Source organism: Serinus canaria, chromosome 22, assembly GCF_022539315.1.
Source record: "Serinus canaria isolate serCan28SL12 chromosome 22, serCan2020, whole genome shotgun sequence".
Taxonomy (NCBI): Eukaryota; Metazoa; Chordata; class Aves; order Passeriformes; family Fringillidae; genus Serinus; species Serinus canaria.
Genome location: NC_066335.1, coordinates 589071 through 725995, shown reverse-complemented (window position 1 = coordinate 725995; position 136925 = coordinate 589071). Strand labels below are relative to the sequence as shown.

Here is a 136925-nt window from a genome sequence, read left to right as displayed (position 1 = left end):
TTGAACCCTTCCATCCCAAAAAAAGCCCCTTCCCTTCCCCCTGTACACGAGGAGCTGCCGCTCCACACCCTGCATGCTGCAAAAACCCCCTGCAGCAAGACACCAAAATAAAGTCGATTTTCACTCCCTGTCACGGCCAGGCTGAAGCCCCGGCCGGTGTTTAGAGGCAGAAAGTGCTGCTTGAATGCCCCAAACGCCCCAAAACGGTGTCACAGCCCGAGAAAAAGCCAGGTTGGCTGCTCCAGGTGAGCAGTCCTGTTCACGCTCCAGCACCTGGACCTGCAGGATGTGAAATTGCAGCAGGAGGGATCCTCAGGGGGTCAGGCACGAAGCAAGAGACTGAAACCAGCGCACCACGCCGGGTCAGCGTCAGCACCGCGGAAAAACGGGCCTGGGAAAGGGAGATGCTTAAAAAAAAAAAAAAGTGACATTTGTGAGTAATTCAAAAAGCAGCGGGTGGAATTCCTGCTCCTGGTGAGGGTGCTGGGCTGGGGACGAGCTGTAACACCCGCGCTCCGCATCCCCCGTGTCGTTTGATTTTTGCAAGGCACTGAATAACACCGTCCTCAACGGGAATTATTATTTTTTTTTTTAATTGTTTTTTTCCTTTTTGCATCGGTGTAAGCTAAGTGAAGATCTATATTATATATAAATACCTATAAACAGAGAGGAAGGAAACCCTCCAGGACAGCCGGAGCAGGGCTTCGCGGCTCCCCGTCCTTTGCACCCGCGGATGTTTTGTAACCCTGTCACGCTGCATGCCCGGGCTGTGCCGTGCTGAGCCTTTCCCGAGTGTTCCTCGTCTGGTACAAATTAAATCGGATCGAGCCGAGGTGCCCGGCAGCCTCCTTTGTGTGCCAGGCATTTCCCGCATTTCTGCATTCCCTGCATTTCCGCCCTCCCCGGCCTCAGGGAGCTTTTGTTCCCTTCCAGCCCCGCTTTAACCCAAACCCCGCCGATTGAACCCAAACCCCAGCGAACCTCTTCTCCTCCCCCGCTCCCATCGCTGCAGTCCAAGAGGAGTTTTCTAATTTCTGTCTCGTTCCAGTTTCTGTTCTAATAAAGGAGTTTTTACATTTGCTGTTTCGGTGGCGTTAAGCCCGACCCAAGCCCTGCTTCATCCTGGGATCCCGGAGTGCTTTGGGTTGGGAGGGACCTTAAATCCCCCCCCAGTGCCACCCCTGCCCTGGCAGGGACACCTCCCACTGTGCCAGGGCTCCAGCCCGGCCTTGGGCACTGCCAGGGATCCAGGAGCAGCCCCAGCTCCTCTGGGAATTCCATCCCAAAATCCCATCTCAATCTTCCCTTTCCCAGTGGGAAGCCATTCCCTGTGTTATCCCAAAATCCCTTATTCCAAATCCCTCCCCAGCTCTCCTGGAGCCCCTTCAGGCCCTGGAATGTGCTGGAAGCTCTCCCTGGATCCTTCCCTTCTCCAGGGGAACATTCCCAGCTCTCCCTGGATCCTTCCCTTCTCCGGGGGAACATTCCCAGCTCTCCCTGGATCCTTCCCTTCTCCAGGGGAACATTCCCAGCTCTCCCTGGATCCTTCCCTTCTCCAGGGGAACATTCCCAGCTCTCCCTGGATCCTTTCCCTTCTCCGGGGGAACATTCCCAGCTCTCCCTGGATCCTTTCCCTTCTCCGGGGGAACATTCCCAGCTCTCCTGGATCCTTCCCTGCTCCGGGGAACATTCCCAGCTCTCCCTGGATCCTTCCCTTCTCCGGGGGAACATTCCCAGCTCTCCCTGGATCCTTTCCCTGCTCCGGGGGAACATTCCCAGCTCTCCCTGGATCCTTCCCTTCTCCGGGGGAACATTCCCAGCTCTCCCTGGATCCTTCCCTTCTCCGGGGGAACATTCCCAGCTCTCCCTGGATCCTTCCCTTCTCCGGGGGAACATTCCCAGCTCTCCCTGGATCCTTTCCCTGCTCCGGGGGAACATTCCCAGCTCTCCTAGCGCGGCTCCAGCTCCTCTGGGCTCGCCCCAGCAGCTCCACCAGCTCCAGGTGGGCTCCCAGCCCTGCAGGTGGGGTCTCACCTGGGCGGGGCCGAGGGGCAGAACCCCCCGGAGCTGCTGCCCGCGCTGGGGCTCGGTGCCAATCGGTCCTGATGGGATTTATTTGCATTCATTTGCATCTCACTGGGGCAGGACCCCTCCTCCAACAGCCCCGCGGGAGGAGGAGAAATTCTCCCCAGATCAGGAAGGAAAAAACTTCACCTCATCCAAAGGAAGAGAAAAAAGAATGAAGGGAAAAAAGAAAATAATCCTGAGATGAACTCATGGATATTTCCAGGAAGGCGCTCCCAGCACCTGCACCGTGAACTCCCCTGGGGAGGGTTTGACCTCAGCAGCAGCAGAACCACAAATTTCTCATTTTTAACCCCAAACCCTTCAATTCCCTCCCTCCCAGTCATGGGAAGCACATTGGCAATGCTCAGAGGAGCCCAAAAATGACATTTCCCCCCTGCACACGCAGCACCCCGGGTTTTTAACCCATCCCAGGGACCGAGGGCGATTTTTGGAGCTGAGCAGGGGAGGTCAGAACTTTCCTGGCTCTGGGAACACCCAAGGGCGGTGACACCCTGAACTCTTGGTCCTTTAGGGACAGCTGGATCGAATTACTCCTCTGCCGTGATCTGCTGAAGCGGAGAAATTAATTAATTAATTAATTAATGAGCCAAACACTCCAAATCCTGCAGCGTGCACGGGAGCCACGCGTGGAGGAGTTTCTGATTTACCAGGATGGCCATAAATACTCCCCAAAATGTAAATACACCCCAAAATGTAAATACACCCCAAAGTGTAAACATTCCCCCCAAAATGTAAATACACCCAAAGTATAAAAACCCCCCAAAGTGTAAACCCCCCCCCAAAGTGTAAGTACAATAAAACCTTTAAAAAGCCCCCAAAAGTGTAAATACAATAAAACCTATAAAAACCCCCCAAAGTGTAAACCCCCGCCCCAAAGTGTAAATACTCCCCCAAATACAATAAAACCTATAAAACCCCCCCAAAGTGTAAATACAATAAAACCTGAGGTGTTTTTTTCAGAGTTTGCTCCAAATCTCTCCTCACACAGCTCTCGGCATCCCCCAAATACACCCCAAAGTGTAAATATCCCCCCCCAAATATAAACGCACTAAAACCTGAGGTGTTTTTTTTAGAGTTTGCTCCAAATCTCTCCTCACACAACCCTTGGCACCCCCCATCTCCCCAGATAAACACCCCCCGCCCAGGCAGACCTGATGAATTCGTTTTTCCTGCCTGGAAAAAGCCGTAAAAAGAGGAATTTTGGTGCTCAGCTGCCCGGTTTGCAGAGAGGAGGAGGAACAGCCGGGTTTAGAGGAGAGACCTCAGCTGGGGCTGGTTTGATGCCGGGCCAAGAGCTCCATCTCCCGTCCGAGCCCGGCCGCAGCTCCGGGCTCGGCTTTGCACGGAATAGCCCCAAAAACACCGCTCCAAACCCGGCCTGGGCTCGGTGCTGTGGGAAAAGCCTGGATTGGGCTTCTCCACCCACCTGTGGGAGCGCGACCCCCTCAGAGAGTCCCACCCCAGCGCCAGGGGGGTGGATTTTGGTTAAAATCAGAGGGTGTCTCAAGGCCAAACTTTATTGCGAGGCTGAGCCCCCCGTCCCCAGCCCCGCACCCCCCTCCCCGCGAGTCCCAGCGCTCTTCTGGGGGAAAAGGAGCGGATTTTGGGGAAGCCGAGCAACGGGAATCGCTGCGGGGACCGAGTTCCACAGGTCCTGGCAGGGCTGCCTTGGCTCACGCAGGTCCTGTCCCGGGTGGGGTCCCGCCGGTGCCGGGTGACGCTCGCAGGATCTCTCCGGTTCCAGGGGGGGTTCGCAGGATCCATCTGGTCCCGGGTGGATTTGCAGGATCCCTCCGGTCCCGGGTGGATTTGCAGGATCCACCTGGTCCCGTGTGGATTTGCAGGATCCATCTGGTCCCGGCTGAACTCGCAGGATCCATCGGTCCCGGGTGGATTTGCCGGATCCACTCGATCCCGGCTGGGGCTCGCAGGATCCGCCTCCCGATGCTGCCCCAGCTCCGGCCGCCGGCCAGGAGCGCCTCTCCCACCTGCCCAAGCCACATCCAATCCCCCAGGAAAGTCGCTTCTCTCCGAAAGACCGGCCGGGGGTGCCGGGGGTGCCCGGGGTGCCCTCAGCGCTGCAGCCCGTGGCTAACCAGGCAGGCTCCCGATGCCAGCAGCAGGGCGAGCCCGAGGCCGGCTCGCCGCTGCCCGGGGGCTCTGCTGGGGGCTCCCCGCTTGCCCCCCAGCTCGGGCCAGCCCCCGGCGTGGAACCCTCCCGCAGCCGGCGGCTGCCGCACCGCGGGGACGCCGTGCCCCAGGCGGGCCGGCCGCGGGCGACCCAGCAGCCCCATCCCGTAGCCCGCGGCAGCCCCGGCCGCGATGGCTCCGGCCACCTTGGAGCCGCGGCCCGGGGCGCTGCCAGCGCGGGACACGGCGCGGAAGCCCCCGCGGAGCCCCCCGGGCCCGGCGCTCCTCCCGCCGGCCCCGCGGCGGCCGCCGGCGGCGAGGCTGAGCAGGGCGAGCAGCAGCAGCAGCAGCAGCAGCGCCCAGCGCCGGGCGCGCTCCGGGGGCTCCATCCTGCCCCACCTGCGGGACAACGAGGTGCTGGGAGCGGGGGGCTCGCCCGGAGCGGGCAAACACCCGGGCGGGCTCCAGCGGGGTCGGGGGGTTTGTTCCCTCCGAGCTGGGAGCGGCCCCTGGGTGGGCTGGGTGGTGGGAGGTGGGGGGTCCCGGGAGGGGCTTGGGGACCTCAAAGGTCTTTTCCAACCTTTGTGAGGCTTTTTCAACCATTCTGTGGGGCTGGGGTTCTGTGAGTGGCACAGGCAGGGATCCAAGCCCTAAACTTGGTGTTATTAGCACCAAATGGCTCTTATCTCTACATTATCTCTATTTATCTGTCTATATTGTCTCTATCTCTATATTATCTCTATTTATCTGTCTGTATTCTCTCTATTTATCTCTACATTATCTCTATTTATCTGTCTATACTGTCTCTGTTTATCTCTATATTATCTCTATTTATCTATTTATTCTATATTTCTCTTTATCTCTATATTGTCTCTTTATCTCTATATTGTCTCTTTATCTCTATATTTTCTCTTTGTCTCTATATTTTCTCTTTATTATCTCTATATTGTCTCTGTTTATCTCTCCATATTATCTCTATTTTATTTTTTATTTATATATTAATCCATTGGCAGGTATTTATAATATTGTCGTATTATATATAATGTAGAATATATAACACTTTTTGATCAAAAAGCAATTATTTCTAATAGAGACCATTAATATATAATAATAGACAATGTTGTACATCATAATATTATTATACGCATAATTATTGTATTATGATACATTATTATATTGTATTAATAAGTATTGTATAATTTTATTCTATATTGTTATATTGTGATATTAATAATCGTGATATTATTTTTTATATTCTAATGCATTTATGCCTATTTTTATAGATCCTATTGATAGATAATCAATACATTCCAGCGGCAGATATCCCTCCCCATACCAAGGGGTTGGCCCGGCTGATCCTTAAGGCCCCTCCCCACCCACCCCACACCACAATTCCATAATTTAACGCATTCTTTCACATTTTTACCTCATTCCATACTTCCAGCCAGCAGCGAGCGCGGGCAGCAGGGCGCAGAGCACCCCAAAATCGCCGAGCCGGCCCAGGAGCGGGATGAGATCCCCCCGTCCCCCTCCCCCGGGGCTGAGCAAACACATCCCCATTGTGCCCGAGCTGCTGAGCCATCGCTGGCCCGCAGCAGCCCCGGAGAGCCGCGGCCGAGCTGACAAAAGCTTTTGGACCAGCAGAGCCCCCCTGGCCGGGGCAGCCCTGTGTCAGCGATTCCCTGGGCGCTGGAAGCTGCCAGGCTTGGCCCCCCCGCCCGCTCCAACCCCGGCGCTTCCAAAATGGAAATTCCTTCAATTCCCTCATTTCCATTCCTTCGGCTCTTGGGGGTGTTTTCAAGGAAGCGCTGAGAGGTGTTCAGCCCTTCCAGCTGTTGGCACAAAACCGGAAATCCCACAAAAAATCCCCAAACCAGGATTTTTCCCCCTATTTTCCCTCCTCTCTCCTTCCCCAATTTAGGGACCAGCCAGGGAAAACCGCGGGGCCGGAGCATCCCGGAGCTGCTCTCCCCATCCCAACCTCCGGCCGAACAAACCCCAATGATTTTTCTCCTCAGGAAGGAATTTTTTTCCAATTCCTTCCGTTTTCAGCCCAGAAAGGCGAGGAGCTGCCCTTCCCCGAGCGCCGCTGGCTCTGCCCGGCCGGCGCTGCCCCGGCAGGGGAGGGAGAGCGGGCAGGGCTCGGGCACAGCCGAAACCAGCCGGGCTTTACCTGCTGGGAGCCGAATTCCCGCGGGATGGAGCCTGCAGAGTGCAGGGATTGGTAATTCCTGGGCATGGAAAATCCCTAAGGGCTGGGTGAAACCGAAACCTGCCCAGGGCTCCTCAAAAATCCTCCAGAATTTAGCTGGGAATTTAAACCTGGGAGGTGCCAGAGTTTCTCCTTGGGGAGATTCTCCACTGGGATTTGACTCTTTTCCCTCATCTCATTTTTACTCACTTCCATGCCATTTCTAGTCACAAAAAGTGATTGATTTTGGACAAGCCAGACCCTAAACCTGCCCAAAGTTCCCCAAAAATCCTCCAGAATTTAGGTGGAGTTTAAACCTGGGAGGTGCCAGCGTTTCTCCTTAGGGACCTTCTCCACTGGGATTTGACTCTTTTCCCTCATCTCATTTTTACTCACTTCCATGGCATTCCTATCCTCAAAAAGGGATTGATTTTGGACAAGCCAGACCTTAAACCAGCTCGGTGTTTCCCAAAAATCCTCCAGAATTTAGGTGGAGTTTAAACCTGGGAGGTGCCAGCGTCTCTCCTTGGGGAGCGTCTCCACTCAGGATTTACTTTTTTCCCTCATCTCATTATTTACTCTTTTCCATGCCATTTCTAGCCACAAAAAGTGATTGATTTTGGACAAGCCAGACCCTAAACCTGCCCAAAGTTCCCCAAAAATCCTCCAGAATTTAGGTGGAGTTTAAACCTGGGAGGTGCCAGCGTTTCTCCTTGGGGAGATTCTCCACTGGGATTTGACTCTTTTCCCTCATCTCATTTTTACTCACTTCCATGGCATTCCTGTCCTCAAAAAGGGATTGATTTTGGACAAAGCCAGGCTCTGACTCAGGGGTGTTCATTCTGCATGAAGTTGCTACATCTTATTTGATTTTATTTCCTTGTTAATCCACGCAGCAGTGCCACAATCATCCTTCAAACACACCCAAAGCTCCTCTCGCTGTGCAACACTTTCCCCAACGCCAGTTAAAGGTGGAAAAGGTACCATTAAAATTAAAATTAAAATTAGGAAAAAATGACAAAGATGCATTGCAAAAACTCAGAGGGAAGGGGGAGGAAGTCAGAGGTTTAGTTGACATCGAGGTATCAAATGGGTATTGCTGGTTTAGCCTGGGAGGAAGGAGGTTTTTCCAGGTCCTGGTTCCACCAGGATCATTTCCTGGCTAGAAAATGGATTTGGAAAACAAAATCCTCTTTCTTTCTGCCTCCCCCTCCTCCTGGCTCTCCCCCCCAGACCCCTGGAGGTGCTGGAGGCCCTCAGCCCCCCCTGCGAGTGCTATTTGGCATTTACAGCTACCAGAGAGCTTGGACAGGGTGGTTTTCTCCAAAATCCCAAAATATTAGTGCAAATTACGGGGGGACAGAGGGGCCACGCCACGGCCACGGCTTTGGGCGAAAAATGGGATTTTCTCCTGGGCTGGAAACCCACCCATGAGCCCCCAGGTCAGGGTTAACCCCCCCAAAATCTCAGCCAAGCCTTGGCATTGACAAAACCCTCCCGACGCCTGGGAATTATTGCGGTGATAGGGCAGGAATGTGCTTCTCTCTAAAAATAAAAGAGGAATTTTTTTTTTTGTGCTCTCTTCTGTGGAGCAGCAGGACCCTCACGGGGAGCCACGATGGGCATTTCCAACCTGAGCCCCCCCAAAAATCCCAGCTCTGGAATCCTGGCAGCCCTCACCTCGGTGCTGCTCACACATTTCCTCTTTTCCTCTCTATTTTTTTTGTTTTTCTCCCCGGGATTTGAGGATTTGGCTGAAGCTGCCGCCAGCCAGAGCCTTCCTGGGAGGAGCCCCCCGAGGATTCTGCGGGGCTGAGGGCGTGGGAGGGGGTTTGGGGCCACCAGGAGCCTTTTGGGGCTGGGGTTTGGTGCAGCTGATCCCAGGGACGCTCACATGGCCGTGGGGCCCTCGCAGATCTCCTCCAGCCTCTGCTCGATCCTCAGCCGCAGGATGGAGTACCTGGGAGGCACAGAAATCCAAAAAACAAGGAGATTTCAACCCTGCAGGAATTCTAACCCCATCTGGGGGATGCCAAATCCCACACAGGAAACACCCCAAAAACCAGGCAGAAAATCCCACAGAGGAAACACCCCAAAACCAGGCAGAAAATCCCACAAACACCCCAAAACCAGGCAGAAAATCCTACAGAGGAAACATCCCAAAAACCAGGCAGAAAATCCCACAAACACCCCCAAAACCAGGCAGAAAATCCTACAGAGGAAACACCCCAAAAACCAGGCAGAAAATCCCACACAGGAAACACCCCAAAACCAGGCAGAAAATCCCACACAGGAAACACCCCAAAACCAGGCAGAAAATCCCACAAACACCCCCAAAACCAGGCAGAAAATCCCACACAGGAAACACCCCAAAACAGGCAGAAAATCCCACAAACACCCCAAAAACCAGGCAGAAAATCCCACACAGGAAACATCCCAAAACAGGCAGAAAATCCCACAAACACCCCAAAAACCAGGCAGAAAATCCCACAGAGGAAACACCCCAAAAACCAGGCAGAAAATCCCACAAACACCCCAAAAACCAGGCAGAAAATCCCACAGAGGAACACCCCAAAAACCAGGCAGAAAATCCCACAACAACACCCCAAAACCAGACAGAAAATCCCACAGAGGAAACATCCCAAAAACCAGGCAGAAAATCCCACAAACACCCCAAAACAGACAGAAAATCCCACAAACACCCCAAAACCAGGCAGAAAATCCTACAGAGGAAACATCCCAAAAACAGACAGAAAATCCCACAAACACCCCAAAACAGACAGAAAATCCCACAAAAATTCCCCACCCGAGGATTTTTCCCTCCTATTTTCCCCCCCTCTCTGCTCCCCCAAACTCAGGGATCACCAGCCAGGGAAAATCCCGGGGCTGGAGCATCCCAGGGCTGCAGAAATGAGATTTTCCAGGGATTTTCTTCACTCCCAGCATCCCCCCAGCCCCACGTACTTGTGCTTCAGCTTCTTCACTTCCCGGTCCTCCTCCTCCTCCAGCTTCTGGATGAAGCTCCTGAGGATGGGCATCTCGAATTTGATGTACTGGGCCACCTGGGAGGGACAGGAGAGGCAGGGAACGGTGAAGAGGGGGATGAACTGACCCACCCCCCCTTCCTCTCCTCGGATCTACCCAAGGACCCCAAAATTTTGCAGCAAACCCTAAAAATAAAATGATGTTTGTGGCCATCAGGTGGGTAAAAGGATTTATCGAAGGTTTGTTTGTTTTAATTTCGTTTTAATTCACCCGCTGGCTGCTGGAGGTGGCTCTGTCTGGGCACCCCCAAAGTCTCGGAGCTCATTAACCCCAAAGTGACCCCAAAAGTGCCGGGGTTGGGGTGGGGCTGCAGAGCCGAGCCGGCAGATGGCAACAGGGAGCTGCTCCCAGCCGGTGGGAAAAGAATTCCTGGGAAATCCTGGTCTGGGAGCAGGGCTGGGATGGCACAGTGGGGCTGGGAATGATCTGGGAATGATCTGGGGGCTGCTCTGGGAATGAACTGGGAATGAACTGGGAATGAACTGGGAATGCCCTGGGAATGATCTGGGAATGCTCTGGGAATGATCTGGGAATGATCTGGGAATGATCTGGGAATGCACTGGGAATGCACTGGGAATGCTCTGGAAATGATCTGGGGGCTGCTCTGGGAATGAACTGGGAATGCACTGGGAATGAACTGGGAATGCTCTGGGAATGAACTGGGAATGCACTGGGAATGCCCTGGGAATGAACTGGGAATGCTCTGGGAATGCCCTGGGAATGCTCTGGGAATGCCCTGGGAATGCTCTGGGGGCTGCTCTGGGAATGCTCTGGCACACACTGGGAATGATCTGGAATGATCTGGGAATGCACTGGGAATGCTCTGGGAATGCTCTGGGAACGCTCTGGGAATGATCTGGGCACATACTGGGAACGCTCTGGGAATGATCTGGGAATGCTCTGGGAATGATCTGGGCACACACTGGGAATGCTCTGGGAATGCTCTGGGGGCTGCTCTGGGCACACACTGGGAATGCTCTGGGCACAGGACCAGGAATTTCCCGGAGGATCAGGGGTTTGCATGGACAGGCCCCGCAGCAGAGCAGCTCCTGCAGCCCCAGCACGCCTCTGTTCATCGGGGATAAACCCTCCCCTGCGAGGGCGGGCAGGGGCTGGCACGGAATTCCCAAAAAATCCATCCCAGGATCCCTGGCAGTGTCCCAGGCCAGGCTGGACAGGGCTCGGAGCCACCTGGGGCAGGGGAGGTGTCCCTGCCACGGCAGGGGTGGCACTGGAGGGGCTCTGGGGTCCCTCCCACCCAAAGCTGTGACCCCCCGACCCCCAAACCTACCCCACCCTCCTCCCACACACAACCTCTCCCCCACCCCCCTCCTGTGACCCCCCGACCCCCAAACACCCCAAACCTCTCCCCCACCCCCCTCCTGTGACCCCCCGACCCCACCCCCAAACACCCCCAACCCCCAACACACCTCTCCCCCACCCCCCTCCTGTGACCCCCCGACCCCAAACACACCCCCCCAACCCCTCTCCACCCACCCACCTCCCCTCCTGTGACCCCCCGACCCCCCAACACCCCAAACCTCTCCCCCACCCCCCTCCTGTGACCCCCCGACACCCACACACCCCAAACCTCTCCCCCAACCCCCTCCTGTGACCCCCCGACCCCCCAAACACCCCAAACCTCTCCCCCACCCCCCTCCTGTGCCCCCCGACCCCCCAAACACCCCAAACCACCTCATCCCCCAACACCCCTCCCTCCTGTGACCCCCCGGCCGCACTCACGTCGTAGGTGACCTCCTCCACCTGGTCCTTCTCCATCAGGAACACCTTGGACACCTGCTCGCAGGGGCCCTGCAGCAGCCGGGCCAGCAGCGGGAAATCGCTGCCACGCAGCCGCTGCTTCTCTGCGGGGACAGAGCCGGCCCTGGCACCCGCACGGCACCGTGCCAGGGTGGCACCCGCGGGGCACCGTGCCAGGGTGGCACCCGCAGGGCACCGTGCCACCAGCACGGCACCGTGCCAGGGTGGTACCCACGGGGCACCGTGCCACCGGCAGGGCATGGTGGCACTGGCACTGCCCAGGTGGTACCAGCACTGCCCATGAGGTACCGGCAGTGCCAGAGTGGTACCAGTGGTGCCAGGGCAGTACTGGCAGTGCCTGGTTGGTATTGGCAGTGCCCCGGTGGTACCGGTGATGCCTGGGCAGTACCGGCAGTGCCTGGGTACCAGCACTGCCCATGAGGTACTGGCAGTGCCAGGGCGGTACCAGCAGTGCCAGGGCAGCACCAGAGCCAAGGTGGCAGCACCAGGGGGATTTGGGGCACTCATGCCCAGGGGTCTGGGGAAATCACATCCAGGGCATTTGGGGCACTGATGCCCAGGGGTTTGGGGCACTCATGCCCAGGGATTTGGGGCACTGATGCCCAGGGATTTGGGGCACTGATGCCCAGGGATTTGGGGCACTCATGCCCAGGGATTTGGGGCACTCCCATCTGTGATTTTGGGGCACTCACCTCCACTCGTGTGCACCATGTACAGAGCAAACTCCTCTGCAGAGTTCTCGATCTGGGGGGAGACACAAAGCCCCTGGTACACTCTTCATATATATATGGTATAGATTTTAAATATATATATATATATATATCTATATATTATTATATATTATATATATTATATATATATATTATATATATATGTCTTTGTGTGAGTATCACATAACATATGCCTGTATAAAATGTGAATGCAGATTTTATACGTGTAATGTAAAGATTATACATATACCATAAAGATTTAAATATAAAAATCACATATATATCATCTGAATGCAAGTTGCACATATATAACACAAATATTTATAAATAATATAAATATAAATATTAAGTTATATAAAATATAAAATATGAAAGCAAATAGATTATATCTATATATATATTAAAAAAAATTTTAAAAATATATTTAAAATCCGAATGCAGATATTATGCATATAATTTGTAACCCATTTAAATTTCCTTTAACCCCAGCACAAAGTGCACTCGGAGGGGACGAGGGGAGGGCTCCCCCACCTTGAATTTGTTGAGCAGCAGTTTGAGCACCTGCGGCGTGGTCATGGTGCTGTTGATGCGCACGTTGGTGACGGAGCCGTAGGCGGGCGTGAACACCGAGGTCTGGGGGGCACAGGCGGCACTGAGAGCCCTGCCCGGATCCCCCCGATCCCCCCGGATCCCCCCTGGATCCCGGCTGACCTTGTGGTTGTAGAAGTGGCCGTTGATGGAGAAGCGGTGCCGCCGCAGCCGCCGCTGCTCCCCGGCCGTGCGGGCGCTGCCGCGGGGCCGCACGCCGACATCGCTGCGCGTCCGCATCAGCTGCGGGGCCTCCTCGGCCCGGGGGGCTGCCTGCTCACTGCGGGCTCTGCCTGCTCCAGCGACCCCAGAAATGTGTTAGGAGGGCTCTTTTCCCAGCCCGGAGCTCCAAGGGGTCAGGGCTCTTCAGTTCTTATTGTTCTTATCTATAAATTCTTTCTCCTGTCCAGCCGAGGTCACTCAGCAGGTCAGACAGAGACACTGCCTGCCCCAGGGGTGGTTTTATGTTTTTATACTAAAAACCACCTGTGCAATATTTACCATCACTGCCTGCCTGCTCTCAGTGACCCCAGAAATGTGTTAGGAGCTCCAAGGGGTCAGGGCTCTTCAGTTCTTACTGTTCTTATCTATAAATTCTTTCTCTGGCCAGCCAAGATCTGCTCAGCAGGACAGACAGAGGCACTGCCTGCCCCTGGGGTGGTTTTATCTTTTTATACTAAAAACCACCTGTGCAATATTTACCATCACTGCCTGCCTGCTCCAGCAACCCCAGAAATGTGTTAGGAGGGCTCTTTTCCCAGCCTGGAGCTCCAAGGGGTCAGGGCTCTTCAGTTCTTACTGTTCTTATCTATAAATTCTTTCTCCCCCGATCGCTCAGCAGGCCAAGGCACTGCCTGCACCCGGTGACCTTTTATACTAAAAACCACCTGTGCAATATTTACCATAACTGCCTGCCTGCTCCAGGGACCCCAGAAATGTGTTAAGGCTCCCCAGCTCCAAGGGGTCAGGGCTCTTCAGTTCTTACTGTTCTTATCTATAAATTCTTTCTCTGCCCTGCCGAGGTCGCTCAGCAGGACCGACAGAGGCACTGCCTGCCCCTCGGGTGGTTTTATCTTTTTATACTAAAAACCACCTGTGCAATATTTACCATCACTTCCCAATCCCCTCACCTGTGTCAGACACTGAGCTGCTGCTCCAAACCCATCCCAAAGTGCCGCCATCCCAGCCTGAATCCCTGCTGCTGCCTGGATAAAACCCCTCCTCCCGGGAGCTCGAGCATTTCCCTCCCTTTTCCATAATTGAACTTTCTCTGTTCCCTTCCCTTTATCGAGGGCAGAGCCTCAGATCTCTGCATGAGAAGGGGCCTGGATCCAGATTTTTATAACCCAGCTCTAAATCCATGTTTGATGGAGCTCTCAGGCTGCAGCTCCAGGACGTGTCTGCAGCAGGCAGGAATCTCCAGCAGGAGCTGCTCCAGCTGCACAGGCTGCCTGAGCGCTCCCAGGAGCCCCCAGGCTCTGATCTTTACTGGGTTTCAGGGGAAAATGGAATAAAAGGATTCTTTTCCTTATGTGCTGGCAGGGGATTGAGGCCAGAGAGCCGAGGGGAATCGTGGTGGGGTGGGAGAGATTTAATGAAAGGGGAAAAGTGCTGGGAGTGGGGCTGATCCTGCTGGACCCAACCTGGTGGGTCCGACCCTGGGACTGATCCCAGTGGATCCGAGCCCTGGGACTGATCCCAGTGGATCCCAGCCCCTGGTGGATCCAAGCCCTGGGACTGATCCCAGTGGATCAGAGCCCCAGGAGAGCCCCAGGGCTGATCCTGGTGGATCCAATCCCAGTAGATCTGAGCCCCTGCACCAATCCTGGTGAATCCGAAGCAGATCCTGGAGGATCTGAGCCCCAGGACTGATCCTGGTGGACCCAATCCCAATGGATCCAAGCCCTTGGGCCACTCCTGGTGGATCCAATCCCGGTGGATCCCTGGCTCACCTGTGCCATTCCCGGGATTCCCAGTGCCGGTGGCAGTGTCCACATCTGTCACCTGGATGTCCGGCAGGGTGCTGGGCTTCAGCACGGACCTGGGGGGACAGAGGGGGTGGGTGGCCTGTCCTGGGTCCCTGTCCTGGGTCCCTGTCCCTGGGGGGCCGCAGGGGGAACAGCAATCCAGGGAATCTCTGCCCCTCATCCCTGATTCCAGCTGGGACAAAACACCTGGAGGAGGCAGCTGGGGGGGCAGCCTGCACAGCCTGACAGGATGGGAGGGGGTCTTGGGGCTGTTTGGGTGGGTTTGGGGCTGTTTGGGTGGGTTTGGGGCTGTGTTTTTAGGTCTGTGTTTTTCAGGGCTGTGTTTTGGGGCTGGGTTTTCAGATCTGAGTTTTTAGATCTGTGTTTTTCGGGGCTGTGTTTCCAGGTCTGTGTTTCCAGGGCTGTGTTTTCAGGGCTGTGTTTTTAGGGCTGTGTTTCAAGGCTGTATTTTTGGGGCTGTGTTTCAGGTCTGTGTTTTCAGGTCTGTATTTTCCAGGGCTGTGTTCTAGGTCTGTCTTTTTAGGTCTGTATTTTTTAGGTCTGTGTTTTTGGGGCTGTGTTTCAGGGCTGTGTTTTTAGGTCTGTATTTTTTAGGTCTGTATTTTCCAGGGCTGTGTTTTTGGGGCTGTGTTTCAGGGCTGTGTTTCAGGGCTGTGTTTTTAGGGCTGTATTTTTTAGGTCTGTATTTTTTAGGTCTGTGTTTTTAGGTCTGTGTTTTCCAGGGCTGTGTTTCGGGGCTGCCCTGGCCCCACTCACCCGTGGGCGCCCAGGTTGCAGCCCGAGTGCCAGGAGGAGGAGGAGGGCGGCGGGCGGATGCGCTGGTTGTCGTCCTGCATCTGCAGGCGGATGGGGCGGCGCAGCCCCCACGAGATGTTCAGCAGCCCCTCCACGATCAGCTCCCCTTCCTCCTGCAGCCACAGTTACACAGAAAACACAGGGGGGTTACACAGAATATGGGGATTTTATACACAGAATATGGGGATTTTTATGCACAGAATATGGGGATTTTATACACAGAATATGGGGATTTTATACACAGAATATGGGGATTTTATACACAGAATATGGGGATTTTTATGCACAGAATATGGGGATTTTATACCTAGAATATGGGGATTTTATACACAGAATATGGGGTTTTTATACACAGAATATGGGGATTTTATGCACAGAATATGGGGATTTTTATGCACAAAATATGGGGATTTTATGCACAGAATATGGGGATTTTATGCACAGAATACAGGGGTTTTACACACAGAATATGGGGATTTTATATGTAGAATATAAGGATTTTATACCTAGAATATAAGGATTTTATACACAGAATATATGGTTTTGGGTCCCTTCCCACCCAGACCATTCCAGGTCCCTGTTCCCAGCCCATTCCACAATTCCCTGTTCCCAGCCCATTCCACCGTTCCCTGTTCCCAGCCCATTCCAGTTCCCTGTTCCCAGCCCATTCCCGTTCCCTGTTCCCAGCCCATTCCAGGTCCCTGTTCCCAGCCCATTCCAGTTCCCTGTTCCCAGCCCATTCCACAATTCCCTGTTCCCAGCCCATCCCAGGTCCCTGTTCCCAGACCATTCCAGAATTCCCTGTTCCCAGCCCATTCCGTTCCCTGTTCCCAGCCCATTCCCGTTCCCTGTTCCCAGCCCATTCCCGTTCCCTGTTCCCAGCCCATTCCCGTTCCCTGTTCCCAGCCCATTCCCGTTCCCTGTTCCCAGCCCATTCCCAGTTCCCTGTTCCCAGCCCATTCCAGTTCCCTGTTCCCAGCCCATTCCGTTCCCTGTTCCCAGCCCATTCCCGTTCCCTGTTCCCAGCCCATTCCCGTTCCCTGTTCCCAGCCCATTCCCGTTCCCTGTCCCCTCCCCTCCCCTCTCACCTCCCGGTGCCGCAGCTGCAGGTTCTGCCCCTCGTAGTAGATGTTGTAGGTCTTGAGGTGCAGGAGCAGCTCATTCCTGGGGGGAAAAACGAAAAAAAGGGGAAAAAGGTGCTGGCATGGGTCCTTCCATGTCCCCCCATGTCCCCATACCTGGAGATGACCCTGTCCTTGCTGTGTGCCCCCCATGTCCCCCCCATGTCCCCCCCATGTCCCCATACCTGGAGATGACCCTGTCCCTGCCATGTCCCCCCAATGTCCCTCATGTCCCCCCATGTCCCCCCCATGTCCCCCCCATGTCCCCATACCTGGAGATGACCCTGTCCTTGCTGTGTGCCCCCCTGTCCCTGTCCCCCTGTCCCTGTCCTCTGTCCGGGTACCTGGAGATGACCCTGTCCCCCTCTGTCCCCCCCATGTCACCCCATGTCCCCCTCCTGAGATGACCCTGTCCTTGCCTGTCCCCCATGTCCCCCTCCTGTCCCCCCTGTCCCTCCCTGCCTTCCCCCCCATGTCCCCTGCCCTGTCCCTGTCCCTGTCCGGGTACCTGGAGATGACCCTGTCCCTGCCTGTCCCCCCTGTCCCCCCTTCCCCCCTGCAGATGCCCCCCCCTTGCTCCCCCATGTCCCCCCCTGTCCCCGTACCCTGTCCCCCCCATGTCCCCCCCATGTCCCCCCCATGTCCCCGTACCTGGAGATGACCCTGTCCCTGCCGCAGGGCACGGCGCCCCCCGGGAGCTCCATGGCGGGGCCGGGCGGGCATGGGGGGAGCCGGGCAGGGGCACGGGGGGGTCAGGGCAGCTCGGGCACCTGGGGGGTACAATGGAAATATAAATATAAATATAAATATAAATATAAATATATATATCTATAATATAAATGAATTAATATAATGGAAGTTCAAATGGAAATTCAAATGGAAATAAAATGGAAATAAAATGGAAGTATAAATGGAAATTCAAATAGAAATAAAAACTTGAAATCAAATAAAAACAAAAACGGAAATAAAAATTGAAATAAAAATGGAAATACAAATAGAACTAAAATTGGAACAAAAATGGAAATAAAAATTTAATGAAAATAGAAATAGAAGTAGAAGTAAAATAGAAACACTAGAACAATAGAAATAATAGAAATAGAAAGAAATAAAATGAAATAAAAATAAAAATAAAAATAGAAATTAAAATTAAAAATAATACACATTAAAAACGAAAATGAAATTAAAAATTGCCAATTAAAATATAACAAAAATAATAAAAAATAGAATAAAACCAAACACTAATAAGTACTACTACTAATAAAATAAAAGTAGTAAAAATAATAAATAAAAGCGAAAATAATAAAAAAAAAAATAAATGATAATACTTTAAAATAAGTAAATAAATAAGAAATAAATAAACCTATAAAAAATAAAAATAAGGAAGTAAGTACAATTTAAAGAAATGCAATAAATAAATAGATAAAAAATAAATAAATGAAATAAATAAATTAAATATAAATAAATGAAACAAAGAAATGAAATAAATAAATAACCTCCCCCCCCACCCCGCGGCCCCTGGGGCAGGAGGGAGATCAGATAAGGGCAGAACTCACTGAAAATTTAATCCCCGGGGATCTCCTTACTCGGGATTTGCATCACCCGCGGCTGTCCCAGCGGGGCCGGCTGGGAATTGTTCCTTTCCCCTTTTTTTACTCGGGAATTGTTCCTTTTCCCCTTTTTTTACTCGGGAATTGTTCCTTTTCCCCTTTTTTTACTCGGGAATTGTTCCTTTTCCCCTTTTTTTACTCGGGAATTGTTCCTTTCCCCTTTTTTTACTCTGGAATTGTTCCTTTCCCCCTTTTTTTTACTCTGGAATTGTTCCTTTCCCCCTTTTTTTACTCGGGAATTGTTCCTTTCCCCTTTTTTTACTCGGGAATTGTTCCTTTTCCCCTTTTTTTACTCGGGAATTGCTCCTTTCCCCCTTTTTTTACTCTGGAATTGTTCCTTTCCCCCTTTTTTTTACTCGGGAATTGTTCCTTTCCCCTTTTTTTACTCGGGAATTGTTCCTTCCCCCTTTTTTTTTACTCGGGAATTGTTCCTTTCCCCTTTTTTTACTCGGAATTGTTCCTTCCCCCTTTTTACTCGGGAATTGTCCTTTTTCCCCTTTTTTACTCTGGAATTGTTCCTTTTTCCCCTTTTTTCTCACTCGGGAATTGTTCCTTTCCCCTTTTTTTTACTCGGGAATGGTTCCTTTCCCCTTTTTTACTCGGGAATTGTTCCTTTTCCCCCTTTTTTTTACTCGGGAATTGTTCCTTTCCCCTTTTTTTACTCTGGAATTGTTCCTTTTCCCCTTTTTTTACTCTTTTCCCATCCCGGAGGGCAGGGCTGGGGGTGGCTGCGGCTCCCCGGGGCCTCCCAGGGATGAATTTCCAGGCAGGCAGAAATTCTGGGCTGATCCCTCAGGGATTTGTGATCCCAGCTGGAATTCTGGGGCGCACAAACCCTTGGGAAGCCCAAACCCCACCTGGGCCAGGCCCTGGCTCAGAGCTCGGGGCAGTTTTGGGTTTGGGGTGAAGCCCTTGGGGTGCTCAGGTTGGAATCAGCCCCCCGAGAGCCTCAGAACGGGGAGCTGGGGTGGTTTTAACGATGGAAAAAGAGCTTTTGGGGAAATTTCATTTTTCAGGGTCTTTTCCCTCCCTCCCCTTCTCCTGGAAGGGAAACTGAGGCGAGCAAAAAGGCTCTGAGTTCCTCCACCTGGCCATGGGCTTCCTCCCAGCCCCCCGGGACACAAATCCCCCTTTTCCTGAAAGAAAAAACCCCAAATCCACCCCAAAATCCAGGCCAAGGGGGTGAAACCTGCCCGGGGACCAACCCAAACCCTGCAGGGCTGGGGGCTCCATCGCACACGTGGGATAAAAAATGGATTTGCAGCAGCAAAAACTCCTCAGTGAGGAGGGGAAGGGCAGGAAATCAGCCCAGCCCAGCCCTGGGGCTCGGAGAAAAAGCAGAAGGAGAAGAGAAACTGCGGAAGGGCTGACAAAGCTTTGGGTTTCCTGAGGAGCTGTGGGAGCATTTTGGTAAAATCGGGGAAAATTTGGCAAAATTCAGCCAAATCCGGCCCCACCCCTCCTCCTGCAGCCGCCTCCCCCGGGAATGATCCCATTCATCCCCCAAAAGGGGCACCAGGAGGGGATTTGGCAGCTGGCTCAAGGGTTTGGGGCAAATCCCCGGGGGTTTGGGGCAGCAGCTGCGTGTGGGACCCCGAATTTGGGGTTCCAGGTGTGAGGGGCAGGAGGGGCATCCCCTGCTGGGGGTCCCCTGGCCAGAGAGGAAAAGCTCTGGGGATGTTCAAGGAGGATTAAAGGACAGGGCAGATGTGAAAACGGCGCCAGAAACACCAAAAGGAGTGAAAAGAGCCCTCCTGGAGCAGCAAAACCACAAAAGTGAGGGGGAAAAATCCCTCCTGGAGCAGCAAAACCACAAAAGTGAGGGGGAAAAGAGCCCTCCTGGAGCAGCAAAAACACAAAAGTGAGGGGAAAAATCCCTCCTGGAGCAGCAAAACACCAAAAGGAGTGAAAAGAACTCTCCTGGAGCAGCAAAACCAGCAAAGTGAGGGGGAAAATCCCTCCTGGAGCAGCAAAAACACAAAAGTGAGGGGGAAAAATCCCTCCTGGAGCAGCAGAGGCCAGGGTGGAGCCCTTGGTACCACTCAGAGCTTTGCTCCGGAGCATCCCGGAGCTGCCAGGGGCGAAGCCAAGTCCCGATTCCCTGGCAGGGAGCAGGGGAGGAACCGGAGCCATAAAAAAAGCCCCGTTTGGGGTGGAGGGGGAGCTGCAGGCGCAGGTTCATCCTCCGTGCCGAGGAGTTTCCTGTTTACAGCCGGCTCTGCCACCTTGGCCTCCGTCATCACATCCCCTTCCTCGCTGGGGAAAGGGGCAAATTCTTCCTTTTTTGGGTCTGCAGAGAAAACCGGGCTGGGAGCGGAGGGGAGAGGCGGCTCCGGGAGGATCCCCGGCACTGCCAGCCGGCATCCCGGCTGGGATCACCCGGGAGAGGCTGGGATAACCCGGGAGAGGCTGGGAATCACCCGGGAGAGGCTGGGAATCACCCGGGAGAGGCTGGGATAACCCGGGAGAGGCTGGGATCACCCGGGAGAGGCTGGGAATCACCCGGGAGAGGCTGGGATCACCCGGGAAAAGCTGGGATCTCCCGGGAGAGGCTGGGAATCACCCAAATCAAAGCGCTGGCCAAGTGGAAGTCGCTGCATTGCTCAACCCTGTCAGTTTGGGGCCGTCTCAGTTCTCGGCACCCCCGTGCCTCAGTTTCCCCCTCGGAGCTGTCGCGGTTCCGCCCTGCCCGGCCCGGCCCGGCCCGAGCCCCTCCTGGCGCTTTTAGCGCTTTTAGCACAGCTCCGGATCGAACCAAGGAGGGCTCCGGGCCCCTCTGCCTCCTCTCGGCTGCTCCCGGGCCTGGGGGACCCCACGGAGCCCGGACTCCCCAGAACCAGCCCCCCTAAACCCCGTCCCGCAGCGCAGCCCGGGGGAGCCCGGCCGCATCCACAGCCCCTGACCGGCTCCAGCACAACAAAACAAGGAAAAAAGTAGCAAAACCCCCCCAAACCCGCGTTTTCAGCAGGACAGCGATGTCCTCCCCTGCTCCCGCAAAGAAATCTGCGGTTTTTGGGAGGTTTTGCTGCCTCGGTCCCTCCCCGCCCCGGCAGCATCCCCGGCATCCCCCGCCGGGGCGGGAGGCGCGGATCCGGCGCACCGAGGATTGTGGGAATATCCCGCTCCCCGGGAGGCCGCGATGCTCCCTCCCCGCGGCCCCGGCCGCCTCCCCCCGGCCCGAGGGCGCTCCGGGGCCGCGGCATCGCCCGGAGGCGGCGCCGGGGCGCGGGCGGAGCGGAGACCGAGCGCTCACCCCGAGCGGCGGATCCGGCGCTGCCCGCGGTGCCCGCGCTACTGCTGGGCTGGGATCGCTGCCCCGCGGCCGGCCCGCATCCCTAGGCGGGGAGCGGCGGCCGCTCCATTGTTCCAGCGCCGCTATTGTTCTCCGGCCCGGCCGCTCCGTCCTGCGGGGCACAGGGCAAGGAGGGAGCGCTCGGTGCCGCCGGAGGGGCCCGGGGCGCTCGGGGACAGCGGGGCCGCGCTCCGGGTGAAGCCCTCGGGAGGAGCCGGTGGCCACCAGGGGCTCCGGGCGGGCCCCGGCACAGCGCGGGCGGGACGGGGCGAGAAGGAGCCGAGCCCGGAGGGAGCCGCGGGGCTGCGGCCGCTCTGCCCCGCTCGGGGGGCGATGCCGGGGGCGCTCGGGGGGGCTGGGGTGACACCGGGGGTGGGGGTCGGATCCCGGAGATCCCGGAGGTTTTCCGTGAGCTGCCGGCTGCAGGGGAGCTCACGGAAAACCGGGAGCGGCTCGGCCCCGGGGCCGCTCCCGGCGCGGGGGACGGGGATGGGGATGGAGAGCGGGATGGGGGTGGGGGTGAGGATGAGGATGAAGATGATGCCCCGTCCCGCCCGCACTCACCCGGTGCCGGTGCCGCTCCGCTCTCAGCCGGTGCCCCGGAGGCCGCCCCTGGGCGGGGCGGGACGCGACGGGGAGGGGCGCGGGCGGGGCCGGGGGTGGCAGCGCGGGGGACACCCCCTCCCTCCCTCCCTCCCTCCCTCCCTCCGCCGGGGTCATCCCGGAACCCGCATCCCGGAGGGCATCCCGGCTCCGGGGTCCCATCCCGGCTCTGGGGTCCCATCCCGGCTCCGGGGTCCCATCCCGGTGCCAGGGCTGGGCACCCCATGGGATGCCACCTCCGGGAGCCAGGTTGTCCCCGCCCGGACATCCCGAGGAATGCTCCAGGAACATCCCTGGAGAAGGTTCTGGGTGCCCCAGGGACACCCTGGCTCCAGCCCGGCTGCACCTCAGGAGCGGGGTCTGAAAGGATTCTCCATCCCCGGTGCCAAAACCGGAGTCCCAAAGGATGCACTGTCCGTCCCCACTGTCACAACCAGGATCCCAAAAATGCCCCATTCCCAATGGCAGGAACAGGATCCCAAAAGATCCCCCATTCCTGATGGCCAGAACAGGATCCCCAAGGAATCCCCATCCCACGCAGCCAGGCTGGAAATGCTCCCACAATCAGCTCCAGCTTTGTCCAGAATTCCCAGAGGGAATTTGTGGGCTGCATCCCACAGGCTGGAGCGGCTGTTTCTGCCCTAAAAAGCCCCAAATCCTGGGCTCTCCAGTGCCAGCACACTTGGCTGCTCCCTCAGCCTCGGGATCCCACCCGGATCCAAAACCGCCCCCGAGCCGGGGATGCAGGAGGGAATAAATTCAAATAAAATCAGCCTGGAGCAGCAGCTGCAGCTGGGGGTCACAGCCAGCCCTGAGCCAGCACTCAGCATTCCCAGGATCCGGGTCCCACCCAGCCTGTCCGGTTCTGGTACCCTGGAGAGAGTTTGGGGGGGTTTTAGGGGTGTTTGGAGAGAGTTTGGGGGTGTTCAGTATTCCAGAGGAGCAGCAGCCGTGTCCCTCCTCCTTTGTCTGCCCCTGACCTTTCCCAGAGCTTTGTGGCTTCTCTGGTTTTTTTTTTCTTTTGAAGGAATTTGCCTAGAAACAGCCCACACCAAAGGGAAAAAAAAAACCCCAAACAGCCCCAAAACAAAGAAATAATCAAAGCAGCTGCTCGAGCCAACCAGGCCTCTCTGCAGGCAGACTGGAATGGGCCTTTTCTCCCAGATTTTCCTGGATTTCTGGGTAAAAGATGAGAAGTTCTGGAGGAGCCATCTGGCTCAGGGAAGCCCTGACTCGGGTCAGGATTGATATTCCAGCAGCATCTCCAGGGCTGGCAGGGATGAGAGGCCCTTTGTGGTGGGAGAGAGGAGAGGAGCCGGCCCCAAATCCCAGGATTCAGCCCCAAACACGGGGAGAGCTGAGCCTGACCCTCAGCTCGTGGGGGGGAAGCAAACAGAAAAATAAAAATAAAAATAAAAATAATAAAAATAATAAAAATAAATCTGGGGTTTGGGGTGGGCACCTGTGGGAGCACGGGGGGGGGATCTTGGCTGTGGAATTGGGGTTAAATCCTGATTTTTGCCATGCCCTGCTCGCTGCCACCAGTGCAGGGGTGGGGGGGAGCCTGGAGGGGGGAAGGGAGCAGGAAAATCCCAGGAATGGGGGAGGAATCCCAGGAAGAGGCAGGAACCCAAAGGAATGGGCAGGAAATGCCAGGAAGAACCCCAGGAACAGGCAGGAAATCCCAAGAAAGGGGCAGGAATTCCCTGAGCCTCTCCCCCACTAATCCAGGAATTCCCTGAGCCTCTCCCCCACTAATCCAGGAATTCCCTGAGCCTCTCCCCACACAAATCCAGGAATTCCCTGAGCCTCTCCCCACAAATCCAGGAATTCCCTGAGCCTCTCCCCACAAATCCAGGAATTCCCTGAGCCTCTCCCCAACAAATCCAGGAATTCCCTGGGCCCCTCCCCACACAATCCAGGAATTCCCTGAGCCTCTCCCCCACAAATCCAGGATTTCCCTGAGCCCTCCCCACAAATCCAGGAATTCCCTGGGCACTCCCCCCACAAATCCAGGAATTCCCTGGGCCTCTCCCCCACTAATCCAGGAATTCCCTGAGCCTCTCCCCCACAAATCCAGGAATTCCCTGAGCCTCCCCCCCACAAATCCAGGAATTCCCTGAGCCTCTCCCCCAACAATCAGGAATTCCTGAGCCTCTCCCCACACAAATCCAGGAATTCCCTGGGCCTCCCCCCACACAAATCCAGGAATTCCCTGAGCCTCTCCCCCACAAATCCAGGAATTCCCTGAGCCTCCCCCCCACAAATCCAGGAATTCCCTGAGCCTCCCCCCACAAATCCAGGAATTCCCTGAGCCTCCCCCCACAAATCCAGGAATTCCCTGGTGGGGGCTGTGAGAGCTGAGGGGTCTCAGGGATTTGGGGTTGTGGTTTTGGGCAGTACCTGCTCCAAAGGCTCTGGGTTGGGTCTTGCCATCACCTGGATTCTGAAATTAATAATCCATTAATCAATTAATTATCCATTGGGAAGAAATCAATCAGTCAGGGAGGAATCCTTCCCTTCCAGCCCAAACCACTCCAGGATTCTCTGATCCCACAATTCACCACCAAAGGACAATCACTGCATCTATGCCCGCGTTTATTTATACTGAACAGCTTTAAAAATACAGAATAAAATAGCTTTATCTACTATTATTCACAACATCTGGTCCAAATATTACATTTTTAAATATTTAGTTGTTTAATGAAGCAATGTTAGAAAAAAAAAAAAGGAATAATAACAAAAAAAAAAAAAGAATCCATAAGAGAATTACACATCTTGGAACAACAAAAAATAATCAAACAAAATTAAAAAAAAAAAAAGAAAAACCCGAAATAAACTTTTGCTGTTGAACAAAAAAGTTTTACAGCCAAAGTCAGTCACGAAAAGTCCTGGAAAAAAAAAGGAAAATTATCCCCACCGCCTAAGAACAGTCAATAGTTTGTTATGCCAGAGGTTGTTCTGAAGAGACAAATACAGGGGAGGGACTGGGGCTGGCAGCACGGGGGGCAGAGGGGGCAGAGAGGGGACAGAGAGGGGACAGAGCCACCCCTGGGAGGGCAGAGAGGACAGGGAGGGGACAGAGCCACCCCCGGCAGGGCAGAGCCACCCCTGGTGTCACCCCCAGCCCCAGCCAGGAGCCCCCGGGGTGGCTCCAAGCCCACCCCCAATCTCAGCCAGCCCCGGGAGCCCCAGAACCACAAACTGCACCCGGTGGGGCTCTGGGCTAAAGAGGAGTGACCCCCCCTGACCCCCCAACCTGGATCAGGAAAGGAAAAGGGGAGAGAGAGGAGGAAGAAGAGGCCGATTTTGGGTGGAGAATTGGGGCCGGTCTCTGCAGGCTCTGCCAGCCCAGGCTGCTCGGAGGGTCCAGGGCTCTGCCAGCACCGGGGCCTGCAGCGCTGCTGTGCCCGAAATTTCGGGGTTTGCACTTTTTTTTTGGGGTGTGAAGGACCCAGGGAGGGCTTTCTCCAATTGTGCCCCCGGGGCTCAGCAGGGAGGGAACAACAAAAGGCTCCGGTTTCGGGTAGGAACACAAAGGTGGGTAAATAAAGTATACACAACCACTATAGATTCGTCAATGAAGAAATTCTACCATCACATGACATTGTCATGACACTCATACCACTCCCTCCCAGGAAAAGCACCGCCGTTATCCTGAGTGGAAATGTTATTTTCTTAATATATGGAAATAAAATACTGCAATATTCATGTACAAACCAAGTTGTCATATTTCAAGTCAGTATTAAAAGGCAATAAAAGCAAATCTGGGGTTGAAAAGGTTGAGCTTTGTGAGCCAAGTCCCTCCAATATGACAACGTGAATCAGTCACAGCTGTCAGCTACGAAACCTAAATTTCTATAGGCATAATTTGCAAGTTTTTGCTTTAGAAAACGTGTTTCAACATGTCAGCAAGAACCCCTAATCGAACCTAAAAAAAATACAAGAGAATATCAATTACAAAAATCCCGAGTTGCTTTGTTTGTGTACACTGATGCCACCTCTGATATGACAAAATGAGATTTCTACCATGAATATTTGCCCTTCCCTCTCCAAACCTGGCTGAAGCTTCTCATCACCTCCTCACTCACCTCTCAGCTCCCAACTTCCCTGGGTGCTCGGGGTCTGCTGTTGGAAAAGGCAGGGAAGGACAGGGAGGAAAACCCAGCATGGCACTGGCACTCAGGTGGCACCTGGGCGTCCCCAGCACCCCCAGTTTGTGTTTGATTCTCCCCAAACCTGCAGCTTCATCCCCTGCCACAGCTCGGTACAGGCACCGAAATCCCTGCAGTTTGGAATTTCACTGCTCCATCCTCTCCAGCCCTGCTCAGCACCCCAACCCCTGGAATCTGGAATCTCACAGCAGCCACCTGGCAAAGGGACCGGGAGAAGGGAGCAAGAAAAAGGAGGATTTAAGGTCCAGAATCCCCCCTGCAGCTGCACAAACCCGGGGGGAACTCAGGCATTTCCCCCCAAAGAAAAGCCCCAGGAGGGGACAGGGCAGCTCCTCCTCCTCCTCCTCCTCCTCCTCCTCCTCCTCCCAGAGGCACCTCCAGCCTCCCGAGCCCAGCCCAGCCCCTCCTGCACACCCAGGGGTCCCTCCCGAGCCTGGGCTCACCTCTGACCACTCACCAGGGAGGAGCTGGGGGCTTGTCCCAGTCCAAGCTGGGATCCAAACTGGGACCCAAACTGGGACCCAAACTGGGACCCAACTGGGATCCAAACCTGGGATCCAAACCTGGGATCCAAACTGGGATCCAAACCTGGGACCCAACCTGGGACCCAAACCTGGGATCCAAACTGGGATCCAACCTGGGATCCAAACTGGGATCCAAACCTGGGATCCAAACTGGGATCCAAACCTGGGATCCAAACCTGGGACCCAAACCTGGGACCCAAACCTGGGACCCAAACCTGGGACCCAAACCTGGGACCCAAACTGGACCCAACCTGGGATCCAAACTGGGACCCAAACTGGGATCCAACCTGGGACCCAAACTGGGATCCAAACTGGGACCCAAACCTGGGATCCAAACCTGGGATCCAAACTGGGATCCAAACCTGGGACCCAAACTGGGATCCAAACTGGGACCCAAACTGGGATCCAAACCTGGGATCCAAACTGGGATCCAACTGACCCAATCCAGCTGCTCCCAAGGGCAGGGGCTGAGGGAATGGGCACAAAGCACAAAAGAATTAAATCCAACAGAAAACTGGGCTGCAGCTGCCTGGAGGGTGCTGGGGGAAGGAGGGGAGCTCTGCTCCAGGGAGGAGACAGGAAGGATTTATCCAGGATTTGCTGCCCTGGGACTTGGGAGTGTCCTGGGAATCCACAGGGAGCTCACCTGGACTCCCCAGCAGGTGAGACACCAACTCTGCTCCCACCCCTCCTCTCTGCACTTAGCTGGGGATGAAAAGCTCTTCCTCCCTTTCTCCACCTCTACAGGATAACCAACTTTGGGGTCTGCCATTCCACACCCCTGGGCCTGCAGGGCCTCCAGAGGTGGATTTGTTTTGTTTTGTTTTCCTTCTGGATTTGTTTTAACCCCTGCAGGTCTGCCCCCACCTCTGCACACACAGCTGGGCAGGCACTGAGCAGAGCTGCCCACACCCACACCCTGTGTGCAGGCAGGGGCAGCCAACACCTCCCTCCCTGGGCAGGAACACTGAAAAATGAGCAAAAATGACTTTTTTTTTGTTTCACAGGCAAACCAACCTCTACCACACACGGACTGCCCAGCAGCTCTGGGTGCACTGGCACCGAGAGTGCAAACTGCTGAGAGCTCCCCGAGGGACAAAGGCATGCTTGGGCAGGGACAAGCAGGGTACAGCGGGGTCTGGAACAGCCATGGCATGCTGAGAACGACTGCACGGAGCCATTCCCACCCTACACTACTCAGCACCGACCCCTCGAGCTCCGTCCTCGCCCTCCCCACCCCACCCCGGCCATGCTTCAACAACCCAGAACAAATTCCCCTGGGAGCAAACAGAGCTCCTGTGCTCCTGCCCAGCAGTCAGACTGGGATGAACAGACCAGGGCTTACAGGATTACTGGAGTGGTTTCCCAGGAGTACAAAACACAAGCACCGTAGAGCATTACTGGCCTTGAAATTACATCACACGACATTTCCCTGATGATCTCCACAGCTGAAAACGCTTCTGGGGCCACACTGAAGTCTAAAACTAACTTGCAATAGTAAGAACATTAAACAGGAATAAAACTGTTAATCATGAATGCATGATGAGCGTGAACACCCACATAACAGCAGAGCTGAGACTGCTCCAGGAAAGGAAAGATGGAGAGGAGCCCTGGTTGGAGCCGATACCCGTGAAGCCTTGGGTGGGTGAGGCTGCAGGTGCAGTGTCTCTGCCCTCCCAAACCCTGCCCAGCAGCATCAGCCTCTGGAGAAGCCCCACAGGAGGAGAAGAGCCAGCAGCAAATAAAAAAAATCCCTGCTCAGAGCCGTGTTTCCCTGTTAATTGCCGGGAGGTAATTAGCGTTTTGGCAGCACACACCCTGCTGCACACGGGCACCGAGGCCAGGCTGAGCTCAGCTCTGCCATCCCTGGAGCTCCTGGGGGGAGAGGGAATCCTCCTGGGAGCCCTGGTGGGCAGAGCAGGGGGGCAGAAATGAGAAATGCTCAGGAAGGGAAGTGGCTGCTGCTCTGAGCCACTCACGGCCTTCAGAGGCAAAGTTCTTCCAGAAAGTTCTGTCAGAGCACGGCTGTGCCACTGAAAGCACAGATCCCTCAGGGAGCCTCCCCTGACCTGGCAGCACCAGCTGAGCCCAGGGCACTCAGAGTGTGCCAGCCCAGGACACTCAGAGTGTGCCAGCCCAGGGCACTCAGAGTGTGCCAGCCCAGGGCACTGAGAGTGTGCCAGCCCAGGACACTCAGAGTGTGCCAGCCCAGGGCACTCAGAGTGTGCCAGCCCAGGACACTCAGAGTGTGCCAGCCCAGGGCACTGAGAGTGTGCCAGCCCAGGACACTCAGAGTGTGCCACCCAGGGCACTCAGAGTGTGCCAGCCAGGACACTCAGAGTGTGCCAGCCCAGGGCACTCAGAGTGTGACAGCCCAGGACACTGAGAGTGTGCCAGCCCAGGACACTCAGAGTGTGCCAGCCAGGGCACTCAGAGTGTGCCAGCCCAGGACACTGAGAGTGTGCCAGCCCAGGGCACTCAGAGTGTGACAGCCCAGGACACTGAGAGTGTGCCAGCCCAGGACACTCAGAGTGTGCCAGCCAGGGCACTCAGAGTGTGACAGCCCAGGGCACTGAGAGTGTGCCCGCCCAGGACACTGAGAGTGTGCCAGCCCAGGACACTCAGAGTGTGCCAGCCCAGGGCACTCAGAGTGTGCCAGCCCAGGGCCACTCAGAGTGTGCCAGCCCAGGACACTCAGAGTGTGCCAGCCCAGGACACTGAGAGTTGTGCCAGCCCAGGACACTCAGAGTGTGCCAGCCCAGGACACTCAGAGTGTGCCAGCCCAGGGCACTGAGAGTGTGCCAGCCCAGGACACTGAGAGTGTGCCAGCCAGGACACTCAGAGTGTGCCCGCCCAGGACACTCAGAGTGTGCCAGCCAGGGCACTCAGAGTGTGCCCGCCCAGGACACTGAGAGTGTGCCAGCCAGGACACTCAGAGTGTGCCAGCCCAGGACACTCAGAGTGTGCCAGCCCAGGACACTCAGAGTGTGCCAGCCCAGGGCACTCAGAGTGTGCCAGCCCAGGGCACTCAGAGTGTGCCAGCCCAGGGCACTCAGAGTGTGCCAGCCCAGGGCACTGAGAGTGTGCCAGCCCAGGACACTCAGAGTGTGCCAGCCCAGGGCACTGAGAGTGTGCCAGCCCAGGGCACTCAGAGTGTGCCAGCCCAGGGCACTGAGAGTGTGCCAGCTCAGGGCACTCAGAGTGTGCCAGCCAGGGCACTCAGAGTGTGCCAGCCCAGGGCACTCAGAGTGTGCCAGCCCAGGACACTGAGAGTGTGCCAGCCCAGGACACTCAGAGTGTGCCAGCCAGGACACTGCGAGTGTGCCAGCCCAGGGCACTCAGAGTGTGCCAGCCAGGACACTCAGAGTGTGCCAGCCCAGGACACTCAGAGTGTGCCAGCCCAGGACACTCAGAGTGTGCCAGCCCAGGACACTCAGAGTGTGCCAGCCCAGGACACTCAGAGTGTGCCAGCCCAGGACACTGAGAGTGTGCCAGCCCAGGACACTCAGAGTGTGCCAGCCCAGGGCACTCAGAGTGTGCCAGCCCAGGACACTCAGAGTGTGCCAGCCCAGGACACTCAGAGTGTGCCAGCCCAGGGCACTCAGAGTGTGCCAGCCCAGGACACTCAGAGTGTGCCAGCCCAGGACACTCAGAGTGTGCCAACCACTGAGCAGCACCACAGCACCCACCCATCTGACACGACCTGAAGGAAATATTTCTCCTTTCTCTCTCTCTTTTCCCCCTCCTTCTCTCCAAGGTTCAGCTTTCATAACCAACGCTGAGGGCTCCAATAAAATCACAATAAAATCACAATAAAACCAAAAATCTGCAGCAGCACCTCCACCTAAACCCATTAAAACCAAGAGAATGAGGTGCACAGCTCTCTCCAGCTTCCCAAAATCAGCAGGATTTGCCCCAGAGACACTAGACCTGGCTCCCACCACCCACAGCAGGAAAAGCTTTTTTTTTTTTTAAATTTTTTTTTTTTTAAATCCGTCTCAGCTCTGGTTCCAGAATTTAAATGCAGATATACAAAACATATATTTTAATGCTTCTTAATCAGCAAGAAACTGCAAATACATCTCTGACTACAACTAGATAATATAATTTCAGCTAAGGCTATACTGTAGCTTCTGAGTCCTGGTCTGAACTCCTGCAGCTGCTGCTTTTCCTGAAGCCTTTCCACGTGTAGCCCACGAAGGTGGGGCTGATGGGCAGGAAGCTGAAACACCTGAATTTCTTAATGAAGTCCATGCCAAAAGGCAGGTCGTAGGTCTCCATGCCATCCAGGGATTTGCTGCCTTTGCCAACCCCCTTCTTCCACTTCCGAATCCCCCTTTCCTCGGGGCTTCCTGCAAATCACAGAGGAGGAAAATCTGTTTATATTGGTGGGCAGCTTGACACGGACACAAAAACACCAAACTCAGCAAAGCTCTGGGAGGATCTTCCAGGCTCCTCCAAAAGGGAAAGAACACACGGTCTGCTTGGTTTGGAAGCCAAGGCAAATTTCTGGGAATGCTGCTTTTCTCCAGGGAGCTCGGCTTATACCCAGGGAATTCTCCTTTGACCCAGGGAATGCTGCTTTTATCCTGGGAATTCTGCCCTTCTCCAGGGAATTCTGACTGTCTGCAGGGAATTCTGCTTTTACCCAGGGAATTCTGCCTGTCTCCAGGAAATTCTGCCTTTCTCCAGGGATTGCTGCCTTTGCTCAGAGAATTCTACATTTTTTCCAGGGTGTTCTGCCTTTCTGCAGGGAATTCAGCCTTTCTCCAGGGAATGCTGTTTATACCCAGGGATTCCTGCCTGTCCCCAGGAATTTCTGTCCTTTTCCAGGGATTCCTGCCTGTCCCCAGGGATTGCTGTCATTTTTCCAGGGATTCCTGCCTGTCCCCAGGGATTCCTGCCTGTCCCCAGGGATGTGCAGGGCCCCCAGCCCAGGTTCCCAGCCCAGGTTCCCAGCCCAGGTTCCCAGCCCAGGAACCCCATCCCAGCACCCCCATCCCAGCGACGCCATCCCAGCGACCCCATCCCAGATCCCCCATCCCAGAGCCCCCAGCCCAGAGCCCCCAACCCAGATCCCCCAGCCCAGGTTCCCAGCCCAGAGCCCCCATCCCAGATCCCCCATCCCAGATCCCCCATCCCAGAGCCCCCATCCCAGATCCCCCATCCCAGAGCCCCCATCCCAGAGCCCCCATCCCAGATCCCCCATCCCAGAGCCCCCAGCCCAGGACCCCCATCCCAGATCCCCCATCCCAGAGCCCCCAGCCCAGGACCCCCATCCCAGAGCCCCCATCCCAGAGCCCCCAGCCCCCAGCCCAGCCCCACCTGGGATGGTGTTGTCCAGCACGAAGGCCACGCAGCCCCCGACGAACATGGCCGTGGTGAGCAGCACGTTCAGCACCTGATCAATGCCTGCAATTCCTGCAGCAGCAGGGAGAACCCGCTGGGTTTGGGGTGCCCAGAGCCCAATGCAGAACCTCCCCCAGGGCACAGCACGGGGCCCTGCTCCCCAAAATGCCATCTCAGGGGTCTCAGCTGCTCAGAGATGTCCCAGAGCAGCTTTTCAGCTCCTGCTGCAGGCACAGCTGGTCTGAGCCAAGCAGAAAACCGTGGGGGGCAAAGAGGGGCACTCACACTGTAAAATCCTGATTTTATATAATAATTCTTTTATAAATCTTGTATATAAATCTTTTACACAATTATTTTATAAATAACTAACCATTATTGTTATAAATATTTTGTAAATGATTTTTAAAATAAGTCTTTACTTTTCCAAGGGCCAGGGATTCCCAGCCCCAGTTCTGGAAGGACACTGCATTGACCACATCAAGCCTGAGGGATCTGCTTTTCTAACCACCTACAGCAGGACAGACATGCCCTTAAATCCTGGTCTGAAGGCACAGTGGAAAGAAAAGTCAGTTAATACTTTGTTTAAAAACCCCCAAACCAACCCAAAGCAGTGAAATATTTCCTTTGAGGGCATGTCTGGTGACACACACTGGCATCAGCACTGCTGAGGGTCACATGAGAACAGAACCCTCCCCAGTGAACTCCTCAAAGCCACAACTCCCTCAACAGGCTGCAAAGGAATTCACTGAAATAAATCAAAATTCAGGCCCAGGACACGTCTGAGGGACAGAAAATGTCAGCCCCAAACAATTCCCCACCTTCCAAACTCTGCCTTACTGTTTCCCCCTGATCTTTCAGCACCATTTCCAGCTCCCGTTCACCCTTCCAGTTCTTCCTTCAGCCCAGCTGGAAACTGCCCCCAGAGGCAGCAGGGAAGCTCCAGCTGTGCCCCACTGGAACACTCCCTGCAGCTCTCAGCCTCCCAGGGAATTCTCTGCACACACACAGAGCTTCTCTGCACCTACAGCCTTTCCTGTCTGCACCACCTGGGCTTTTTCCTCCACTATTTGGGTTTTTCCTCCATAATTTGGGGTTTTCCCTCCACTATTTGGGTTTTTCCCTCCACAATTTGGGTTTTTTCCCTCCACTATTTGGGTTTTCCCTCCACTATTTGGGTTTTTCCCTCCACCATTTGGGTTTTCCCTCCACTATTTTGGGGTTTTCCTCCACTATTTGGGTTTTTCCCTCCACAATTTGGCTTTTCCCTCCACTGTTTGGGTTTTCCCTCCACAATTTGGGTTTTTCCTTTACAATTCATGTTTTTCCCTCCACAATTTGGGTTTTCCCTCCACAATCTGGGTTTTCCCTCCACTATTTGGGTTTTTCCCTCCACCATTTGGGTTCCTCTCCCTGCCCCTCTGCACCTGCTGGCTTTTCCAGGTGAGCACAAGGCAGGAATGCTGCTGGGGGAGCAGGAGCACGTACCTGTGACCAGGGGGTTCTGTTTCAGATAGCTGGGGAGCACGAGGCCGAAGAAGATGGAAAATCCCAGCACGAAGAGGTTCCGGGAAGAATTGAGATCAATGAACTGCAGGTTGGACAGACCCACGGCCGTGATCATCCCTGAACACAAACACCCCAACAGCAGCTTTTAGGCAACTTTTTCTTTAAAAAACAACCCAAAACCCCCAGCAAAATCTCCCTGGAGCCCCCCAGCACATCTGGAATAATTTGTCAGAGCAGTGCCCGGGGTTTCCTCAATAGCACAGGAACTCTTAGCAAAGCTTTTTCTTCTTTCTCTTTGAATCTGTACTTTTGGAAACTAGCAGAGCTGAGGTTCAGTGCACCCTGAAAGCACAGAGCACTGCAAGCAGAAAGAGGAGATTCTGGAGATTATTGGGACAGCAGGGTTGCTCCTTTCTCTGGGGATCTCCTCCTGTCCAGCAGGTGTAAATCTGCCCAGTACACCTGTCACTGACATGTTTTATGAAAAATCTTTTACTTAGGATTTTCTCCTCTCCTGAGAGCTGAGAAGCCTCAGGAACAAACTGTAAACAATTCTTATCTGCTGCTGTGGGATGCAACAGAGCAAATCTCTGATTGGCCTCCTCATGCTGTTTGCAATTAAGAGCCCATCACAGTTCACCTGTCCAGCATCTCGGGCTGGGAGATCACATTCCTTTTCTATTCTTAGCTTAGCTTTAGGAGTGAAATCCTTCTCTTTATTCTTCTAGTGTAGTTTTTATAGATTATCTATCATATAATAATAAATCAAACCTTCTGATACACGGAGTCAACTTTGTCATCTCTTCCCTCATCCTGGAACCCCTCAAAGCGAGGTAACACACACCGCTCTGTGTCTGGGTCTATTTGACACAACAGGACCCATCTCTCACCCCCAGACGGTGCCTGGAGGAGCACAGAGCTGACAGGATGCATGCCCCAGACTGCCCAGCAGCAGCAGCAGCCCAGGCCTTACCAAAGAGGGTGCAGAAGAGAGCCCCCAGCACGGGGTCGGGCAGCGAGGCGAAGAGCGCGCTGAACTTGCCCACCATGCCCAGCAGCAGCATGAAGGCAGCTCCGTACTGGATCACCCTGCGGCTGCCAACCTGCAGGGAAACACCACACAGGCCATCAGGGCTGGCCACATCACACAGCACAGCCCTGCAAATGGCATCTGCTGCCTTCATTTTCTAATATTTTCTAAGCCTTCTGATGTTTACCTCCTTGTGGAGAACTTGCTCACACACTTTCTGTAGACAACACATTGTTTTGCATTCCTTTATGGAGGAGGAGAAACTTGATAAAACTGTTAGTTTGTCCAGTGGCATTGGAGAGGTGGCACTGTCACCCTCCAATCCACGGTCACTTTTGGAAAACTATAAATATTAGGGTCAAAAAATAAACTTTTTTCTTTTGCTCTTCACCTCAGAGCAAAGGTGTGCGTCTATTTCTTTCACAGTCATTGCCTGGCAAAAGATGTTGAGAATATAGAAACTGTGAGTGAGATTGAAATGAAAGCAAGCTCTGAGATCCCTCAGTTACTGAACAATGGGGAAACCATGGTGTGGCTGGCTGAAGGTAATCCCCTTTGGATGGAACAGAACCCTCTGCAAGCAGGCAGCTCCAAGGGGCAGAGCAGGCCCTGCCAGCTTGGCAGAAGGGCTCTGAAGAGGAGTTTTTAGGGTTTAAAATGTAGCACAATATGGTAATGTAGTGATTCTTATAGGCTGTATCTAAATACTATGAGATTTATATGCTCTACTAGATTGGTTAGTGAGAATCAGAATATTCAACACAGAAAATGATTTATTGGATTGTAACGGGAACTTTGCTCTCTTGCTCTTGTGCTCTTGCTCTCATCCTCTTGCTCTCTTGCTCTCACTTTTCTATGCTCTCAGCTCTTGCCTTTTACCTTCTTACCCTCTCATCCTCTCTCTCTCTCAGCCTGCTCTGAGCTGTGCCTGGCAGCTCCCAGCAGGGCCCTGCCCCAGGCCCTTGGCAATAAACCCCAATTTCCACATCCAGAAGAAGATTTACTGGATTGGAATGGGAACCCCACTCTCTCATCCTCTTTACCCCTCTCTTTACCCCTCTCTTCTCTCAGCCTGCTCTGAGCTGTGTCTGGCAGCTCCCAGCAGGGCCCTGCCCCAGGCCCTTGGCAATAAACCCCAAGTTCTGGCTCCAGAGATCTCTCCTCTCCATCCATCCTGACTGTGTTATCCCATCTCCCCTCCAGGTGAGGGCTGCCCCAGGCCAGCCTCACACCTGCTGCAGGGCTCAGCTTTCACTGCAGCTCCCTCCTGGCCCCGGGGGTATGGGCAGGAGGGAGGATGAGGCTGCACGCTCTCAGTCAGTGCTTTATTTAGAACATTATCATACATTAAATGTACTGTACTGAACTGGAGAGTACAGAGAGGGCACCTACAGAATGCCAAGGAGAAAATAATGAGAACTCAGACCTGTGACTCTTTCCAGAGCCTTGACCAAGGACAGAACAACTCCCAGCAGAGCCTTGACCAAGGACAGAACAGCTCCCACCCTAACCCTAACCCACCCCAGCAGGATGCAATGGAGCAATCACCTGGGGGTAAACAATCTCCCAACACATTCCACGTGGGCACAACAAACGAGGTAAGAACTGCTCTCCTCCCCCTCTCTGAGGCTTCTCAGCTCCCCAGCAGAAAGGATTTCTCAGGGAATGTGAATGGACACTGGGTGTGTTTCCTTCTGCTGCAGCCGAGCTCAGCCTCCCCAGGCCAGCCCTAAAACCATCTGGGAGTGCCACAGCCACCAGGAGAGCTGGTGGAACCCAGCTAGGGGAGAGAAAGCCAAATGGAAATGGAAATGTATCAGATAAATCCCGTGTGCTGCTGCCCTGGGACACGGGGAGAGATGAAAGTTTGTGGGAAGGAGGGCAGGGTTTCCAGGCAGCCTCAGAGAGCAGGGCTGAATGCAAACCAGGGCTGGGCTAGCACTGAAACCAAGGGCCTGCACTTCCTTCCCAGATTTATTTTAAGCATTCAAGGCAAGCAGGCAGTGGCTCTCTGTGCTGCAGGGGTAGTGGACAGACCTGAGGTTGGTATTTTAACATCTTCCACTGCCACAAACGGAGCCCCAGGCACTACAACAACTCCTTTGCATTAAGGTGGTTTCTAGAAAAGGCCTTTGCAGGTGCCCTGGTGCAGAGCAGCAGGGTTCAAATAGGAAATATTCATTTGTTCATCACGTGTGACTGAGCTCAATGAGGGAAATGAGAAACTACAGATCCAACAGGCCTGGGGAGGGGAAAATCCTTCCTTGCCCCCACTCCTGGCTGCTGAGCTCCAGGTGAGCTCCTCCCTGCAAGCAGAGCTCTGCTGCACCATCTCTGGAATCACCCAGAGTTCAGCTGGCACCTTTCTCTGCTCTTTACAGAAATGTTCATTTCTGCAGGGCCACCAAGATCCTGCCCTGCAATTCTCCTCCTGCTGGAAACAAATCCTCTGAAAAGCTGCACCACAGAGACATTCATTTGTGCAAACAAATTAAAGCTCCTGCAAGCATCCCAGGCAGCATTCAGCCCAGGCTCTGCACTTACTCCCAGCACACACACTTATTTTGGAGTGATTATTTTGGAGTGCATCAGATGGTACCTGGAGCCTCCATTTCAGCATCACCACCATGGCAGGAGCTGCTTTAGCCCCAGCTAATCACAGCTAATTGATCTTGCTCTCATCAATCAAACACACCCTGGCTCCAAGGCTCTGCAGCACCTCCATCCAGCTGAATTTCCATTTATCTGTAATTACACACCAATTTCAAGGCAGGGAAAAGCCCTGGAGATGCAGCACTGAAGATTTCCTCTCCCAGATCAGCAGCAGAGCCAAAATTCCACCTGAAGCTGAGGAACTGCTGGGTTCTGGGGAATGAAAGTGCAGCAGGGGAACAGGAGCACAGCCTGGGCAGCTGCACTCCCTGCCACAGCTGCCACTTCGACTTTCCACTGCCCCATTTCTCACTTCTGTGGGCTGCTCATCACAAAAGTGCTGTTAATTCACCCCAACCCCCACCAGGCACCAGAGGGAAGGGAGCAGAACAGAATGAACCTTTCTTTAAGGGCTGTTTCTGAGCAGAACTCCCTCCCAGGAGGTCTCACCAGCTGGGTGGTGACTGGCACAGACAGCAGATGGGGCTGTTAGTGCTGGAGAGCACCCCGAGCAGCAGAATCACCCTCTGTGCAGCACAGGGGAGGGCTGAGGACAAACACTTCATTTCTGTGGGGTCAGGCCATGGGATGAGCTACTGCCAGTGGGGATGGGCACCTCCCATCCTTGCACGGAGGATTTAAGGTGGCCCTGCCTGACATCAAGCACCCCTAGCAGCGCTGCTGTCCCTCCCCAAGGTTAAATCAACATTGTCAGGCACTTCTCCCTGCAGCCAAGGCCTCCCAGCTCAGGCAGGCACTGACCCAGCCCCACAGGGAGCAAAGCAGCTCCTCAGGCACTCACACATTTCACTGAGCACCAGAAATGCACAAACCCTGAGCCCCAGAGCCAAACTCTGAGGGCCCTTTCAGCTCTGCAAGGACCTTGGCTGCAGCCCTGGGCCAGGTCCCACTGCAGACCCAGACAAAGCCCAAGCCCCTCACAGTGCATTGCACTGTCTGCAAGTGAGGCATTAAAAAGTCACTTCCCACTGATGCTTTCAGAGCAAAACACCCAAAATCAGCAATTTCACACAGTTTACAGTGCCTATGCCTCATCTCAAACCCCCCAGAGCCCTGGAATGCTGCCTGGGTTTTCCAAAATGCAGTTTATGCAGCAGGATCTGCTCGATGGGGATTCCAACTGCCTTTCACTCTGAATAAAAGGATTTTTAGGTCCTGATGAACAATAGTGCATTTCCCTCAGCCAAGAGCTGGTCCAGACACTCGGGTACCCTCGGAATGATCTGGGAAGTTGGTGTGCAGAGGATGGAGCAGAAGGGTCTCCTGGAAGGGGATCATGAACACAAGGAAGCCCTGAGGGCTCAGAGCAAAGCACTTCACCTTGGTGATGCCCAGGACCCCAATGTTGGGGCTGGAGGAGGTGGATCCATTCCCTGTGCCAAACACTCCATCCAGAACACAGGAGAGCCCCTCGATGAAAATCCCCCTGAAATCCCAAAGAGAACAAAGAGCCACGTTGGTACAGCACACATCCCCTGGGGAGCTCCTGAGGGCACCTGCTCCACATGGAATTACTGCCATTGATGGCTCCAGCTCCCACAGCCCTGCCAAACACACCAGAGTTGTTTCCTGAGTCTCAGATCCCCACTTGCTTCAACTGAGAAATTATATTGAAAATTCAAATAAAACTTCAGAGCTGCTCTTTGTTTCCAAACTGCATCCCAGGTGAATCCTAGATCCCCACATTCTTAAACTGAGGAAATTTATATTAAAAATTCAAATAAAATTTCAGAGCTGCTCCTTGTTCCTAAACTGCATTCCAGGTGAGTCCTAGATCCCCACATTCTTAAACTGAGGAAATTCATATTAAAAATTCAAATTAAACTTCAGAGCTGCCCTTTGTTTCCAAACTGCATCCCAGGTGAGTCCTAGATCCCCACATTCTTAAACTGAATAAATTTATATTAAAAATACAAATAAAACTTCAGAGCAGCTCTTTGTTCCTAAACTGCATCCCAGGGGATTTTGACAACCCCAGTTCCAGAACCAGTTTAGAGCTCTTTCCCTTTGGAAACTGTGCTGGTAACTTCCACAGACTCCAGCAGGAATGGGACTGGGATTCAGATGTGACAGAACAAGCCCAGCTGCCAGTCCCACCCTGGATTTCAGCTCTTCAGCCCTGGAGTTTGACCAAGCTGCACCATTTCACCCCAGAGCACATCCCTGCTTACCCAAAGGGGGAAAAGCCCAGACCCCAAGCAGGCTGAGGAGGGAGGTACTGGTGGCTATCACAGACCTGTTGATGGCGTGGATGGGAGGAGGAGGAGCACAGGAGAGCCGGGCACAGGCGTAGTAGTCGCCGATGGACTCGATGATGCTGGCCACCACGGCGCTCAGCATGCCGATCACCCCCGCCGCCGAGATGGTGGGCAGCCCCCACTGGACTGTGGGGAGAGCAGAGCTGAGACCCCCCTGCCCCAGCTGCACTCAGGAGATCCCTCGGGCTGTCCTGGACTGCCCCAAGCCTGCCAGGGGCTCAGAGACCCTGGCCCAGAGCCCCAGACCCCTGGGACTCTGACTGTGACCCATGGAAAATGTTCCCAACCTTGTGTGAGGCTCTGCAGCCACCACAGTGTAAGCAGAATAACGACTGGTTGGTCATGGGCTGAAAAATGGATTGTTGGGGTTTGTAGAATGGGGGTTCAGGGGCAAGATGGAGGAATCTGGGTGTGTCCTGTCCTTTCTCCTTCTTCTTCTTGGCCTCCACCTTCTGCTGGGATGGTGGCACTTTTGGGTGGGTTTAGAGCAGAAGCTCAGTGTCTGACACAGGTGATGGGCATTGGGAAGTGATGGTAAATATTGCACAGGGAGTTTTTAGTATAAAAAGATAACACCATCCCAGGGGCAGGCAGTGCCTCTGTCTGTCCTGCTGAACAGACCTCGGCTGGACAGGAGAAAGAATTTTCTAGATATGAACAATAAACAACCTTGAGACCGAGAACTGAAGAGCTCTGACTCCTTCTTCAAGGCCCAGGCTGGGAAAGGAGACTTTGTGACACATCTGGGGGTCACAGTGAGCAGCTGGAGTCCTGAGACCCCAGCACACAGCCTGGCTACCAAACCCACACAGAGCTGGGGGAGCTGGGCACTGCTCTGGGCTGGGAAGGGCTTTCAGGATCCCCCAGCAGTGCCCAGTGTCCCCAGTGCCACATCCACTGCTGCTCACCCCCCAGCGAGGGGGACTCCAGCACTGCTCCAGGGCTGGGCAGCCCTGCTGGGCAGGAACATTCCCCAACATCCACCCTGAGCCTGCCCTGGCCCTGTTCCCTAAATCCTCCTGTCCCTTATTTGGGATAAGATCCCAAATCCCCCTGGCTGTCCCCTCCTGTCAGGATTGTGCAGAGCCAGAAGTTCCCCTGATCCCATTTTCTCCCTCCGAGGCCTTTCCCAGCTCCAGCCCCTCCATGTCCTTGTCCTGAGGGGCCACAAGTGACCCTGGGATTGGGGGACCTTCCCCAGTGCCCAGCACTGCCCCAGGCACTCTTTGTTCATCTTTGGTGGGAACAACAAACCCCCTTCACTCTAACACAGGCTGGCAAGCCCAAGGAGATGAAAGCAGCAAAGGAACCACCACCAAACCAACTGCTTTGATCACACTTGGAAATATCCCAGGGAACCATAAAAGCCCACTAAAAATAAAAATAAATTCCTCCTGTTCAGGAATCAGGAGTTTGAGCTACAGCTTGTGAGAAAACAACCCTGGCCAGTGAGGCAAATGCCACTGTGTTATTATTGCTCCAAAGAGTCACTTTGGTCACAAGTTCAGTGGCAACAACCAGCTCTGATCACTGCACAAACACCTCCCAGCTCCAAATTCTGTAGTAGACAAAATAAGATTAATTTAAGCCTGCAGAAAAGCCTGGCAGGTTTCCCACAGCAATTGCCTGGATGCTTTTATCTCTTTGAAATAGATGAGCCTCCTGCAACAAAGGGATCTTCAGTCACACAGGAGTGAATGAACTCACAAACACAAACGGGCTGATCAGCGTGGACAAGTTTTCCTCCTCTTCTTTCCCAAAAGCTTCTATTCCTCATCTGCTGCTTTGGAAGTGTTTCTTTTAAGAACCAAAGCATATGGAAAAGCACAATGGAGCTGCCTCATCACAGTGTGGTGGCATGGCTGATAATTCCTGTATTTCTAATCTAAAATCATATTATTCCCTAATTACTCAGTTAATTTCTGAAGGGTGAGCCAGATGTGCAATCTCACACCACAAACCCAGCCTTTAACAGCTTTAAACTTAGAGGTGGCCAACATAAAAATACCTCCAAAACGTTGGGTGAAGTGTTTGGTGCCCTCCTGTAAATTCTGTAAATCAAATCCAGTAAAATCCTGCACTGCCTAACTGTGGACCAGCAGCACTGGCCCTGCTGGGCTTTGGGGTACCAGGGCTATGGAATAAACCACTGAGAGAGCCAGCAGAGCCCTGGAGCAGCAGCACTGGCCCTGCTGGGTTCTGGGCAACCAGAGGAATGACCCTGCTGGGTTCTGGGGAACCAGGGCTATGGAATAAACCCCAGAGAGAGGCAGCAGAGCCCTGGACCAGCAGCACTGGCCCTGCTGGGTTCGGGGGACCCAGGGCTAAGGAATAAACCCCAGAGAGAGGCAGCAGAGCCCTGGAGCAGCAGCACTGGCCCTGCTGAGTTCTAGGGACCCAGGGCTAAGGAATGCACCCCAGAGTGAGCTCTCAGAGCCCTGGAGCAGCAGCACTGGCCCTGCTGGGTTCGGGGGACCCAGGGCTAAGGAATGCACCCCAGAGAGAGCCCTCAGAGCCCTGGAGCAGAGGCACTGGCCCTGCTGGGTTCTGGGGACCCAGGGCTAAGGAATGCACCCCAGAGAGAGGCAGCAGAGCCCTGGAGCAGCAGCACTGGCCCTGCTGGGTTCTGGGGACCCAGGGCTAAGGAATGCACCCCAGAGAGAGCCAGCAGAGCCCTGGAGCAGCAGCACTGGCACTGCTGGGTTCTGGGGACCCAGGGCTATGGAATGCACCCCAGAGTGAGCTCTCAGAGCCCTGGAGCAGCAGCACTGGCACTGCTGGGTTCTGGGGAACCAGGGCTAAGGAATGCACCCCAGAGAGAGCTCTCAGAGCCCTGGAGCAGCAGCACTGGCACTGCTGGGTTCTGGGGACCCAGGGCTATGGAATGCACCCCAGAGAGAGGCACTGGCCCTGCTGGCCCCAGCAGCAGCAGCACACTTACAGGGGTAGGGCACCTTGAACCAGGGTGCCACCAGCAGCACGCCGCGGCGCGCGTCCGTGCGCGCGTAGAAGCCGTACTTGGAGCTGTCCGGGGGGAAGACGTCGGTCACCGTGAAGATGAAGCACAGCAGCCAGGACACCAGGATGGCCAGGATGATCTGGGGACAGCAGCACAGGGGGCAGTGAGCTGCCAGCTGCCTCTCAGGGGGTGCTGCACAGCCCAGAGCCTGAGCTGGGGCAAAGGGAGCTTGGGGGACTGGATGGGAGCTTAGTGTGGCAGGGATTGGTATGGAAACGGGGCTGGAGGGTAGATATGTACAGGATGTTAGGAAAGTCAGGATATAGATAAATATGATGGATTGGTATGGAAAAGGCAGGATATATAGATAATACTGGATGGATTGGTATGGAAAAGGCAGGAAGGCAGGATATAGAATAAATAGTGTATGGATTGGTATGGAAAAGCGCAGGATATAGATAAATACTGGATGGATTGGTATGGAAAATGGATATAGATAATATGTATGGATTGGTATGGAAAAGGCCGGATATAGATAAATACTGGATGGATTGGTATGGAAAAGCAGGCTGGAGTAGATAAATATGTATGGATTGATATGGAAAAAGGCAGGATTAGATAAATACTTGGATGGATTGGTATGGAAAAGGCAGGATATAGATAAATATGTATGGATTGGTATGGAAAAGGCAGGATATAGATAAATATGTATGGATTGGTATGGAAAAGGCAGGATATAGATAAATATGTATGGATTGGTATGGAAAAGGCAGGATATAGATAAATATGTATGGATTGGTATGGAAAAGGCAGGATATAGATAAATACTGATGGATTGGTATGGAAAAGGCAGGATATAGATAAATACTGGATGGATTGGTATGGAAAGACAGGCTGCACACAGATACTGTATGTAAAATAAATGATATATATATAATACTGGATGGATTTGTATGGAAAAGACAGGCTACATACAGATACTGCATGGAAATATATTATATATATAAATATGTATGGATTTGTATGGAAAAGACATACTACATGTAGATATTGTAAGTATATAGTATGTAAATACATACTATATAGAGATATGGATTTGTATGTAAAATACATATTATATATAGATATTGTATGTATTCATTTGTAAAATACATATTACATATAGATATCGTATGCAAATAGGATGTAAAATACACACCATATATAGATAATGTATAGATTTGTATGTAAGAGACATAATACATAGATATTGTATGTAAATAGTATGTGAAAGACATACTACATATGGATACTGCTGTAAATGTATTAAATACACCATATTGCTACATGTAAATAGTATGCAAACACACACCATATATGGATACTATATGTAAATAGTATGCAAAACACACACCATATATGGATACTATATGTAAATAGTATGCAAACCAACCTATGGATACTATGTAAATATGCAAACACACCATATACGGATACTATATGTAAATAGTATGCAAAATACACACCATATACGGATACTGTATGTAAATAGTATGCAAAATACACACCATATATGGATACTATGTAAATAGTATGCAAAACACACACCATATGGATACTATATGTAAATAGTATGCAAAACACACACCATATATGGATACTATATGTAAATAGTATGCAAAATACACACCATATATGATACTATATGTAAATAGTATGCAAAATACACACCATATATGGATACTATATGTAAATAGTATGTAAAATACACACCACATATAGATACTGTATGTAAACAGTATGAGAAATGCTATATACAGATTATGTATTTGTATGTAAAATGCACACCATATATACTGTATGTAAATAGTATGTAAAATACACACCATATATAGGTCCTGTATGTAAAATACATAATTTATATGATATTGTGTGTATATATGTAAAATACACACTATATATAGGTATAGTATGTAAATAGTATGTAAAAGACATGCTAAATATAGGTACTGTATGTATCAAAACCAAACCCCCCCTCCCAAACAGAGATTACAGATTTATTTTGCCTAAGGAAGAAGGAGCTCAGGGACTTACAGGGAACATCTTGAAAAGCTGCAGCCTGTATGCTGTCCATCCTTTCTTGGATTTGTAAATGGGCAAGGGGAATTTGACATTTCTGGCATACTGGGAGAACAGCAACACCAGGAAAATAGTCCTGAGGGAAAAAAAGGAGGATGAGGAGGGTGGGACAAGAGAGAAATGTCATTAGCACCAATAGGTGATAAATCCTTTTTAGCACAAACCTCTTCAGGCCCTCTGGATGCAGATTTTCAATTTCAGCAGAAGACAAGGCAGCAAAATGATTTAAATTATTATTCCTCAAATGCCAAATTTGAATTCTGAAGTGCTGCAAAAGCCAGCAGCTGCAAGGAGATAACTGAACAGGGGCAGGCCCAGACTGAGGGGGATTTTCAGTCCAAATTCCTGAGCTGCCCCTTCCTCCCTCCCCAGCTCCACCTCTGGTCCAGGGCTGCAAGGCACAACACTGGCTGCCAGCACCTGCCAAGAACCAGGAAAACTGCAGGGGCTGTGGACAGGAATTTTTACATTTCAAAATTTGCATCCAACTCCAAAGCACTTGAGGAAATTTCTGTCAGGGCAATTTTTCTGCTCCTCAGAATAATTTTTTTTTTTTTTAATATGAATCTTTCACTAAATAGCTGCAAATGAAGCAGGATGGAGCCTGAGCCCCAAGATTTGCTGCCAGTGCAGTCCAGCAGTATTAGATGGCTCAGTTATTATTATTAATCTCCCCCCAATGGAACTGCCAAGCTCCTCTAGACATCCAAAATTATTTTTTAAAGATAATAAACCCCCACTGCCCTGAAAAATCAGAATTCAGGGCACGCTGCTCAATTCTGAAGGAGCAATTCTCAATTCTCAGCCCAGCTCTGCTCTGCAAGGGCCTCCCAAAGACTGGAGCTGCCTGAAGAAGCAAAGAAAGCTCTGCTGAAATCTGAGATTATGTTTTCATCAGCTGACTTGAAAAATAAAAGGAGGATTTTCAGCCTCTCTTCTGCCCTGATCAGACACAACCCAGTTTTGCTCTCCCTCAGTCCCCAGGACAAGGAGGGGCATTTACAGCCCAGGAGGAAAGCAAGCAGCACATCTTGTCCATGCAGGGATCCCCAGAACCTCCCCAAAACCTCCCCAAAACCTCCCCAAAACCCACCAGGGGCTCCCCTCCCTCACCCACCAGCCCTGAGGACAGCGACCTTGGGATGTCACTTAGCACAGAGCTGGAAGAAAATACAAAATTCAGTGATTGCAATGAATTCTCCACTGGCTGCAGGGCAGAGGGGCTGTGGAGCAGCACCAGAGCTTTGAATGCCCCAGGGAAATCTGGATAAACAGGCAAATCAGGAACAATTCTCCTTCTGCAAATGTCTGATAAAAGGGAATAAAGCACCCAAGGAACAAGCCAGGTCAGGAAATTGGGGATCCTGCAGCTCCCAGGGGCCAGCTGGTTCTGCAGGACCTTGATCTGTTCAGAACATCCAGGAGAGCTCCAGGAGCCACATCTGACAGAGCTGGAGTCACTCCTGAGTGGCTCCCACAGCTCTGGAGCTGGTTTCAACAACCCCCTGCACATTTCTGCATGGCACAGGCCAGAAATGCTTTATTGACTGGCTAACGTTTAAATCCTGCTCCTGAATTGATTTTTTTTTTTTCCATCTGCAAAAATGTCAACTTTAATTACACATCTCCATGTCCAATTCAAAGATGTGCTTGATTCATTTCACATTAGCCCCAACTTGCAGAGAAATTTGTTTTACAGACCAATAAAACGTTCCTCTGGATCAGCTGCTTAATACAATAAACTCACAGAAATACTCCTGATGCCAACAGGCAAGACAAAACAGAATTAAAGAGCCCTTTTAATCATGAGCTGCACTTACAGAATACTTTACATGTTCAAAGCACTGTGCAAACAGATGAGTGAGATCACAATCTGATCTCAGCAAGGCATTCCTGCTGCTCCCGGGGCCAGCACAGCCGGGGCTGCACAGGGAGGAGCTCCAGCTCTGCTCTCCCCAAAATGGGATTTAAACTGAGCCATTTCAGCCCCTTCTCTCCCCAAAATGGGGTTTAAACTGAGCCATTTCAGCCCCTTTTCTCCCCAAAATGGGGTTTAAACTGAGCCATTTCAGCCCCTTTTCTCCCCAAAATGGGGTTTAAACTGAGCTGTTTCAGCTTTTCTCCCCAAAATGGGGTTTAAACTGAGCTGTTTCAGCCTCTTATCTCCCCAAAATGGGGTTTAAACTGAGCCATTTCAGCCCCTTTTCTCCCCAAAATGGGGTTTCCAGCCTCATTTCCTGCTTACCCACACACGGAGCTTTGTTTTCCCTTCATTCCATTTCCCTCACTCCCTCCTTTTCACTCTTTCATCTCCCTGCCCCTGCAGCTGATGGCACACAGCTCCCAGGCCCTGAAATTCCCCCTGAAGCCTTTTTGTCCCTTTGTGCCTTTTATCTCTGCTCAGGGCTCAGCCCCTGGTGGTGCCCACGGCAATCAATGCCTGTGCCCCCTGCCACCACACCCCCCGATTTCTGGTGGGCACAGGGGAGCCAGGCAGTGCCAAGGCAGAGGGATTCTGGTGGGCACAGGAGAGCCAGGCAGTGCCAAGGCAGAGGGATTCTGGTGGGCACAGGAGAGCCAGGCAGTGCCAAGGCAGAGGGATTCTGGTGGGCACAGGAGAGCCAGGCAGTGCCAAGGCAGAGGGATTCTGGTGGGCACAGGAGAGCCAGGCAGTGCCAAGGCAGAGGATTCTGGTGGGTACAGGAGAGCCAGGCAGTGCCAAGGCAGAGGGATTCTGGTGGGCACAGGAGAGCCAGGCAGTGCCAAGGCAGAGGGATTCTGGTGGGCACAGGAGAGCCAGGCAGTGCCAAGGCAGAGGGATTCTGGTGGGTACAGGAGAGCCAGGCAGTGCCAAGGCAGAGGGATTCTGGTGGGCACAGGAGAGCCAGGCAGTGCCAAGGCAGAGGGATTCTCATGGGCACAGGAGAGCCAGGCAGTGCCAAGGCAGAGGGATTCTCATGGGCACAGGGGAGCCAGGCAGTGCCAAGGCAGAGGGATTCTCATGGGCACAGGGGAGCCAGGCAGTGCCAAGGCAGAGGGATTCTGGTGGGCACAGGAGAGCCAGGCAGTGCCAAGGCAGAGGGATTCTGGTGGCACAGGAGAGCCAGGCAGTGCCAAGGCAGAGGGATTCTCATGGGCACAGGGGAGCCAGGCAGTGCCAAGGCAGAGGGATTCTGGTGGGCACAGGGAGCCAGGCAGTGCCAAGGTAGAGGGATTCTCATGGGCACAGGGGAGCCAGGCAGTGCCAAGGCAGAGGGATTCTGGTGGGCACAGGAGAGCCAGGCAGTGCCAAGGCAGAGGGATTCTGGTGGGTACAGGAGAGCCAGGCAGTGCCAAGGCAGAGGGATTCTGGTGGGCACAGGGGAGCCAGGCAGTGCCAAGGCAGAGGGATTCTGGTGGGCACAGGAGAGCCAGGCAGTGCCAAGGCAGAGGGATTCTGGTGGCACAGGGGAGCCAGGCAGTGCCAAGGCAGAGGGATTCTCATGGGCACAGGAGAGCCAGGCAGTGCCAAGGCAGAGGGATTCTCATGGGCACAGGAGAGCCAGGCAGTGCCAAGGCAGAGGGATTCTGGTGGGCACAGGAGAGCCAGGCAGTGCCAAGGCAGAGGGATTCTATGGGCACAGGGGAGCCAGGCAGTGCCAAGGCAGAGGGATTCTCATGGGCCAGGGGAGCCAGGCAGTGCCAAGGCAGAGGGATTCTGGTGGGCACAGGGGAGCCAGGCAGTGCCAAGGCAGAGGGATTCTCATGGGCACAGGGGAGCCAGGCAGTGCCAAGGCAGAGGGATTCTCATGGGCACAGGGGAGCCAGGCAGTGCCAAGGCAAAGGGATTCTGGTGGGCACAGGAGAGCCAGGCAGTGCCAAGGCAGAGGGATTCTCATGGGCACAGGGGAGCCAGGCAGTGCCAAGGCAGAGGGATTCTGGTGGGTACAGGGGAGCCAGGCAGTGCCAAGGCAGAGGGATTCTGGTGGGCACAGGAGAGCCAGGCAGTGCCAAGGCAGAGGGATTCTGGTGGGCACAGGGGAGCCAGGCAGTGCCAAGGCAGAGGGATTCTGGTGGGCACAGGGGAGCCAGGCAGTGCCAAGGCAGAGGGATTCTGGTTGGTACAGGAGAGCCAGGCAGTGCCAAGGCAGAGGGATTCTGGTTGGTACAGGAGAGCCAGGCAGTGCCAAGGCAGAGGGATTCTCATGGGCACAGGAGAGCCAGGCAGTGCCAAGGCAGAGGGATTCTGGTGGGCACAGGAGAGCCAGGCAGTGCCAAGGCAGAGGGATTCTCATGGGCACAGGAGAGCCAGGCAGTGCCAAGGCAGAGGGATTCTGGTGGCACAGGGGAGCCAGGCAGTGCCAAGGCAGAGGGATTCTCATGGGCACAGGAGAGCCAGGCAGTGCCAAGGCAGAGGGATTCTCATGGGCACAGGAGAGCCAGGCAGTGCCAAGGCAGAGGGATTGCCCTGCTGCTGCAGCAGAGCCAGCAGGCAGTGCCAGCTCAGAAACACAAACTGCATTTCAGCTCTGCTAAATCACCTTTCCTACAGCACTGAACTCCACCCAGCCTGTGGCTCCCAGACCAGCCCCTGCTTTGTGAAACTCTGCTCTCCACCCCTCCTGTTTGGCCACTGTCCCTTCCCCTCTCCTCGAGCTCACGTTGTCATGGGGTGGTTTGGGTTGGAAGGAGCCTAAAGCCCACCCAGGCCCATGAAGGAGCCACGGGCAGGGACCCCTTCCACCACCCCAGAGTGCTCCAAGCCCTGTCCAACCTGGCCCTGGGCACATCCAGGGGCGGCCACAGCTGCTCTGGGGCCTCCCCACGCTCCCAGGGAAGGATTTCTTTCCAGGGAAAAGCTTCAGGCAACCCCCTGAGCTGCTCTGTCCTGATTCCCACCTGTCTGGATGAGCTGACTCTGGGTGTTTCTCCTCATGGTGCTTCTCGTGGTGTTTGGTTCTTGAGGTGTTTGGCTCTCACGGTGTTTCTCATGGTGTGTGCTTCTCGGGGTGTTTGCTTCTCACAATATGTGTTTCTCATGGTGTGTGTGGTGTTTGTTTTTCGTGGTGTGTGTGTGTTTCTCATGCTGTGTGTTTCTCATGGTGTTTGTGTGTTTCTCATGGTGTTTGTGTGTTTCTCATGGTGTTTGTGTGTTTCTCATGGTGTTTGTGGTGTTTGTTTCTCCTGGTGTGTGTTTCTCATGGTGTGTGTTTCTCCCGGTGTCTGGGTGTGTCTCCCCTGGTGTCTGGGTGTTCTCTCCTGGTGTCTGGGTGTGTCTCTCCCCTGGGTGGGGTGTGTCTCCTGGTGTCTGGTGTCGTTTTGGTTGGGGGTGTCTCTACCTGGTGTTTTCTGGTGTGTGTGTGTTTATCTGGTGTGTCTGGGTGTGTCTCTCCCCTGGTGTTTCTCCTGGTGTTTGTGTGTGTTTCTCCTGGTGTTTGTGTGTGTTTCTCCTGGTGTCTGTGTGTGTTTCTCCTGGTGTCTGTGTGTTTCTCCTGGTGTCTGTGTGTGTTTCTCCTGGTGTCTGTGTGTTTCTCCTGGTGTCTGTGTGTGTTTCTCCTGGTGTTTGTGTGTGTTTCTCCTGGTGTTTTGTGTGTGTTTCTCCTGGTGTCTGTGTGTGTTTCTCCTGGTGTCTGTGTGTTTCTCCTGGTGTCTGTGTGTTTCTCCTGGTGTCTGTGTGTGTTTCTCCTGGTGTCTGTGTGTGTTTCTCCTGGTGTTCTGTGTTTCTCCTGGTGTCTGTGTGTGTTTCTCCTGGTGTTTTGTGTTTGTTTCTCCTGGTGTCTGTGTGTGTTTCTCCTGGTGTTTTGTGTGTGTTTCTCCTGGTGTTTTGTGTGTGTTTCTCCTGGTGTTCTGTGTTTCTCCTGCTGTTTCTCCACACCAGCAGCACCGCTGCACCCCAGCCACCTCCAGCTTTTCCCCCGCCCCCCAGACTCTGCTGCCCAGCAGGAAGCCCAGGTACTCACAGCATGGCGATGCCCCAGTGCTTGCCAGCTCTCTCCCCAGCAGCCTGGAAGCCCGAGAGGCCGATGAGGGCCACGGTGGGGGTGATGGTCAGGGGCCCGATGTAGCGCAGCAGGGCCCCGGGCAGCCCCAGCAGCCCGATCACCACCTCGATCAGCGAGGACATGATGATGGCACCTTGGATCTGAACACACAACAGGGCAGAGAGGCAGCTCAGTGCCATCTGACAGGCAAAGCCAAAGCCTTTGTTTTTCTGCTCTGGATTACAAACTGCAGTTAAAAGAATTCAGTGACACAGAAGAACTCAGCAATTTTTTTTTTTTTCGTCATACAACAGCTCATTATCGCTTTAAGCATAACACTTATGGTTTTCTCCACAAAACTATTACACAACAGACCAGTGGGCCAGTCTGGAAGCTGTGTGGAAAGCACATCACACTGTCAGACAGGAGACCTGGGGTCCAGGCTAACCTTTAAGCTCTCAGATCGAACGGCAAGGGTTGGTGCGCCACGAGGTGATGCTCCTAGCTCCTAGGGGCAGAGTGTGTGCTGCATTGGTCACAAGTGCTCCTTAGAAGCTGGATTAGAGCAGCGTTGTGGTCTCAGGAGACTGTCAGCCCTCTTGGCTGCAGGGCTCTTGGCAGGATGTAGCTATGGTTTGAACATGGGGAAGAGAGAGGGGTTGTTTTTAATTAAGAAAAAGTTGGCAGCCCAAAGCAACGGGATGGGAGATCAATTCCATGACACACGCCTTCATTTGGACTACTCTACCTGCCACCCTGGCGTGGCACAGCCCTCAGCCTGCCCTGCAGGGCACCACCACTTCACACTGCGGTGCTGCGAGTGGAGAAGGAGCTCCAGGGGTCTCAGATCTTTGGGGACAATCGACCTCTTATCACAAGAGCCTCCAACTTAAACACTTGGGGAGGAACCAGATTTCCTAAGTGCAGGTTCACCTTCCAGGGCCTGGCCCGGTGCACAGGGACAGCAGGCAAGGGGCTGGCAGCAGCTGAACTGCTGCCAGCGAGCACAAATCAAGGCTACAAGAAGAGTTTTCATCTCCCTCGAGCATTTCACGGCTTTTGGGACGTGGGAACTAACTCCTGGTATCTGCTGTCCAGCAATGAACGGGTGGAAAGGATGAAGACTTCCATGAAATGAGGAAAGGGATATATTCACATGGAGATCGCAGTGACACAAGAAATTACCAACTTAAAGACAAGAACACACGGCTGATGAAGTGAGGAACTTAACTGGAGCTGGAGAGAGTGACAGCAAAAGGCAAAGCCCACATTACCTCTCGGATCCGGGGGTACCAGATGTGCTCCGTGTGCAGCAGCTCTGCTGTTCCGTTTGCAACTGCTACATCTTCCAAAGGGACAGAAAACAGGGATTTCTTTTATTGCCCAGCCCCTCTGCCACCATTGCACACAAAACAAATCCCTCCCCAGGCTGAGGCTGACAAGGGAGCCCCAGTTCACACAGAGAGCAAGCTCTGCTCAAATGAAGGCCCAGGAGCCAACCCCTCACTTCTCCCTCTGCTCCAAAGCTCCCAGCAACAGGAAAATGCCCTGATTTCCAGACAGCAAGGTCAGCCAGTTCTCTCCCCACCCCAGTGGGAAATTACTCAGCTGCACCCCAGGAATCACCAACTCCAGCTCGCTGCTGCCCAGTGGAGGTCACTCACTGAAGGAGGTGACCCACGGGCACAGCCCCTCCTGGCAGCTCTGGGAGGTTTAAGGGCCCAGGGAGGAAGATGAACAAAGCTCGCTGTGACAAGAGGTCACTCACTGAAGGAGGTGACCCATGGGCACAGCCCCTCCTGGCAGCTCTGGGAGGTTTAAGGGCCCAGGGGAAGATGAGCAAAGCTCTCTGTGACAATCTGCAGTCCTGGGGAAATGGCTTTGCCACCCAGGGGTATCAGAGAGCTCCTTCCAACAGGCTGGGTGTCAATGACATTTGAATGTGAGTTAGCAGAGATGTACAAACACCCAAATTCATTACTGAGAGTCCAAAGGAGCCCTGGGAAGAGCTCCAGTCAGGAGGGAGCAGCCTGATTATTCCCTGTGCTGCTGCTTCCCACTGCCCCCAGTGAACAGAAAACTGCCAGGGTCATTTCCAGTCCAAGGTGAAGCAAAAGCTCCCATCCCAACCAGGATCTCTTCCCTCTGAAGTTCCAACCTTCCAGGGTGACGACAGCAGCAGAGAAAAGAGTGAAAAAGAACATCCAAATCTTGTCAAAACCTGTCAGGTATGACTTCAGCAGGGGAAAACCCTGCTCTGGAGGTGATGCTGTACATTGCTCAAACTCCCTCCCACTCACAACTTCAAAGGGCTCACTTGGACTGGCTGCTTCCAAATATTTGGAACATTCTGGGAAGGAACACTTGCAGGATGCAAATGGAACACAAGAATTACTTCATGCCACAGTTACAGCTCCTCTGTCAACGTTTTTGTATTTAAAGAAATCCCCAGAAACAGAACTGCACAAGGACAAGTTTAGGAACCTTCTGTGGCAGGTACTGTGACTCTGTAAAAAGAGAGGCTTTAAACATTCCCTGCTCATGACTCCCAGTTTCTACACCAGAGGCTCTGGCAGCTGCACTCCACCTGAGCTGGGCCATTTGTCACTAAAACCTGAACAAGGAGAAACGACAATTACCTGTGTTATTGCACTTCCACTTCTCCAGAGAGAGAATTGCTCTGGCAGGTGCTAAGAATGCAAAAGCGCTGGCCTGGAACAGGGGTAACCTGGTGGGAAGGGAGAGGAGAGATGGTGACACTCTGGGGGTCACTGCAGTGGGTGGGCACCAAACCACCCTCTGCTGGCTGGGAAAAAGAGGATTTCTCACCAAAAACAACCCAGTCACAAAAATACAGACTTCACAAGCCAAAGAGCTGCCAGCACCTGCCTGGAGCTATCAGCCAGGGGCCAGGCACTGGTGGCAGGGTGTGACAGCAGCACAGGGACACAGGGGGACACTGAGCTGGGGAGCAGAGCGATGAAGGTGCAGCTCTCACCACCCCAGCACAGGAACAGCTCTCTCAAGGTGCACCTTTACCATCCCAGCCCTCTGGAGGTGCAGTTTTCACTATCCCAGCTCTCTGGAGGTGCAGTTTTCACTATCCCAGCTCTCTGGAGGTGCAGTTTTCACCATCCCAGCCCTCTGGAGGTGCAGTTTTCACCATCCCAGCCCTCTGGAGGTGCAGTTTTCATCATCCCAGCTCTCTGAAGGTGCAGTTTTCACCATCCCAGCCCTCTGGAGGTGCAGTTTGCACCACCCCAGCCCTCTGGAGGTGCAGTTTTCACCATCCCAGCCCTCTGGAGGTGCAGTTTTCACCATCCCAGCCCTCTGGAGGTGCAGTTTTCACTATCCCAGCTCTCTGGAGGTGCAGTTTTCACCATCCCAGCCCTCTGGAGGTGCAGTTTTCACCATCCCAGCCCTCTGGAGGTGCAGTTTTCACTATCCCAACCCTCTGGAGGTGCAGTTTTCACTATCCCAACCCTCTGGAGGTGCAGTTTTCACTATCCCAGCCCTCTGGAGGTGCAGTTTTCACTATCCCAGCCCTCTGGAGGTGCAGTTTTCACTATCCCAGCCCTCTGGAGGTGCAGTTTTCACTATCCCAGCCCTCTGGAGGTGCAGCCTGCAGGCTCCATCCCTCCCCTCTGCATGACTCTGAGCACACTCATTTTGGAGTGCATGTGTCAATAACTGCTGGGCTGATGGGAGCAGATTAGATGTTCCCAGTGGTTGCCACCAATAAATACAAACACCACAAGAATTTCCAGGTGACATTCTTAGCATTGATGTTTCCACTTCCCAAGAGGTTTCGAGATCTGAAGAGGATCTACCTGCAGCAGGTATGAATTTACTGACCTCACTGCACCTTGTGTAACAAATATCCCAAGGCTCCTCTGAACCATCCCCCAAATACTGACATCAAGGCATGGCCAGGAGATCCCAGGGTGTGACACAGGAATTGGGGGCAGCAGAAAGAACTGCCCAGGCTCAGGGGGAGATCAGAAATGCTCACAAGGAGGAGAAGTGTGGGGGGGAATGGTGAACAGTGAGCACAGGAAAAAATCAAAGCTGTTATTAATGGGAGTTGGGAAGTTCTCAGGAGCAGTTTGGGCCATGGGCAATTTCAAAGCCACCAAATGTTGGAAACTGCACCAGAAACTCAAACTTCATGAACTGCATGAGCCACCCAAGCATGGCTGATGGACAGAACTGCCCCTGGCAGCTCCTCCTCGCAGAAATCCCAGCTCCACCTGCAGGAAGTGATTCAGCCCATCCTGCCAGGCTGATCAGGCAGAGCAGGTGCCCATGGCAGGGCTGCAATACCTGGGACAAGCTGCTACTGCTCCATCCCACCTACACAGCCCCCTCAGAGGTTTGTAAACACACACTGCAAACACATTCCCCAGGGCTGAGCTCACTGCTGCCACGAAACAGCAGCACAGGGCTGCAAAGCCACACCTCAGCACCTGGTCCTGCTGCACTTGTACCTGACACAGGTAACTCCCAAAAGAATCAGAATGCTGGGGATCTTCCCCCTAAGCCAGGTTAAAAAAAAAAAGGAATTAAATTTTTAAATTTTTTGTAACAAATTGTTGAGATTCAGTCAAGCAAGATCTGTCTCCTCCTCAGGGGAGAGCTGCAGGCTGGGAGTGCCTTACAGACAGGTTTGGAGGCAGCCACTCCCTGGCAGGCAGCTGAAGCACCAAAGCTCAGGAGTGGGGTTTGCATTTCAGCCCCAGGCCTGACCATGCAGCTGCTCCATCCTGGCAGGACTGAAGGGAAGAGAGGAGCTCTGCAGGCACCTGGAAATGCCTCACCAGGGTCCCATGTGCCAGGGATGAGAGAGAGCTGGGCCAGGGCAGGGCACAGCAGCAGGGCTGCCACCCTGGCTGGATTGATTAGAGCTGTGCTGGATGGCCTCAGTGCCACTAATTACCCACTAATGAAGCCCTGCCAGAGCTGGGGCTCACTGCACACCCAGAGAATAGCTGGAATTCCTAGAACTGCTCTGGGTACCCAACCTACCCCAGCTCCACCTCGTAATCGAGCTAAATCCCTCTTTAAGAACCCTTAAACCCTGGAATTTGACCTTTGGAAACCTTGATTTGCTGAAATACTTTGCAGTGGACAGACTTGCCAATGAATACTTGCAAATCTCATTGAGAGGCCTGTGCTGCTGTATCCCATTCCCAGCCTTACATAAACCCCCCATCACATGGGCAACAGTTACAAAACATCCCAGCGTGGAAATTTCCTCCCTAAACACGAGATATTTTAACACCCAAACACAATTTCACATTTCTTTAACCCAAAGAAATACCTCTGCAGGTTTTGGTTATTCCCAAAGTTTAGCTCAGCATGTTAAACAGCTGTGCAGTGGGACACAGGCTTGGAAAGATTTATATTTATATTTATATTTATATTTATATTTATATTTATATTTATAGTTAATGTTCTTGCCAACACCAGATTTATACACGGATTTGCCTCCTGGGCTCTTCCATCCTCCTAAGGAGAGGTGAGAGCACCCCTGCCCACCTTTGTTTTGTCCGTAACTCAGAGCAGTTAACAACCAAACCCAAATTATTCAGGGTTGGGAGGTAACAGACAGCGCCAAGTTCCCCTCACCATTTTTCCCTGCCTTTTTCACTCGCCAGCCCTTCAGAGGATTTGCTGTAGGACTGATCCCAACCACCTAAAAACTGCCAAGAATTTCATTCAAGCAATTACTAAAACCACCCCAGTCAGCCCCTCTTTACCAAGGTGTGTGAATTGTTCCTCTCCCAGGACACTTCTGCCTTCTCTGCTCTGCTGGGTTTCCTCTCCCTTTGTGTTATTTCAGATCCACCTTTCTTTGGGGAGCAGCTTTTTAAAAGCTCTCCCTGACTGCTGCTGTTAATTTTGTTTTTCTGGAAGTCCCCCCACTCCTGGATCCTGAGAAACCCCAAATGTCCATGCCCAGGCTCACCTGCAGCCCAAGGTGGTCTGCAGCAGAAATCAATCAAACCCCCCCAGTCAGCCCCTCTTTTCCAAGGGGTGTGAATGAATTTTTGCCCCCCCAGAGCCCTCCTGCCCCTGTGCAGCCCCAGCTTTCTGTCCCAGGCTCACCTGCAGCCGAAGGTGGTCTGCAGCAGGGTGGTGATGCCCACGCAGAAGAAGATGGTCCCGATGAGCTGGCTGGTGGCCCACTGGTCGAAGCCCACGCACATGGCATCGGCCAGCAGGAAGGGCACGGCGATGGTCCCGCTGAAACACGTCAGGTAGTGCTGGGGGCACAGGGGTGAGTGCTGCAAACCAGCCTGCCAGCCAGCCTCAGCAGCTGACACCAGCCCCAGGGCTTTGGGGGCTTCAGAGGAGCTGAGCTTGGAGTCAGACAAGCTTCACTGGAGGTAATCAGAATAACTGGGGAGGCCTTGATGGAGTCGGGAGTTAGTCATTAACTAATAACTGATTGCTTGTCAGCACAGTGTTGGGCTAGCTGGGTTTGAAATACAGAATTATACAAAAAACATTCTGTATTCTTATTGTTATTCTGATAAATAGCTCTTAGGAACATAAGAAAATTGTCTTTAGGAACATCAGACAATTGTGGACCTCCTCTGTTCTGAACCCAACTGCAGGCAGGGAATGGGAGCTCTACCATTTCTCATATTTTTATTGAAAAGGCAGAAAGGTCAGGAGGAGGAAGACTTCATTTACTTCCTCATTTTGGGACCCCTCCCCATGAAAGGGACCAGGACCCATTTCAAGGGACAAGCTACTCATGCTTAATGGTTTTTGAACTAATTACCATGGGGAGCAGGGAATGGGATGTGCCAAAGTGATGAATATTTGTATTCTGGGTATTCAATGCCTGTATAGATAAAAGGCCTCTGCAATCACTGGGTGGGTATTTGGGAGCTATCCCACAATAAACACTCACTTTCTCAATTTAAACTGTCAGAGAGTTCTTGGATACGGGTACCAGATCAATATCCACATTGGGAATGGGATATACCAAAGTTGTGAATATTTGTATTTTGAATATTCAGTGCTTTATAGATAACAGGGCTCTGTAATCACCTGTAAATTGGGTGTGTGTTTGGGAGCTATCCCACAATAAACACACACTTTGGAACTCTAAACTGTCTGAGAGTTCTTGTCAGTCACACTTGGATATCTGTACTAGATCAATATCCATATTTTTAATAATCAAGCAGCTTCTCTCCCTGCCTCTGAAGCCCCAGCAGAGCTCCCCCTCCCTGAGCTTTGCTTGCAGTGTTTCTCGTGATCCTGATGTGGGGATTTCTGATTTTTGCCATTTCTGAGGCTCCTGAAGCACTGCACCCTGCTGAGGAGGCACCAGGTAAGTGCAGAGAGCAGCCTCCCACTGCCCCACAGCCCCTGGCTCACACACAGGACTCCTCAATTCCTCCTCCACCCAAGCACACCAAAGCAAAGCAAACCAACAGATTTCCACCATACTCCACACACGAGTGAGAACATAATTCCTGCAGAGCTGCCTGGCCCTGAGGAAAAGGCAGCAATAAAAAGGATGCTTTGGAATGTGTTTGTTTGGAGATCTCAAGGTCCTCCACAGAGATGACCAAATTCTGAGCATTCCTGAGGGCCAGATGTTATGGCCACTGCAGGAGGGAAGGAGATGGGACTGGAGCTGCTCTGCTGCCCATAAGCAGAGCCTGGGCTGGAGGAAGCACCTGCTCGTGCTCCAAAGGCAAGGTGATGCTCTCAGGGCTGAAATAACTGCAGTAGCAGCTTCAATATTCAATGTTTCAGGTCTAAACCCTTCTCTCTCTCCCTCTCTAACTCCAGAGGTGCCCAGTGTCCCTTGGGAAGGCCACCCCTGAGCCTCTGCTCACTCATTCACCAAGAGCAGCTTTTAACTCAATAAATATTTGAGTGACTCTCACAAATGCATGAGCTGAAAACTGAAATCCTTCTCAGAGCAGAGATCTGAGTGTGATCAGCCTGGGAGAAACCTCCCAACACCTTCTCCAAAATCCTTCTCAGAGCAGAGATCTGAGTGTGATCAGCCTGAGGAGAAACCTCCCAACACCTTCTCCAAAATCCTTCTCAGAGCAGAGATCTGGGTGTGATCAGCCTGGGAGAAACCCCCCAACACCTTCACAATCCTTCTCAGAGCAGAGATCTGGGTGTGATCAGCCTCAAAGAGATCTGAGTGTGATCAGCCTCAGGAGAAACCTCCCAACACCTTCAAAATCCTTCTCAGAGCAGAGATCTGGGTGTGATCAGCCTGGGAGAAACCCCCCAACACCTTCCTCGACAGGTGAGAGTGGAGAATGATAAAACACACACACACACACACACACACACACACACAATGACCTGGACAGAAAATCCTCAGCAAACTCTGAAAGGCACAGAGGCAAAAGCTGTCCCAGTCTGGGGATGTACCTGCAAGCCCAGGAAGATGCAGAGGTACCAGGGGGGAACATCTTCAATGGTGTAAATCATGTCAGTCCTCTGGGCATCCAGGCTGCCACTGCTGTCCAGGGTCTCTGCCAGGGAGCTCTGCAGGAACAAGGGGCACCAGCAGGTTAGTGCTGCACAGAACAAAGGGAATTTCAGCTGCCAGGCACTCCAAGGCTGCTTCAGGAGCTCTGGTTTGTGACAATTTCCAAGCCTTTCCCATCCAGCTCCTGAATTTGTAGCCAACATGTTCCCTTCTGAACACTCCCTGCTTTAGTTATAATTGCTGATTTATGACAGAACTGATCTGGCAGCCAAAAGGTGCCCAAAAATGGATTCATCATGACAAGGCTGTTAAAAAACCCCACGAAACCCCGAAACCACAAAAACAACCAGAAAAAGAAAATAGGGAAGAATTGGAACTAAGAAGAAGAGCTCTGTCCTTGCATCAGAGACCAAAATCGCTGGCAAAAATAAATCCTCATTATGATAATTGCTTCCCTGCCTTGCTCTTACCCAATTCCATCTTGGTTAACCACTTTTAGCCAAAGAATTTATAATTCCCCTTCTTCCCCCTCATTTATGCAGTCAGGAAAAATGCTGATTATTTACTGCACCCAAATTAATCCCCAACCAATTTGTATCAGCCAAGAATTCCTCCAGGAATTTCAGTTCCCCAGGAATTCATGCAGTGCCCAGCACTGCCAATGGACAAGTGAGCACAGACATTCACACATCAACACCCCTGAGACCTCCCAGTAAAACAGGGGCCAGCTCTGCCCTTCCTCTGTCCCAAATAAGAGGAATCTGGTTTGGAAATTCCTGAGAACAAACCCACAGCACAACAACAGAAGCAGGAGGAAGTATCAGATGTTGTAATTTCAGACCAAGCAGCTCAAAAATGACCTTACACAAGAGCTGCTCTGCCCTAGTCCAGCCCAAGACACCCTGAGCCCACGTGAGCTCTCTCACACAGAGCTGGGAGCTCTGCCAGACCCTGACTGCCCCAAATGGTCTCCACTTCTCCAAAACCCCACCACATCCAGGGCTGGGCTGAGGCCAGCAGCCCACGTGAGCCTGGCACTGCCCTCCCAGCTCTGCTTCTGCAGGCAGAACAAAGCCCAGAACATTCCAGGTCAGGGGCTGCAGGTGGGCACAGTGCTGAGGCTGCTGCAGCAGAAATGCAGAGTGCAGAACCTCTCATCTGAGAGAGCTCCTTTGAGCAGTGCTCTCCCCTCCTGCAGCCCCAGTGACAGCAGCCAGGGACTGAAAAAGGAACAAACTCTCTCCTGACCCAATTCCCAAAAAAAAAAAAAAAAAAAAAACCACGTGGAAAAAATCAGGAATTTGAGCCATGGAATGGCTGGGGTTGGAAAAGCCCTCTCAGGTGTGAGCAGCAACACAGCAGCAGCACCCTGGGCACCACCACACCACACCCACACATCTGTAACACCTCTGGGGATGGGCACTCCACCACTGCCCCTCCCAACCCTGACCACCCTTCCCACAGAAAAATTCCTCCTGCTGTCCAGCCTGGCCCTCTCCTGCTCGGGCTGCAAGGACCTTGGGGCCCAGTGCCACCCTGCCACGGGCAGGGACACATTCCTTCCATCTGCTGAACAATTCCCACACATTCAGGAATTGTATCTTTCGTTTTCTGTCCTGTGGGATACTTTTGGATTTACAATTAAACAATATCCTACAAATTTAAAATAGCAAAGGAAGCCAGAACTGTGTTGTTGCTGTGAGGGAAGGAACTGGGTGATGGTTTAGCTGCCTGAGGGGTTTATTTTGGACTAGGTTGTGGGTTGAGGGCTTTTCTTGAGATTTCTGGAGAAAACAACAATGAAAACAACAATTCCACTGTCCCAGGCTGCTCCAAGCCCCATCCAGGCTGGCCTTGGGCACCTCCAGGGCTCCAGGGGCAGCCAGAGCTGCCCTGGGCACCTGTGCCAGGGCTGCCCACCCTGCTCCTGCACTGGCAGCCACAGCAAGGCTTTAACTCCAGGAGAAATGCTTCCTCTGGAGCTCAAGGTCTCTTTGAGGTGAATTGTTCTCCATCACCCACAGCTCTGATCCCACGGGTCAGCTGGGAGGGAGGGAGGCACACGTTTGGGAAAAGCAGGAACACTCAGGTGTCTGGAGATGGCTTATCTCATTGCACAACCCAGCCCAACACCTCTGGCTCAAGGCTTTTATCAGATTGTGCCTCTCCCCTCCAGCCCAGCACGCTCCAAACATCAGCCACCAAAGACTCTGAGAGGTAACAAAAAGCTGCCCCTGAAATGGAGTGTGGCAGTGAGACACCTGGGCAGGCTGAGCTGGGAGGGCCCCAGGCCCCCCTGGAACCAGCCCTGACAGACCTCTGGCTGCTCAGGAGATGTTTTAGATCTGAAATTCAGGAGTGAAAGCATCAACTGCATCCCCTGGGGTCACCCCTGCCCCAAGAGAAAGCACAGCCTTGAAGGAAGCAGTATCATGATGATGTCCCTGCTTGGAACCAGGAGTTTTGTTCCTGTTTCTATCAGAATATTTGAAAAACTTGGGTCAGGCTGAGTTGGACTGAACATTTCAGAAGTTCAGATTTCCCATAATCCCCATCCTTGTTTAAACAAAAGCTCAGACTCCACCATCTCAGCCTGCAGGGTCCTCACTGAACAGACCCAGGGAATGGAAGAATGGAGGAAAAAATCTGGAAAAATCCCAGCCAAGGGCATGAACTGCTCCAGCATTTCCTGAGTCATGGCCCAGTGCTGCACCCAAAGTGTGACCAGGAGTCACGAGGGCAGAACTGCCTGGGGAGATGTGAATGTGCAAGTCAGCAGCTCTGGGCCAGGAAAGCTCCCAGCCAGGGGCACAGCAGCAGGGTGAGCTGCCAGCCCAGTACCTTCTCTGCTATGCCATTCTCTGTGGTGTAGATGGCCATCAGCTCCGTGTCCTCTGTGTCCTGGTCACCACTGGACGTGGCGCCACCGTTTATCACAACCTTCAAAAGGAACAAAAAGAGAAATAGGTGAAGCTTTTAAAATCAACATTTCCTCTGCCATCCCAGCTCATACGTCAGTTTTCTCTCTGGGCACTTGACATCTGGCTCTGAGCAAGGCATCATTTCTGCAGCAGCAGGGACAGAGAGCACAGAGAGCACACAGAGCTGGCTCTGTTACACACAAACATTCAGAGCTTTGTCACTGCTCATGGGAAGGAAGGGTTTGTGCACCTGGAGCAGCATTCCCTGCCCTGGGCTCACTCACAGCCAGGGTGAAGAGGTGGAGTGTTGGACCCATCCTCATATTTGCTCTGACCACGGGGTGCTGCCTGTCCTGGGACCAGGGAATGAGCACACACAGCAGGGCTGGCTGTGCTACACAAAAATTCAGAGTTCTGTCACTGACTGCCCATGGAAATGAGGGTTTGTGTTTCTGAAATACACCTCATGTGGAGCATCACTCCCTGCAGGGCTGGGTCACTCACAGGCAGGGTGAAGAAGGTGGGGTGCTTGGACTCATCCTCGTATTTGCCCTCCGTGGAGCCTCCTCCTGCCTCCACCGACTTGGCCGTGGTGTTCTTGCCAATCCCCATGGTTTCCAGCACGTCCAGGACTTGCATCCAGCACCCAGGAGGTGCCTCTGGGACAGCCAAGAATGAAGAACAGCTCCTTATTCCAGCAGCAGCAGCAGCAGCAGCAGCTCCAGGAGTCACTCAGGAGCTCAGTAATCCAGCTGGGACATCAGTGTGTCCTTTCCATCAATGGCTCCTGGGAGAGAAAGGAGAAATTGTTGTTTTCAGGAGGGAAATAAGTCAGTCCCATCATCTGAAGGAGTTTCTAGGAGGGAAATAAGTCAGTCTCATCCTCTGAAGGAGTTTTTAGAAGGGAAATAACTCAGTCCCATCATGTGAAGGAGTTTTTAGAAGGGAAATAAGTCAGTCCCATCATGTGAAGGAGTTTTTAGAAGGGAAATAAGTCAGTCCCATCATGTGAAGGAGTTTTTAGGAGGGAAATAAGTCAGTCCCATCATCTGAAGGTCCTGAGTTTGCTCCTCCCAAGGGGCACCACTGTATGTTGGTTCTTGGCCTCTTTACTTCTGTTAAAGTTGGGATTAAAGGCACTTGAGATGACAGTTCACATTCAGACTTCAATATTGATTATTTCACATCTGTATTGCAAGTCCTGAGTTCTGCTAAAGCTAAAAAAGGTGAGCTATCTTTCCACTCAATTAAGAAATTACACTTAGATTATTTTTACTTTTAACCTAACAACTGATCACTCAAAGTCTGCAATGTGGCCTTTTTTATCCAGTGACACAATACCACCCACACTTATGAAGAAGAATGACACAGAAAATCCAAGTTTTGCAACCTGTGGTTGCTGAGCTCTAAACAGAGAACGCAGCTGCCAACACCTGCAGGTGAAACTGGGTCAGGTACAGGTGAAAGTACAGGACAGAACCTGAAAAATGGCCTCCTGAAAGCCACAAAAAGTGGAATTTTCTGCACCCATCCAAGCAGCAGAACCCACTCCCTCTGGTGTTACTTCAAAAGGAAGTTAATGATGGGTTCAGCTGAACCCTAAGGGGGAAACACAGCTCATGGACACTCAAATGCAGGTTTGGATTGGAAAAAAAGAAGCAGAACTTGGGTTTTTCCTGAAGACTCCCTTCCAGATGCTGCTCAGGAAATGCCAGCAGCTCCTGCCTACTGTAACTGCAGTAATGACTGAACTTGAGGAAGATTCTTCTGCTGAGGGCAAATCAGGGCTGTACTCATATATGAACGCTAATATTTTAGAACCTCTTAATAGCTGTTAATTGCCCATGTGCTGGGAAATTCTGCTTCCTTGAGGTGAAAGAAATATTAAAGCTTTCAAAGCAATGTAGGTGTCTCCTGAAAAGTCACATAAAAAAGACAATTTGGGCACTGAGATCCCCTGAAGCATTAATTAAATCAATATGGAATGGAAGGCAGTGCCTGCAAATCAGAGTTAAGATTTGTTTATGAGAGTAAATATTAAGGTAGCATAATTAATTAGCTCTCACTTGAAGACTGAAGGAGAAGACTGGTTTGAACACTCACTGTCTTGCTCTGGAAAAAAGCTGCCATTCCCAATTTCACAGAGCTCCTCTTCAAAGAGCAGCTCAGGGCAGAGGAGACAGGTCCTGCTTAAAGGTTAAAGGTTTGGGGGCACTGGGGGCACTGGGCTGGGATTTTTGGAGGGGTTTTTTGTTTGCTTTCACTGCAGAGCAACGTGGATTTTATTTTATTTTTTTTTCCTAGCACACAAGAACAAAGAGAAAAGAATCTGCCTTGTTCAGTCAGGGCAGACGTGTTCTGTTCTCCAAGAAAATCAGAGCTGGAGACGGGCGAGGCTGAGTCTGGCAGCTCTGTCCCCTGGGACTGGGAAGGGAAAGGGCAGCACCTCCCTCAGCCAGAACCAATAAATAAATGTGGGCCAGGGAAGCTGCCAGGCCCAGGATCTGCTCTTAGGTGCCCTGGCACCAAGCAGCATCTCTGCCATGGCTGCTGCCTGCTGGAGCAGCCCTGGGAAGGGCAGCAGGACAGCCAAGCTTGCCTTGGGCCATGGATGGCCGAGAGCTGACACTCCAGAGCTGAGATAACAACTCCCAGCTCCCAGGCAGAACCCCCCAGCGCTGCTTCTCCTAAGGACAGGGAGGGTTTGTGTCACCAGGGGTTGCTCCAAGACAAACCAAGAGGAGTTTCCCAGCTCTTCTTGCTTCCACCCAGCAATTCCAATTGCACTTAATGGCACAGATGATCATCCAAGGTTTCTGGAATGCTTTGATTCTGCAATCAGGAGCGTCAGAGAGGAGAAGATAAACTCTGCTGCTGCCCAAAGCTCTCTGGGAGAGATCACTCCCTATCAGCCCCCTGTCCCACCACCTGAGTCAGGGATTTTTACAGCCCTCCAGAGCAAATCCAGCTCCTCGGGAGCTGAAAAGAGAGAGAGATAAAGCAAAAGAGATAAAACCCATTGAGCACGGGCAGGTTGACTCAGCACAGCCCATCACCTGCAGCCCGGGGTCCAATGGAAAGGCTGGAAGTGAAATGTGCCAGGACTCACCTTCCCACAGGGATCGCCTCCAGAGCACACAGAAGGCCAGGAGGGGCCAGGGGTTTACAGGGCTGCAGATAAGATTAGGATTTACACCAAGGGCAGGGGAGAGCCCAGGTGCAAGTTCAGGAGGAAAAGCCTCCTGGCCAGGGAGAGGCCACCCTGCACCTCCAACATCAGCAAAAGGCTCCTCCAGCCCCAGAGCCAGCAGAAGAGGACAGGGAGAGGTGGCAGGGTCTGGTCTGACACAACATCACCTCCTCAACCCCCAGGACCAGCCAGCACACCTTCCCTTTGCCAAGGCTGCTGCTATTTCATTTAAACAAATCAGGATGCGTTTCAAAGCTCATGGAAAAAAGATAAAAGCCATCAGAGATACAGAGATCTACAATGCAAGGCTGTGTTTAAATTTAAATGCTCTTTTGTCCCCTGCAAGTCTCTGCTCTGAAACCTCCACCACAAATCAAAACATCCACTGGAGCACAAAGGTTTTCCTCCAGGAAAATCTGCCCCTGAAAAGCTCCCACTTCAGTAAAAACCCCTTTTTTATCATCTCTTCAGCAGAGCCAAGGGTTAAGTGGGCAGGACAGAAGGTGCAGACAGACAAAGAGCTTATTGCCACAGCAGGGAACAGTGGCCATGACCCCCCAGAGCAGGACACAGACACCTCCCCTGCATGCACTGTTTCCTTTCACAGCACTGCACACAGCTCTTGGCTGAGGCACACACAGATATTCCCTGGACCAGATCTGCTGCTGTGGCAGCTCCTCCCTGCACTGCTTTCAACATCAAGATTGAATCCAGGGCTGGCAAAGCAAAGACTGGGGAGAAGAGAGCCCACCTGACCTCCAGGCTGTGACATGCCTGGCAGCTGGGAAGTTCTTGGGGCTCTTCTCTCCTTTTGGGTTGATTTGGGTTTTTTTAAACTCCTCTTAGAAGAGTCACTGCTTTGCCAGGTGCTGCTGGCCTGGCAGCACCAGGACTGGGCATGGTCATGCCCAGGACATGGCAGTGCTGGTGTAAAGCTCGTCTGCAATGAGCAGACCTCGAGATTTACCCTCTGGAGGAAGCTCAGGCTCCCCCATGACTTCCAGCCCTCGAAATTACAGTTTTGCCAGAGTGAAACCAGTCCTGTGTAGTCCCTGATCTGCCAAACTCAACCCAAAACCCTTCTAAAACCACGAAGGCTGAATTCCAGCTGGACCCTCAATTTCCCTCAGCTGAGCTGAGCCCACCACCCAGTGACACCCAAAATAATTTCACACTTTCCCTGTCCCTTCAGACAATCCCTGCCAGTCCCTGTGGGGAATCAGCCAGGGATTGGCCTGGATTTGGGGGCCCTTCCCTGCTGCACAAGGGGAACGTTCCCAAAGGAAGCACAAGTGTGGTGGCAGAAGCAGCTGGGGATGGGACAGCCCATGCCTGGCTGTGTCCCATGTCCCACCTCCTGAGGAGGAGCGGTGGCACAGCCAGCCAGGACCTTCCTGGCTGCCACAGATGGCTGAAGAGCCAAAACACCTCTGGCTGTTGCACCCACTAAGGAGATTAGAATCAAATTAAGGTCACTGCTTAATTACCATCACCAATTTATTATTTTAATGAGCTGTCAGGCTCGTGTGAACAGACCAACTTTCCCTGCAAGCAGAGATGATGCTCAGCCAGCTTCTGTCCCACTTGAGGTGCCTGGGGAGTTTCAGCACCTCCCTGGCACTTCCAAGTGCCTGGCACCTCTGGAACTCGGGCACATGATGTGTCTGAACACAACCAAGGCATCCTCTAGGCCTGAGATTGTGTTCTTGGCAGCAGACAGGAACAGAGACGTGGAGAGGGACACGGACTGACTCCCTTGAAAAGAGAACTCTGCCGCTCACAGGTGTCCAAAGGGTGCTGGATGTTTTCCTAGGAAAAAGGTCCTCCCCAGTTCAAAACATTCCACAAGCCTCTCGTCAGCCAGGTTAAAAAAGCTCAACAAATACTTCAAGGATGCAATCCAAGTCCTGTCTGCAGAACCACAAGCACAAATCCAACTGCTCCATGCCAGACCTGTGCCCGGACATGGCACCTGGGAGGTCCCACCCACTGTCCACACAGGCAGGGAGTGCCTCAAAGGCATTTCTTCTGCCTCCCAGGGCTTGTTCACCATCTCACAGATGTGAAGAAGGTGCCCAGAACCCACACTTTTCATTTTCTCTTGCTCCTGCTCCAGTCTTGGGGGGAGTTTTTCCTCGGGGAGTTTGGAGCAGCCTCTCTGGTCCCAGGAAACTCCTGATTTGTCTTTAGCAGGGGCCTCTCCAGTTCCTTCCCACCAACTGAAGCTGCACTGAAATGCCACCACATCCTAAAAGCTCCAGAGATTTCCCCCTGCACTGAACCACATCCCCAACAAGGAAAGCAGACTCCAGATTTCACCAACACCACAGTTCATCTTTACCTGCAGCAGAGACAAATGAAATGCTGCCACATACCCAAATTCCTAACATCTGACTCCTAAAAATCTCAGTTTAGGCTTTAAAAAGAACTGATGGAAATTTAAGAAGCTTCTCTCTTCACTTCAAGCAGCTCTTCAAAGCACAAACAAATTCTTTCTTTGGAGGCACTAATGAATTTTAAAGTAGTTGGTATTTTGACTGCCATCCAGATCGGTGCTTTAATAACTGACCAACGCTATTAGGGCAAGTCTACACAAAGCTAAGCAGCAAAGTTATGCCGAGCTCAAACCTTCCCTGTATTTAAAGCACATTAGCTAAATCTCATTAACTTCCCGTGTGAATGAGCTTGTTGAGGAGGGGACTTAAATCCAGCTGAATGAGGTGTTTACCAAAGGATCTCACAGCTTTCAAAACCCACAAGTTTGGTTAGTCAAGTTATTGACTGAGAGCTTAGTTAGGCTGGGATTCTAAACCAGATTAGCTGAAAATTCTAAACCAGAAGAGCTGAAATTTCTAAACCAGAAGAGCTGAAATTTCTAAACCAGAAGAGCTGAAATTTCTAAACCAGAAGAGCTGAAATTTCTAAACCAGAAGAGCTGAAAATTCTAAACCAGAAGAGCTGAAGATTCTAAACCAGAAGAGCTGAGTGTTTCCAGCATCAGTCCCCCTGTTTGATCAGAACACTGCTGGCCAAGCAGCTCCCACCCATCTTTCACCCCATGACTCCCATTTTCTGGTCCCAAAGGCAGCAGTTTTGCCCAAATTCTGTGCAGAGCATTTGCCACCCTCCTGGAGACCCCAGCAGTGGGCAGGGATGAGCAGCTGGGAGAGGGAATTCCAAAGCAGCGCAAGCAGAAGGTGGGAAATGACAATTCCTGCTGGGAGCTGACACCTGCAGAGCTCTCCAGATCAGGGTAAATGAAAATTAAATAAAAATTAAATAAAAAATTAAAATAAAAATTAAATCCTGTCTCGCTGCTCCCTCAGCCTGCCCTGGAGCTCAGCACCCCTCAGGCTATGGCACACAGGAATTTGATTTATAATGCTGTGGAGTCCTTAGGGTCTCCTGGGGAGAATTAATAATTTGGCCATTCTGATACCTCCCTGTTATTACCAATATTAATGCACAGCTCGTTAAGCTCCTTCATGGCCCTCAAAGCAACCTGAGCTCACACTGGCTCCTTTCTCAGCCTGCTTTGTACTTGGACTTGGCACCTTGATGAAAGCTCCCTTCTTTCCAAGACTTTAATCACGTTAAAACAAAGGTGGAGTTAGAGACTCATCTAGGAAAAATTCCATTTATTAAGCAAATCGAGGTAATGTGCCAATTTTTCAGCTCTGAATGTGAAGCGCCTTCCCAAGGGCTGAGGCATCCCTGGGGCTCCTTTGGAAAGGGAACAGCTTGAGCCCAGTAATCAACACAAACCCAGCAAATAATCCCACACTTGAAAAGTCTTACACTGAGTTATCTGTGAGGCTTGTCTGGAAATAAACACTTCCATTTAGCATAACTGGTTAGGATTTGGAATGAATCAACTTTCAGAAACTAACCAAGATGCTGTACCTTTGTGCTCTAGCTTTCTTAAAATCTCTTTTACTACACCAATATCAGATAGAATTTTCCCGTTTTAGAGATTAAAAGGAAAGCAAAGTTTACACATAAACAGAAAAGAGCAAATACTTTTGAGATGGTAGATATCTCTTTTTACAGTGATTCTAAAATGAGAAATTAAGCCCTGAAACCTTTAAGACACGGAAAGTTAGTTACTAACACCTGCAAATCCACCACTTTAAAGTTTCTTATTTCATAATGCTGACACCAAACCAGCTGAATTTTTGCAGCCATCCCCACCAAGGCAAACCTGCACCGAGCTCTCGGAGGCGCTCCCGCAGCAGCAGCAGCAGCAGCAGCAGCAGCAGCAGCAGCAGCAGCAGCAGCAGCAGCAGCAGCAGCAGCAGCAGCAGCCTGCAGGATGCAGGCATTCATGCCCCAGGAGCACTTTTATCCCCCTTTTGTACTTGCCCGTTGTGTAACTGCTCCCAGCCCACAGGGGCAGGGCAGGAGGCAGCACCTGGTCACTCCTGGTTACTCCCCTGTTACTCCCCGGTTACTCCCCGGTTACTCCCCGGTTACTCCACGCCTCCGCCGGGTTTAGGCAAAGCAGCCTGGCCACAAACTCCGGGGAGAACACACAGGCAGAGCCCCCATGGCACAAATATTTCCAGCACAAATACTTCCAGCAGCAGCTGCACCCAGCACAGGGATTTTCTCGGAGTGCTCTTCCCCGAGCCCCCCCCGGTGCAAACGGCACGGAAATGTTTTTATCAGCAAACTGGACAAATGTTCAGGAGGTCCCTGAGCTCAGAGCTCTTCCCTGAGCCCAGGGTCAGCGATCCACAACCTCCCAGGAACTGAAACACCCAGGACTCTGCTGGGCTCCTCCACTTCCCCGTGGAAAACGCTGAGTAACAGTGATGGGCACAGGGCAAAGGGAAATGGAGCAGGAGAAGTGAAAGCTTTGGAACAACAACAAAACCAACAAGAACTAAAGTCAGGGTTGCCAAGCACTGGAACAGGTCGCCCAGGGAAGTGGGTGAGTCCCTGTGCCTGGAGGAGCATAAAAGCCATGGAGATGTGGCATTCAGGGCATGCTTCAGTGGGGGATGTGGCAGGGCTGGCTTAAGGCTTGGACTCGATCTTAAGAGGTCTTTTCCAACCTAAACAATTCAAGGATTCTAAACCTGCTTCCCATGGATCTCCTCACCCCACTCCCTTTGTGCTGGAGCACAGCCCTGCCTAAGGCTGTCCTTACACTCCTGAACATCACCTTGTCATTTCACTCATCCCCATTTCCCTTTCCAAAGGATTAACGAGACACCATCACCCTACAACCGACCCTGAAGCCATAACCAGAACAGGCCAGGGAGCAGCTTCTGCCTGGATTTACTGGAATCAACTCCACCCCTTGCTCCCAGCCCAGAGCGGGCCAGGAGCAGAGAGCTCCAGGGCACCAAGGTGAGCTCACCATACCTGAAATGCCCTTTTTGCAGCCCAGTGTGGGGAGGCAGGGACAGGCTGCCAGTGCTGTCCAGCCCCCCAGCTCCAGGAGCACCCAGGTCCATCCAGCCCCCCCCAGCTCCATCCCCCCCCAGCTCCATCCAGCCCCCCCAGCTCCATCCAGCCCCCCCAGCTCCATCCAGCCCCCCCCAGCTCCAGGAGCACCCCCAGCTCCATCCAGCCAACTCCCCAGCTCCATCCAGCCCCCCCCCAGCTCCATCCAGCCCCCCCAGCTCCATCCAGCCCCCCCCCCAGGTCCATCCAGCCCCCCCAGCTCCATCCAGCCCCCCCAGCAGCCGGATCTGCTGCTCCCTGCTCGGGGCTGGCTCCAGGCTGGATGTGCTCGGTCCCACAGCAAAGAGATGCTGAAAAGATTCCCCCTCTGTTTGCTCCTTTTCCAATGATTAGATCCTTTCCTTTCCTCCTTCTGCCTTCCAAAGGATTTCACAAACACAAATATCTTAATTTCAATGTAAAGAAACCTTCGAGCCCTTAACACAACCACCACCAAACTTTAGGACCATGAAACACCAACTGCTGTACCCAGACTGGCTGAAGATCACTGATCTGTAACACTTTAGGGAAAAAAGGGCTGGAAATTGTTTTAGATTCAAGGTATTTGATGTGCTCACAGGGAGCTCAAGAACTGAGTGATCAAGAGCAAGAGGAAAACTTTAGGTTTTGAGAGAAGTAAGCCATTTGCTTTGTTACTCCAATGTCCAACTGCTGTTTAATCCAACTAGTTTTTTTAATAGTTGAATTAAACAATGCCAGGGACTCACTTCTTGCTCTGAACATCACAGTTCAAGGTATAACTGAGTTCAATTCAATTAAAATTCTTCAGCATGCAATCAAAGACTTGTCTATTTACCTTGCAATTAGAACTAATCGCTCCAAAATTCATCATCAGTGAGTGGAGAATTTCAACATTCAAACAATTAATTTCTGATTACTCTGCATTTACACTCAATCCAAAGGAACACCTGCCAATCTGGGTACCTCCACTCCAACCCCAGCTGCCAGGGTTGATGTCAGGACAGATCCAAGTGGGCTGTGGGGTTACAGCTCCCTGGAGTGAGCAGGGACTGGAACCACTGTCCCTGCAGCAGAATGCTACCTCCAAATGCACTGGATATTTCCCAGAGCAGCTTCCCAACTGCTGTGGAAGCCAGGTGGGAATGAACAGCTGAGAGCTGTGTGGGGCTGCCCGTTACTGAGGGAGGGGAATCACAGCAGAGGATTTATCTCACTCTGCCTCAGCCCAGGGAGCTTGGCTGTGATGGTCTGACACAGCCACTCATCATTTTTATTACCTGCTTAATATCTGAAATGCAAACTGGTGGAAGCATTTGTACTGCTTGGAAATGTTACTCCTAGGAGGAGCTCACTTTGATTATTATGAGAAAATCCAATTTGCTGCCTTCTTCTCAGACACTCAAGTGCTCATTCTGAGGATGAACCAACACTTCTGAGTGCTCCAGCCAAGTTCTGTTTGCCCTTGGACACCCACTGGTAAACTACTGACAGTGTTCAGGGCTGGAATAGTTACTCTGAGGATTTATTCTCTGCAGTTTTGCAGCATCCAGGCAGATCAAACCCTCCTCTGAAGCCCCCTATTCCCCTGCAGAGGGGTGGCACACAAGGGACGTGTCCCAGCACCAAAATGACAGTAATGCAAGCCAGGCACTGCAAACCCCTGCTAACCAAATCCTCCTCTGAGCCCGCAGTAAGAACAACAAGAACACCCAAAAGGAGAGTGGTGCAGCCTCCCTGCAAGAACATCCTGCTCCATCCTGAGGGTGAGCTGGAGGAAGCTCCTTTCTGACAGCTCAATGAGCCCCCTCACTGCATTTCTGTAGCCATCTCCTAATTTAAGGATTCTTCCTCCCAAAGCCACGGCAAATAGGTGATGTTTTACATCAGCTTACTGAATCAGCAGCCTCCCATGAACACCCTCCAGAACACACCTAACATAACCCAGCAAGCCCAGAAAATAGCATCACACAGGAGCACAATAAATAGATCCACTGCCACCCACAACTGGGAACAGCAGAAAGACTCTGCTATTAAGGCTGAATTTCCAGTGATGTTTATAAATGACTGAATTATGAATTGAAAAAGCACTTACCAGAAGATCTGCTGTAACATGAAAGCATTACTGCTCTTCCCTAGTGCTGACTCAGATCGACACCAGAATTACTGGAACTGCTCTGAAAACCCCCCAGGTAACCCTGGCTCCTACCCAGGGTGTCCCCCTGACCCCACAAATCCCCTCTCCCAGAGAAAGGACACCTCGGGGCAATCCATGGCCAACGAATTCCACATTTCCAGCTGGACAATGCAAGGCTTTGTGGCCACCTTCTGCTCTTAAATCCCTAACTCATCTACATTGTTAAGGTGTTTATTAGGACTTTTCCTGCCACAGTGCATTTTTAAATACTTGAGAGAAGAACCCAGGACCTGAGATGGACATCAAAGCAGACAGAGTTCTGCGTAAAAAGGTAATTACAAGAGGGAAGTGCCTTCAAGAATACCTGTGGATGATTTCTGGGCAAGAAATAAAGAACCATTGTCAAGAAAGAACAACAGAAGAATAGTGAAGCCAAAGCTCTGCACTCCACAGGCACAGATCAAAGCACTTCCAAAATTACTGGAGAAAAATGTGCTTTTTGGGACCTGTTATTGTATTCACCCTGTCCATAAACTAAGACTCCTTTCCTGGAGCTCCAGGTACTCCTGTAATTACAGGCAAAAGCTCAAATCCTTTTTCTTCCAAGAAAAGACAGAAGCAAAGCGTGAGCAACAGGCAGGGTGAGAGGTAGTGAACCGTACCACATTAGCTGGTGTGTTCCCAGATGAGCCTGAACACATCATTACCTCGGTGTATTCCCGGAATCCCCACCCCTGGAACTGCCCAAGGCCAGCCTTGGAGCACCTGGGACAGTGGCAGATGTCCCTGCCCAGGGTGGGTCTGGACAGGCTTTGAGGTCCCTCCTGTCCCGACCCGTTCCCAATTCCACACAGTCAGTCTGCACACTCAGATTTTACCTTTCTCTCCCCATTTTTGGGGCTGCTGATGGTTCCAGAAGGGTGGGCTAAACTCCTGCACAGAAAAATGCAGCAGGCTGTGCAAAGACCATGGAAAGTCCCACCCTTCAGCAGAAGCTGCTGCTATTTTAATTTTCCAAAGGCAAAACACTTCCAGGCACAATCATTTGTTTACTTTTTCATTCAGTACGTCATTTGCTTGGATGCCTAAAAATCACCCTGCACCACACAGTGAGCAGCCAGGCTGAAAACTCCACTGCAAGACTAAATGCTTTAAAAAGGGGGAGGGCCAAGAGCAGATATCCATCGTTTCTGGGCAGTGATCCTGGGATCTCGTTCACAGCTCAGTAATTCCAGCCCAACTCCTCCTCCCACCAATCCCAACCTCCTGCACCCAAAATGAAAAAAAGCCCTTTTAATCTTCAAAGCATGGCCATAAGTCAATCTCAACTTAGCACACTTTTTAATTTTCTTTTTAATTATCCAGTTGGGAGAGTTGTGCCCTTCTTGCTCGGTGACCTTTCGCTCCTTTGGGATTTACTTCTAAATCTTTCCTGGGAATAATCAGGGAATTCTCAGCACTTACAGAGGAAACCTTCCAAGGCTCCGGGGGCTGAGGGGCAGGGCCAGAGTGACTCTCAGGAGTCTCTGCTGGTCCCAGGACAGGATCTTGTGGCTCCAGGACTGCCAGGAGGGCAACCCTGGCACGGCTGCTCCGACCCCACGCTGGGTTTGGAGGTTCTCACCTGGAGCCAAAGCCAAAGCAGCAGCAGCAGCTGGAGCTGGCACGAGGCAGGGCACAGGCAGAGCATCTCTGGGGGTCACAGAGCAAGAACAGATGCCATTATTCACTGTATCAGCAATGAGAGATGCTGATGCTCCCACCAAGAACTGGTGCCCAGCTGTTTGCCCCGGGAGCTTTGGTCACCAAGCCCAGCTCGGTTTCCCACAGCCACTGGGGATAAATTAAATCATTAATGCCATAGATGCTATTTAAGCCTAAGCAGCACTCCTTACTCCCCTGCCCACACACCAAACAACTGTAACCAGGCCTGGGTTTGATTCCCACACGCTAAGCCAAGCAATTACTAATTAATTAATTTCACAACGAGCCTGGCAGTGTCTCTGTGCTCAGCCACTCTTGCTGGGTCACTCCCCTGCTCCTGTTTGAGGCAGGCTCAGGTGAGAGCAGCTCCTGCATCAACCTCCTCAGAAATGTGCATTTATTGCCTCCTGCAGCCCCTGAACCCACGGGGCAGCAGGAGGGGACAGGAGCCAGCTGCCACCTCAGCCTGTGTCACACCCACGTCACCAGGCAGAGATGGGGATGGCACTGAGTGCAGTGGCTTTGAAGATTCCCCTGCCTGGGTGAGCGGGTAATTAACAATGCATTAAATAGATATTAATGCATTAAATAGATATTGTGTTAAATAGATATTGATGCATTAAATAGATATTAATGTGTTAAATAGATATTAATGAATTAAATAGATATTGTGTTAAATAGATATTAATGCATTAAATAGATATTAATGCATTAAACAGATATTAATGCATTAAATATCCCTGCGAGCAGCAGAACTGGGAAAGGAGGTTAAGTGGCTTCTCCAAGTGAAGGGACAGAAGTGGAACAGCCAGTTTAACACCCAACTGGCTGCTCAGGAAAAGCACAAAGAATTGTAAGATCTTCAGAGCTCACACTACTTACTATAGTATTTATACCAGCTGTAGGTTATTGAAGGAAAACTTCTTGGTTTGGGGAAAATTTTTTTAAAAAGCTCTTTGGAAATTTAGTAAAATAAACCTCTAGTTTACCTTTGTGATCTCTGCCAGTAAACCAATCCTTTTTTAACCAATATACTCTGGGTTTAATATTGTGCCTTAATGGCTGCCTCATTTCAGGGCTCTTTGGCAGATGTGTTTCAGCACTGCTCTTAACAAAATAACCTCAATTATTCTTTCTTAATTGGCATCAGATAAATGCAAGACTTCTCAGCTGCTGCTATCTGAAGGAAGAGCACTTGAGCACACATTTTGCCCTTTGAATAATTGGGAGAAAGGACAAATGCAGATGGAGTGTACCTGAGTGAGCTCCAAAACCCATCACAAAATCTTTACCAAAGCCCAGCAGCCAAGGAGGGGAGCTCAGACAGCTCTGTGCCTTCAGGCTCATTTATAGCCAGCAATTTAATAGAAGCTCTAATTGACAGCTTTGCTGGCTTCTATTGTGCCTGATTAGGCATCTCCATGAAAAGCATCAGCAGTGTTTGATCCCCTCCAAAGCAGAGCAGCTCATTAGCAGGGGATGTTTACAGGAGCAGCAGCTCTTCCCTGCTGCAGGAGGGGTTTTCAGGTCGTGTTTGCAGCAGGAGGATCACGGCTCCAAAGGAGCTCGGCCCTCCATCCTTTGCCTTTCCTGCTATTTGCCAACAGGACAGATGGACAAGGAAAACATCTGACAGGACTACAACAAACCCTCAACACTTGGGTATTATAAAAAACCCAAATCCTCTCCCTCATTCCCCCCTCCCTTTTTTATTTTTTTAGCTTTAAAAGCATCTATCAGTGAGGTGAAATAATTACAAATAACAAGTGTCCAACAGGCTGAATAAACCAGACCAGAACCCTGTGAAATTATATTGGTAATAATGACTCTGCTCAGCACAACCTCCCAAAATTCCACACACACAAAATTAAACGGCACCCATGTAAATACATCCAATATCAGCAAATTACTGGTAATTGTTATTGCTCCCAGAGATGAAAGGACACGGAACAGTATGAGAATGCAGCAATTAGCTCCTGTTCTCTGAGCCTATGAACAGAGACCTGCACTCCAATTTCTTTCTTGTCAGTCTCAATCCAAATTGCTCCTTAGGTTTGGTCTTAACACAACAAAATGCTCGTCAGGAAACCATGATCTGTCAGCTTTTATCAAAAACCCCAACCTGTTAAAATATGACCAAGCAAATGCTGCTTGCATCGGGAAGACTCAGCTGCCTTTCAGAAACAATTCACTCTGCACAAAAAATGAAAAAGGGGGAAAAAAGCTGCTGTAACCTGTGAAGAGCTGGTGCTTTAGAGCCTGCAAAAACAAGGATGTGTTTCCTTTGCCTGGGAATGGTGAGGGTCTGGATACAGGATTCTCCACACAAAATACAAGTAATAAACAGAGCAAAATTCGTTTTTTCATGCCACAGGGACTCAGAGACTCCACAAAAATTCAAACATTCCCACAGCAGAGTCCACTAAGTGCTGTTAGCTCTGGGACAGCTTCGTTCCACCCAGCACACAAAAGAGAAGGCTGCTAACTTTGCAGTGCAGTTTTATTTCCCTCCCAAGCCCCTAAATAAAAAGTGAAAGTCACGACATGGAGTCACGTGCGTGTTTCATGAGATCCCCTCGGTGACCTTGAGTGCTGCTAAGAACACTCACTGACAATTCCCTGGAAAAGCACAATTCCACACAATCCCCTGGGAGCAGCACCAGCTCAGCTCCAGGCTGGAATCCAAGCCAGGGAAGCGGTAACAGGAGTAAGGTCAGAAAAAAAGGGAAGCCCTTCAGATGGTGGCTCCTGGGCTAGAAAACAGGGAGATCAGCAAAGCTCAGCAAAGCTGGCCTGGGTGGGGAAAGGCTTCCAGCATTTCCTTGCCATTGCTAGCAGCAGATCCACGGATTTCCACAGGGCTGGGAGCCTGGGATAAATTCCCATTATCCACCCCAGCACATAAACACTGCCAAGTGCATTAGTGTTTAAGGTGCCTTCCTATTAAAGCTGCACTTTGTTCTGTTCACTTTTACAATCTCACAAGTGGGTAACAGCCAGCAAACCACTAAAATGGACATTATTGCCCTGGGCTGCCATTTCAGGGCCGTGCAAAACAGGAGTAAAGGCAATTACAACGTGTGTGCAAAACAGGAGTAAAGGCAATTACAACGTGTGTGCAAAACAGGAGTAAAGGCAATTACAACGTGTCGCTCCACTGAGAGCCCAAACTGCTCCAAGCTCCCACCCGGGGTCAATGCCCAGGAATGTCAGAGCATTTCAGAGCCCCCTGAAATCACTTCTCACTTTCCCACTACCCTGCATTCCCAAAATGCCTCAGCCAACTGCTGGAATGGCCGAGGCTGCAACAGTTTGATTTAAATATAAATTCAGCCAACGAACTGAAGCCATGGAGCCATTCAAAATCAAATTCCAAATCAGTTTGGTGACTCACATTTCCCAACAGTCAAAACCAACAAATAGTGAGTCAATCCCCCTTCCCTATCAGTACTCATCTGAGGCCCATTCTTCCAGCAGTTTTACTCTGCACTGAGCATGAAGTGGGTGACAAATCCAAACAGTCCTTTGATCAGGAAGGGCACACGCTGGTTTAACCCAAACACACAGAAACCAGGACACTTGTTTTCAGAGCTTGGGAAGTTCAGATACTCACAGGTACTGTGGGACAACGCAGCTCCTCCACCACAACAGCTGGACTCATCTGCTCCCAAAAATACAAATATCAGACAAAGCCTGTTTGCTCAGGCACTGTGCTGACGCAAGCCCAACAGCAAAACATTTTTGGTTCTGAGGATGGAGATGTATCAGCCTCCAAAATCCAGCCGTGCAATCCCCCCAAGGTGCCTGGGACACTCTTAGAAACACACATTGATTTATTACTGCTTAGTAATGTATGTTTTGGGGGAAGAATAAAATATTCTGATTGCCTGAATGTGTTGAGAAGGAACTCTGGAAATTCCCTTTCAGCGAAACAGGATAAAGTTTATTCTCACTTGAAGCTGCTATTTAAAAGGAATATTACAATGAAGTAAGTAAAGGCAGACACTTGGATGTTAAGTGCATTCCCTGTCCCCTCCTTAACCAGCACTTGCATCTTCTGGCCTGAGAACTGAGACTCGGGGAGATTCAGATCATTGAATTTCTAATTATAAACTCATTAAAATACTCATTTTACAGTTAGCTCCAGCCCAGCCATTCCCAAACAATCAAAGGCAGCTGCGGGATGGGAACACAGAGCCTTTCACCCCAGGAGGGAGACACCCAACCCCGGAGCTTTGGGAGCCCTGGGCACAGCCTGGGGGCCAATCCACCCTTCCAAAGGCCCTGGGGGCCAGTCCAGCCTTCCAAAGGCCCTGGGGGCCAGTCCACCCTTCCAAAGGCCCTGGGGGCCAGTCCAGCCTTCCCAAAGGCCCCGGGGGCCAGTCCAGCCTTCCCAAAGGCCCCGGGGGCCAGTCCAGCCTTCCCAAAGGCCCCGGGGGCCAGTCCACCCTTCTAAAGGCCCTGGGGGCCAGTCCACCCTTCTAAAGGCCCTGGGGGCCAATCCATCCTTCCAAAGGCCCTGGGGGCCAGTCCAGCCTTCCAAAGGCCCTGGGGGCCAGTCCAGCCTTCCCAAAGGCCCTGGGGGCCAATCCACCCTTCCAAAGGCCCTGGGGGCCAATCCACCCTTCCAAAGGCCCTGGGGGCCAGTCCAGCCTTCCAAAGGCCCCGGGGGCCAATCCACCCTTCCAAAGGCCCTGGGGGCCAGTCCAGCCTTCCCAAAGGCCCTGGGGGCCAGTCCATCCTTCCCAAAGGCCCTGGGGGCCAGTCCACCCTTCCCAAAGGCCCTGGGGGCCAGTCCACCCTTCCAAAGGCCCTGGGGGCCAGTCCAGCCTTCCCAAAGGCCCTGGGGGCCAGTCCATCCTTCCCAAAGGCCCTGGGGGCCAGTCCAGCCTTCCCAAAGGCCCTGGGGGCCAATCCACCCTTCCAAAGGCCCTGGGGGCCAGTCCACCCTTCCCAAAGGCCCTGGGGCCAGTCCAGCCTTCCAAGGCCCCGGGGCCAATCCCCTTCCAAAGGCCCTGGGGCCAGTCCCCCTTCCAAGGCCCTGGGGCCAGTCCACCCTTCCAAAGGCCCTGGGGGCCAGTCCAGCCTTCCCAAAGGCCCTGGGGGCCAGTCCACCCTTCCCAAAGGCCCTGGGGGCCAGTCCAGCCTTCCCAAAGCTCTGAAAGCCCAGCCCTGCCCCGGGGCCATGGCAGAGCCAAGGGGAGAGCCACAGCCCCCAGGGTGACTCACTGGTGACAACACTGGGCACACAAAACCCAAACTGGGCTCCCGGTCCCTCTGGAGAAACCCGGGAGCTGCACTGGGAATTCCTGATGCTCCCAAACCAGGATCCCTGAGATGAATGTGAGGGGAAGGGATGAAATTACAAGAGGAGCTCCAAGTCCAGCTCTCCCTCCTCCCCGAGTGCCAGCGATGTCTCAACACCACAACTGCCTTTCCAAGGAAGTAGCTCTGCTCCTTTCCCGGCCAAATTACCATGGCAAGAAATCCCCGTGTAGATTCATCTCCAGCAGAAAAACATCCAGGCAGCAAACATTTCCTTCCCACAACCTGAAAACAGCCAGACATCATCAGATTTCTCTCCTGCCATCAAAGAAAGCCTGTCCTGAGACAGCTCACAACAACTAAAACATTTGCCCATAAAGCAAACGTGCTCCCAGGCAGTGACAGAAATATTCCGTGCACCCCACGAAGCTGAACAGACTTCACCCCCGGGAAGGCTGGAGAACACAGCAGGAACTTTCATCTGTAATGATTTATTTTACTCCTGCCTTCACTGCATCAGGATGCTCGGCTCTTACTCATCCTGTCTGTCAATACTGCCTTCCTGCAGCTTTTAAGTAAAATAACCCCCATGGTAACTGTTGTCAGGCCATGTCATGACCACTGAGGCTTCATAAATAACACTTGATATAAATAGATTTTCCAGCAACATATAAACCATCAGCTCCAATGGAAGTAGAAGGCTTGTGTGCAGCCATCTGCATTTTCTCCTGTAAGGATAAACACATAAAGAAGTGTTTGAAAGCAAAATAAATCTATTGAAGAAATGGCCCAAACAGAAACTTCTGGGCTATGAGATTTCTTACGTGGCTCTCACGAAGACGTTGACAGGAGCAGCTACAGCAGAAAAAGAACTTCCTAGAAGAAATCCTTCCCTGGGAGGGGGATGAGGCCCTGGCACAGGGTGCCCAGAGCAGCTGTGGCTGCCCCTGGACCCCTGCAGAGCCCCAGGCCAGGCTGGACAGGGCTGGGAGCAGCCTGGGACAGTGGAACTGCTGTCCCTGCCACGGCACTGGGTGGGCTTTGAGGTCCCTTCCCATCCCAAACCATTCCAGGATTCTGTCACCCTCCAAATGACACCAGCTGGTGGTGGGAACAAGCCCCGGGAGGTGCCAGCTGCCTTCCCCTGCCCTCAGGTTAAATGCAGCAGCTCAGCAGCCTCTTCTGCAGGAATCCATACCGACAATGCCTGCAGTTTCACCCGTTTTCCTTTCAATGGTCTGCAATCAACTTCCAGAACACAGCAAAGCCACCTCACAGCCCCTCGGGACACCCCTGCGTGCTGAAAAGTTGGCAGATTTGGCTACTCCAGATTTGGCTACTCCCCAAACACGGGGACAGAATCAAAGATAAAAAATTCCGTTTAATTTCAAAAAAGCATTTTTAGTAGGAGCTGCATACAAATGCAGCATTTTTTACGGTGTGGGGGAAATCCACAGGCAAGTTTTCTGTCAGGAAATAAACAATCCTCCAACACTGCCATTATCTCGAGCTTCCCCTGAAGAAGTCTCCAACCAACAATAACAACAAAGAAATTATTTCTACTTCTCCACTGGAATTCAACTCCCTGTTAGACGACCTCGAGACAGAAATTCTCATACTAGCAAGGTTTAAATCCACCCACACAGCACCCAGGATGGGCTTATGGGAGGTGCACTCAGGTCTGCCTGGGCTCAGGGAGGGCAGAGAGCATGAAACCTCCCCGAACAGATCTGGCTGCCATAGGAACACAAGGCTCCTGTGGGCTCCTGCCAGGGGTGAGGGATGGCAGCTGCCTGAACTGCTGCTGCCACCCAAGGAAACACCCAGCAACCTGCAGCCCAAATCCTGCCACTGACCGAGGAGCTGCTTCTCCTCCAAATCCTTGGATTTGTTTCCCTGCTGAAAATGCTGAGGAAGCAACAGTGCTGTGCTCTGAGAAGCTGACTCCCATCCTGCTCCTTCCATCTGCTGAGAGCTGTGCGCTTCCAGAGAGCTCAGCAAAGCTAAGCCTGGCTCAGGGCAGGGCTTACAGCCCAGTGCCACACTGGGATGGATCTTAAACCATTTGATTTCGGAGTGCTAAGCCTCAGCAGGAGCACAACCCACCCCTGAGAATCCCAGTGTGACCTTCTCTTGTCCCCAGGGCCCTGACACGACATTTTCAGGTCCTCTTCCTCTTAGCATCTAAACTAAACCAAAGGCTTGTTTAAATCCATGATAAAAATCTCAGGGCTTGTTCAACCTCCTTGCTAGCCCAAGGTTGAATTTGTTTCAGTGCATCTCCATGTTAACACTGCTCTAATTTCAAGGTATCTGGATCATGACTGGCAGCTAGGAGTAGGGGTACAAGAGCTCATCAACTAATCCAATTGTTCCACACATCTCAAGATTATTTTCCAGTTTGCTAAACCTGAGCTCCTTGTTGCAATAATCCTTTATCTACACTGCAATCACCTGGCAGACAAGGTGTGCAGTTAAGCCTGGCTCTGGCACCGAGCAGCCCAGCAGCTGCTCATCACTCCAGCATCTGTTCTGCTTCTCCACTTCATTTTACAGCCTGCATCAAACTCCACCTGCCAGGAAAAACACTACCCAAACCAGCTCTTTTTTCAAGCTTAAACTGGGTAATTTAAAGCCTGCTCAAGCCTGGCACCACTACACTGCAGTGAGGACATCCAGACATATTATGCTCCCTATGAATACAGAGCATTTGGTGTTTTTATTGAAAATGAAAGCTCATCAACAACAGGGAGCCTGGCATTTACCTGGCACTGAAGGCACACCAAGAGTCAGCTGCGTGTGGGAAATGACAAGGCGGAAAAAATGAACAGGCCAGGTCTTTACCTTGTCCTAAACACCTCGGGGGATTTCCTCCCCTGCCAGAATCTTCCAGCGGCTCTGCTGCGGCCTTTGGGGTCAGCCCAGCCCGCACTCACCTGGCCAGGAGAGCCCAAAGTGCCTCAAGGGCTGCTCTTCCCTGCCTACAAAGCGACCACGACGGCTCCAAAATGAAGGGATGGCAATAAAACTGTAAAGCCTCTGCCTCATTCCCAGCTTTTATGGGAAAAAAGCAAAAGCCACCAATACAGGAATATATGATAATGGTTAGTCCTTATTCTAGGAACCTTAATAGGCTTGCAACAAGCTTTGTTCAGGCGTTTTTCTGCACTACCTACATCACTTCTTCCTACCCAAAATGTACCTTAAAACAAAAGAAAACCACACACGGTATCGAATGGGGCTTGCAAGTTAAAACCAGAAAATTTAAATATTTCCTGCCTCGATGTGCACTGAAAAAGAAAAAACAAAAAGGCAAATAAATAATTTTAAAAGGGGGGGGGGGAAGGAAAGGTTTAAAGCGTATCACGAGAACGGGATCAAGGAAGAGCGAGGCCACCCCTTCAGGACCAGGGGAGAATTAACCTGCATTTCTCCATCCCATCTGCAAGCTTACGGCTCTGCCACCCATTTTGTCTCCGATTAAAGGGAAAAAAATAATTAAAAAAAAAAATAACGACCTCAGCGGCAGAGAGAAGACCCCACCCCGGGATGGATGCCCGAGCGGTGCTGCCGGCCGGGCAGGTGACCCCACCGCAGGTGCCACCCCCGGGCATCCCCCGCGCCCCTTCCCCATCCCCTGGAGACGCTGCCGAGCCGGCAAACGCCGGCGCCGAGCACGGGGAAGGGTTTATTTAACCCGCAAACGCGACATGAAAGGGAGAGGAGGAGCGCGGAGGTGCGGACGGCGCGGCAGCCAAGGTGAACCGAACCGCGGGCGGCGAACATGGTGGAGCTGCGGGGAGCCGCGACCCTCCGGCCCGCGGCAGCGAGGGGCGAGCAGCGGGGATGCGGGGCCGGCACGGAGCTGACAGCGGGCGGGAGAGCGCGGAGAGGAGAGCGCGGCGGGGAGAGCGCTCGCTCAGGGCTGCTCCCTGAGGGCGGCGGCGGGAGGGCGAGGACGGGCTCACCTGCCATGGCGGGCGGAGGGCGGCAATGGCGCTGGGGGCTGCGGCTCCGCTCCCCTCGCTCTCCGCGGCGAGTGCGGCGGGGCCGGGCGGCCCCGGCAGGCAGAGCACGGGGCGGGACGGGCGCTTCCTCCGCCCCCGACAAGATGGCGCGGCCCCGGCCCCGCTGCCTCAGGGCTCGGCCGCCATGGCGGCCCCGGCGCTCGGCAGGGGGAAACAGCCGCGTGTTCCCTGAGGGAGGGAAGCCTCCAGCTGCAGGGATGTGTGAAGGGTTTATGCGTGAAGGACACCAATCGCAGAGTCACGGGATGGGGCGGGTTGAAGCGACTGCAGTGGGGCGTCTGGTCCAGCCTCCCCGCTCAGCAAGCGGCATCCAGAGCACATGGCCCAGGATTGTGTCCAGACGGGTTTGGAATATCCCCGGTGAGGGGCATTGCACAGCCTTTCTGGGCAGTGGGGCACTGAACAGGCTCCCCAGGGAATGGTCATGGCCTCAGGGATGGCAGAGCTCCAGCAGGGTTGGGACAAGGCTCTCAGGAACACGGTGGGATTGCCGGGATGTGCTCTGCAAGGCTGAGGGTTGGACCAGCGGGTCCCTTCCACCTCAGGGCTTGTGTAACTCTGTTATTCCGCTTCTAGGAATCAGTGCTTGGTCACCCGCACAGCAAAGTTCTTCCTCGTGTCCAGGTAAAACATTCCATGCCTCAGTTTCTGCCCATTGCCTCTCGTCCCACTGCTGGGCCCCAGGGAGCAGGGCCTGCTCCATCTGCAACACCTCCCTGCAGGCATCGACGGATATCCATGGATATCCATGGACGATGATGGATATTGATGGATATTGATGGATATTGATCAGGTCCCCAAACAAATCCCCTTGGCCTCCTCATCTGGGGGTCCCTCTCCAGCCCCTAGTGCTCACCTGGTGCCCCCAGCCCTGGCTCTCTTGGGGCTTTGCTTTGGGGTTTCTTTTTTTTTTTTTAATTATTATCTTTTAGGAAAAATCTAATTTTTACAATAGGAGAGTGAGTTTAGGGAGGAACAAGAGTCACAGAATCATTTAGGTGGGAAAAGACCTCTGAGGTCAAACTCAGCCCGTGCCAAATCATCACCATCCCAACCAGACCAGAGCACTGAGTGCCACATCCAGTCATTCCTTAAATGCCTCCAGGGTTGGTAACCTCACCACCTCCCTGGGCAGCCCATTCCAATGTCTAATCACCCTTTCTGTGATGAAATTCCTCCTGATGGCCAACCCAAACCTCCCCTGTTATACTAGAGGAGGCCAAACTTAGTCCCCAAAAGATGACACCTCCACCACACATCCAAAACCACCATTTTCTTGAGATTTCCAGTTTTCTGGTGGGGGCCAGGATGAATGTGGCACAAATGTGGCACAAATGTGGCACAAATGTGGCACAAATGTGACACAAATGTGGCACAAATGTGACAAATCCCCCTCCCAGCCCACAGAGCTGGGTATTTTCAGGCACTGCTGACGTCTGCAGCTCCAGTACCCAGTGCTGGACTCTGCCTCTCTCACGTCCCTCTCGTCCCTCTCGGCAACATCTGACATCCCTGATGGCTTCTGACAACGTTCACTCGCTCTAATTTGTGTCCTGCCCTTCCCAGAACGTGCAGTTCTCAGGCACAGCAGCTCGTGGCTCCTTGCCTTGCTCAGGGCTGTTCTGGACAGCCAGGGCTGAGCCCCCCAGCTGATTCCTGCCCTTCCTCCTTGCTCTGGCTGTCCTTGAGGAGACGCTGAGCCGTGCTGGGCTCTCTCCCCCAGCCCTGCTGTTGTTTAATCCAGGTGCAGCCCGAGCTGATGGCCAGGTGCTGCCCAGCTGGACCCTGTTTCACACAGACCTGCAGCTCTCTGTTGATCTTTCGGCTCCTTGCCCCCCACGCTGCTGTCTGTGCAGTGTTTGGCAGGCAGGAATGCTGGGGGGGTTTGTTCACCAGCTGTCCCACCCCCCCACCAGGAGGGTTTCCATCTGATCCCATTAAAACCCAGGAGCTTACTTTAAGACCAGAGACCCTACGAGGCCTCTGGAGCATTTGTGCTTATCCTCCCTTTTTTTTTTGCCACGTTCACTGCAACACTCTCCTGGTTAAGCCTCTAAAAGGTTTTTCCAGTGAGACATATGGAGAACTATAGAGGGCCAGTGCTTGATTATGGATATCGATCCTGGGCATTATTCAATACCTGGCCTTATCCCAAATGTAGGCACAGACTCCAGTGCAGCTTTTAAACTTGAAAGCCTTTGTTTGTCAGGGTGGGGAGGTGACAGGAGGGACATTTTGGTGATGCCAGATTGATGGCTGCAGGAGTTGTGCTGCTGACAGGAGTTTGTGCGTGCTCATTGTCCCCCCAGGCTCAGGATCAGGGACAGGGACACAGCTCTGGGGAGATACAGCCAGAGAAAACACATCAGTCAGATGGAAATGTAACAGATAAAGACCTCAGGGTCCTGATAAGCCCAAGGACAAGCCAGGGAAGGACGATGAAGCTGGATTTAATGCTCCAAGAATTGAATTTGACACAGCTAGACCCCCCCAGAACCATGGGCTCAGACCCTGTAAAGCCTTTTTCAGTCCTTTTTCCTCTTAAATGTCCTCTTGCATTAGATTAGTAACATTCTGTGTGAATCCCACAGGTGGAGTCCAGCAGTTAAGAAGAACCCAGCACTCCTGTATATGGATAACAGGAATATCTTCCATTGCATTAGATAAAATAAAAATAAACCCCCTGCTATTTCAACAGTGACCTAGGAGGTGAGTGGACACTCCCCCAAATAAGCAAAAAAAAAAAAAAATTAAAAAAATAAAAATAGTTAACAACTCACCAACAGTGGGGGGTTTTTTGCCTCTCCCTCTGGAATATGGAATGGTAACAGGGGAGTAGCTGGGCAGACCCTGGGTTTCACTCTCAGGTGAGGAAAGCAAATGTGAGCAGCCCTTGGTTAGAATGCCACCTCCCCCAGCTGGGGGGCAGCTCCCGACCCACAGGAATGTTTCATTATCTCGGGGACACCCCCGACTTGCTGTTCCCCCCAATGTCAGGTGGAAATCGAGGCAGAAACGACGGGTTTCTTTCTCAGAAAAAAGTTTCTTTCTCAGAGCCCAGATGGGCTCTGCCAGCCGCGCCCAGCCCCCCGGTTTGCCACCTGCAAAATGAGGAGAATTTTTAGGGAGTTTAATTAGTGCAAAGTGCTCTCGGTAGCAAAGAGAGCTTATGGTGTGAGCATCTCGGGCCAAGTTCTCAAGTTACGGCGGCTGCAGCCAGCGACCCACGGCGACAGAGAGAGAGAGAGAGACAGACAGAGAGAGAGAGACAGAGACAGAGAGACAGAGACAGAGTCCCCGCTGTGCCTGCGGGGACAGGGGGGATCGGCAGCGCCGGAATTGGTGTCGGGAATCAATCACTGGGTGAGCAGGGCCGGGCATCTGCGGGGCTGCTGCGTCCCTGCTGGTCCTCTCACGGGGGGTTCGCCTCTGGCAGCTTTTGGAGAGAGGAGCCCTTCCTTCAGCTTCGCGTTTGCAAAGTGTTTTTGGAAGTGGAGATGAGGTTGTGGGAGCCAGGAGACATAAACAGCCAGGAGAGTGCAAACAACCAGGAGAGTGCAAACAACCAGGAGAGTGCAAACAACCAGGAGATACAAACAACCAGGAGATACAAACAACCAGGAGAGTGCAAACAACCAGGAGATACAAACAACCAGGAGATACAAACAACCAGGAGATACAAACAACCCATCCCAGGTCCCTGTGCTTCTCCCACAGGACATTCATCCCAAGCTGTCAGGAATCCAGGGCAGGGAGAGTGCCCAGAGTGCTCCCAGTGACGCTAACTCAGCTGGACAGCCTGTGCTCTGCAGGAGAAGGCAATTTTCTTGCTGCTGTCTGTCTGGTACCTCAGGGCTGTACCAAGGAAATGAGATTTCACTTGCTGAGTCAGGGCAGTGCCCCTGTTTGACAGGAGGAGGAGGAGGAGGAGATGGGCTGAGTCACCTCTCCGAGTTCATCCCCAGGCTGCTTCCCAAAGCTCCTGAAATGAGCCCTTAAATCCCGGGAGGAGTGGGAGCAGGAGGGGGCCAGGAGAGCAGCCTGTTTGTCCTGCCTGGCCTGCTCTCCTGCAGGGCTCTCTCCTTGTCCAGATGCTGAGTCTCTGGAGCCACATCTGGCTCCGAGGTGTTGTGGCAGCAGCAGAGGCACAGCAGGAGCCCGGGCTGATGGCTCCCCATGGTTTTGCTCTCCTGGGCACACTCACCCTGGAGTTCTGTTCCATTAGATCTTCTCCCCATCAGATCCACCCCGAGGCATCTGCAGGGATGGTCTCCAAGGGGGAGACAAGTTGGCATTTGTCACCTTGTGTCACGTTCACCTGGGGCTGTTCAAAGCTCTGGGAGTAAAGAGCAGCTGCTGTGGGCAGATCTGGATAAACGGGACCAGAGCAGCTCATTCCCACTTAAACTACTTCCAAAATGAGGTGGACATGGTGCACTAAATCACTTTGAAGTCCATTAGAGGAATTTTATAGCACAGAATAAAAGAGGTCCTTTGCACAGCCCAGGCAGCAGCGCCTGGTGGCTGCTTACTCATCCCTCAGCAGAGAAGTGAGAGCAGACACAGTCCCTGCTTTCACCAGCTGGCAAATCACTCCTCAGAGAGGAAGGATGGAGGGCTTGGGTCACTTTTACCCCGTGACTCATTTAATCCCTCGTGTGAGCACATAGCAACAGCAGACGGTGACATCAGGAGTGACACAGACACACCAGCCCCTCCGCAAGGCAACATAAACAAACGGTGCTGAGGCAGGAACTGGACCCTCTACAAGCTGAAAATGAGCTGCCCAAACCCCACTGGGCAGTCATCAGGAGTGGTCACACACAGAGGAGCAGCAGAACTCCCAGAGGCAGAGGGAGAGCTGAGCCCACTGCAGGGCTCCAGGGCAGGGCCAGCTCTGGGGCAGCTCCTGCTTGGCACGGGAGTGCAGAGTGGCAATTATAGCAGCACGGATGCCACAGGGCTGGCCAGGCTCTCTATTTATAGCTCCTGTGGGCTCCTGCTCACAGGTGAGGGCACAGGCCGTGCCCTGCAGGGCTCACAGGCCAAGGGACTGCAAAGAGGAAGGACAGCAGCCCCTCTGATGGGGACCAAGAATCAGAGATGAAAGGACAAAAATCCACAGGGAGCCTGGAACAATGAACTCGAACTTCTCCCCCAAAACTGCCCTGTCACTGGTTAACCCCTTCCCTGCCTGAAGTGCCACCTCTCTGCTGTTCCTAATTGGTGCCAAGCAGTGTCACTGAAGTGCTCTGCAAGCTCTGGCCCCTCGAATTGCTTCCAGCAGAGGTGGCAGAAGGGCTGTGGGCCTGCCTGTCCCTCTGCAGCCCCAGGCCCTGGCAGGGTGGGAGGCAGCAGCCCAGGAGAGCACCCCAGACACTGCCCCTGCCCCGGGGATGATCCATCCAGAGTGAGCCCCTGCCAGCTCCGGGGGCTCAGGGTGGCAGCTGACCCCGGGTCCGAGTCAAAAGTTGCCTTTGTTTCATGGGGAGGATTAAACCAGAGCTGCTTGTGAGCTGAACTTTGAAGTGTCTCCTCAGTGATCTGAAACTCGATCATGCAACAAAGAGAGACCTCCACAAAAACTCTTTTTGTGTTTGAAGCTGGAGACCATCCACTGGTTTATTTTTAGGCACACATTTGCACTGGCCCTGTTACAATCCTTCCTCTGTTCTTGTGCAGTAAAAGGCAGAGAGGATTCTCTTGACCTCCAGTATCAAATACAGAGAAAATAAGGCATTTGTCTGGAAAAGAACCACCCAAAACAGCAGGGAAGAGGTCATGCTGTGCTGTGGACTGTTAGTGTTGAGAGACAAGAAAAATGAGGATTATAGGAGCTGGCAGACTTCTTCTAATGACACATTAATGAAAGCTGCTAGAAAGTTATATGGTGATGCTAATTAGTGTTTGTATGTTTAAGGACCTGAGATCTTTCCCTTTTACACTCAACACTTGCCTGAGAGTAAGAAGTGATCCCTGCTGAGGTGAGTTCTCAGTTTTCTTTGAGGATTTGTTCTAGATCCAGAGCGTTTCCTTTGCTTGAGCTCAGAAGCTCCTGCATCAGCCAGCTGATGTTCCCTGAGCTCCTCACAGCCCTCCTCAGCCTTTGCAACACCCTGTGATGCAGACAATTATCACTGCACGCATTTTCTGTCTTGCCCTTCCTTGGAGAAGCTGGGGAAAGAGCCCAGAGGACCTGACTGGATGTTTAATTTCTGTCACATCAGCAGGGCCATCTGCACCAGGCACTTCCCACTGACAAGAGAAGGGAGGTTAAAACCTCCCCTGGCAGGTTAACAGCATGATTTGCAGCAACAGCTTAAATAAATGGTTGCAGGCAGGAGAGAGTAGCAGGCAGCTAATCCTTTAAAGACTTAAGAGCAGCTACCACTTCAGCCCGAGTAAATATTTCAAACCAAAATTAATTACTGGTGACGAGTGGATTTGCTGCCCTTTGCTTTAACATCCCAGGATGAAACGGTGATTCCTCCACAGAATTTTTGCTTCAGTGCCAAACCTGCTGTTTCACGGGAGCTGAAAGTCCTCTCCAAGAAGATTCATCACAGTTCTGTTCCTCCCTGACTGCAGAGCTGGAGAGGCTCTGCAGGGATGCCCTGGCTCGGTGTTGCTGTGGGAGGGGAGGTCCCTTTGTGCTGCCCAGGGACCAGGACAGCAGCATGGCCCAGAATCCTGCCCCAGAGCTGTGGAGGAAGGAAATGTCACTTCCTGATTCTTATCAGAAGAAAGCTCTGTCCATGCAGGCCACAACAGCTCCCAGTAATTGCCTTACTTCCAATTAAAGCAGTTCCTTAACACTTTCCTGGACACAGGAAAGGTCTCAGGGTGACAAGTCCTGAGCCAGCACAGCCCACGGTCTGGCTGAGCCCAGAGCAGCAAAGCAGGCAGTTCAATAATTCCAAACAATAATTTCTAATCAACAATCCAGTTTTCCCCCGCCCATGACCCTTGACTCCACCACACAACAAAGCCAACTCTCTGGGGAGGCTCTGCCATGGCCTTGCTGGACTGTCTGGACTGGTTTTAGTCAAATCCAGCATTCCTAAAAATCCTCGGGCTGCTTTTGTGCTCAGGAAGGGGAGAGGAGCTGCTGTGCACGTGCACATGCACATTCCACACAGGGAGCACAGCTGGGCCAGCACAGAGCCCTGGGAGAAGGGCAAAAATTCTTTATTTTCATCGGGCTGGGAAGGCAGGACTGCCCCGAGCTGGGAGGGGCAAACCAAAGGTGTCTGCAGTGGCTGGGAGGGCAGGGAGGTCCAAGGGCTGGGGGATGTCCCCTCCCTGCTGAGGGGACATCCAAGGGCTGGGGGATGTCCCCTCCCTGCTGAGGGGACATCCAAGGGCTGGGGGATGTCCCCTCCCTGCTGAGGGGACATCCAAGGGCTGGGTGATGTCCCTCCCTGCTGAGGTGACATCCAAGGGCTGGGTGATGTCCCCTCCCTGCCTGCTAGGGCTGGGGGATGTCCCCTCCCTGCTGAGGGGACATCCAAGGGCTGTTGGAAGTTGGAGGGAACCCACAAGGATCATCCAAGTCCAGTTCCTTCTCCTGTCCCCTTCATTTATCCCACTTAGGTGACACCCCCCCCCCCTTCCCAGATTGCTTCATCTCCTCCCTCCCTCTTTGTTTTTCCATCTCAACTTCCCTTCCACTTCCTCTCCCCGCTCCCCAAACCCAAATAAACGCAGGTTCTTGTCCCCTAAGAGAGGCTGATTCATGGTTTGACGTCAGCAGGAGCTCTCCTGGCCAGAGCCTGCTCTAATTGACACATTCCAGCTGCTGCCAGCAGCTCCTGTGTCCCTTGTCCCCTGTCCTGCCCCAGCAGGGCTGGCAGCAGGGAGAGAACCTCCAGGGATGGAAAGGGAGATCCTGAGTTTGAGTTTAACCATGAGAACCTCCAGGGATGGAAAGGGAGATCCTGAGTTTGGCAGTTTAACCATGAGAGAACATCCAGGGATGGAAAGGGAGATCCTGAGTTTGAGTTTAACCATGAGAACCTCCAGGGATGGAAAGGGAGATCCTGAGTTTGACAGTTTAACCATGAGAGAACCTCCAGGGATGGAAAGGGAGATCCTGAGTTTGAGTTTAACCATGAGAGAACCTCCAGGGATGGAAAGGGAGATCCTGAGTTTGGCAGTTTAACCATGAGAGAACATCCAGGGATGGAAAGGGAGATCCTGAGTTTGACAGTTTAACCATGAGAGAACCTCCAGGGATGGAAAGGGAGATCCTGAGTTTGACAGTTTAACCAGTTCTTCCTCAGAGTGCTGGGATTCACTCAGGGCAGTGCAGACAAGTGAAGGGTTAAAAAAACCACCTTGGCTCAGGGTTTGGGTTTAACCTGGAGCACTGAGGGAGGAAAAAAGGCAATTCTGGGAGGTCAGAGCAAGGTGTTTGTCCAGCCCTGATGTGTGGACACCTCCCTGGGGCTGCTTTGCACTGCCAGTCCTGCCCCCTCCTTCTGGAACGTTCTGGGGCTTGGGTGGCAATTGGGGAGCTCTTTGTGCAGACCGACACTGCTGGGGCTGTTGCAGCTCTGCCTCCCTGACTCCAGCAGCACCTGGCAGCTGGAGGCTGCAGCAGCCAAAGCCCAGCAGAGGTTTTAGTGCACTCTGACCCCTGGGAAGGTGGGAAGGACAAACTTGTGGTTCCAGAGAATACAGAACTTTATTGATGTTAAATGCACCCACTTGCACTGCTGGTCTTTGTCCAGGAGACAGCTGCTCTGACCTCACAGGAGTGGAGCCATCTCTGTTTGCCCTGAATGACACAGCAGCAAAGCTGGCAAAGCAACCCAGAGGGGGTTTGGTCAGCACAAACTACACAGAGAGCTTCTCTTCACTGGCCTGGGCAGGTCTGCACAGCAAATTATCTGCACAGGGACCAAAGGACTCCAGAGGACACAGCTGGAGTTGGTGTCTCCAATCCCCACATCAGTCAAGCCCCAGATTTTTGGTGACACCTGAGCCTGGGTTCCAGTCCTTGTCCCAGGATCCATCTGGTTGTTTAAAGGACCAGCAGACTCCAGCAGCAGTCCCGTGAAGGATGAGCAGATTCTGCCAGCAGTGGCACAGGGAACTGGCTCGGGGAGGAGGTGTTGGTGGGGAAATGAGCCTGGTCAGGCTGACAGGGAGCTCTGGAGCCAGTGCAGTGTGGAAATCACTTCCTGCAAGTGCTGCTTTCCCCTCTCATCAGACTTTATTGACTCCAGGACCAGCAGTTTGGAAGCATTTCTGATGGACAGAGAGCAAAAGGAGAATTTAATGATGGTCTGTCTGCAAAGGTAACCCAACAATAACCACAATCTCATGGAAAGCTAAAATGAACTCTAGAAAACAGAGGAAAAACCAAGTATCTGCTGCTGAAAGCAGCTGCTCTATTTTTGGAAAATTGCAAGGCTTGCCTCGCCCAGGAAGAGCTTCCCAGCGAGCGGAATTATGCAACCCCAGGAGGAGCAAACAAATCCCCTAAATCCCAAGTTCTCTGCAATTCCTTTTGGTCAATTCCGGGCTGCAGCCCCCACCCCCCAAACTGCAAACCCCGCACCGCCTCCAGGCCGGGACACGCAGCCCTGCCGGCATCCAGGGGAACTACCGCGCCTAATTAGGGCGGGGCTAATTAACGCCTCAGTCGTCGAAGTCGGGGATGTCGTCGTAGGAGTAGCCGCGGTAGCCCTTGGAGGCGTAGTAGGCGATGCGCAGGTGGTAGAAGCCGGGCAGGAACACCAGGATGCCGATGATCAGCACGGGGATGGCTCGGTCCGTCTCCTGCAGGGACACCTCCAGCTGTACCTCTGGAATTTCCAGCTCCTCTGCTGCTCTAGGGTGCAGCTCTGAGCTTGGGGTTAAGTGTTGTAAGCTCTCTCCACAGGGTAGGGAGATAAAGAATTCCTGCTCTAGCTGGGGATTAAGGACAACCTCCCAAAGCTCAGGCCCAGGAGCACAAACTGGGAATTGAAGAGGGAAAACCAAGGAGGATGGGACTGCATAATACCCTATAACTATGTCCTGTACCTGGACAATGAACTCCAAATGGAGCAGAACTCATCAAAGTGACAGACCCCCTGACCAGTGATCCATTTTGGGACCATTTTGGTTCATCCTGGGTGCAGCCCTGCTGGGCTCTTGTGCTGCCCAAGGAGGATCCATGGAGGAGATCCTTGAATAAATCCCTGCTTTATTCTGTGACTCTGCTCTAGCTCAGCCTCCCCAAGGCACCACAGTGACATCTCTGAGAGGGGCTCTCCTCCCTCTCACACCCTGCCTGGTCCAGGGGAAGGCTGCCCTGCCCAAGGCAGGTGAGATGTGAGTGAGTTCTCAGAATGAGGTGATCTGGAAGGTTCTTTGAACCCAAACCATCCCGTGCTTCTGTGATCCATCCCCAAAGCCTGGCGAGCTGAGAAATAAAAACCCATCTTCCACCAGAAACACCTCAGCTGTCATCAGGCTGAGCCCTTGATCCTGTCCTGGCCTCTCCTTGCTGCAGGAACCCTCAAGGGACCCCCTCCTTCACCAGGGACCCCCTGGATGTGCAGCCTGAGCCCTGGGAGCTGTGCCTGGAGCGCTGCTGATAGCCCAGAGCTGCTGCTGCTGCTGCCAGAGATAAGGCAGAGCTGCCAACCCCCAGCACAGGGAGCAGGGCAGAAGCTCCCAGATCCCTGCCATGGACCACCCCCAGCCAGATGGGGAAGAGTTACCCTGCCCCACACGGGGCCTGGCAGCTCCTCCCTGTCCCTGCAGGGGCTGAGTCTCTCCAGGACAGGGGTGTGACCTCCCCAGGACACTCAGCCCTCCCTGGACATGCCCAGCCCAGGCTGTGGTGGGAATCCAAGAATGGGAATCCATTCCCTGCTCACTCCCTGTGGCTCTGAAGTTCTACACTGAGCCCCATCCCAGGATCCTTGAGGCTGGAGGAGACCTTCAAGGTCATCGAGTCCAACCACGCCAGGGTCACCCCAAACCCAGGTCCTGGAGTGCCACATCCTCGTGTTCTGAACCCTCCCAGGGATGGGGACTGCACCCCTGCAGCTCTGCCAGGCCTTTCCCACACAAACCTTTCCCAATTCTGAATGTAACCCTCCCCTGGTGTGACCTGAGGCTGTTTGCTGTCCCTGGTGTCCCCGAGGGCAGTGCCAGGAGTGTCTGAGGCACTCACCCCTTTGCTGATGTACCCTGCCAGCAGCAGGGCTCCGATGATGATGAGGAAGGTCCCGATCATGAAGAGCACCACAGCCAGTGCGATGGCCTTGTAGGGGATTTTGGGTGGGCTCTTCTTGAACTGGAGGGAAAAACCCCAATTTTGAACGGCTGAACTGGGCACAGCCCCCTCCCAGGACAGCACAGACGGGACCCACAGCTGGCACAGGACAAAGTTCTGCCCCAGAACTGCCCTGCAGGAGGGATTCTGCCCGTGGAGACCCTGCTGGGCCAGCCCCATCCCCAGCCTTGGTCCCAGGAAGGCTCTTGGGGCTTTCCAGAGGGGAAGGGCCCGGGGTTAGGGATTGGGTTTGGGTTTGGGTTAGGGTTTGGGTTAGGGTTTGGGCTTGGGTTAGGGTTTGGGTTTGGGCTTGGGTTAGAGTTAGGGTTTGGGTTAGGGTTAGGGTTTGGGTTAGGGTTAGGGTTTAGGGTTAGGGTTTGGGTTAGGGTTTGGGTTAGGGTTTGGGTTAGGGTTAGGGTTTGGGCTTGGGTTAGGGTTTGGCTCTCTCCTGGCTTTGTCCCTCTCTGAGCTGCAGCTGCTCCAGCAGAGATGCACGAGCAGCCTGTGCAGGGCCAAGCTGTGGCTGTCCCTCCTTGTGCTTTCCCAGCTCCCTTCCCCAGTTTTACCTGCAGGTCAATGTACCCATCGTCAGTGCTGGAGAGTTTGGAATATTTGACTTTGCTACTGGGGATCCCAGCAGAGAGGTTGGTCCTGGACGGCATCATGCCAGGGGGGCCTGGGCATCAGCTACAGCCTGGGAGCCAGGGCAGGAGCAAGAACAGGAGAGGAAAGGGAGAGATGGCAGTCTGAGAGACACAGAACTGAATTTCTGAGGAGAAACTCCCCTGTTGAGGCTGTGCACCCCAGCACAGCTCTGTTCCCCTTCAGAAATGAAAACTTTCCCCACAGTGGATCTCAGCATTTCATTTGAAGCCTAAAACACAAGGAAGAACCTGGGCTTCCATCCAGGTGGGAATCCCCAGGCAGGGCCCAGGTAGGACCCAAGCTCTGGCTCTATCTGAACAGGACACCAGCAGCTAAACCCAAACCAGAGCTAAACAAAGCAGCTCTTCAACCACCAGGAGATTTTGCAAGAGAGCAATTTTGGAAAAAAACCAAAAACCCAACCAGCCAAACACCAAAACCAACACAAACCACTGGAAACTGGAAGAGATGGAGCTGCCACAGGGACAGCAGGAGTGACTCAGAGAGAGCAGGACAAGGGGACAGAGTGTGGGTGGTGAGGTCACCAAAGCCCAGGTGTGCAGGGCAGGGTCCCAGTGCCAGGGGGACAGCCTGGGGACAGGGATCAGAGCCAGCTGCTGTCCCTGGAGCTGCCCAGGGATCCCAGCAGGACACGGATTCCCAGGGACAGGCAGGGAAGGGCTCCCCACACCTCCCAAAGCCTCAATGGAGCTTTTATCTTCTGAAAAAGTCTGGAACCAAGGGAACAAAAGTAGATATTCCAGCAGTGCCAATAGGAAGGATAAAAACTCTGTTTCCACAACATTCTTTAGCATCCGAGGTGATGCTTCCACTCAAAATATTGAGTCTCCATTGAACTGAAGCCCTTTGTCACAAATTGCTGGCACATTCCCCACCCAGCTTCGTTCCTCCAACTGTAAAATTGACTTTTATAAAATCCCCTCTGACCTGAAATTCCCACCACTGAACCTTTGGTTTGAACTTTGGGCTTTTGTTCCAGTGGCAAAAGCCAAACCCAGACAAAACATTTCCAGCCCCGTGGATAATGGGAACACCTGCAGGGTGGCATTTCCTGCTCCCCACACATCCTTGTTGACCCCAGGCTCTCCCACATGCCCGAGGGTAGATGTGCAGGAGGGGAAAAAGCCAGAATTCACTTTCTGAAAGGTGCCAGATTTCCCAGCTCTGCCCCATTCTGCTCTCTTTTCTTACCCACTGCCCATTATTTACCAGGCTGTTCAGTGGCTTCTTCTGAATTATTCCCATTTTACACTTGCACAGGCTGTCCTGCCCTCCCCACTGCCTCACTTACCAACAAGAAAGAGGCTGTGGAGGACAAACATATAGAAAATATAAAATATTCTCTCTGCTCTCAAATTTAAGGGCCAGGTTTAACTCCACTGAGCTTCACACCAAGTGAGCACCACAAGGGTTCAAGAGCAGGACCCAGCACAGTGCTGAGCTTTTTGGGAGCCACAGAAATAATCGGGGCCTGAGCAGCTTGGCCAAAACAATAAATGCCGAAATTCAGGATTTCTAACATGGCAGCTGTGCTTTAAACCCGGGGAGGCGCCGGGAAACCCAACCCAACCACGGCGGAATCCCCGCAAGCACAGCCCCGCGTTCCCCCAAAATCAGGCAAACCAGGAGGGGGGGGATGTGGCTTGGGGACAGCGGGGACACCCGGGGACACCCGGAATGGAGAGTCCCGGCCTCGCACCGCTCCCAAACCCACCCCAAATCCACCCACAACACACCAAACCCACCCAGGATCCCCCAAATCCACCCAAACCCACCCAAATTACCTGAAGTCCACCCAAAACTCCCCAAATGCACCCAAAACACCCCAAATCCACCAGAACCCACCCAAACCACCCTAAATCCACCTAAAGCACCCCAAATCCATCCCGAATCCACCTGAACCAAACTCCAACCCAAACCCACCCCAAATCCAGGCCGAATCTACTGGAACCCACCCGAACCCAACCTCAGCCCACCCCGACACCCCGCCCGCCCGGCCCGGCCCCCAGCCCAGCCCGGTACCCCCAGCCCAGCCCGGCCCGGTACCCCCAGCCCGGTACCCCCAGCCCGGCCCGGCCCGGCCCGGTACCCCCAGTCCCGGTACCCCCGGCCCGGCCCGGTACCTGCCGCCCGCCCGCTCCATCCCGGCCCCGCCTGTCCCCCCGCGGCCCCGGGAAGTTGATCTCGCTGACGCCGCTCCCCTTCCAGGTCACGGCGGGGCCGGTCCGGCCTCCTGCGCCCGGCACCGCCTCGGCAGGGCGGGATCAGCCCCAGCGAGCGGGAAACGGGGCCGGAACTGCCGAAAAGCTCCGGGCTGGAGGATGCGCCGTGCCAGGTGTGGTCCTGGAGTGCTGGAGAATGAATGGGGAAGGGTCTGGAGACAGCTCAGCAAGGGAGGCAGCTGCGAGTCAGCGTCTGAACCCCAAAATCCGGGAATGGTTTGGGTTGGGAGGGACCTTGAAGTGCCACCCAGTGCCACCCCTGCCGGGGGGGGACAGCTCCCGCTGTCCCTGAGTGTCCCCTCTACGCTGGTCTGGGGACACTGCCAGGGATGGCCAGGAGTGCGCGTCCCAGCAGGACCCAGGGCCGGGCAGGGATTGTCCCCAGCCCCAGGGCAGGGACTGAACCCAGCTCCGAGCAGGGATTGTCCCCAGGGCCGGGGCACTGCTGTCCCCAGCCTGAGCAGGGACTGTCCCTCCCCGGCAGCAGCAGGGCGCGCTCCTGGCCGGCACTGCCACCTGGTGACATCCTCTGCCACCTGCCGGGGACAGCTCTTCAGGCGGTTCGTCCCCAGGACTCTCGTGTCCTGCAGACCAAAATGTGCTGAAAATGGGGCAGTCAGGTCGGAAAATGCCTTTGTAGGACCTTGAATTCCGGCACCAACCCCTGTCCCCAAGTGCCACCTCCAGGGAACAGACTGGCACCTCTGCCACACCTCTGAGTGACCACAGCTGAACTCTGGGCCTTGAGAAGGGAGTCAGGGAACATCAGCACAGCTTCAAAAGCTTTGAATCTCCCACATTTAAACACAACAAACTCCAGTAAATTGTATTTTTTATTTCCATTTTCCAAGTTTCAATCGGAATATCGGCTTCAAAAATAAATGAAGTAAGGTCACAAAGTTGTGGGATAACAAAACAGCAACCCTAAGCTACAGCTCCACAGGGAAACTCCAGGATACATCTTCACCCATTAAATATTGCTCCTCTTCTCCAACAGCAGCTCAAAGGAGTAAAAAAATTCACCTTCAACAGCATCCAAGAGATTGTTGGGAGTACAGACACAGACTAGAAAAACTCAGCTTTTCTATTTCAAATGATACCAGGATAGCAAAACAGAGAGTTGAGAAATATTTACAAATATATCTACAAGACACGGCTAGAGTGCTCCCAGGATGCTCCAGGGCTCTGGAATTGCTGCCTCCAGGCAGGAGCAATGTCCCCCAGTCCTGCTCCAGTTAAGAGCCATCCTGCTGGTCCTCGATCTTGGGGGCCAGGTAGTACTTGAGGTGTCCCATGTCAGCGATCTTGTACTCCACAACTGGGGGAGAGAATGAAAGAAGGTGTTCAGGAGGTCCTACAGAAATCCAGCCTGGAGCTCCAGTCCTGCCGAGGCAGAGCGTGGCACTCACCCAGAGGAACGTCTGCAGACATGCTGAGTGTCACCGTGGGGGACAGGGGGGTGGCTTTGGTGAAGAAGTTCAGGTACCTCAGGGCGAAGGTCAGCTGCACCGGCTCGTTCATCTCTATGGTAACCTGGGTGGGCAGGAGAGGGTTCCAGAGCCCTGGCACAGCTCAGCCCCGGCCACCAGGGCTGCACTGGAGGGGTTCTGGGACCCCCTGAAGCAGAGGGAGCTGTCCCTGCTCACTGCAGGGTGGCACTCAGTGACCTCCAAAACGGCCCTTTCCAACCCCAATTCCAGCATCCCGCCCAGGGCACAGAACCAGCTCTGCAGGTGAGCCCTGAGCCGTGTGTGCCCCACTCACAGCCTCCTCCTCCTTGTCCACGTTGCTGGTCTGGGACAGTTTGATGTTGCCGTTGCCCAGCTCGCCGTTGGCAGAGAACTTGACGCCGTCCTTGGCACAGGAGATGACCACGGCGTCGCCGATGTGGCTCAGGTCCCGGCAGATGCGCGCGAACTCGGCCGAGGGCATCTTCACCACGCAGCTGTACTCCTGCTCCTGGGGACAGGGACAGCTGGCAGGGCTGGGCATGCCCAGGGACACCCGCAGGGACAGCTGGCAGGGCTGGGCACGCCCAGGGACACCCACAGGGACAGCTGGCAGGGCTGGGCACGCCCAGGGACACCCACAGGGACAGCTGGCAGGGCTGGGCATGCCCAGGGACACCCGCAGGGACAGCTGGCAGGGCTGGGCATGCCCAGGGACACCCACGGTGACACCCGCAGGGACAGCCTGCCACCGCGGGGCACTCCCAATGACACTGTGCCACCCCGGGGCACTCCCAATGACACTGTGCCACCCCGGGGCACTCCCAGTGCCACCCTGGCAGCCCCAGGCCTGTCCAGCTCCCAAGGCCGTTGTGTTCCAGGATCTGATGTGAACCCAGTTCCACACCAGTGCCACCAGTCACCCCATCGTTACTTACTGGGATTCCCAGCTGCTCCACGTCGAGATCCATCAGCTTCATCTCGTAATCAGAAACCTTCTCCTGGTCTGGGGAAGCAAAGCACAGTGACACCAAATGGCAGAGTGACAAAAACCACCTGGACTGCTGCCACTCCCCACTCCCACCAGGTACAGCCACCTCAATAATAGCAATAAGATTCCCCCTGTTCCCTTAGGGCTGGAACTCTGGGAGTGCCCCAGGAGCCTTTTACAGGCTCTAAGGGTACAGCAAACCCATCTGAGTGCAGCCTGAAAGAGCTTTCCTTTCACAAATAAAATATTTATCAACTCCATCTTGATGAAGTTTTACTTTCCAGACTGTTCCAAGAATCAGGCGTGCCCTCCCACCCCTGCAGCACCCACTGCCATCTCCCTCCCTCCTGCATCCCCGTGGCTCCTGAGGCTGCCTGAACACAGCCCAGTAACACAGGATTCCCAAAATCCCACTCACTGGGTGCCTCGAACACCAGGGCCAAGGTGTCGGCGTTGTCCTCGGCCCGCAGGGTGATGATGTCCTCGTTCCCTGCACATTTCAGGATCTTGGACATGCTGCAGGGGACAAAGGCAGGTCACTCACGGGGCTGGGAGCTGACAGGGCAGGAGGAAACGTGATATTACAGTGATCAGGTGTCCTCATAACACTCTTGGAAACGTGGGTGTATGGGGAGACTCCCCAGCCTCTCTGGCTGATCTCTTCCAGTGCTTGGTCACCCACAAAGTTCTTCCACACACACGGGGTGGAACCTGCCGTGATCAGCTCCTGTCTGTTCCTCTTGTGCCACGGCTGGGCAGATCCTGCATCCATCCTGACCCCTCCCATGGATGTTTTCCCTCTCTCAGCAGTCTCCTCAGCCTTTCCTCATAACGGACACGCTCCAGGCCCCTCATCTTTGTCCCCCTCCGCTGGACCCGCTGCGGGAGTTCCGTGTCTCCCCTCTGCTGCGGAGCGCAGAGCTGGGCACAGCACTCCAGAAGCGCCTCACAGGGCTCACAGCCGCCTCCCGGCCCCGCTGGCAGTGCTCAGGCTGCCGCTGCAGGATTCCGTGGGTCCTTTCCAGACAGCGGCAGGGCTCCAAAGCTGTCACTCCTGTCCCCCCCGGGGCCATGGCGGCCGCCCCCGCCAGCGCTGCCTTTTCCCGCCACTTGGCGCCGGCAGTGACGTCACGGCCGCGACGCGCCCCGCGCGCGCCACAAAAAACGGCGCGAGAGCCGTGAGGGGAATGGGGGAGAAGAAAAGGGCTGAGGGGGCTCCGAGCGCCTCCGAGACCCCTCACAGCTCCGGAGCACCCGCTCGCCCCCACATCTTCCCTCACACCCCCTTCCCCGGCAGCCCCCGCTGCCCTGAGCGCCACAGCCCCCGGGCCTGCTCGGCCGCCCCATGGCAGCGCCCCAGGAGAGCGCGCGGCCGGCTGACCTGGACAGGTTGACGCCCATGGCGATGTTGCGGTCGCAGCGGTAGGTGTCGAAGCCCTCCGATCGCAGCGTGAGCTGCACCAGAGAGACGTGCGAGGAGTCCATGCTCTGCAGGCTGATGCCGCCCGAGCCCAGGTCCCAGCAGGCCTCGGTGATGAGGTCCTTGAGTGCTTCCAGCACTCGCTTGAGCACCGAGCCTTGCACCAACCGCGCCTCGAACATCTTGGCAGCACCAGCGGTACCAGCACGGACGGAACGGACCACAGAACAACTGAAATATAGCGAGCCGGCCCTCCAAGCCGCCCTTTTTATGCACTCTGCCGCCCCGCCCACCGCCGCTTAGCAGCCAATCACCAGTGCCGCTCTCCTCCTTTAGCCCAACCCTCTCCGACCTCACATACAGGGCCCCGCCGCGCTCCAGCCAATCACAGCGCTGCTCTTTCCCTTAGCCCCGCCCCTCCGTGCGGCGGGAGCCAATCAGCGCGTGGGTTACACAGGCCCGCGTCCTGCCTTGCTGCGCAGCGATGGCGGCAGGGCCCGGTTCCTGCAGTGCCGCCGGTCCCGCACACGGGGCCTGGCCGTACGGACGGCTCGGTGGCGCGCCTCGCCTCGGGCACCGTGTGCTGACCGAAAACCGGCCATAACGCAAACCCGCTTGTCTCTAAAGACAAACCCCTCACGTTTCTCCCAGCGCTCGGGAATCTTCCCGCGCGCTTTCTCGCGCCACACATCATGGCGCCCCTCTCCATCCGGGTACGCCTGGGCGCGGCCATGCCTCTCCTCCGAAGCCCCGCCCCTCGCCCAATCCCACCTCTCCCATTGGCCGCTGGCTCCCCGCGCGCCCCGCCCACCATTATCCGGGCACGCCTGGGCGCGGCCACCCCCCGCGCGCTCCGGCCCCGCCCCTCCGCCCTATTGGTGGGCGGCGGTTTTGCCGGTGCGGTGTCGCCCCCTGGCGGCGGCGGCGCGGCGCGGCGGGTCCGGCATGAGCGAGGCGCGGCTGCGGGCCGGGCGCGGCCCCGGCGGGGCCCGAGACCCCCAGGACAAGGTGGGGAGCGGCCCGGGGCCCTCAGGGGGCGGGGGGCACCGGGAGAACCGGGCGGCGCCGGGGGGCGCGGGGCCTGCGCGCCCTGCACGCCGCGGGGTCCCGGCGGCCCGCGGTGAGGCCGCTGTGCGGGCCCGGGGCTGCCCCGCGCTCGGAGCTCGCCCCGGGCTCGGGTTATTCCCCGAGGAGCGGATCCTGCCCCCGGGGCTGTTCGGAGGAGCGGCCCCGGGGCCAGGAGGGCTGGGCGTGGAGCGGGGTCGGGGCAGGGCTCCGCTGGGGACAGCGCGGTGCTGCCAGGCCGGCCCCGGGGATGATCGGGGGGTAAAACCTGCCCTGAATCTTCCCCGGGTAATGACAGGGGCTTAAAAACCTGCCCTGGGACCCCCCGAGTCATCCCCAGGGAATGACAAGGAGCTTCCAAACCTGCCTTGGGACCTCCAAATCATCCCTAGGGAGTGATGGGGGGGTCCAAACCTGCCTTTAGGAAGAGTTTGGGATGTCATAAAGCATCCCCAGGGAATGATGGGGGGTCCAATCCTGCCCTTAGGGAAGGGTTTGGGATGTTATAGATCATTCCCAGGCAATGACAGGGGGATTCTGAACTTTCCCTTTAGGGCAGGGTTTGTGACCCCCTAAATCATCCCTAGGGAAGGAGCTGGGGGTCCCAAACCCCTCAGGTTTCCTTAGGGAAGGGTTTGGCACCTCCTGAGCCATCCCAGGGAATCTCCCGGTTTACTGAGCGCTGGCATTGCCTTTCTGCGAAGGGAAAAGTTTCCTTTTCAGGCAGGAGAGGCGCGGGGAGCAGCCCTGGCTCTGTGTCCCTGTGCCATCCCTCCTGCTCCAGCCCGAGCCCGCTCATACTCTGTGAGTCATTTGTCACCTTTGTCATCTCTGCTGCTGCACCTCCCCAAAGAGGAGGGGAGCAGGAGGAGAGAGCACTCGGGGGAACTTTGTAAATAGCATTTGCAGGCTGGCAGGGAGCAGAAGCTGCAGGGAGGAGCAGCTCTGGCTGTGCTGGGGGTTAATGCCCTTGGCGTGGCACTGGTCCATCAGCCCCCAGCAGCAGCAAATGGATGTTTTCTCCATTAGTGCATGCAGGGTGCAGCTCCGAGCAGCGTGGAATCACCAGGCTGAGCACTTCTGCAATTTAAATGCAATTTTAATGCGATTTTAATGTGATTTTAATGCCAGTTAAACACCTGCTGGAGGCTGTGCAGGCAGGTTTGAGGGACCTTCGTGGTGCTGCTGGGGTCTGGGACAGAAGTGCTGGGAATTGTCACCCTGGGGTGGCTCTGTGCCACTGGGGAAAGAGCTCTGAGATGGCTCCAGCTGTGCAGGGGGTGAGACCCTGAGGTGTGTTCCTCTCAGCTGGGGTTTGCTGTGCAGCAGAAAACCTTCAGGGAGTTTTACATTCCATTTTGTGTGGTGGGATGTGGAGGACTGGCAGGGCTGCTGCACAACAAACGGGCTGGGCCAAGCTGGGATTGGCTTTAGCTGCCCCTAAAGAAGGGCAGAGGGCAATCCTGTGTCCCTAAAGAAGGTGACAGAGCAATCCTGTGTCCCTAAAGGTGTCACAGGGCAATCTTGTGTCCCTAAATAAGGTCACAGGGCAATCCTGTGTCCCTAAAGAAGGTCAGAGGACAATCCTGTGTCCCTAAAGAGGGTCAGAGGACAATCCTATGTCCCTAAAGAAGGTCACAGGGCAATCCTGTGTTCCTAAAGAGGGTCAGAGGGCAATCCTGTGTCCCTAAAGAAGGTGACAGAGCATCCTGTGTCCTAAAGTGTCACAGGGCAATCTTGTGTCCCTAAAGAGGGTCAGAGGGCAATCCTGTGTCCCTAAAGAAGGTCACAGGGCAATCCTGTGTCCCTAAAGAGGGTCAGAGGACAATCCTATGTCCCTAAAGGTGTCACAGGGCATTCCTGTGTCCCTAAAGGTGTCACAGGGCAATCCTGTGTCCCTAAAGAGGGTCAGAGGACAATCCTGTGTCCCTAAAGAGGGTCAGAGGGCAATCCTGTGTCCCTAAAGAAGGTCACAGGGCAATCCTGTGTTCCTAAAGAGGGTCAGAGGGCAATCCTGTGTCCCTAAAGGTGTCACAGGGCAATCCTGTGTCCTTAAAGAAGGTCAGAGGACAATCCTGTGTCCCTAAAGGTGTCACAGGGCAATCCTGTGTCCCTAAAGAGGGTCAGAGGACAATCCTGTGTCCCTAAAGGTCACAGGACACCCCTTTTATCTCCCCACCCTACTTTCAGGTGCTCTGAGCCTTCTGAAGACTGCTCTGGTGTTTCCTTCCAGCTGCTGACCTGCAGAGCCCTTACTAGAGAGAGGGAACCTTCCCCTCGTGCTGCTCCTGGTAAAAGACTGGAAATGAATCGCAGGAGGGGAAAACAAAGCAGGGAAATGTTCCCAGGCAGCCAGGAGCAGCTCCTGCGAGGTGCTAAATGTGCTGTTTTGTCATGGAAACAGCAGAGAATTCCCCAAAACTGCCACAATTCCCCAGAAGTGCCAGATGCAGCAGAGAATTCCCAAAAGTGCCAGCTGCAGCTGCAGGGAGGATTCCTGGCAGGTGATCCTGGTGGAACCCTGGTGTGCTGCTTTCCCTGCTCGGGCAGGGCTGCATTTCCTGCCCTGGGGTGCTGCAGTTGGGGTTTTGCTGCAGGGCTGCATTTCCTGCCCTGGGGTGCTGCAGTTGGGGTTTTGCTGTGCTGTTTTCAGAGACCCCCGATGAAGGGAGGAATGATGAGTCTGACTCCATGCTCTCAGAAGGCTGAGTCATTATTTTAAGATACTAGATTATATAAAGAAAGCTATAGAAACGACACTAAAGAACACAGAGAGGAGGTTAAAAAGATAATAATGCAAACTCGTGACTCTTTCCAGAGCCTGACACAGCTTGGCCATAATTGGCCAATAAATCAAAACAATTCCCATAAAACCAATAAACAATCACCTGTTGGATGAACAATCTCCAAGCACATTCCAAAGCAGCCAAACACAGGAGAAACAATCAGATAATTGTTGTTTTCCTTTTTCTCTGAGGCTTCTCAGCTTCCAGGACAGAAATCCTGGTGAAGGGATTTTTCAGAACGTGTGGCAGTGGCAGCCTGGCACAGCAGCACCTCTGGATGGTGGCACTGCTGCCGCTCCTGCTGTGTCACCCTCGGAGCCCTGCCAGCCTGTTTGCTGTGACAGGAGCCCTGGAGGCTTCTGGAAAGAGCTGAGTGCTGGCAGGAGGGCCTGGAGCAGGATGGAAACAGCAGGATCTGCTCTTTGGGCTCCTTGCCACTGCTCTCTTTGGCAGAGCCCGGGAGAGGTTGGTTTCACTTCGTGCTGCTCTGCCCCAGGCTGGCTCGGGAGATGCTGGGTTTAAACTCAGGTTTGTTCAAGCTGCTGGGTCTCCAGGGGAATGAGGCAGCATCTGTTTGCTCTGCTCAGGGAACTCCTGATCTGCCTGTGAAAATCCTGGGCTTTTTCCTGGATTTTCCTGGAAAATCCTTTTCCTGTGGCGTTGCACGCACTGGCTGAGCCCAGGGGATGCTCTTGGTGCCTGTTGGTATCTGAGAGTGGAAAATCATGGCATGGTTTGGCTTGGGAGAGACCTTGGCACTGACCCAGTGCCACCCCCTGCCACCATCCCTGTCACCCGTGCCTCTGCTCCTTGTGGGGACCAAGTTTGATGCCAGGATTTGTTTGAATCCCAATATTTTGTCATGTTGGAGGTTGCAGGGCTCCCTCTCCTTCCCTGTGTGTGCCCCCATCAAACCCCTGAGCTGTTTTTCCTGTCCCTCAGCCCTTGCTATGAGGTAAAATGAGGAGGTTTTTTCCCCTCGTTATGAGGAAAAATGAGGTTTATTTTTTTCCTCGTTATGTTTTGGAAAAGTCAGTGTGGAGGAGCTGAGGGTCAGAAGGCAGCAGCCTTGGCCTGCTGCAGCCTCTCATCCTGAGGCCAAAAATAACCTTTTCCTGCAGGAAGCCCAGGGTGAGCAGTGCTGCAGAGCTGTTGGTGCTCCCCAGAGCAGCAGATGGAAATGGCTCTGCAGGCTCCAGCTCCACCTCCCCGGGGCTCCCTGCGCCCTCCTGCTCCTCTGCTGTGCCCAGAAATGCCACCAGGGCCAGCAGAACCCTCCCAGCACAGCCAGAACATCTCCAGCCCTGGGAGGTGCCCTGGAGGTTGGAGAGGGGAGAGGAATGGGGCAATTCCCCCATGTAAAGCAGGAATTAAAGCCCTTGGTGGAAAACATTGAGGTTTTCATTACCAAGGCTGCAGGGTTTGTGTTAATTAAGTTAATTGCATTTGCTTTGATCCTGCAGAGGTGCACTTGGTCCCCCCTGTTGCAGCTGTCAGCTCTGCTGCCTGGAAAAGCAGCTCCATTTCCCTTTCCAGCATTTATTTTGTAACATTTTCTGTCACAGCTTTTTGTTAAAGCCGGGCAGGGAGTCTGAATCCAGCAGTGCCTGGCTCCGAGGAGAGCACCTCGATAATTCTGGGCATTGCTGATTTCATCTGCCAGCCCTGGGTGCTGGACTGGGATCTGTGCTGGGCAGAGGATTTTGGCAGAGGGAGAGAGAGAGAGAGCAGGCTCGTTTCTATGGCAACTGAGATGATGGCGTGGATGTTGGTGTGACAAAATCCATCTCCGTGTGAGCAGAAATGTCTCCCCACCCTCTGGAAGGAGTGGAGCTGTTTAAAGAGAGCTCAGACAAACTCAGTTTTCTGTGTATCTCTCCTTCAGGATGGTGAAATATCTGTTGACAAACGTTGCTCAGAGCTGTGGGTTTTGTGAATAGGGAAAAGGAAAAGTGAGCAGGAGTCTGGATTTTCCCAGCTCTGCTTCACAGGAGAGGCAGCCCTGGCAGAGATTTGGGGTTTTACTCTTTCTCCTCATCATGCCTTGTGCAGAAACCAAGGAATTGGGATAAATCCTTGATTCTCCTCCTGCACTCCTTTTCCCATTATTCTGGAGCTCTGCTCCTTCCTGGCAATCACCTCTGACATCACCCAGGTATTTTTAGCTGCCTCCCTGGCCTTGTCTGATTTCAGAGCCTGGCCCGCAGCCACTGACACGTCCCAGCTTTATTCAATTAATTTATTAATTGTTCCAGGGGGAATAATTACCTTTTCCTGCTTTAACCAAGGGAGCAGCTCCAGCCTTGCTGTGCTGCAGCACCCCCGGCTGCAGCCAGCACATTTGGTTGTTCTGGAGCCCTGCAGACAATGAGCCTTCATCCCCTGGAGCCTCCCCTCCCTGAGTGCAGAGCTGCCAGCACTGTCAGCTCTGCTGCCCTGTGCTTTTCCTGCAGGCAGAGTCACTCCTCAGGGAGTTTGCACAGGGAATGGGCTCTGCCTTGCTGGATGCTCTCAGGAGTGGCTTTTCCTTCCTTTCCTTCCTTCCAGGAGCAGGATGGAGCTGAAATCAGGGGCCAGCTCTGGAGCTCTGGGCTTGACTCTGCTCAGGGGCTGGGTCAGAGGGACAAGTGCCCCTGAGAAGAGCCAGGACTGCTCTAAATCCCCTCCCCAGCCCTGGCAAAGCTGCCCCTGCTGGGTCTGTTCAGCCCCAAGCCCAGGACTTTGCCCAGGGCTGGGTGTGCAGCAGGGCAGGCAGGGCCGGGTGTCCCTCTGCAGCACCTGGGGCTCCTGCTGCCCTCAGGGGATGCCTGGGCCTGGGTGATAAGCCATCCTCTTCCTCCTCAGCTGCCTGGGGATCAGCTCAGTGCTATTTTTAGTGTCCTCAAGCAGCCAGCACTTCCAAGTCTGTCTGCAAGCCTCGAGCCTGCCCGCTTGGAGACCTTTCTTCTGGCTGATTTGGGCAGTGCCACATTCCCTGAGACCTGCCTGGGGATTGGAACCTTGTCAGAATTCCTGCTAACAAGCCCTGGAGCACTTGGAGATGGTTATTAATCAACCTGGAGGCATCTGAGGCTGTGCAGGGGGAGCAGGCCCTGTTCTGAGCCTGCTCTGAGGCTGTGGGACCATCAGAGCCCTCCTGGATGCCAGTGAGCCACCTCAGGATGTTTCTCATGTGTTACCCCTGGGTAACAGTCAGGATTTTCCTTCTCCTCCCTCTCTGGGGCAGAAGCAGAGTGCTCCTGAGTGTTGGGGCCAGCCCAGGGTGGCTGCTGAAGGTGCTTGGCTCTCCTTGTGCTGCAGGAGTCAGAGTCTGAGAACAGGCTGGATGGAGAGACAGCGTCAGACAGCGAGAGCAAGTCCGAGTTTGGGGGCTCCTCCCCCGTGCCCACCTCAGATGACACCCCCGAGGTGCTGAACAGGGCCCTCTCCAACCTGTCCTCGAGGTAAAAGCACTCCCTGGCTGGGCTCTGTCCATCCCTGTCCATCTATCCCTGTCCATCCATCCTGTTCATCACTCCCTGAGCAGAGCTCTGTCCATCCATCCCTGTGTGTCCATCCTGTCCATCCATCCTGTCCATCCATCCTGTCCATCCCAGTCCATCCATCCCTGTCCATCCATCCTGTCCATCCATCCCTGTCCATCCATCCTGTCCATCCATGCTGTCCATCCCTGTCCATCCATCCTGTCCATCCATCCCTGTCCATCCATCCTGTCCATCCATGCTGTCCATCCCAGTCCATCCATCCCTGTCCATCCATCCTGTCCATCACAGTCCATCCATCCCTGTCCATCCATCCTGTCCATCCCTGTCCATCCATCCTGTCCATCCATCCTGTCCATCCCAGTCCATCCATCCTGTCCATCCATCCTGTCCATCCCTGTCCATCCATCCTGTCCATCCATCCTGTCCATCCCTGCCTCAGGGCCCTCTCCAGCCTCCCTGAGGTTTCCCAGCAGGATGGCAGGGAGGGTTCCACAGCCAGGGGCCATCTCCCTGTGCAGAGCAGTGTGGAGGGGGAATGGTCCCCATTTCATGGGAATTCATCCTGCAGCTGGTGCAAGGGCTGGGAAAGCTGCAGAGCAGGAGCAGGGGCTGCCCTGGCCCATCTCAGTGCCCTGGGGGTGCTCAGCTCTGCAGCCAGGCCTTGGTCAGCACATCGAGGTCTCTGCACCACTGAGGGGAAATTTGGGGTTTGCAGGGCTGGCTTTCCTTCCCGAGTTTGTTGGGCTGCTTTGCTCTGCCTTGTCTTCCTCTGATGTTTTCCTTTTCTCTGGCCCAGATGGAAGAACTGGTGGGTGAGAGGGATCCTCACGCTGGCAATGATCACCTTCTTCTTCATCATCATCTACCTGGGCCCCATGGTCTTGATGACAATAGTGAGTGCTCCAGGGAGGTGCCTGCAGCAGGGGAGGTTCTGGGGAGCTCCAGCCTCCTGGTCAGAGATCCTGGATTCCTCTGCCATGGAGGAAACCAGGGGGGAATCTGATGCTCAGGGCTTGGAACTCACACAAGGGCGTGTGTGCAGAGGAGAGGGGAGGGAGGAACAACATCCCAGGTGGGATTGGAGGGAAAAACTCCATCCTGTGCTTCCCTTGGGAGGGAAAAATGGGACTGGGACGGAGAAATGCCACCCAGAGTTTCGCAGGTGGGCCTGGGAGGCTCCTGCAGGGCTGGTGGCAGCTGCTGGAGGAGCTGGGGCTCTGCAGGTGCCCGTTGCTGTCTCCTGGAGGGCAGAGGAGCTGCCCCAGGGGGCTGATGCCTGCTGTCCTTGCTGTGCAGGTGATGTGTGTGCAGATCAAATGCTTCCACGAGATCATCACCATCGGCTACAACGTGTACCACTCCTACGACCTGCCCTGGTTCAGGACGCTCAGCTGGTGAGTGAGGGCACCCGCCTGGGCACCCACCTGGGCACCCACCTGGCCTCTCAGCTGGCCAGGTATTTCCTGCTGTGTGTGATTGATTTCTCCCCTCCCAGGTATTTCCTGCTGTGTGTGAATTATTTCTTCTACGGGGAGACAGTGACTGATTATTTCTTCACGCTGGTGCAGAGGGAGGAGCCCCTGAGGATCCTCAGCAAATACCATCGCTTCATCTCCTTCGCCCTCTACCTCACAGGTGGGCACCCTGGGCATGGCATGGCATGGCATGGCACGCCTGGGCTGGGCTGGGCTCACCTGGGCACACCTGGGCACGCCTGGGCTGCAGGGGGCAAACCTAAAAACATATAAGTAAATAAAATATATATTTTTGTATTCATTTAAATATAAATTAATATTTTATTTAAATATTTTATGGTTTAAAAATAAATTATTATATATTTTATATTAAATAAATATATTTATATAAAATATAAGAATATATATTTATTTAAATATAGAATAATATTTTACTTAAATATATATTTTATATTAAAGAATAGCATAATGAAACACATAGTAAGGAACTCTAATGAAGTATTATTTTATTCCCAGCAGTGTGCTGGGTCCTGCAGGGCAGAGCAGCAGTTTGGGCTCTGCACTGCAGCTCTGACTCTGCTCCTGTCTCTCCTCAGGGTTCTGCATGTTTGTGCTGAGCCTGGTGAAGAAGCACTACCGCCTCCAGTTCTACATGGTGAGCTTAAAGCCCAGGGCTGCTGGGGTTCAACCCAGGCTTTGGTGGGTTAAATTTGGGGTTCAGTGGGTCAGTCAGACCCAACCTTCCTGCTCAGATCCTCCTCCACACTGAGATGTTCACTGGGGGTCCTGGGGCTGGTGCACAACAACTCAGCACAAGAGATCCCATCCTGCCTCTCTGGCCAATTAACAAAGAACAGATAATTAGTAAATTAATGAGCTCTCTGAGGGGTGCTCTCTTGCAGTTTGGCTGGACCCACGTGACGTTGCTGATCGTGGTCACCCAGTCCCACCTCATCATCCACAACCTCTTTGAAGGAATGATCTGGTGAGTCTGCCCTGCTCTGGGTTGTGCAGCCTGCAAAAAAATCTGTTTTCGTAGAATCCCTGTATATATATTAAATAAATGGAAATTATTAACAATTTATCAATAATCAATAATTTAATAAAAATAAATTTAATTAATTCGTTAATATCAGTATTAATCAATTTAAATAATTAATTATATAATGAATGTGTTAATTTATTAATGAGTTTTTATCAAGAAATAGTTATTTTTAATTAAAAGAATAAATAAGAATAAAATAATGAAATTAACTACTTTTTATCAATTAATTTATTACAAATTAATTTTTGAGTTAAATATTTTTACTCTATCACAAATAGATTTAATCTACTTTTTAGTCAATACAAATTTTTAGTCTATTAACTTTTGTTACACAATGCCACTATTACTTCTTACTTAATCAATCACTTATATTTTTCACTCTACATATTCTTATCACAATGCATCTTTCTCAATTCTAATTCTCTAAAACCCTCAATCTTTTTGCAAAATTATATTTTAAAACTTGTCCAAAGTGATTCCTGGCTCAGTCTCTCTCTCAGCAGTGTCATCTCTATTCTGTAGCTTCAGTCAGTACTTATTTAAAAATACAGAATAAATATTGGAATGGAATGTTCATTTGGAATGCTCTTGATGTCTGTGAACTATTACAAACATCAGGATTGGCCAGGGGTTCTGAGCCTGCTGCCTTCCCTGCAGGTTCATCGTGCCCATCTCCTGTGTGATCTGCAACGACATCATGGCCTACATGTTCGGCTTCTTCTTCGGCCGCACGCCGCTCATCAAGGTCTGGGGGAAAATGGGGAAAGGGGGGAAAATGGGGATTGGGGGGGATTGGGGAAGGGGGGAATGGGGGGATTGGGGAAAGGGGGGGAAATGGGGATTGGGGGGCAGATGGGGGGGATTGGGGAAGTGGGGGATTGGGGGGATTTGGGGACTTGGTTGGGGCATTGGGTGGGGATTGGGGCTTGGGGTTGGGGAATGGGGGTATTGGGGAAAGGGGGGAATGGGGGGAAATGGGGGAGAAATGGGGATTTGGGCTCCTCTGGGCTCCCCCAGCTCTGCTCTGGGGCCTCTGTGGGGCTGAAGCAAATCTCCAAATTAAACCTTCATCCCACTCTTTGAGGCTGAAATTTAATTACTGTAATTTATTTTATTTTATTTTATTGAATTTTATTGAATGTAATTGAATTTTACTAAATTTTATTGAATTGAATGTAATTGAATTTTATTGAATTGAATGTAATTGAATTTTATTGAATTGAATGTAATTGAATTTAAATTCAATTCAATTACATTCACTTCAATAACATTCAATTCAATAACATTCAATTAAATTTATTTTATTTTACTTACTTTAATTGAATTTAATTGATTTTTATAATCATTTTCTAGTGGGGATGAGCAGATTTTTACTGTTACGGGATTTTATTTTCATGAGAACTTACTAGAACAACTTAGCTAGAGCAGCAAGGCCTGAACTGTGTTTTCCAACAGAGTTTTGCCTTCTTTAATAAAGTTTTCCCTGTGTGTGACATCCAGCCATGGCTGAACCATTTCACACCGAGGTGTTGGGCTCACCTTCTGACCAAACCCCTCTGTATGGCCTCAGCAGCTCACAAGTGAGGAACTATCAATAATTAGAATGGTTTTTAATATATTTTTAATTCTCTGCTCTCTCTGGCAGCTCTCCCCAAAGAAGACCTGGGAGGGTTTTATTGGAGGATTTTTTTCCACTGTTCTGTTTGGGCTGCTGGTGAGTGTGCTCCATGGTGGAGCTTCCTCCACTGCAGCTTTCCCTTCCCAGGGTGTTCTCTTTAGAAATGCACTCAGGGTTGAATCTCTGTCAGGTATTTCACCTTTTCTTGCTGACAGGGTTTGAATCTCTGAGCTTTCTCAGAGCTCCCCAGGAATACCCTGGGACAGCTCTGTCTCTCTGTTCAGAGAATATGTGATTACCACAATTCATCTCCGTAATGAACCTGGGAGAGCGTGGGGCAGTCACATTTTCTGAAAAATCCCTTTGCCCAGGATTTTCTGTCCTGGGAAGCTGAGAAGCCTCAGAGAAAAGGAAAGCAACAATTATCTGATTGCTTCTCCTGTGTTTTGCTGCTTTGGGATGTGTTTGGAGATTGGTTATCCAGCAGGTGATTGGTTATTGGTTTAATGGGAATTATTTTGATTTATTGGCCAATTATGGTCAAGCTGTGTCAGGGCTCTGGAAAGAGTCACGAGTTTGCATTATTATCTTTTTAGCTTTCTGTAATTCTCCTTTCTGTATTCTTTAGTATAGTTTAGTGTAGCATTCTTTAATATAATCTAGTACCATAAAATAATGAATCAGCCTTCTGAGAGCATGGAGTCAGATTCATGGTTCCCACAAACTCAATAGGAGCATTTCCCTCTCCCTCACCTCCTTGCACAGCCTTTCCCCCTGACAAACCCCTGAGCAAACACAAGTTCTGCTTTTTTCCCTCTTTTCCTGGAGCTGTCCTACGTGATGTCGGGGTACCGCTGCTTCACCTGCCCCGTGGAGTTCAACAACGACACCAACAGCTTCACCGTGGACTGCGAGCCCTCGGAGCTCTTCCAGCTGCAGGAGTACAACATCCCCGTGCTGCTGCACTCCGTGCTGGGCTGGGTAGGGGCTGCCCTGCTCCCTGCCTCTGCCTCTGCGGCTGGGAGCAGCCAGGGAGGGGCAGGGCTCTGCTCTGCTGGGCCACAGCAAAGGGGGAGCAGGGCTGTGTTTGGGGATCCCAGAGGAATGATCCCTGATCTGCTGGACATGAGCCCAGAGATCCCAGAGGAATGGTCCCTGATCTGCTGGGCTGTGAGCCCAGAGATCCCAGAGGAATGGTCCCTGATCTGCTGGGCTGTGAGCCCACCTGAAAGCCCCTGAGCTGCGGCCTGGGGGCAGGGAGGAGGGCAGGCACTGAGGTGCTGCTGTGCTGTTTGTGCTGCAGAGGACCGTGAGGATGTACCCCTTCCAGATCCACAGCATCGCCCTGTCCACCTTCGCCTCCCTCATCGGGCCCTTCGGCGGCTTCTTCGCCAGCGGCTTCAAGAGGGCCTTCAAGATCAAGGTGGGCATGGGGATTTTGGGGAGGTGATGGAAATTTTGGGGAGGGCATGGAGGTTGTGGGGAAGTCCTGGAGGTTTTGGGGAGGTCATGTAGGTTGTGGGGAGGAGACACGGAGTGGGTGCTGTCCCTCCAGGCAGTCCCAGAGCTCCAGGGAAGGGAGGTTTGCTCAGACACAGATAAAATGCTGGAGCAGGATCTGGGCTTTTTGACCAAAAGGGAAGAGACCTTAAGGTTTTAACTGTGATATTCCAAGCCCTGCTGTGGTGCAGGTAGGGGAAGGAAGAGCCAGGCAGGAAATTTTGCAATCTGAGGTTTCCCTTGATGTCTTGCAGGCTGGTTTCACATACACACAGCCTGTGCTCAGTTAGGGTGCCTTGAAGGGCAAGGCAGGGTGGCAGCAGATAAACATTTTAAACATTTGCCTTCCCTGACCTTTGAGCTGAGCTGAGCTGCCCCTCATAAAGGAGAAACTTCCAGAAGCAGGGAGACATTAACCCAAATTTCCTTGGTGGGGCGGGGGTGAGTGAGGTGTGTGGGGCAGCAGAGATGCTGGGAAGGGCTCAGTGCCACCCCTCTGCCCTGCCAGGACTTTGCCAACACCATCCCAGGCCACGGGGGGATCATGGACCGCTTCGACTGCCAGTACCTGATGGCCACCTTTGTCAACGTGTACATTGCCAGCTTCATCAGGTAACAGTGGGCAGCCCATGCTTGGGGAGGGCTGATCATCTCTCTGCTATTTAATTATTGTTAGGAATTTACAGACAGTTGTGATACAGGCACACCTACGTGGTCCTGTCCTTAAAGCACTAAACCTGCGAGGGTTTTCTTGGAGGGGTTTTTTCCACTGTTCTGTTTGGGCTGCTGGTGGGTGTCCATGGTGGAGCTTCCTCCACTGCAGCTTTCCCTTCCCAGGAGCCAGTGTTCTGTGTAAAAATGCACTCAGGGTTGAATCTCTGTCAGGTATTTCACCTTTCCTTGCTGCCCTGGTTTGAATTTCTGGCAGATATTTCACCTTTGTTTTTGCTGACAGGGTTTAAATCTCTCAGATATTTCTTTAAGAGAGATTCAAGCCCTGTCAGCAAAAAAAGGCTCCCGGGGGATGGACAGCACAGCACTGAACATTCTGGTGGAATTGCACCCTTTGTGACCCTGATTTTGTGTTCCAGGGGCCCCAACCCGAGCAAACTGATCCAGCAGTTCCTGACCCTGAGGCCAGAGCAGCAGCTGCACATCTTCAACACTCTCAAAGCACACCTGGTGGACAGGGGAGTGCTGGCCAGCCTGGAGGACGCATAGGCAGGAGCTTGGAGCAGGACTGAGAGCACACAGGCCTCCTCCAGGGAGTTCCCTGATTTAAGACAATAACAAGGCCTCATTTCACTGTAACTTTTCTTCCTTTCTTGGTAAATGTTTGCATTTGTGGTTTATTTTTTTTTTTTTCCTAAATAATATATTTATAGAGCTTTGGTTCAAACGAGCAAATGTTGGGTTTGTAGCTGAGGAGGAGAAGGTGGGTGGAGCAGGAGGGGGTGGCTGTCCTGCTGGACTGCCCTGGCCCTCCTGCTCAGGGGGCAGCTCTGGGACCCTCCTCCCGTGCTGGGGGTGCAGTGGGAATCGTCCCAGGGCAGATTGCTGCCTGGGAGAGTCTCCTTGCCCAGGGGAGAGGATCCTGTGCTGAGCCCATTCCCCTGCAGCTGCTCTCACCTGCTGCTCCTGCAGTGCCTCTCACATCCCCTCCCTCCTGGGAAATGAGATTTTTGTGCCCACTCAAAGCAGGAGCAGGCTGGGCACGAGGGGTGCAGGGAGTGGCAGCTGTGTGTGGGAATGTGGGAGCTTCAGATTCCTCCAGAACTGATGGAAGGAAATGAGGTTTAAAGAGCATTGAAGTTTCACTGAGCAATTCCTGCCAGGTGAGAACAGCTTTTAAACACCTTGGCTTGCTTCCCCCATTAAATAACCTCGAGGAACCACACTTCTTCATTTCTCCAAGCTTGGAAACCCCACTCTGGGATCTTTGAAGGAGCCTGGGAAGCAGTTTCCAGGCAGTTTCCATGCTGGGTGGGCTCCAGCTGCAGCTGGGGGTTTTATTTTCTTTCAGGGATCATGTCTGTTTGTTACTTGAGTTGTAGAAGTCGTGCTGCTGAGTTTGCCAAGGTCTGTGTTGCATTTCAGTCTGGGTTCATTTCTCTGCAGGCTTCTGTCCTGCCTCGCTCACGGAATCTTGTCAGAAGTAGTTTGTACTTTATAGCTGCAGGTTTTATGGAAGTACTTTCCTTTATTTTGTCATACTTTTTTATTATTTAAAAATGAGAGAGCCCGAAAGATTGTAAAACTTTCTTTTTTTTTCTTTTTTCTTTTTTTTTTCTTTTTTTTTTCTTTTTTTTCTTTTTTTTTCTTTTTTTGTGACCAAATAGTGAAAATATCCCCATTTACGCAAACACGAGGTGACTCTGATTTTCCTTCTTTCCATAGTTTGTGCATGGGAGAGAGAAATTTACCTTGTTTTAGCCCAGGGAATGAGTTACAGGGAGAGCTCATGCAGAAATACATTGGAGTTTTAAAGCAGTTGCTGCCACAAACCTTCAGCCACATGTGAGCCCTGCACCTGCTTGGCATCAACAGAGAACAAACCACCTGAAAACGCCCCAAATTCAGAGCTTGTCACACCCTGAGTGTGTGTAAATACAGAGCAGAGGTGCCAGCCCCTCTGCTGCATTCCTGTGGGGCTGGGCTGGCTCTGCTCCCTGGCAGGTGCTGGGTGGAAAGCACAGGCTGCAGACAAGGCTCTGCTCTCACAGAGCAGAGCTCTGCCCTGAGCAGTCCAGCGGTGGCTTTGGTGTTGGTGTGGATTTCTCTGTGCTTGCAGTCAGGTTTGTTCCTTTCTGTCCATGGAGCAGATGTTGGTGCAGCCCCTGACACTGCAGAGGAGGGTGGAGGTGCCTCCAGCTGGCCTTGCCCAGGGCAGTGCTGGGGTCTGAGGGCAGTGCCAGGGGGGCTGTGCCCGCTGGGGCTGCCTGGGCGCTCCTGCCCCTCACCCAAACCCCAGCAGAAGTGACAGTGTTGATAAATATCCCAAAGCTGTGCTCTGTCCTTAGTGAGAAATCCCTCCGGTGGGTTTTTAGTCTCCTGCTCGTCTGCTTTAACCCTTTAGTTCCTCTCCTGCTGTGAGCAGCAGGGCAGAGCTGGGCTGGGCCAGGGCTGTCAGTGCTGGCTGTGGGCACTGGAGGGCAAAGCAGCTCCAGGGAGCAGCTGAGAGCAGCAGCAGCTCTGCCTGGGCTGGCTGCCCTGCCAGAAATGAATTCCCTGATCAGAAATGAATTCCCTGATCAGAAATGTCCTGGTCAGAAATGCCCTGATGAGAAAATTTCCTGATCAGAAAATAATTCTGTGATGAAAAATGTTCCTGATCAGAAATTAATTCCCAATCAGAAAATTCCCTGATCAGACAATTCCCCGATCAGAAAATTCTCTGATCAGACAATGTCCTGATTAGAAAATGCCCTGATCAGACATTCCCTGATCAGAAATTCCCTGGCCAGTTTTATTCCTGCCCCATCCCTCCAACGGGCTGCTCCTCACAGACAGAGCTGCCTGGGAAGGGTTTCCTGCATGGAAAAAATCCCCTAAAAGCCATGGAAGAGTGGGAACAGTGGAGGCAGGGAGGGGGGAGGGAGCTGGGGTTTGGGGTGGTTTGCAGGTCGTGCAGCTGAGCTCACAGGGCTGGGGAGCTGAGTTGGACCCTGGGTTTGGGATCGAGGGGGTTAAATCTTGTCCCCCCTCCTTTGCTGTGGGCAGGGACCATCTTGCAGGTGTGATGGGGCCTGGGATGGAGAGATTGGGAAGGATGGAAGCTGCTGGCCTGGCTTTGGCTGTTTCTGATGCCCAGGGATGTGCAGCAGCCCACGTGGCCCTGCAGGGCTCTGGGGGACAAAGTGACCCCAGGGACAAAGGCAGGTCTGCTGAACCTGGGGAATTTTGGGGACAAAGTGACCCCAGGGACAGGGCAGGTCTGCAGGGCTGGAGCTCAGCCTGGCACAGAAAAGAGTTCAGAGCAGGGAAAGTGCAAAGGTTCAGAGCAGAGCAGGAGAGGGGAGCTGCTGCCAGCTGGGAGGAGGGGACAGGACCCCCTGTCAAGGTCCCAGGCTGCTGTGGAGCCACCAGTGTCCCTGGCCAGCAGCCAGGGAGGTGACAGTGCCCGTGGGGATGGCACACTGGGCACCCCCAGGTGTGTTTTGGGTTTGGACACGGGTTTGACCCAGGGCTGGGCCAGACCTGTGGAGACCTGGGTGGGAATTGTGCTTTTCTCTGCCTGGTGGTAGCCCAGGTGGGGCTGGCCCTGCTCAGGGAAGCACCAGAGCTGGGATCAGCCTGGGTGAAACAGTTCCCTGGGCTCAGCAGTGCCCCTGGGCTGAGGGGCAGCTCTCCGGTGGAGCTGGGATCCTGCAGCATCCCCAGAGCTGGGCTGTGCCATCCCAGTGTCCCCTCCTGGGGAATGTCCCCTCCAGGGAGTGTCCCCTGTGTCCCCTGTGAGCAGGGAGCCCCCAGGCCTGGCTGGGGGGGTCCTGCCCTGTCCCCCTGCCCTGTCTGGGTGCTGGGTGGCCCCCCCAGCCCCCCCTGGGGACAGCTGTGTCCCCAAAGCCCCGAGGCAGCTCTGTGTTCCTGTGCAGCCCCTGCTCTCCAGCCCTGGCTGTTCTTTCTCTGTGCTTTGGTTTTGGTTCCAGTTCTAGCTGCACACGTAGAGTTGCCTTCCTTTGACCGAATGTTCGAATGTGAAATATTGTATATTTTAAAGTATTTACCCTATTTATATACTGTATGTTACTGTTAAATAAATATAAATTCCATTACCTGGGAGGAGTTTCATTCAGCGCCGTGGCTGCTCCACGTTTTCCAGACTCACATTCCCTATTCCCTGCCCTGTGCTCTCCTTCCTCAGGGATTGCCTGGAGAAAAATATTCAGCAATATTCAATAGTCAGCAATGTTCAATAGTCAGCTACATTCAATATTCAGCAATATTCAGTATGCTGGAAAAATGCAGATTCCCCCTGCTTTCCCCCCATCCTGTGCCAGTTTAATTGCATTTTTAGAGGGAATCCTGCTGTTCTCCTGAGCTGGGGCTTCCTGGGGTGTCCCAGGGCAGGTTGGGGGTGCCTGGGCTGAGCTCTGAGCTTTGCTGGGCCCAGCCTGGGCTGAGCTCAGGCAGAGTTTCCGTTCAGCCTTGTGACATCCTGCCTGTGACACAGCTGGGAAAGGGCTGCTCCAGAGCCAGGCTGAGGAAAAAGGGAGCAAAACAATGAGCCCATGCAGCTCCTTCAGCTGTCTGCAGAGTTCAAATTAAAAATTTAAAATTAAAAAAAAAATTAAATTGAAAATTAAAATTAAAATATTAAAATTAAAACCAAAACATTATCATGAAACAATTAAAAAATTATTAAAATGAAACAGGTATTGTTCCTGTGATGGTGGGGAGCCCTGGCAGAGGTGCCCAGAGCAGCTGTGGCTGCCCCTGGAGCCCTGGCAGTGCCCAAGGCCAGGCTGGAGCCCCCTGGGACACTGGGAGGTGTCCCTGCCATGGCAGGGGTGGCACTGGGTGGGCTCTGAGCTCCCTCCCAGCCCACTCCACATCTCCACCATCCCCTGGTGCTCTCCCCTCTGGTTTCCACATCCTTTCCTCCCCGTTCCATCCCCCTCTGGCTGCAAAGGAAAAGCCAAACCCCATCCCCGGTGCCACTGGGGGTGCCCAGGATGGGCACCGGTGTCACCCTGGGCGTCCCCGAGCTCTGCCCCTCTGCAGGGCACCCGCAGGGCCCCGGGCTGGGCTGTTCCTGCTCGGGGCAGCTCTGGGAGCCCCGGGAGGACACGCAGAGCTGCTGACACCACTTCCTCAAATGCCCCGAGCGGCGCCCGGGGAGCGGCCCCAGGCTGGGCTGGTGGCCCCGGGCCTGGACAGGGGACAAGGGGGACAGAGCTGGCACCAGCGGAGAGCACGGCTGGGCAAGCCAGAGCCGGGCAGGAAAGCAGGGCAGGAAAGGACTTTTATGGGGTTTTTGCTGCTCTCAGAGGCAGGAAGCTCGCTGGCAAACCAAGCCTCGCCGAGCCGCTGCTCTTGGTGGGGGGACCCCCAGGGGACCATCAGGGCTTGGATCCAGCCCCTCTCCTAAATGAGCTCACCTTGAGGAAAGAGGAAAAAAAAGAACTTTGCCAATCCAGCATGTCCCTCAAGCTGCCACGGAACTGGGACTTCAACCTGAAGATGGACGCTGCAAAAATAGGTACCGTGAGAGCTCCTCCGTGAGGGCCCCTCTGTGAGGGCTCCTTGGTGAGGGTTCCTTGGTGAGGGCTCCTTGGTGAGGGCTCCTCTGTGAAGGCTCTTTGGTGAGGGTTCCTCCATGAAGGCTCCTTTGTGAGGGCCCCTTGTTGACGGTTCCTCCATGGGGCCCCTCTGTGAGGGCTCCTTTGTGCCCCTCTGTGAGGGCCCCTCCGTGAGGGCTCCTTGGTGAGGATTCCTCTATGAGGGCCCCTCCGTGAGGGCTCCTTGGTAAGGGCTCCTCCGTGAGGGGTCCTCTGTGAGGGCTCCTTGGTGCCCCTCTGTGGGGGCTCCTCTGTGAGGGCCCCTTGCTGAGGGTTCCTCCCTGAGGGCCCCTTTGTGAGGGCTCCTCCGTGAGGGTTCCTTGGTGCCTGTCCGTGAGGGCCCCTCCGTGAGGGCTCCTCCGTGAGGGTTCCTTGGTGCCTGTCCGTGAGGGCCCCTCTGTGAGGGCTCCTTGGTGCCCCTCCGAGAGGGCTCCTCCATGAGGGCTCCTTGGGGCCTGTCCATGAGGGCCCCTTTGTGAGGGCTCCTCCGTGAGGCTCCTCTGTGCAGGCCCCTGGTGCCCCTCCATGTCTGCAGGGCCCAGGCAGGGCTGGGGGGACCTGGGGCTGACCCCAGCTGAGATTTTGCCTCACTGGCCCCTGGTGCCGCTTTAGAGACAGAGCAGATGATTTCAAAGAAATGATTGGCAAATTTGTCAGCGAGGATGCTGTGGGAGCAGGGGGATGGGGCTGCTGCCCCCAAAACCCGGGTTTGGGGGGACTGAAACCCCCCAGGCCCCTCCTGAGGCACAAAGGCTCAGGCCCAGGCTGGGGGAGAAATGCCCACGGATTATCGCAGAGGCACCCTGCACTCCTCATTCCTGGGATAATTTATATTTGTTTTTGCCCAGAGGCTGTGGAGCAGTGGGTGAAGTCAAGTCAGAAAAAAAAGCCAGGGCACACCAAAGGTGCTGAGGAGCAGAGGGTGGGGATAGGACAGAGGCTTGAGCCTGGGTTGGTACCAGGAATTGTCTTTTTTTCAAGAAAATCTGCTTGTGGTGAAACCCCTGGTGCTTTTTGCAGCTTCCAGCTGCTGGGTTGAACGTGAGTTTGTGTGAGTTTGTGTGAGTTTTTGTGTGAGTTTGTGTGAGTTTTTGTGAGTTTTTGTGTGAGTTTTTTTGTGTGAGTTTGTGTGAGTTTGTGTGAGTTTATGTGTGAGTTTGTGTGAGTTTGTGTGAGTTTATGTGTGACTTTGTGTGAGTTTGTGTGAGTTTTTGTGTGACTATGAGTGAGTTTGTGTGAGTTTTTGTGTGACTCTGTGTTTGTGTGACTCTGTGTGGCTTTGTGTGTTTGCACTGTCTCCGGGGCTGCTGTGGCTTCATTTGCAGAAATGTGAAAGTCACATTTGCAAATGTTTGCAATGTTTGCAGGTTGCCACCACCCTCCCTGGCTCCTCGTGGCCTGGGGACACTTCCCCTGCTCCCCCAGCCCTGCCTGAGGCAGCGTTTGGAGAACTGCAAAGAAATTGATTTCAGTGAAACAGAAATTCCCTGGTGAAACCCCTTTCAGTTTTTCTATTGCAGTTCCTCAGCAATGGGGGTGCCAGGGGGGGCTCCTGCCCCGGCCAAGGCTCTGGGCCATGGTGGCCCCGTGGCCTCTCTCCTGCCCTCCTGGTTTTGGGGCAGCTCTCCCAGCTGGGGGAGGAGGGTTTGGAGGAAATGCCCAACCCCGGAGTCTGTTGGGGCAGGAAACGCTCGGGGGGCTCCCCCAGAGGGGCTCCTTGCCCTGGGGGGCTTTGGGAGGGGACGTGGGGACACCCCTGAGGTGAAGATTGCAGCTCTGGCTGCTGAGGGTTCTCCAGCTCAGGAAATCACCCAGTGCAGCCCCCATTCCCTGCAGTCATGGCTTCATTCTTGCCGGGCAGCCAAAAATGCAAACTGTGCCCAGCTGGGCTGGCTCTGGGGGGCTGCAGAGGCCAAAATCCCCCTGGAAGTGACCCCTGCCAGGCATTTGGGGGTGCCCCAGGGCAGTGCCACCATGGAGCCACACAAACAGGGGACAGGGATGCTGCTCTGCCCAGCGCCCAACCCATGCTGGTGTTTTTCTATCCCTGGAGATTTCCCAGCCCCACAATTGTGAGTTCTGCCCTAGCCCAGAGCAGAACTGGCACCTCCAAAGCCTTTGGGTCACTCTGCTGTGCTGCTGCCCCGGGGAGGGTGCAAACCCCACACACTCCATGGAAATAACCCCAAACACAACCCCAGCCATGGCTTTGTGCTCTCTGGGAGGCAGCTGCTCCCACGCAGGCAGAAGGAAGCTCAGCCTGGCAGCCACTGCAGCCACTTCCTCTGCAAATGGGGCCAGGCCTCGGCAGAGTGTGGGGCCCAGAGCCTGGCCTGTCCCTCTGTCCCCACTCTGTGTCCCTGTGTCCCCACAGTGTCCCCCTGTCCTCACTTTGTGTCCTTCTGTCCCCACACTGTGTCCCTCTGTCCCCACTCCTCGTGTCCTCACTCCCTGTGTCCCTCTATCCCCATATCCAGTGTCCCCTCTATCCCCATAGCCAGTGTCCCCTCTGTCCCCACACTCCTGTCCCTCTGTCCCCACACTGTGTCCCTCTGTCCCCAGCCCGTGTCCCTCTGTCCCCAGCCCGCTCCCGCAGTGTGCTGAGCGCGGAGCCCGCGGCTCTCCCGCGGCCGCAGAAGCTGGGCTGGCTGCGCAAGCAGCGCTCCATCGTTAAGAACTGGCAGCTGCGCTTCTTCGTGCTCCGCGGGCAGCAGCTGCTCTACTACAAGGACGAGGAGGAGGCCAAGCCGCAGGTGGGGCCGGGGAGCCGGGGGGTCCCGCTGGGGTGTCCCTGCCATGGCAGGGGTGGCACTGCAGGGCCTTTCCACCCAAGCCATTCGGGGATTCCATGAGCCCATTAAATGTATTTTAATTTAATTTAATTCATTTTAATTTAATTTAATATTTTATTTTATTGCATTTTGCATTTTAGATTTTATTTCACTTTATTTTATTTTTTATTTTATTTTATTTCTTTATTTTTAAATTTTGTATTTTAGAATTTTACTTTAATTTCTTTTTATTTTGCATATTTTATTTTATTTTTTTAAATGCCTTTTTTTGTATTTTAGATTTTATTTCACTTTATTTTACTTTCTTTTATTTTGTATTTTATTTTATTTTATTTTATTTTATTTTATTTTATTTTATTTTATTTTATTTTATTATTTTCCCACCATTTTCTCCATGCCATAACTCACTTTTACAGTACTCACCACCTTTTTCTCTTCTGGAAAAATTTCAGGGAAAAGTCCCCTCTGCTGCAAAAGCTGTTCTCTCTACAAAATTAAAAAAAAAAATTAATAATAACATTTCCCAAGTCCATTCTCCTTTGTTCTCTCTTCTTCCACTCCCAACAAGGGCTAAAAGAAGATAAGAAGTGAGATCAAAATAGGGAAGAGCAAAAAGAAGTGGTTTTCTCCTTCTGAGAATCACTTCAGTGGAAAAAAATGGCATTTACAAAGTGGCCTTACTGCTTTGAAATCCCTGTAGTGCATCTGCACAAATACACCTGTACATATATTCACAAATATATCTGTATATATATATACTATATATATAATATACATGAGTATATATATATATACACAGGAATCTATTACATAGGTATATATCTGCATAAATGATGTCCTGCAAGGCGTGGGAGGGCAGGGCCGCCCCTGGGTGCCCCCCTGGCCTGGCAGAGGTGGCACTCAGGGCTCTGCTGTGTCCTAGGGCTGCCTGGCTCTCCAGGGCAGCTCCATCAACGTGCTGGCCACCAACGCCGAGGAAGGAGGGAAATTCATCTTTGAGATCATCCCGGGTGAGGACAGCCCACTCTGCTCTGTGAATGTGTTTTTTCTGCCCTGTAAATGAGTTTTCCTGCCCAGTGAATGTGTTTTTCTGTCTGGCAGGGGTGGCCGGCGAGCAGCCGCGGGCGGGGCAGGAGCCCTGCGTGCTGATGGCCAGCTCGCAGGCGGAGCTGGAGGAGTGGGTGAAATCCCTCCGGAGGGCGCTGGGCTCGGCCTCGGGAGGTAAAACCGGGGAATGCTGACCTGGGAATGCAGCAGGGTGGGTTTGGCTCAGAAATCCCTGAAACTGGGGCTGCAGTGCTGAGGAGAGCCAAGGATGAACATCTCTGGCCTGGCTTCATCTTCTTCTTCAGCCTCCTTTCTCACCCTGAAAATGTTCTTGAGAAAAACTCCCATTCAGGGAAAAAGCCTTGAAAAAATGTTGGTTTTCACCTGCTGATTTCCTTGCTTTGCCCCTGCCTTCCCCAGCCCATTCTTCCTGTGATTTCTGTGAATTCCATCCTTTCTGCCCCCATTTTTTCTCCAGACTGCCTGGGTCCCACCCTCACCCTCCTCACACCCAGCCATGGACCTGTGCCAGGGCCTCCCCCTCTCCCAGCTGGGAATTCCTCCCCAACATCCCAACCAAATCTCTCCTCCTTCAGCTGAAAGCCATTCCCCGTGTCGGGTCCTTGTCCCCAGCCCCTCTCCAGCTCTCCTGGAGCCCCTGGAAGGGGCTCTGAGCCCTCCCCGGAGCCTCAGTTTGTTGTTTTTTAATTTTGAGGCCTGAAGCTGCAGTGCTGTCCTTGGTTCTGGCCTGGAAAGGGTCTTGCCTGACTGAGCTGGGAGCTGGGAGAAGGGTTTTGCCTGGAATGGGAGCTGGGAGAAGGGTTTTTCTCCCCTTTCCCTGGTTCTCCACCCCTGTGAATGCAGTGAGGAGAGCTGCAGACACTTTATGTCAAGCTTAGAGTTTTGTAGCAGCCCAGAGTGTGGAAAAGGCGGAGGCACACCCTGAGCTGAGCTGTGTCCCCAGCGGTGTTCGGGCAGTGCCTGGCACAGACCATGGCCCAGGAGCAGAGGCTTGGGCAGCAGCTGGTGCCCATGGTGGTGCAGAAGAGCGCTGAGTTCATCCGGGAGCACGGCGTGGCCGAGGAGGGAATCTTCCGCCTGCCCGGCCAGGACAGCCTGGTCCGGCAGCTCCGCGACGCCTTCGACGCCGGGGAGAGACCCTCCTTCAGCAGGTGACACTGCTGCCCCAACCCAGCCCCAGTGCCAGGGCAAAGCAGCCAGGGCCACCCCCAGAGCCCTGCAGGAACCATGAACCCTGCAGAGGGGAGTGAGGAGGAGAGGGGATCCAGCAGGACCCCTCCAGAAGGGCTTGAGAAGGAGATGGGATCCAAAAGGGCTTGAGGAGGAGAGACTCCATCAGGAACCTTCCAGAAGGGCTTGAGAAGGAGATGGGATCCAAAAGGGCTTGAGGAGGAGAGACTCCATCAGGAACCCTCCAGAAGGGCTTGAGGAGGAGAGGGGATCCAGCAGGAGCCACAAACAAAAGTGATTTTCTGTTCACAAAGCAGGGCAGGGAGGTCGAGGCAGTCCCTGTGTCGCGCCCTGCTGGCTCTGAGTGTCCCTTGCTCCCTGCAGGGACACCGATGTCCACACCGTGGCCTCCCTGCTCAAGCTGTACCTGCGGGAGCTGCCGGAGCCCGTGGTGCCCTGGCTGCAGTACGAGGATTTCCTGCTCTGTGGGCAGGCTCTGGAGGCTGACGAGACAAAGGTAGAGGTGCTTTTGTTTTCCTCCTCCCGGCCTTAAAATCAGTTTCAGAGCCAGGGCACGCTGTGAGCTGCAGGGTCCAAGGGCACACAGCAACGCTTTGGAATCTGGGGAGAGAAAAAGGGAGAAAATTGAAAAGAAAAACTGCCCCAAAACCAGAGGGGTTTTCCCGACTTGGCCACAGGGGTTTGTGAATTTTAAAGCTTCAATTTCTGCTTCTCTTTGGGGTTAAAAATGTCCTGAATGTCCACAAGATGCTGGAGGAGATGAGGCAGGATCAGAGCTCAGGCTGGGCTGGGGGGGACCCTGCTCCTGCTGGGGCTGCCCCTCCTTGCTGAGCCCTGCAGAACATTCCATGGAGAGATGGAGCTCCAAGGGGAGCAAACCAGAACCAGAGTCATGGAATAACTGAGTTTGGAAAAGATCCCCATGATCATCAACCACCACCCCCAGGGTCACCCCCGAGTGCCACCACACGTGTTTGGGACTGTCCCAGGGCTGGGGACACCCCACACAGGCATGGCTGGGGTGACCAGCAGCAGTTCTTGGGTCCTGTGAATCCTCCTGGAGCTGTTTTTCACCACTCAGGGCCACCAGGAGCTCCTGAAGCAGCTGTCCCTCCTCCCCAGAGACAACTACAACCTCCTCAGCTACATCTGCAGGTCAGTGCCCTGCACGGGGCAGGGGCAGCTCAGCTTTGGTGCTGGGGAGCAGAAACCAGGGATGCTGAGGCACCCCAGGGATGACCCCTCCAGGCAGAGCCTCCCTAAGCTGTGCTTTGCTCCCCTTTGAGCCACCAGGTCCTGATTTTGGTAGAGGAGAATTCCAGCCGCTGGGATAAACGCCCTGAGCAGGAATCACCACCCTCAAAGTCACCCAGAAATCCCTGGGAATTCAGACCAGGTGTAGCTTTCCTGGACAAAAGCCTCGAGCACCAAAACCTCCAGGTTCCACCCAGCCTGGGGGGATTTGAGGAGGGATTCCCTTCCTTCCTGAGCTGTTTCCAAGGGGAGCAGCTCAGTCCTGAGGGTTTCTGTCCTTGTGACTGAGAGGAAGAGCTGGGAGGATGAATCAGGACTTTTTCACCAGGATTTTTCGCCATCTCCCACCTCTGAAATGTGAAATATTCTCTGTGGAATCCTGGCAGGTTTCTCTATGAAATCCAACTGAACTCCAGTGTCAACAAGATGAGTGTGGACAACCTGGCCACGGTGATGGGGGTGAACCTGATCAGGCCCAGGGTAGAGGACCCTGCAGTCATCATGAGAGGTAAAAGGCACCCCTGGAGTAATTTCATGTCCTGGAGGATATGGAATATTTTGAGGCATATGGAGTAATTTTAATATCCTGGAGGATATTTCCATTTTGAGGCATCCACAGGCTCAGAATTAAAGATTTTCTGTGGTGGAACTGAGGGAAAGGCAGAAATGTGCCCGGGCACAGGGCAGAGCCAAGCTGTGTCTGCTGGGCTGTAAATGTGTTTGGGGTGACAAAAACCCTCCACTCCTTGTTTTCTGTTGCACGTCCATTTCAGAGAGCACAAGCCCTGGGGGTGGCAGGGGTGCTGTGGCCCTGCCCTGACCTCTCTGCTCCCCCAGGCACGCCCCAGGTGCAGAAGGTGATGACAGTGATGATCAGTGACCACCAGAAGCTCTTTCCCCCCGCCAAGGACGTGCCTCCCTCCCCACCTGCCCCCAAACACGAGAAGAAAGCTCCTGTCCCTCGCAGCTCCGTGGGCTGGGGGGCTGCCGAGGAGCCCAGGGGCTGCACCCCAAGGCAGATGGTAAGGCTGGGTCTGGTAAATAAATAAATGAACCCACGTTCATTAAACGTGTGGTTAATTGTGGCAGGCTCTGACAGGTCAGAGAGCCCTAGAAGCATTTGCTATTTATGGGTTCAAAAGCTGTATCTGTCACCCTGGAATATTTACATCAGGAAAATGAGGTAGATAAACTTTCCACTTTCCTGTGGAAAATCTGCTGCTCTGGGGAATATGAAAACTCCCAAAGCTTTCTGGCCCTAGCACATGAAACCTTTCCAGCTCAGGCTGGTGAGGGGAAAACACTGCGGATGAAAGGCTTTGCTTCAAAAGGATCCCTGCAAAGATGGTAAATGTGGTGCCATTCAAAGTGGGTTTTAATGGAGAAGTGTGGCCAGCACGTTCCAATGTGCCCTTTGTAAAGCTCTGTGCCCTGGCTGCTCCAGGGCTCTGTTTTGCAGAGGGATCCCCCCAATTTCAGCAGCAGCCCTGCCTCAGCTGCCACCTCCAGCGTCCCTGGGGAGGACCCGGAGCCCACAGCCATGCTGGGAGCATGGAAAACTCAGCCAAGGAAAAGAACCCAGACTTTACCCAGCAGGAAATCCTTCCTGGCAGCCCTGGGGGACAAGGGCAGCAGGGACAGGAGCGATGTCCTCTCCAGTGACTTTTGGAAGAGCAGCCCATGCCCCGTGGGCTGTGGGGGACACAAGAGAACGCTGTCCCATGACCTCTTTAAGCTGCTGGACCTGCACAGGGCTGCCAGCTGTGACAGCAATGTGGCAGAGAGCGGGGAGGGCAGCGGCTCCAGCCCCAGCCCTGCCAGCAGCACCTCCGAGAAGGAATTCCTGCCCTGCTTCAGCCCCTGCCATGTGCCAAAGGAGCCTGCCAGCCCCAGCAGCAGCCCTGCTGAGGAGCCCAGAGCTGAGCAGGACAGCAGGGAGTTCCTGCAAGGCGTCATCCACAAGCTGGAGAAGGATTTGGAGGAGCAGAGGAGTGACTACGAGGGGCAGATGGAAAGGTAACTGCAGGAGCAGCCCGTGCTGTGGCAGCAGACGCTGCAGGTCATGCAGGATGTCCTAGCAGTGATCCAGGATAAAACACAGCTGTTGGCAGGCTGGCTGCAGATCAGTATGCTGCACTGCAGCCGTGAGTGATGCATTATTCCAACATCAACGCTCCCTAGCTCTTACACACCATTCAGGGGCACTGCAGTGTTCCTGCAGTCCTCTGCATAACTCCTGTCCTAATTCCTGTTATTACCTCCACATCGGACCATCAGACTCTCCAGAATTCACCTGCAGCATTATTACACCATTGGCTCTAACCCTCAGCCCCACATATTGTTGTTATATTCTCATTATTATCCCATTATCAACACAAATGTATTACAGTTATTGAATTATTGGATTATGTGGCCACTGAAGGGCTCAGGGCAGCAACTCTGGCTTGTTTTGGTGCTGAGGAAGTCTGAGGTTAGACTCCCTGAGAGCTGAATGATTTCCTAGCCCTTTTCCAATCCAATCCGATCCGATCCAATCCAATCCAATCCAATCCAATCCAATCCGATCCGATCCGATCCGATCCAATCCAACTCAGTCCAGTCCAATCCAATCCAACCCAACCCAACCCAACCCAACCCAACCCAACCCAACCCAACCCAACCCAACCCAACCCAACCCACCCCAACCCAACCCAACCCAACCCAACCCAACCCAACCCAACCCAACCTTTCATGCTCTGTTTCCCTTCGCAGCCTCCAGAAGGAAAACTATGAGGTGTGGGCCAAGGTGGTGAGGCTGAAGCAGGACCTGGAGCAGGAGAAGAAGAGGAGTGGGGAGCTGGAGCTGAGGCTGATGAGCGTGGAGCGCTCGCGGGAGGAGCTGGAGAGGAAAACCAGGATGCTCGAGGAGGAGATAAAAAACTTAACTAAAGCCATGAGTCAAACTGGTGCCAAAACCAACTAGGAGGAGACACCCAGCTTTTCACAGACACCAAATGCAGCTGCAGGAATGCTCAGGAATTGCAGGTTCAGAGCCAGGGACTTGTATTGTCCAGGGTCTGCTCCTGCCCACAGACTGAGGAGGAGGAAGGAGAGCAGAGCTCAGAGGCTGGTTCATGCTCTGAACCAGGAAATGTCAGAAATATCCTTTAGCTTTTTTGGGTGTGTTTATTTCAACTCTTCAGTCAGCTGCTCAGGTTACCTGGAGCACAGGCCAACACTTCCTGCTGCTCAGTCAGGATTGCACTCAGAAGTTTGGGTTCTGGACCCATTGTGCCTTCACAAGAGGGAACAGAAGTGTCCCTGCTCCAGCTGCCTGTCTGAGATTCCCACAGGCAAAACATCCATGGACCCCCACACTCAGACCAGAGGTTCCAAAGTGTCTGCCACCACTTCACAGCTGCCACTCACAATCTTTCCTGTGATTCCAGATGACCTTGACAGAGCTGCTTCAGTGTTTATTTAATTTTTTACCTCTGCAAGAAGCTCCTCAGCAGTGTGAGCGTGAGGCATTAGGGAGAAACTTCTCCGTCCAGCATCGTGAACATCTGGGCTGGAAATGCCACACGCTCCTTTCTGCAAAGATCAAAAGTGTGAAGAGGCCAATAATTCCTTCACAGCAGACTGTAATGACGTGCAAAGGCTTGGCTGAGGCTCAGAAATCCCCACGATTAGGACAAGTGCACGGTGTTTAAATAAACTGCGCATTCCTGCGCTTCCGCTCCGATAGGCAAAACAACCCCGGCTGCAGGATCACAGGCACTCTTTGAAGATATTGCACCCATTAACATTTGCAGGGTTTGCAGAGGTCATCTGGGAAAGAGAGACTTTCCAGCAGAGGTCAGGTGGGCTGGAAGTTCCTGAGAGCCTGGAGGGGAGAGAGCCACGGGCACCTTGAGCTGCTGGTGCTGTAAGATGATGAGGAGTTCTTTCCTTTAAAATGGGCTTTTTCCAGAGACAGAGAACCACCTGTGAAACTGCTCCCTCTTCATCCCTGAGGGGCTGGGTGTCCTCTCTGCTCAGCCCAGAGCCTGCTCTGGGTTTTCTGCACTTGCCCATCTTCTGCTGGAGTCCCCAGAAGGTGAGATCCCCAAAAACTGCCTGCTGCCCAGCCTGCATTTCCTCCCTCCCTCTGTTTCTGCAGCCAGGCCAGGAACCTTTTGGGGAGAGAGCAGCAGAGGATCTCTCCTGTTCCTGGGGCAGGGGACATTATAAACTCACGGTTTTGGGGGTTTGGGGGCCTTTCAGCTCAGCAGGTTTTGGGCATTGACTCTGGATCCCCTGCAGAGGGTGATGCTGCTCCTGCCATATAAAAGCACAACAGACTGTCTACCACTGAGAAAAAAGATCCTTTCCAGCCCTGTCCTGTAGGCTTGGAAACCTCCAAAAAGACATTTTTCAGCCCTTAACCCTCCCACTGCACCGTGAGGACACAAGAGCTTTACCAAGGTGATAACCCCGAGATCAGGCTGAGGATTTTCCTCTCCCTTTAAATGTGACATGGCTTTTCAAATTAGAGTTGCTAAACCACAGATCCCATTGCATCCAAATCTGTTAAATTGTGCAGTGTGGGATGAAAGTCAGGCACCTTTCAGGCCATCCTTTCAGTCCCCCCCTCCCTGCATTCTTTGTGCTAGAGCAGAGAGTCTGTTCTGCTCCTCTCAGGTATTCACTAAATAAATTCCTTTAGGAATTCACTCTCTGGTATCCAAGGGCTTGGTAGGCACGAGAGGCAAGAAAATAAAACTTTCCTTCCCTCATTATTGTGTTTGGATCCCAAGCCAGTCACACTTATTGTGACTTATCCCCTCATATTTATCAAAGTTTTGTTTCTGGCACGATAGGAAGTTTCCTTTTTTAGCCTGGCCGCTGCCCAGAGGAGCACGTTGCTGGGGGAGGCGAGGTGGACGTGCAGGAAGTGTCCAGCCGTGGCTGAGGAGGCCTTGTCCAGGCCCCAGGAGCAGGGAGAACATGTTGTTCTCCCTGGAATTCCAGAGTGATGCAGTCCATCCTCCCTTCCTTTACGTGGGAGCTGAAAGAGACCCCCAAGCCAGGCTGATTTTGAGGAGAAAACACACCAGGCAGGGTGTACCAACAACTCTTCACCCAGCTGGGGAGGAAAAAGTGTCCCAAAGGCTGGCAGCAGTCCCACTGTCCCTCTTCCCCTGTGTTTTCCTGCCACCTTGCTGCAGCACCAGGATTTATGAAACCACAGTGGCCTGCAGGAAAAATAACCTGGAAAAAAGAAACGTCTGATGATGCCAGGGAGCATGTAGGGTGGCAGGGGCTCAGAGTTGTCCAAATGAGCTCTTCTTTGGAGACAATCCTCATCCCAAACCCAAACCCTGCAAGTGTAGGAGCTGGGAGGTGTTCAAGCAGGCCTTGAACTTTTTACTCATTGCATTTACTTGGGAGGGTCCACGCTGCCAACATCTCCCCACATGAGGATCCCCACCAAGGGCAGCAGGAGTTCCCCCTTTCCTCTGCAAGAGCTTCCCCAGCAGGTCATTCCCATGAGCAGGGCTGGGGTTCTCAGTAAATGAGGTTTGGGTGGGGTTTGTGGGGCAGAGCAGAGCTGGTGCTGCCCCTGCAGGACTGCAGGGTGTGCTCAGCCTTTAGGAAAGAGCAGAGAAGGCAGCCAGGTGAAGAGAGAAGGAAATACCCCGTTGTCTTCCTCCTGAGCCCATCGGGGGAGGAAGGCTCACAAGCCCTTTTCACACAGAGCCCTGTCCCCGAGGTCCCCCTGCAGCCCGGGGTGGCCGAGGCCCCATCAGCAGCCGCTGGTGTGGCTTGTGAAAATTTGCTTTATCACGCGTAAAAACACGATGTGATATTTCAGCCCTCTTCACACAATGTCCCGATAAGGGGCTGGGAACAGGGCAGGTTCCTGTAATCTCTGCACCAGGGAGAGATTTCCCCCAGCCAGGGGGGCAGGGGCCAGCTCTGACCCCTGGCTAACAAAGCCAGGATAAGTCCTGGCCTGGCAGCTGCACCCTGAGCATGTGAGGGGTAAATCTTTCCTTTCCCTGGCAGAGTTTCCTTCCTCATCTCCCCGATAAAGGCTGGCCCAGGCTGCCATCCAGCCCGAGAGGCTCCCCTTGAGCTCCACGTGCTCTGGGTGAGATCCACACTCATCCCCCAAGGCCACCAGGGGCTTTGGAGTCTTTTCAGCGACACCTTTACCCCGTCTGTCCCTTCCTGGAGCTCCAGGGATGGATTTCTGAGCGCTGTCAAGTGTTCCCTTCACATGCATCCACATTTCTGAGGCCACTAAAAGTCTGGTGCTGGTTTGAAGTGCTGAGAGCTCCATGGAAATGCCTTTCCAAAAGGAGTCAGGAGGTCAGCCAAGCACCCCAAGGACAGTTGTTCCCAACACAGCAGCTACAGACAGCGCTGAGGAGTGAAAGGTCAAAACATCCACTGGAAACTGGAGTGTTGTCACACCCTGGGAAGGGATGTGTCCACTGGGGACTGGGAACGTGCTGCTCCCTTGCTATATCCTTCCTGCCCAGGGGAAAGAAAGCTCTGTAAAGTGTGAAACGGGGATAAATCACATTTACACTTTGCAGGAGACGTGGGACACATCTGGAAATGCCTGCAGGGCACACACAAAGCAGAGCCTGACCAAGACCTGGGGGTCCTAAAGCCCAACTTAGAGTGAAAATGTTTGTGAGGATAACTTGGTGCCCAGGCTTGGCCCCTCCTTTCTGTCACTCTGGGCTGGAGCTTTGGGCCAGCAGCGCTGGCACCCGCGGGTGGGTGCCCGTGGGTGAGCACAGTGCTTCACCCCGGGAGGGGTGCTGCAGGGGCAGGGTGGCTGCTGGCAGGAGAGCAGCTGGCAGTGGGCAGAGAGCTGCAGTTCCTCATCCCAGAGGTTTTCCTGTGTCCCAGTGGCTCCCAGTCCCTCGGGGGCTGCTGTGGGCAAGGCCAGGCAGGGCCAGAGCAGGGTTAATGCAGCTCTGGGAGCTCATTAGTGCTGTGCCCTGAGCAGTGTCAGGGCTGGAGGGGGGCAGCCCCGCTCCCCTGCCATTAACTCCCTGCTCATTATCTCCAAGGCACTAATTAGGGCCCGCAGAGGAAGCACAAGACACACAATCAATATTATTGGGCCAGATTTGCAGCTGGTATGAATTGTCAATGGGCAGAGAACAAGAAATCCCGAGGGGAGAGGAGGGAGCTCAGCCACTGGGGATGGAAGCAGCTGCTTTCCCTGCCAGAATCACATCAAAACTGCTGCAAAGCTCCAGGGAATAGCTGGGACTGCATTTTCATGATGTTGCTGTTTTGTGTCTGTTTCAGCAGTAACCAACTGCTGAAAGTCAAATTTGAATAATTTCAACCCTTTCCAGCCTCTGCCTCAGCCCCTGGGTCTCCAGGAGTGTGGGCTCACGTTCCTGTGGATCAACAGGAGGGACTCAAAGCCCACCCAGTGCCACCCCTGCCATGGCAGGGACAGCTCCCACTGTCCCAGGGTGCTCCAAGCCCTGTCCAGCCTGGCCTTGGGCACTGCCAGGGATCCAGGGGCAGCCACAGCTGCTCTGGGCATCTGTGCCAGGGCCTGCCCACCCTCACAACTCCTTACATCTAACCTAAATTTATTTCATCTAATTTTGACCTAAATTTTATAAATTTGAATAACACAATTAGTTATTCAATCCAACTAATTCTAAGATAAATTTTGATCCAGCCTGGCCATGCTAAGGCAGCCAGAGCTGGATCAGAGCTGCAGCTCTGCCCTCCCCAAGCTTTGCATCCCCACGGTGCCCGAGCAGCCCCGGTGACAGCTCAGGAAACGGATTCCACCCAATCCCACAACAACTGATGGGAACTGCTCTAATCTCTGGCAGATAAGGAGTTGCTACAGCAAAGCCAACATAAACCTGAGCTCCCTGGCAGGCTGGGCTGTTGTTTAGCTGCTGTTGCTAGCCAGCTACTGTACCTGATTGCAGAGACCACCCTGTGTCTAAACCTTCTCACTTAACTCGACACATTCATTTTCAACACCATGTGAAGCTCCCAGCCTGGACAGGCTCAGTCACACAGGGCTGAAGGACATTGTCTGGGGAGCTGCAGAGCTGCAGGGAGCATCCCTCAGCCCTCATCCCTTCAGCCTCCTTAGATTGCCAATATTGAATATTCCTCAGTGTTAATATTGAATAAATGCTGCTGCAGCATTTATTCCAGCTAAACCCAGCTGAACTAAAACACAGAGTGTTGTCTCTGATGGTCATCACAGAAAGCAAAATATTTGGAGATAGGGAACAAGCCAACACCTTCCTGTTCAGGAAGCATTGCTCTGTGCCACGGAAATCCATTCCTCTCCTATAGTTTCCTTTATTGCAGCCTTGTTGATTGCTTTTATCCCTCCTATTTCCTGCCTTTACTTAAAAAATACAACCAAAAGTCTTGGTAAGCCCTTGAAATGCTGAGCAGGAGGTGGATCAGCTTCTGCTGGGAACAGAATCCCACTGAACATGTCCTCGGGGCCAGAGACACCTGGGGGACTCCTGGGCCACACCAGAGCTCAGCCCCAAACCTTTCCAGCATTACCTGGGAAATCCCACCCAGAAAATCCCACCATGACCCAGGAAATCCCACCCAGACCCAGAAAATCACACCCAGAAAATCCCACCATGACCCAGGAAATCCCACCCATGAAATCCCACTATTACAGGGGAAAAACCTCAGCATTTCTGCTTTTAATGTCAGAGCAGGAGTTTGGAGTAAGATGAGGGTGATGCTTTGTGGCTGTTTTCTGCTTTCTGTGACACAGCACCTCGCTGGCTGCCCTGACACTGCCGGGGCTGGAAACACCCAGCTGTGGCCCAAGGCACTAATACCCAACAATAATACTCTGCACATCATAAACCTCTTCCTCCCAGGGGTGCTGATAAGAATTTCCATTTTTAGTCGAGGGCAAATGAACCATTCAGCCTTTATTTGTTGCTGCTGCACTTGAAGAGGGAGCAGAAGCTAATTTTTTAACTTTTCCTGTAAATAATGCATTAATGAAGACAGATGGGTCAGCAACATAAACAAAAGCTCTATCTCAAGCTGGTTTTGTTCTGGTTTTGTTTCCCAATATAGTAAGCAAATCACCACCACCCCAGTTCCCATCCTATTAACAGTGTTTGCACTCCAAATGTTGAACTGGGTTATAAGGAAGTTTAAATTAACACTGGGCTGTAGTTTTTCAAATGTTTGAAGCAGATGTTCAAGTGCCACGAAATCTTTTTTTTTTTTTTTTTCCTTTTTTTCCCCTCTCTAAAATCCCAGTAGATTTTGCAGGGCTTTGGCTCAATGTGTGTCACAGAAAATCCCAAACTCCAGCTCTGCCATTGTGCACCAACCAGCCTGGGGCTGTCAAAATTCACATTTTCCTTTGGAAATTCTGCACTGCTGCAGGCTCTGGTTTGCCTTGCTCTCTGAGCAGTCTCAGAAGGGCAGGGCAGTAGTTTTGGGGAGGAGAAATGTGGAATAGGTTCTGGCTGCTGCTTTGGATGGTTTTCCTGAGAGAGCTCAGTTTTGGGAGGTTCACCTCATGCCTTTAAGAGGGTGCTGCTCATCTGGCAGGCACAGAGATGTGGAAAGAGATGTGCCCACAATATCGAGGAATGCAATTTTCCCCCCAAAGATTGGCTCAAATGGGATGGGCAGAGCCAGGAGAGGGGTGCCCTGCTCTCCTGGCTGGACAGCTCCCTGTGCC

The 136925-nt window shown here is 53.1% G+C and overlaps 7 protein-coding genes and 3 long non-coding RNA genes across 23 annotated transcripts in view; 5 read left to right on the top strand and 5 right to left on the bottom strand.

The window, feature by feature from the left end:
- Positions 1–1076, top strand: part of PRNP (prion protein) — a 6751-nt gene extending 5675 nt beyond the window's left edge. Inside the window, exon 2 of the mRNA XM_050983032.1 lies at positions 1–1076. This exon is cut by the window's left edge and continues 1193 nt beyond it. The gene's annotated coding sequence lies outside the window, so the exon portion shown is untranslated.
- A 6169-nt stretch (positions 1077–7245) lies between these two features.
- On the bottom strand, positions 7246–21968 carry RASSF2 (Ras association domain family member 2). 2 transcript variants are annotated; one of them, XM_050983046.1, is made up of 12 exons: positions 21902–21968; positions 21299–21449; positions 17090–17208; positions 16406–16481; positions 15279–15430; positions 14487–14575; positions 12658–12827; positions 12478–12579; positions 11929–11980; positions 11198–11319; positions 9374–9471; positions 7246–8369 (listed from the first exon to the last, which is right to left on the bottom strand). In XM_050983046.1, exons 3-12 carry the CDS (start codon positions 17140–17142, stop codon positions 8300–8302), a joined length of 984 nt encoding a protein of 327 aa, XP_050839003.1. In that variant the 5' UTR covers positions 17143–17208; positions 21299–21449; positions 21902–21968; the 3' UTR covers positions 7246–8299. The 2 variants fall into 2 exon arrangements, with proteins under 2 accessions (XP_050839003.1, XP_050839004.1); XM_050983047.1 differs by lacking the exon at positions 21299–21449 and having other exon boundaries at positions 21902–21919.
- Positions 21969–24521: 2553 nt separating this feature from the next.
- LOC127060386 (uncharacterized) lies at positions 24522–27211 on the bottom strand. 7 transcript variants are annotated; one of them, XR_007779374.1, is made up of 4 exons: positions 27075–27211; positions 26927–27001; positions 26766–26879; positions 24522–26728 (listed from the first exon to the last, which is right to left on the bottom strand). It is a non-coding gene; the product is annotated as an uncharacterized LOC127060386 (long non-coding RNA). The 7 variants fall into 7 exon arrangements; XR_007779370.1 differs by having other exon boundaries at positions 26766–26867; positions 26964–27001; XR_007779371.1 differs by lacking the exons at positions 26927–27001; positions 27075–27211 and adding an exon at positions 27002–27074.
- A 1627-nt stretch (positions 27212–28838) lies between these two features.
- Positions 28839–30474, top strand: LOC127060385 (uncharacterized). Its single transcript, XR_007779367.1, has 2 exons — positions 28839–28933; positions 29364–30474. It is a non-coding gene; the product is annotated as an uncharacterized LOC127060385 (long non-coding RNA).
- Positions 30475–30669: 195 nt separating this feature from the next.
- SLC23A2 (solute carrier family 23 member 2) lies at positions 30670–83683 on the bottom strand. 2 transcript variants are annotated; one of them, XM_050983143.1, is made up of 16 exons: positions 83584–83683; positions 62394–62676; positions 61810–61908; positions 58908–59024; positions 56601–56758; positions 53132–53220; positions 51767–51837; positions 50472–50653; positions 44488–44608; positions 42397–42553; positions 39434–39581; positions 38518–38623; positions 34468–34597; positions 33474–33611; positions 31965–32060; positions 30670–30991 (listed from the first exon to the last, which is right to left on the bottom strand). In XM_050983143.1, the coding sequence occupies exons 2-16, from the start codon at positions 62526–62528 to the stop codon at positions 30759–30761; spliced, it is 1980 nt and encodes a 659-aa protein (XP_050839100.1). In that variant the 5' UTR covers positions 62529–62676; positions 83584–83683; the 3' UTR covers positions 30670–30758. The 2 variants fall into 2 exon arrangements, with proteins under 2 accessions (XP_050839100.1, XP_050839099.1); XM_050983142.1 differs by lacking the exon at positions 83584–83683 and adding an exon at positions 69281–69444.
- Positions 53234–55904, top strand: LOC127060387 (uncharacterized). Of its 4 annotated transcripts, none has more exons than XR_007779375.1 (3): positions 53234–53673; positions 53767–53828; positions 53860–55904. It is a non-coding gene; the product is annotated as an uncharacterized LOC127060387 (long non-coding RNA). The 4 variants fall into 4 exon arrangements; XR_007779378.1 differs by having other exon boundaries at positions 53767–53952; positions 54015–55904; XR_007779377.1 differs by having other exon boundaries at positions 53767–53952; positions 53984–55904.
- An 8627-nt stretch (positions 83684–92310) lies between the features above and the next one.
- On the bottom strand, positions 92311–97843 carry TMEM230 (transmembrane protein 230). The gene is made up of 4 exons (XM_030233190.2): positions 97708–97843; positions 95485–95612; positions 94817–94939; positions 92311–93429 (listed from the first exon to the last, which is right to left on the bottom strand). Exons 2-4 carry the CDS (start codon positions 95581–95583, stop codon positions 93289–93291), a joined length of 363 nt encoding a protein of 120 aa, XP_030089050.1. The 5' UTR covers positions 95584–95612; positions 97708–97843; the 3' UTR covers positions 92311–93288.
- A 778-nt stretch (positions 97844–98621) lies between these two features.
- Positions 98622–101951, bottom strand: PCNA (proliferating cell nuclear antigen). Its single transcript, XM_009097668.4, has 6 exons — positions 101627–101951; positions 100664–100761; positions 100193–100260; positions 99571–99765; positions 99216–99339; positions 98622–99124 (listed from the first exon to the last, which is right to left on the bottom strand). Exons 1-6 carry the CDS (start codon positions 101845–101847, stop codon positions 99042–99044), a joined length of 789 nt encoding a protein of 262 aa, XP_009095916.2. The 5' UTR covers positions 101848–101951; the 3' UTR covers positions 98622–99041.
- A 604-nt stretch (positions 101952–102555) lies between these two features.
- CDS2 (CDP-diacylglycerol synthase 2) lies at positions 102556–115991 on the top strand. Its single transcript, XM_030232871.2, has 13 exons — positions 102556–102673; positions 108817–108959; positions 109798–109894; positions 110298–110395; positions 110497–110636; positions 111073–111131; positions 111379–111461; positions 112179–112266; positions 113167–113235; positions 113968–114120; positions 114443–114562; positions 115148–115251; positions 115731–115991. Exons 1-13 carry the CDS (start codon positions 102611–102613, stop codon positions 115858–115860), a joined length of 1347 nt encoding a protein of 448 aa, XP_030088731.1. The 5' UTR covers positions 102556–102610; the 3' UTR covers positions 115861–115991.
- Positions 115992–120426: 4435 nt separating this feature from the next.
- Positions 120427–131979, top strand: ARHGAP25 (Rho GTPase activating protein 25). 3 transcript variants are annotated; one of them, XM_018922655.3, is made up of 11 exons: positions 120427–120838; positions 123501–123670; positions 124632–124719; positions 124811–124930; positions 125721–125928; positions 126332–126464; positions 127050–127123; positions 127609–127730; positions 128060–128244; positions 128667–129238; positions 129974–131979. In XM_018922655.3, the coding sequence occupies exons 1-11, from the start codon at positions 120778–120780 to the stop codon at positions 130182–130184; spliced, it is 1944 nt and encodes a 647-aa protein (XP_018778200.2). In that variant the 5' UTR covers positions 120427–120777; the 3' UTR covers positions 130185–131979. The 3 variants fall into 3 exon arrangements, with proteins under 3 accessions (XP_018778200.2, XP_018778199.2, XP_050838996.1); XM_018922654.3 differs by having other exon boundaries at positions 123480–123670; XM_050983039.1 differs by lacking the exon at positions 120427–120838 and adding an exon at positions 121210–121444 and having other exon boundaries at positions 122343–123670.
- The last annotated feature ends 4946 nt before the right edge of the window (positions 131980–136925 follow it).

Coding starts and splice junctions, on each gene's coding strand:
- RASSF2 (XM_050983046.1), bottom strand. CDS start 17,142: ATGGAGCTCCCGGGGGGCGCCGTGCCCTGCGGCAGGGACAGGGTCATC. Junction 11,320..11,928: donor CATGGTGCACACGAGTGGAG/GTGAGTGCCCCA, acceptor CTGTCCCCGCAG/AGAAGCAGCGGCTGCGTGGC. Junction 9,472..11,197: donor TGGAGGAGGTCACCTACGAC/GTGAGTGCGGCC, acceptor TGTCCCTCCCAG/GTGGCCCAGTACATCAAATT.
- SLC23A2 (XM_050983143.1), bottom strand. CDS start 62,528: ATGCAAGTCCTGGACGTGCTGGAAACCATGGGGATTGGCAAGAACACC. Junction 56,759..58,907: donor GCATCTTCCTGGGCTTGCAG/GTACATCCCCAG, acceptor CTGTGCCCCCAG/CACTACCTGACGTGTTTCAG. Junction 42,554..44,487: donor AGCTTTTCAAGATGTTCCCT/GTAAGTCCCTGA, acceptor TGCTGTCCCCAG/ATCATCCTGGCCATCCTGGT.
- TMEM230 (XM_030233190.2), bottom strand. CDS start 95,583: ATGATGCCGTCCAGGACCAACCTCTCTGCTGGGATCCCCAGTAGCAAA. Junction 94,940..95,484: donor ATGGGTACATTGACCTGCAG/GTAAAACTGGGG, acceptor TTTTCCCTCCAG/TTCAAGAAGAGCCCACCCAA. Junction 93,430..94,816: donor CAGGGTACATCAGCAAAGGG/GTGAGTGCCTCA, acceptor GTGTCCCTGCAG/GAGACGGACCGAGCCATCCC.
- PCNA (XM_009097668.4), bottom strand. CDS start 101,847: ATGTTCGAGGCGCGGTTGGTGCAAGGCTCGGTGCTCAAGCGAGTGCTG. Junction 100,261..100,663: donor CCTGGTGTTCGAGGCACCCA/GTGAGTGGGATT, acceptor TTGCTTCCCCAG/ACCAGGAGAAGGTTTCTGAT. Junction 99,766..100,192: donor TGGAGCAGCTGGGAATCCCA/GTAAGTAACGAT, acceptor CCCTGTCCCCAG/GAGCAGGAGTACAGCTGCGT.
- CDS2 (XM_030232871.2), top strand. CDS start 102,611: ATGAGCGAGGCGCGGCTGCGGGCCGGGCGCGGCCCCGGCGGGGCCCGA. Junction 109,895..110,297: donor CCATGGTCTTGATGACAATA/GTGAGTGCTCCA, acceptor CTTGCTGTGCAG/GTGATGTGTGTGCAGATCAA. Junction 112,267..113,166: donor GCCGCACGCCGCTCATCAAG/GTCTGGGGGAAA, acceptor TCTCTCTGGCAG/CTCTCCCCAAAGAAGACCTG.
- ARHGAP25 (XM_050983039.1), top strand. CDS start 123,209: ATGGGGCCAGGCCTCGGCAGAGTGTGGGGCCCAGAGCCTGGCCTGTCC. Junction 124,720..124,810: donor CATCTTTGAGATCATCCCGG/GTGAGGACAGCC, acceptor TCTGTCTGGCAG/GGGTGGCCGGCGAGCAGCCG. Junction 128,245..128,666: donor GCTGCACCCCAAGGCAGATG/GTAAGGCTGGGT, acceptor TGGCTGCTCCAG/GGCTCTGTTTTGCAGAGGGA.